General features: G+C 45.4%; 2 protein-coding genes across 2 annotated transcripts; one reads left to right on the forward strand and one right to left on the reverse strand.

The window, feature by feature from the left end:
• Positions 1-35,420: 35,420 nt before the first annotated feature.
• Positions 35,421-43,026, reverse strand: RPS18 (ribosomal protein S18; the record flags this gene model as incomplete). Its single annotated transcript, XM_082264053.1, has 5 exons — positions 35,421-35,543; positions 39,544-39,635; positions 42,109-42,210; positions 42,292-42,378; positions 42,781-43,026. The coding sequence occupies 5 exons, from the start codon at positions 43,024-43,026 to the stop codon at positions 35,468-35,470; spliced, it is 603 nt and encodes a 200-aa protein (XP_082120179.1). The 3' UTR covers positions 35,421-35,467.
• Positions 43,027-46,663: 3,637 nt separating this feature from the next.
• On the forward strand, positions 46,664-111,743 carry VPS52 (VPS52 subunit of GARP complex). Its single transcript, XM_082263687.1, has 20 exons — positions 46,664-46,803; positions 51,311-51,383; positions 56,424-56,476; positions 61,366-61,441; positions 68,493-68,560; positions 69,366-69,541; positions 75,389-75,539; positions 79,733-79,833; positions 82,045-82,177; positions 87,978-88,035; positions 92,527-92,660; positions 102,248-102,403; positions 102,504-102,622; positions 105,208-105,331; positions 105,420-105,515; positions 107,221-107,328; positions 107,417-107,482; positions 109,548-109,659; positions 109,745-109,863; positions 111,412-111,743. The coding sequence occupies exons 1-20, from the start codon at positions 46,795-46,797 to the stop codon at positions 111,556-111,558; spliced, it is 2,079 nt and encodes a 692-aa protein (XP_082119813.1). The 5' UTR covers positions 46,664-46,794; the 3' UTR covers positions 111,559-111,743.
• Positions 111,744-144,179: the final 32,436 nt, after the last annotated feature.

A 144,179-nucleotide genomic window follows, 5' to 3' on the forward strand; every position in this document is an offset into this window, starting at 1 on the left:
TATATAGTATATATGTGGGTGTCTGTGAATAAAGCAGTGACCCCAGTGTATATAGTATATATGTGGATGTCTGTGAATATAGCATTGAGCCCAATGTATATAGTATATATGTGGATGTCTGTGAATATAGCAGTGACCCCAGTGTATATAGTATATATGTTAGGGATGCACCGAAATTTCGGCCACCGAAATTTTCGGCCGAAAATGGGCCTATCCCATTTCGGCCGAAAATGGGTTAAAATGCCGAAATTAATGGCCGCAGCGCAGGTTTGAAAAGTCCCTGATTCTCCCGTCCGTAGGATAGGAGAATCAGTCTGTTCAATTAGGGGCTGTGGCTGCAGCAGAACGGAGCGTCTGTGACACCTCGTCTATCACACAGCCCAGCAGCGAGCAGTACTCCCCCCTCCCAGACACGGACAGGAGAGGAGATAGGCACACACACAGCTCGTCCTCCTCCCCCTCCCACCCCAGTTTTTCTGTCTGCCCGGGGCCGCCCACTCTCCTATCTCGGCGTATGTGCAGGACAGAGAGGGAGATGTGGGCGGGAAATATGCAGAACAGCAAGCAGCTACGTACACATTCCAAGCCTCATGAATGAAATCTGAGCCATCCTTTTTTTTTTTTTTCTCTAGCAAAGCGTCCACATGACAACCAGTGAAACTAGTTGTTAAAACTCTTGGGCTATCTTGACCAGTATCTGGCAAAAGCTCCCTGTCTTTGAACTGAAAAGAAGCAATGCAGAAATGGCAGTAACAAACACCAAATTATTCCAAACAGTTCAATTACTTTGCTGTTTGTAATTAAGTTTATTCTAATGTTTGAAATAATGTCAGTTTTTAAAGACATGTACTTTATTTGAAGGTTAATTACCCTGAAGCAGCAAATGTACTTTTTTCTCTTTGTATGTATACATAATGTTTCATTTAAGTTTATGCAATTCTGTGTTCTATAGGAACATAAAAAGAAATCTTCTTGCATAAAAAAAAAAAAAAAAAAAAAAAATTAACCCCTTTTGTACTGCATTAGTGCAACCAGTATCAGTGCAGCGAGTGTTAATTAACACTGATACTGGTTGCACTAATGCAGCACAAAGGGGTTAATTAACTGCCACTGGTCGGTCACTAATGCATCAGTGACCAGCAGTGGCAATACATTAACCCCCTCATGCTCCTTAATACTAATACCATTGGTAATTAAATTAACCTCTTGCCAACCCATCACAGTACATATACTGTGACAGGGTGGCAGCAACAGGTGTACGTCACTGCCTGTTTTTTGTGTATGCCCCTCTTCTATCTAATTTAAAATTATTTGGGGGAAAAAGTCATTTTCGGTTTCGGTTTCGGTTTTCGGCCAAGGGCCTCCTGCATTTTCGGTTTCGGTTTCGGCCCAGAATTTTCATTTCGGTGCATCCCTAATATATGTGGGTGTCTATGAATATAGCGGTGACCCCGGTGTATATAGTATATATGTGGGTGTCTATGAATATAGCGGTGACCCCAGTGTATATAGTATATATGTGGGTGTCTGTGAATATAGCAGTGACCCCCGTGTATATAGTATATATGTAGGTGTCTGTGAATATAGGAGTGACCCCAATGTATATAGTATATATGTGGGTGTCTGTGAATATAGAAATGACCCCAGTGTATATAGTATATATGTGGGTGTCTGTGAATATAGTAGTGGCCCCAGTGTATATAGTATATATGTAGGTGTCTGTGAATATAGTAGTGACCCCAGTGTATATAGTATATATGTGGGTGTCTGTGAATATAGAAGTGACCCCAGTGTATATAGTATATATGTAGGTGTCTGGGAATATAGCAGTGACCCCAGTGTATATAGTATATATGTGGATGTCTGTGAATATAGCAGTGGCCCCAGTGTATATAGTATATATGTGGGTGTCTGTGAATATAGCAGTGAGCCCAGTGTATATAGTATATATGTGGGTGTTTGTGAATATAGAAGTGACCCCGGTGTATATAGTATATATGTGGGTGTCTGAGACTATAGCAGTGACCCCAGTGTATATAGTATATATGTGGATGTCTGTGAATATAGCAGTGGCCCCAGTGTATATAGTATATATGTGGGTGTCTGTGAATATAGCAGTGAGCCCAGTGTATATAGTATATATGTGGGTGTTTGTGAATATAGCAGTGACCCCAGTGTATATAGTATATATGTGGGTGTCTGAGACTATAGCAGTGACTCCAGTGTATATAGTATATATATATAGGTGTCTGTGAATAAAGCAGTGACCCCAGTGTATATATGTGGGTGTCTGAATATAGCAGTGACCCCAGTGTATATAGTATATATGTGGGTGTCTGTGAATATAGCAGTGACCCCAGTGTATATAGTATATATGTGGATTTCTGTGAATATAGCAGTGACCCCAGTGTATATAGTATATATGTGGGTGTCTGTGAATATAGCAGTGACCCCAGTGTATATAGTATATATGTAGGTGTCTATGAATATAGCAGTGACCCCAGTGTATATAGTATACATGTGGATTTCTGTGAATATAGCAGTGACCCCAATGTATATAGTATATATGTGGATTTCTGTGAATATAGCAGTGACCCCAGTGTATATAGTATATATGTAGGTGTCTATGAATATAGCAGTGGCCCCAGTGTATATAGTATATATGTGGGTGTCTGTGAATATAGCAGTGACCCCAGTGTATATAGTATATATGTGGGTGTCTGTGAATATAGCAGTGACCCCAGTGTATATAGTATATATGTGGGTGTTTGTGAATATAGCAGTGACCCCAGTGTATATAGTATATATGTAAGTGTCTGTGAATATAGCAGTGATCCCAGTGTATATAGTATATATATATAGGTGACATATATATTGCCCTACAGTGCTTTCATTATATTTCTCTATTATAATACTTACCAATGACGTCATCTTTTGTAGATTTTAGTTGAGGAATGCGCTGCAGTCTGTGTGCGGCTTCCTCATCCCCCCGCCCATTTACCCTCCCACAACCCCTTGGAGGGGTGGTATCCTCAGGTGGGCGGTCCTCTGTTATGGGGTTTACTCTGAGAAGTACAACGTTTTCCTCTTTGTTGTTGATCAGAGGACTCTTCACATTGTATCTTCCCTTTCTCTTCTTAAATAGCTGTCTAATTGCCCAAAACACACCCTTCTGGGGGGTAGGTATTATGGGCTGCATGGTAAGTGGGTGATCCTTTGTTAAAGGTTCCACTTTCAGTAATACAACAGGTTCCTCTGTGATGGTATTCAGGGCATCCTGCACTTGATACATTTTCTTTCTTCCAAAAAGCTGCATCATTATAATAATAATGACCAACAATGAGATAACAGAGTCGCTACCTTCTCCTTCGCCAACCAAACTCTGTCAGAGGTAAAAAAGGCGGGAAAGTCCCTTATATAGGGACTCTGACATGACTCCGCCCACTACTGAAATCACATGACTCCACCAACTGCCATCACGACTCCACCAACTGCCATCACATGACTCCGCCCACTGCTGACATCACATGACTCCGCCCACTGCTGAGTGTTCTTTGTTTGGCAGCAGCTGGGGTTGTGTTGCCATGATAATATCTGACATATCCAAATTAGGTCACATGACTCAGGTCCATCCCCAAGTGGTAAACAACTCCATTGGACCTTCTATGAGAAGGATTGTGTATCAGAGTTTTATATGGCCATTTATTTTCCTAATTAATAGGAATATGGGACATCTGTGCTTTATTTAAATCTGCTTTATGTCATATTTAATGCCTCCAGTCCATAATAAAATCATTATTTTCCTGTCTATAGACTCCATTGACAAAGCTGTCACAGCAGCATGAGCTGTGCTTTTTTTTTTTCTTTTTTTTTTTCTTTTTTTTTTTTAACTCTCTAACAGTGAAATGCTGGCTGTTTACTAAAAATAACTGACACTTAAAAAAAAAAATATTCAACCACTTAAAAGGACCAGGCCTATTTCTGACACATGTTGTTTACAAGTTAAAATCATTGATTTTTGCTAGAAAATTGCATTGAACCCCCAAACATTATATATATCTATATATATATATATATATATATATGTGTATATGTATGTATATATATATATATATATATGTATATATATATATATGTGTGTGTATATATATATATATATATATATATATCTAGATAGATTAGATAGATAGATAGATAGATAGATAGATAGATAGATAGATAGATAGATAGATAGATAGATAGATAGATAGATAGATAGATATTATTATTATTTTTTTTTTAGTAGAGACCCTAGAGAATAAAATTGAGATTGTCAATCGCATTTTTTTGGGGGAAAAAATACACTTTTTTTAATTTAAAAAATTAGAAAACAGTAAAGTTATCCCAGTTTTTTTTTTGTAATGTGAAAAATAATGGTACGCAGAGTAAACTGATACCTAACATGTCATGCTTCAAATTGCGCACGCTCGTGGAATGGCGGCAAACTTTGGATCTTCAAAATCTCCATTGGCGACACTTTAAAAATCTCTATAGGTTACCAGTTAATAATTACAGATAAGGTCTAATACCAGAATTATTGCTCTCGCTCTAACGATCGTGGCGATATCTCACATGTGTGCTTTGAACATCGTTTAGATATGTGGGCGCAACTTGCATATGCATTCGCTTCTGCTTATAAGCTCGGAGATACGGGGGGGGGGGGGGGAATGTCTTATTTATTTTACTCTTTATGTTGTATTTTCACACTGTCCCTTTTAACAAAATTTTTTTTTGATCACTTTAATTCCTATTATGAGGAATGTAAACATCCCTTGTAATAGAAATAAGCAGGACAGGTCCTCTTTAATGTGAGATCTGGGGTCAAAAAGATCTCACATCTCACATCTACACTTAAAAGCAATTAAAAAAAAAAAAAAAAGAAAAATTTGTCCCTTTAAGGCCATTGTGCGGAAGTGACATTTGACGTTGTCCCGGTCCTCCAAGGGCATAGAGCTAAGTGGGGGCCATCTTGCCCTCACTCGACTTCCTGCCAATCAGGCAAAAGGTTCATTTTCCCCGCTACCGACGGCTCCGGCAAACAGCGAAAACGACCGGGAAGCGGGGGCAGGAGGGGGGGCACCTCTCCCGCTGCCCTTAAAAGTGACCCTGTGGCGAATCTGCCGATGGGACCACTTTTATGAGAAAGAGGACCGGCCACCGTGTAAAAAAATAAAATACCAGGATTATGGAAGCCATCTGCGATCTGCTGCCATAACTCCGGTATTTAGCGTCAAAGTAGTGACGTCAATAGAAGGTGGGCGGTCCGGAAGTGGTTACATTTCACAAACGCATTTCAGTTATTTGGGGGGGTTGGGTGTCCCCTATTTCTGGTCATATAGTATATGTCCCATACCAGCCTGCAATCCTCCTCCATTACCAAACCATTCCTCGCCATGCAGGGCTCTGATAGTTGGATTGACAATCACTCCACCATACAATGAATGTTATATCATTGTATACAGACAGATGGGGCTTTCTTATGTTGGGGTGTCATAGGCACTGATATGTTTATTTTGAGAAAAGAAATATAAAAAGCTATTTCCATATTGCAGACTGTAATCTGTCACTTTGTAGAATGTTGTAGAGACGACCGTTACCAACCACTCGCCCTCCGGAAGATTTACCCCTCCCTTCATGACTAGGTCATTTTTACCATATGGCACAGAGTTACCTTATAGCGGAGCTCCACCCAGAATGGGAAGCTCCATTTGTTTGCTTCTTCTCCCCTTCCACTGCCACGTTTGGCACCTTTTGGGGGGGGCGGATACCTGTGAAAAGCAGGTACCCGCTCCCACTTCCATGTAAGATTGCCGCATCGCTGTGCGGCAATCTACAAAATGTCCGGCCCCTTCTCCTCCCCCTCCCCCCGCAGCTGCTTTCTGGGGGACACACGAGTCCTAGAAGACAGCGGGATCATTAACCACTTGCCTTCTGTGCACTTAAACCCCCTTCCCATCCAGACCAATTTTTAGCTTTCAGCGCTCTCACACTTTGACTGACAATTGCGCGGTCATGCTACACTGTACCCATATGAAATTTTTAGAATTTTTTTCACACAAATAGAGCTTTCTTTTGGTGGTATGTAATCATCTCTGGGTTTTTTATTTTTTACAAAAAAAAGAAAAAAGTCAGAAAATTTTGAAAAAAAAAAAGTTTTTCTTATTTTCTGCGAGTAAATTTTGAAAATAAATAAATTTTTTACCTTCACTGATGTGCGCTGATGAGGCGGCACTGATGGGCACTGATAGGCTGCACTGATAGGCACTGATGAGGTGGCACTTATGGGCACTGATGAAGTGGCACTTATGGGCACTGATGAGGAGGTACTGATAGGCGGCACTGATGAGCACTGATAGGCAGCACTGATAGGCGGCACTGCTGGGCACTGAGAGGTGGCACTGAGAGGTGGCACTGCTGGGCACTGAGAGGCGGCACTGACGGGCGGCACTGATGGGCACTGATAGGGAGCACTGATGGGCACTGGCGGATGGCACTGATGGACACTGACGGGTGGCACTGATAGGCAATGATGGGCGGCACTGATGAGCACTGATGGGCAGCACCATCAGTGCCCACACTCAGTGCCCATAGTGCTGCCAGTCAGTGCTCATCAGTGCCTAGATGAGCAGGCACTGATGGGCACTGACTGGCAGCACTATGGGCACTGATTGTGGGCACTGATGGGGGGCACTATGGGCACCGATGGTGGCAATTTGTGTATGTTTTTTACCTTTTGTAATCAGGGCACTGGTGATCGGTGCCCTGATTACATTCTTCTGTGTCCCCGGCGGCTCCTCCTTCCTCACACTACAGTCTCCGTGTGAGGAAGGAGCTCTGGCGATGAGAGATGATCTCATATGTTTACATATGAGATCATCTTTAATTGGACGGTCCTGGTGAATGGCCGCTGTGATTGGCCATTCACCACGATCTGTGATTGGCTGTGTCCAAGGGACACGGCCGACACAGATTTTCCCCGATGCGCGCCCACGGGAGCGCGCGGGGAGCCTGCTTCTGGGAGGCCGTTTAAAAACGGCCTCCCAGAAATTAGAGTCCGCGCTGCAGACGTATATAGGCTATAGCGCGGACCGGAAGCAGTTAAGAAAGTGCCGCGCGACTCGTGCATGTGCAGCAGGAAACGGGCTGTGAAGCCGCAAGGCTTCACTTCCTGTTTCCCTTAGGAAGGATGTTTGAGCGGATGGATGGATCAGCTTGGGGTGCCGACATTGTGAGATCCCTGGACAGGTAAGTATCCGTATATAAAAGTCCGTTAGATACAGTATTTGTAGCTGCTGACTTCTCAGTTTTTTCCTCAGGCTGGAACTCCTCTTTACCCACTTTACAACCGCCGGCAGCAGTTATACTGCGGCAGGCAGCCGCTCCTGCGCGAACCACCATAGGTATACGTCGGTCGCGCGCAGGCAACTGGGTGGGCGAGCGCGCACTCCCGCCCCCGCTCGTCAGTGGAGGAGCCGATGCTCGGGGCAGGCGGCTCTGATTGCCACCTGACACCCGCGATCGCTCCCCGCTGAGAGAGAACGGATGGCTGTTGTAAACACAGCTGACCGTTCTTCTCCCTGGAATGATCACAGAACGTCTGTGATCCTTCTATATAGAATCACAGGTCTCTATGGTCATTCCACAAGCCATGCCCCTCCACAGTTAGAAACACGCCCCTAGATACACATTTAACCCCTTGATCACCCAAAGTGTTAACCCCTTCCCTGCCAGTGTCATTATTACAGTAACAGTGCATATTTGTAGCACTGATTACTGTAGTAATGACACTGGTCCCCCCCAAAAGTGTTAAAAATGTCAGTTAGGGGTCCGATCTGTCCACCGTAATGTCGCAGTCCCGCAAAAAAACACAGATCGCTGCCATTACTAGTAAAAAAAAAAAAACAATAAAAATGACAAATCTTTCCTGTAGTTAGTAGACGCAATAGCTTTTGCGCAAACCAATCAAAATACGCTTATTGCAAATTTTTTTTTTCTTTTAACAAAAATCCCCTGAGGGATATCTCTCTACTGACATTTATCGTAAACCGTCAGTGGGGAATATTCTTCTTCATGCCACCAGCTCGCACCCAAAACCTCTCATTCCAAGTATTCCCTATGCACAATTTCTACGCTTGCGCCGCAACTGTTCGAGGGACGAGGACTTCCTCGTCCAAGCGGATGGTTTGCGAGAACGTCTTCTTCAAAGAGGGTATACCCGCACCAGCCTAAAGAAGGCATTTAATAAGGCCCGGAATAGGGACCGACATTCCCTACTACATCTATCTTCTAAACCCCCTCCATCTAACACTGTTAAATTGACTACGAAGTTTTCAACACACCATCGAACACTTCGAACAATCCTTTCACGTCATTGGCATACACTCGCTGAGCACCATATTCGACAGAAATACGTAAGGGATACTCCAGAAATGGTTTTCCGCAGGGCCACCTCCCTGCGTGACTGTCTGATACACAGTCACTATGACACAAGTGAACGCCGAACCATCGGCATTCGGGGGACTTTCCCATGTGGCGGGTGTCCCTGATACCCTTGGATTTTAGCGGGTACAAAATACTGTCTACCTGATGGAAATCTCTTTTCACCTCGGGTACACATTACCTGTGAAACAAGGGGAGTTATCTATTTAATGATCTGTGAATGCAAGGCTTACTACGTAGGCAAAACCAGACGTGAACTTCGACAAAGGATTGGTAAACATTTATATTGTTCCAACACTGGAAGAGCTCATTCACACTAGCGCGACTTGTGTGCCCTCAAGTCGCTTGACATAACAAAAGCAATGTTAATCAATGAGTGCCGTCTTAATTGGCACTACTGAAGTCGCTCCGACTTCAGAAAAGGGTCCTGTACTACTTTGAGGTGACTTGTGATCCGACTTGTCCCATAGACTTCAATGGGAGTCGCCTCCTTATCTTAATTGAAGCGACTTGTGATCCGACTTTCCATAAAAATGGTCCTGAAAAAGAAAAAAAGAGCATTTTTCTTATAATTTTTATTAGAACAGGAATATGTCTTCTCTCCACCTGGCCGTTTTTCTTGTAGGCATTTATCGGGAATTTTTGGAGGCAGGCATGACTTTTTTTGGATTTAGTGTCTGGGGGGTCCAAAAAATGTCCCTGTGAAGTTTCATTTCTGTTGTATGTCCAGAACCAGAAAAAAAAAGCATTTTTCTTATAATTATTAATACAGCAGGGTGGTGGCTTCTCTACACCTTGCATTTTTTATTGCTGGCAGTTATCGGGCATTTTTTTTGGCGTCCCTGGAGGCAGGCATGACTTTTTTGGATTTAGTGTCTGGGGTGTCAAAAAAGTGTCCCTGTGAAGTTTCAGCTCTGTAGCATGTCCAGAACCCACACTGAACCCACTGAACCCACACTGCTGTATTAATAATTATAAGAAAAATGCTTTTTTTTTTCTGGTTCTGGACATGCTACAGAGATGAAACTTCACAGGGACGCTTTTGGGACCCCCCAGACACTAAATCCAAAAAAAGTCATGCCTGCCTCCAAAAATGCCAGTTAAATGCCTGCAAGAAATACGGCCAGGTGGAGAAGAGCCATGTTCCTGTTCTAATAAAAATTACAAGAAAAATGTTTTTTTTTTTTTTCTGGTTCTGGACATGCTACAGAGATGAAACTTCACAGGGACACTTTTTGGACCCCCCAGACACTATCCAAAAAAAAGTCATGCCTGCCTCCAAAAATGCCCGATAAACACCAGCAAAATAAAAAACAGGAAAGGGAAATTAGGTCACAACACATCATATTCTGATTGGCCAAATACAAAGTAGTCTCGCGTAAAATAATTCACAAGTCGCGCCGAAGTCACGCTAAAAGTCACGCTAGAAGTCGCCCCTTATGAGGCGACTTTAGTGGTCGCGGCAGTGTGAACCGGCTCGAAAACTCACAGCTGTGGGTAGACATATAGGATTATATCATAGATTCCAACCTGAAGTAGTAAAATTCTTTGTCCTGGATGCCATCCCAGCCAACCCTAGGGGTGGCAACTGGGACAGGGAACTTTTGCAATGCGAAACTCGTTGGATTGAAAAATTAAATGCAGTAATTCCACCTGGTATCAACGAGTTTAACAGCTACAAACCTTTCCTCAAAACCTAATACCATCATTGCCTTTCCATCCTTTTTGTTTTATTTGTCTTCCTTATTTTTTCTTTTTTGTTCGTTTTTGTTGTCACTTCCCTCCCATCCCTTTCATCTCCCTTTTCTGTTCCCCTTCTTATTTCATTTTTTATTATCTCCTCCCCCTTTCCCTTTTCCTCTTTCATTCTACTGAGTCTCCGATAAATCAAATAAGTGAAATAGCCACGATTGTGGCATTTGTTTATATATAAAATGTTTATTACCAAATAAATAACGATGTTGTTTTATATTGTTTTATATTTGTATACTTGTAACTTTGTACTGGGCTTTGTTATTCCAAGTCATCTATTTATACATATTGTATTTACTATCTCTTCCTAGATCGGACTCATCCGAATCCTCCCCATGGGGCGTGGCCGATACTCAACCGGCAGACATGTGACCTCGAGGTGGACGGCATCTGATGACGCCATCCACTATCGCCATTTTTTTGTTTACATGGTGATACCACGCCTGCGCGGTCTCGATGGTCTGGGCGGCTAGTGGACGCTCTCCCGCCGGGAGCGTGATGAAGTAGGCCGCTCGGCAGACACTGTAAATGGCGTCCGCTGCCAGTCATGGCGGCTAACGCTATTGATCCCCTGACTCCATTCGGGCTCATTTTTTGTTTCCACCACTTTATTAATTGATGCAGCCTTAGGGCTGACCCTGATCAGGCAATGCCTATTTTAGAGTCACATACTGATGCACTTTTTACCTTTCAAACAGACTATCCAGCCTATCGCTGTATTTTTGCTTTTCTTGGAAAGTACTGTGCCACTTTTGGAATGTACTACCATCCTTGATCTGCACCACAGGCCTCATATGCCTAGGTGGCGCAAGCAGCCATTCCCAGCCAGGGAACTTCTTCCCTTATTTTGAGCCCTCGTGGAGCCGTATGGGGATTTTGAAATTTTATATGCCATCCTATTATCATCTAAAATCCTGGTAGGTTGATCCTTTTCTAATCCTCCCTTTTACATCATCTCTTGTGGACCTTGGGGATCTTTTTCACCAGTGTAATACTTACTAAAGGTTTGGGTTTTAATCTATCACTACCCTCTTCCCTTTCCACTCCCCCTCCCTCCCCCTCTCCCTCCCCCTCTCCCCCTTCCCCCCCCTCCTCCCCTTCCCCCTCCCCTTCCCCCCCCCCTCCTCCCCCCCTCCTCCCCCCCTCCTCCCCCCCTTCCCCCTCCTCCCCCTTCCCTTCCTCTTTTGCCCCTTCCCTTCCCCTCTCTTTTTCCTTTCCCTTCTTCTCCCCCCCCCCTTCTTCCCTCTTCTCTCCTCCATTTCTTTCCCGTCCTTCCTTTCTTGCTTCTTCCTTCTTGTCTGTTCTTTACTACCACCCCTTCACTTTCACCAGCCCTTTCTATTTTGGTGTCACTTTCCTACACCATTAAAACATGGGAGTCTCCTCTCCAGGCTATTTCCTGGTTCTATACAGGAATAAATGGCTAAGACAACTTTTATTATGAATTCTAAACATTTGATACCCTTTAACCACTTGCCGACCGCCGCCCGACTACATACGGCGGCGGTCAGCCCCTCCCAGGCAAAGTGACGTACCGGTACGTCACTAGCCTGGGAGCCAATAGGAGGCGAGCGCGCACCGCCGGAGGCGCGATCCCGCCCCCTCTTGTACCCGAAGAAGCTGGCGCGTGTGACTCGCGATCGTCGGGTAGAGAGGGAGAAAGGCAGGCGGCTAGTGTAAACAAAGCCGCCTGTCATTTTCCCCTGTGTAAAAGCACAGATCACTCGGTCCTGCTATGTTGGACCATAGATCTGTGCTGTTACACAAACAGCCACATCCAATCACAGTAAGAAACACGCCCCTAGGGACACACTTAAACCCTCCCTCTCCAATAAAGTTAACCCCTTCCCTCCCAGTGTCATTTTTACAGTAACAGTGCATATGTATAGCACTGATTACTGTAGTAATGTCACTGGTACCCCCAAAAGTGTCAAAAATGTCAGTCAAGGGTCCGAGCTGTCCGCCGCAATGTTGCAGTCCCGCAAAAAAAATCGTTAAAAAAAAAACAACAAAAATCTTTCCCTTAGTTAGTAAACGCAATAACTTTTGCGCAAACCAATCAAAATACGCTTATTGCGATTTTTTTTTTTTTTACCAAACATAGGTAGCAAAAAACAAATCGGCCAAAAATTTTAAAAAAATTTGATTTTTACATTTTTTTGGGGAATTTCATATAAAAAAATGTGAAAATATTGTTATTTTTGCAAAATTGACGCTCTTTTTTTTGTTTATAGCGCATGATCAAAAAATCGCACAGGTGATCAAATACCACCAAAAGAAAGCTCTGTTTGTGGGAAAAAAAGGACGCCAAATTCGTTTAGGTACAGCGTCGCACGACCGCGCAATTGTCCGTTAAAGTCACGCAGTGCCGAATCGCAAAATAGGTCCTGGTCCGGAAGGGGGTAAAATCTTCCGGGGCTTAAGTGGTTAATTAATAAAAAATCCAGTGTCTCCCTTTTCCGCCGGTGAGAGGATTTGGTGGTCGCGCACAGGGATTTGTGATCCATTTGAGTCTCGAACACTAGGTAAGATAGCCCTCCCATTTCTGATATCAATTGTGTGTACACATTGTATTATTTACATTGTATTATACTATACCATTTCTAATTGACTATCATTCTCTTAGAATGAGCACAGTGTGTTAGAAAATCCTCCCGAAGAAGTGGTTCGCCACGAAACATGTCGAGGTACACACATCTGGAAGTTTCGGGTTTATATAACTACATTGATGCTCATATAAATGTTTCAACACTCTATTACAATACCTGTATGCAAGATATGTCCTTATTGTTTTGAATTTGTGTATAAAATAAAAACTTGTATTTTACCCTTGGACTATTCTATCTGTACTGTACCGAGAAAGTCCCCCTTCCAATTCCCTTCCCCCCCCCCCCCAATTTCCTTGACCCCATTGGGAGGTAGGTCTTGGGAATCTTCACACTTTTTCTCAACAAAAATGTAGCAGAAAACAAATTGGCCTAAAATGTTAAAAAGTTTTTATTTTTTTGGGAATGTCATATAGCAGAATGTAAAAAATATATATATTTTTTTCAAAATTGTCGCTCTTTTTTTGTTTATAGCGCAAAAAAAATAAAAAAAATCGCACAGGTGATCAAATACCACCAAAAGAAAGCTCTATTTGTGGGCAAAAAAAGGACATCAATTTTATTTGGGTACAGCGTCGCACGACCGCGCAATTGTCCATTAAAGTAATGCAGTGCAAAATCACAAAATAGGGCCTGGTCATTAAGGGGGCAAATCCTTCCGGTCTTAAAGTGGTTAATGGGGAAGAAACCCCCACAAAATGCATCAAAAATTGAATCACAAACACAACACTTGTGTTTATGGTGCGACTCCACTGAAGACTATTTCATGCAAAAAGCAGGGAAAAAAAAAAAACTCCCCGACCCTTTCAAAAAAATGCACCGGCTGCAAAACGCATAGATGTGAACGTGTACCATAGGAAACCATGTTACATGAACTGTAGTGCGTTTCTGAAAACACTCTGGCTGGTGGTATGAGAGGCTTGTAATGCTGCCAAGTACTGTGCATGGTGGTATGAAAGGCCTGTAATGCTGCACAGTGCTCTGGATGGTGGTATGAGAGGCCTGTAATGCTGCACAATTCTCTGGATGGTGGTATGAGAGGCTTGTAATGCTGCCAAGTACTGTGCATGGTGGTATGAAAGGCCTGTAATGCTGCACAGTGCTCTGGATGGTGGTATGAGAGGCCTGTAATGCTGCACAGTGCTCTGGATGGTGGTATGAGAGGCCTGTAATGCTGCACAGTGCTCTGGATGGTGGTATGAGAGGCTTGTAATTCTGCAAAGTGCTCTGGATGGTGGTATGAGAGGCCTGTAATGCCGCACAGTGCTCTGGATGGTGGTATGAGAGGCCTGTAATGCCGCACAGTGCTCTGGATGGTGGTATGAGAGGCCTGTAATGCCGTACAGTGCTCTGGATGGTGGTATGAGAGGCCTGTAATGCTGCCAAGTACTGTGCATGGTGGTATGAGAGGCCTGTAATGCCGCACAGTGCTCTGGATGGTGGTATGAGAGGCCTGTAATGCCGCACAGTGCTCTGGATGGTGGTATGACTGGCCTGTAATGCTGCACAATGCTCTGGATGGTGGTATGAGAGGCCTGTAATGCTGCACAATGCTCTGGATGGTGATATGAGAGGCCTGTAATGCTGCACAGTGCTCTGGACGGTGGTCTGACTGGCCTGTAATGCTGCACAATGCTCTGGATAGTGGTATGAGAGGCCTGTAATGCTGCACAGTGCTCTGGACGGTGGTCTGACTGGCCTGTAATGCCGCACAGTGCTCTGGATGGTGGTATGAGAGGCCTGTAATGCCGCACAGTGCTCTGGATGGTGGTATGAGAGGCCTGTAATGCTGCACAGTGCTCTGGATGGTGGTATGAGAGGCCTGTAATGCCACACAATGCTCTGGATGGTGGTAGGAGAGGCCTGTAATGCCGCACAGTGCTCTGGATGGTGGTATGAGAGGCCTGTAATGCCGCACAGTGCTCTGGATGGTGGCATGAGAGGCCTGTAATGCCGCACAGTGCTCTGGATGGTGGCATGAGAGGCCTGTAATGCCGCACAGTGCTCTGGATGGTGGTATGAGAGGTCTGTAATGCCGCACAGTGCTCTGGATGGTGGTATGAGAGGCCTGTAATGCCGCACAGTGCTCTGGATGGTGGTATGAGAGGCCTGTAATGCCGCACAGTGCTGGATGGCGGTCTGAGGCAGTGATGGCAAACCTTGACACCCCAGATGTTTTGGAACTACATTTCCTATGATGCTCAACTACACTGCAGAGTGCATGAGCATCATACTCGTAGGAAATGAAGTTCCAAAACATCTGGGGTGCCAAGGTTCACCATCACTGGTCTAAGGAATGGTTTTTAATGCAGTGCTCTTGATGCAAAGGGTCACTGTTTGCAGTGGTGAGAGGAGGCCTGTAATGCTGCACAGTACTGTGGATGGTGGTCTGAGAGGCCTCAAATGCTGCACAGTACTGTGGATGGTGGTCTGAGAGGCCTGTAATGCACAGTGCTTTGGGATGGTGGTCTGAAGGATGGCCTGTAATGCAGTGCTCTGGATGCCGGTGGTCACTGTTTGCAGTGGGCAGAGGAGGCCTGTAATGTTGCACAGTGCTGGATGGTGGTCTGAAGGATGGCCTGCAATGCACAGTGCCCTGGATGCCGGTGGTCAGAGAAGGCCTGTGCTGCACACACACAATGCTCTGGGCGGAAGGTGGTCTGAGGGGAGGCCTCAGGCCTGTAGTTATAATGAACACAGTGATGGGACTCTGCTCTGGATGGTCGTCATTGTTGTGACTGAGACTCATCAGGAGGCTGCGCAGTGCTGCTCTGCTGTGAATGGTCATCGGAGGCCGGTAATGCTGGATGCACAGTGCTGCTAAGCGATGTATGTTACGGACTCTACTCGACTCGCTTGCTGGGAGCGGAAGAAGGCGGAGCTCCGTGTAAAAACGGGAAGTTCATGAGGGTAAATGCCCCTGCCCCACATTTTCATTTCATTTCCATTTTAAAACTAAAACGGAAATAGATTTTCATCATAGTTTTCGTCAAGGGATGAAAATGTGGTGTACTTTTAGTTTCTGTCACTGTAAAAATACCACTGACGAAAACATTTTCGTTGACGAGATTAACACTGCTAGTCATGAAGAGGAGTAAATCTTTCAGAGGTCATGTGGTTAAAAGGATAAAACCATTGTTTTTATTCTGCCAACACGTTAAGACCGGCTAATGTTCATGTATATCGCAAGATTTAAGCAGTTATACCAGGATGATGGCAACAGCTGCAGGCATCATCCCTGTATGGTGTTTTTTTCAGCCAGCGACGGTTTTGTTGTAAAAGTGATCCTAGCGATTAATTAGCTGCTGCATCACTTTTACAGGCACCGGAATTTGTCAGCCCCCACTCCACCTTTTTTGTCTCTCCTGTCCCACCAAGGAGCCTGGGACTGAAGCTGGTGGTTCCTCCAGTTGACCACAGATGACTGAGGACCGAACATCCCCAATCATCTCTATGGGCAAACCACAGAAACAGGAAGAGAGTATTTAGTCACCAGATGTAAAAAAAAAAGCCATTATTGGCTTGGGAGAGCATTGCATCCAACCAATCTTGGTATGATCAAATGCTTTTAACAGACGAGAGATCTAGGGTATAACCGATCCCAGAACTCTCCTTAAGGCCCCGTTTCTACTAGTGCGACTTGTTGTGCGACCGCTCTAACTGCTGTGACTTAAGACGCAGCGACTTGAGAAAAGGTTTTTGCACTACTTTTGGACGACTTCAGTGCGACTTGTCCCTCATAGAAGGTAGTCGCACTGAAGTCCCCAGAAGTAGCCGCAAACAAGTAGCACTACAAAGTCGTAGGCGCATTAGTGGAAACGTAGCCTAAAGAGGACTTGTCCAGTGGTTCTCAACTCCAGTCCTCAGGACCCACCAACAGGCCAGGTTTGCAAGATAACTAAAATTACATCACAGGTGATCTCATTTGCTGCTCAGTGATTGCAGTATTCTAGTCTGCATCTCTCCAAGGTAATACTTAAAATCTGGCCTGTTAGTGGGTCCCGAGTTGAGAACCACTGGACTTGTCACTGCCCAAAGCCATCACACATTATGATGTAAAAAAAAAAAAAATATATATTTTTATAAAGTGTAAAAAAAAAAAAATAATGGGCACAGATAGGCAGCACTGGCGGGATTGCACTGATAATCAGTGCCATGATTATGAATGTACAAGTGCCTTTTAGAGAATCCAGTTATCGGCTCTCTTCTCCCTTCCTCACGCTGTCAGTGTGAGGAAAAGAGTGCCGATAACAGACTTCTGTTTACATCCGTAATCATCTGTGACTGGACACAGCTGGTCAAGTAGTAAAGAGCAGTTGATTGGAGTAAAGAGCCATTCTGATAAGCAGTGTGTGTTGGACACTGCAATCACAAAGGGCGCCGCATGCACCCCGCAGCGGGAAAGATTACGGGTTGCCATCATTTGACTGCGTCTCAGAACTAGCCGGCTGCGCTGTAGCTGTCATTCGGCTATAGCACCGTTGGCAAGTGGTTAAAGTGTCACCTAGGAATAAATCTATGTACTGTAGTTTGTCGCCGTTCCATGTGTGCACAATTATAAAGTGTGACATGTTTGGTATCTATTTACTTGGTGTAACAACTTTTTCTATTTTGCCCAAAAAATTGGGTATTAGTGTGTGCGCACTAAAATTCATTATAGTGCATTTCTTCCAAAAATTGTGTTTGAAAAAACACTGCGCAAATACCAGATCACATAAAGTGCAACACCCACCAAGGCCTCTCCTTAACCACTTCAGCTCCGGAAGGTTTTACCCCCTTAATGACCAGGCCATTTTTTGCGATTCGGCACTGCTTTGCTTTAACCACTTGCCGACTGCCTAACGCCGATCTACGTCGGCAGTCAGCCCCTCACAGGCAAAGTGACGTAGGGCTACGTCACTAGCTTGTGAGGGTCTAGGGAGCGAGCGCCCACCCCCAGAGGCCCGCTCCCGCGTGGTCACGGACCCCCCCGCGCGTGTGACCAGCGGACCCGATGTCCGCCGGTCACTCGGCGATCGGCGGGGGAGAGGGAGAAAGTCAGGCGGCTTGTGTAAACAAGCCACCTGTCATTCTCCTCGGTGTAAAGACACTGATCACACGGATCTACTATGTAGATCCGTTGATCAGTGTCCTTACAGCTGAAGCCACAGCCAATCACAGTAGAAAGCACGCCCCTAGGGACACACACAGCCCCTCCCTCCCAAATAAAGTTAACCCCTTCACTACCAGTGTATTTTTACAGTAACAGTGCATATGTATAGCACTGATTACTGTAGAAATGTCACTGGTAACCCCAAAAGTGTCAAAAATGTCAGTCAAGGGTCCGATCTGTCCGCCACAATGTCGCATTCCCGCAAAAAAAATCGCAGATCGCCGCCATTACGCGTTAAAAAAAAAAACAACAAAAATGACAGAAATCTTTCCCTTTGTTAGTAAACGCGATTACTTTTGCACAAACCAATCAAAATACGCTTTTTGCGATTTTTTTTACCAAACATAGGTAGCATAAAACAAATTGGCTGAAAATGTTAAAAAATTTTGATTTTTACATTTTTTTTGGGGGAATTTCATATAAAAAAATGTGAAAAATATTGCTATTTTTGCAAAATTTACGCTCTTTTTTTGTTTATAGCGCGTGATCAAAAAATCGCACAGGTGATCAAATACCACCAAAAGAAAGCTCTGTTTGTGGGAAAAAAAGGACGCCAAATTTGTTTAGGTACAGCGTCGCACGACCGCGCAGTTGTCCGTTAAAGTCACGCAGTGCCGAATCGCAAAATACCCCCTGGTCGGAATGGGGGTAAAATCTTCCGGGGCTTAAGTGGTTAACAATTGCGCCGCCATGCGACACTGTACCAAAATACAATTGATGTCCTTTTTTTTCCCCACAAATAAAGCTATTTTCAATGCAAATCAAATGTATGAATGCAGAAGATGCTGCATTATGGCCACAAGATGGCGCTAAGGAACATACTTATTTCTTTGGGTAGTCAGTGGCATCTAGTGGCCATAAAGTGATTCTACATGTAAATTTTATTTTTACCACTTCAGCCCGGGAAGGTTTTCCCCCTTAATGACCAGGCCATTTTTTGCGATTCAGCACTGCGTTGCTTTAACTGATAACTGCGCAGTCGTGCTACGCTGTACCCAAATACAAATTAAGGTCATTTTTTCCCCCACAAATAGAGCTTTCTTTTGGTGATATTTGACCACCTGCTGCGGTTTTTAGATTTTGTGCTATAAACAAAAAAGAGCGACAGTTTTGGAAAAAAAAACAATTTTTTTTTACTTTCTGATATAAAACATTCCCAATAAAAACATTTTTTTTATCAGTTTAGGCCTATTTGTATTCTGCTACATATTTTTGGTAAAAAAAATCCCAAAAAGCACATTTTAATTGGTTTGCGCAAAAGTTAGAGTTTACAAACTATAGCCCGATTTTTGGACTTTATTTTTTGTTCGTGATGGCAGTGATCAGCGATTTTTAGCAGGACTGCGACAGTGCGGCGGACAGATTGGACCCCTGACATTTGACACTTTGAGGACCAGTGACATTAATACAATAATCAGTGCTAAATATTATGCACGGTTACTGTATAAATGACACTGGCAGGGAGGGGGTTAATACTGGGGGAAATCACAGGGTCAAATGTATGCCTAATTGTGTTTACTGACTGTTTGGTCGGGGGGGGGGGGGTGTACTATGTGATAGGCACACAGAGATCAGTGATTCAGCTTAGCTGAAACACACAATCTCACTGTGGCTGTGTGAGAGCAGAGCCGTCTGCTTTGTTTACATAGGCAGGCGGCTCTGTCAGTTTCTGTGAAGATCACGGGAGGCCGGCAGAGATCGTGCACATAATCACGTAGAACCTCGTGATTATGCGCAGCCGAGCCGCCCTGCTGCAGTAAATCTGCGTGGGGCGGTCAGCAAGTGGTTAAAAGGAAATAATATTTGGGGGGTTCCAAGTAATTTTTTGACAAAAAAAAAAATGCAGATTTCTCTTAAGTCCTCTGACAGTTGCCGCCGATCCATTTAAGCCTTCACTATTGGGTAATAGCGCCCTCTGCAGGAGTAAGCTAGGCAGATAGAAATGTTAATACAAAACTTTTCTATACTTAGACACACCTCTAGGGGGCGGTCCCCAGCCATTATCCCTGATCCAGTCACAACTGGTCCTCAGTTTTATGCTGCCTAGCATAGGAGTATTATTATTATTATTATTATACAGGATTTATATAGCGCCAACAGTTTGCGCAGCGCTTAACAAAATGAGGGCAGACATTACAGTTACACTACAATTTGGAACAAAAGGAATCAGAGGGCCCTGCTCGTTAGAGCTTACAATCTAAAAGGGAGGGTCAATTGATACAAAAGGCAATAGCTGTGGGGGATGAGCTGATGGAGCGAGTGAAACAGCGTTATTAGTTAGTAGCCGGGTAGGCTTCTTTAAAGAGAAGGGTTTTCAGGGATCGTCTAAAGATGGATAGATTAGGGGACAGTCGGACAGATTGGGGTAGAGAGTTCCAAAGAATGGGAGAAGCTCTGGAGAAATCCTGGAGGCGAGCATGGGAAGAGGTGACAAGGGAACTAGAGAGTAGGAGGTCTTGGGAGGACCGAAGAGAGTAGGCTAGCTTTTCTAGCCGAGACCTAGTGTCTCGGTTTTTCTCGTATTCTTTGCTTCTCACTTTCCTCATAAGGGTGCGGCGTCTGGCTCCTCCGAGGAAAGCTCCCTTGCCTCCCCGGGGGCCTGCATTTGGTGTTGTCTGTGTTACATCTACCTCCCTTTGAGAACATCTGAGTTTTTCCTCTGCCTGTGTTGTCCCAGAAAGTTGCTTTTCTGGTGGCTATCACGTCTGCTCACTGAGTGTCTGCATTGGCGGCTTTGTCTTGCCGTTCTCCTTATCTGCTGTTTCATAGGGATAAATTGGTCTGCGACCCACTCAGTCTATTTCCAAGGTGGTTTCTTCGTTCCACCTCCACAAGGATATCGTGGTGCCTTGGCTTGTGCGAAGCCCGAGCATCTCCAGGAGATGGCTTTGCATTCCTTGGATGTGGTCCGGGCGGTCAGGGTTTTCCTGGCTGCCGCGGAATCTGTTCGGCAGTCTGATTCCCTGTTTGTTCTTTCTGAGGGACCTCGGAAGGGCTCGGCCGCGTCCGCGGCTACCATTTCTAAGTGGATCAGACTGACGTTTTTTTGTTCAGGCCTATTCCATCAAGGGTCAGGTTCCTCCTTTCCCTATAAGGGCCTTTTCTACTGGAGCCGTCAGCGTCTCTTGGGTTTTTCACCATCAGGCTGCTCTGGCTCAGGTGTGCAAAGCGGCGACCTGGTCGTCTGTGCACTCTTCACACAATTCTACAGAATTGATGTTTTGGCATCCTCGGATGCTTCCTTTGGCCGCAAAGTTTTGAGGTGCAGCGGTTGTTTGCAGAGACATATATTTTTTCTGTCTCTTCCTTGGGGTGTTTTTTCGTGACCTTTTCAGTTGGTTGCGTCTTCCCACCCCTCACACCTGCACTGCTTTGGGACGTCCCAATAGTGAAGGCTTATATGGATCGGCGGCGACTGTCAAGAGGACGTAAGAGAAAATAGAATTTTTGTAAGAACTCACCGTAAAATTATTTTCTCTGAGTCCTGACAGTCGCCACCCCTCTGGTTTTTTGGATCTGGGGATTATTGCCTTCCGGTACTGCTTGCTACAAACTGAGGACCAGTTGTGACTGGATCAGGGATAATGGCTGGGGACCGCCCCCTAGAGGTGTGTCTAACTATAGAAAAGTTTTGTATTAACATTTCTAACTGCCTAGCTTACTCCTGCAGAGGGCGCCATCACCCAATAGTGAAGGCTTATATGAATCGGCAATAAAAAAAAACAGACAACGACCAGCGCTATGGTATATGTGATAAAAATTGTTGTTTATGTAGGTGTAAGCTGCCACCAACCCACCCCTGTGAAACAGGGGTACATATGTTAAAAGAAAGGGAGAAGGTTGTAAAAGGCGCTACCTGTTTAACCACTTTACCACTAGAGCATTTTGCTGTCTTACGTCTGGGCCACTTTTTGCGATTCGGCGCTGTGCGACTTTAACTGACAATTGCACGGTCGTGCGACGCCGTACCCAAACGAAATTTACGTCCTTTTTTCCCACAAACAGAGCTTTCTTTTGGTGGTGTTTGATCACCTGTGCGATTTTTACTTTTTGCGCTATAAACAAAAAAAGAGCGTTTATTTTGAAAAAATAACAATATTTTTAACATTTTTTTATATGAAATTCCCCCCAAAAAAGATGTAAAAAACAATTTTTTTTTTAAATTTTTGGCCAATTTGTTTTCTGCTACCCACGTTTGGTAAAAAAAATTGCAATAAGCGTATTTTGATTGGTTTGCGCAAAAGTTATTGCGTTTACTAACTAAGGGAAAGATTTATGTCATTTTTGGTGTTTTTTTTTTAAACGAGTAATGGCGGCGATCTGCGATTTTTTTTGCGGGACTGCGACATTGCGGCGGACAGATTGGACCCTTGACTGACATTTTTGACACTTTTGGGGGTACCAGTGACATTACTGCAGTAATCAGTGCTATAAATATGCACTGTTACTGTAAAAATGACACTGGCAGGGAAGGGGTTAATTTTATTGGAGAGGGAGGGGTTAATGTATGCCTGGTGCTTACTAACGTGTGGGGGGGGGGAGGTGACTGAGTGAGACAGGGACAGATCGGACGTCCAGCTATGCTGAACACTCCGATCTGTGACTCCCTGTCACTTAGGAGATCCGCCTGCTCTGTTTACACACAGCGGGCGGATCTCCAAACTGGATTCCCCGATGATCGGGGCAGAGCAGCGGCGATCGCCGCCGCTCCTCCCCTGGCCTGACTCCCGCTGTGAATGAAAACAGCGGGAGCACGCCTCCGGCGGCGCGCGAGCGCTGCCTACAGGGGAGGAGTCTGGCGACGTAGGTCTACGTCGTCAGACCTACAAGAGCCACTTTGCCGCAGTAGTACTACGGTACTCAGCGGTAAAGTGGTTAAAAAACTATAAAACTATCTTCACCATAAAATTGATCCAACATGTAATAAACAGTATATTGGTGATGAATAAGGTGCATGTGCCAAAAGGAAACAAATGGGTGGGCTAAATATCAAACCCCCCAAAAGTGCTCGGTGCCCAGAAGATATTAATAAAGACTCTATAAATAAAACAAAGGTTCACAAAGTGTCATAAAATGTATTGCCCTGTCACGGTGCCGATAGTGGTTATTTCAGTGAAAAAAATTATAACGGTGTAATTAATATTTTGTTGATAATCTCATTATATATATATATATATATATATATATATATATATATATATATATATATATATATATATAAAAGTAACAAACTGCTTATAGATTGACCTATCTGAATAAATAATTAAATAAATAAATCCACCCAGTTTGGTGATGAGGATAGTGTCAGTGACAAAATTCAAAAAGCTCTTAACCACTTAAGCCCCGGAAGATTTTACCCCCATTCCGACCAGGGGGTATTTTGCGATTCGGCACTGCGTGAATTTAACGCACAATTGCGCGGTCGTGCGACGCTGTACCTAAACGAATTTGACGTCCTTTTTTTCCCACAAACAGAGCTTTCTTTTGGTGGTATTTGATCACCTGTGCGATTTTTTGATCACGCGCTATAAACAAAAAAAGAGCGTCAATTTTGCAAAAATAGCAATATTTTTCACATTTTTTTATATGAAATTCCCCCAAAAAAAAATGTAAAAATCAAAATTTTTAAAAATTTTCGGCCAATTTATTTTATGCTACCTATGTTTGGTAAAAAAAATCGCAAAAAGCGTATTTTGATTGGTTTGCGCAAAAGTTATCGCGTTTACTAACAAAGGGAAAGATTTTTGTCATTTTTGTTGTTTTTTTTTTTAACGCGTAATGGCGGCGATCTGCGATTTTTTTTGCGGTACTGCGACATTGCGGCGGACAGATCGGACCCTTGACTGACATTTTTGACACTTTTGGGGTTACCAGTGACATTTCTACAGTAATCAGTGCTATATATATGCACTGTTACTGTAAAAATACACTGGTAGTGAAGGGGTTAACTTTATTTGGAAGGGAGGGGCTGTGTGTGTCCCTAGGGGCGTGGTTTCTACTGTGATTGGCTGTGGCTCTAGCTGTAAGGACACTGATCAACGGATCTACATACCAGATCCGTTTTATCAGTGTCTTTGCAGCGAGGAGAATGACAGGCAGTTTGTTTACACAAGCTGCCTGACATTCTCCCTCTCCCCCGCCGATCGCCGAGTGACCGGCGGACATCGGGTCCGCTGGTCACACGCGCGGGGGGGTCCGTGACCACGCGGGAGCGGGGGCGCGCGCTCGCTCCCTAGACCCTCACAAGCAAGCAACGTAGCCCTACGTTAGTTTGCCTGTGAGGGGCTGACCGCCGACGTAGATAGTCGTGCGGCGGTCGGCAAGTGGTTAAGGTGAATGATTTGGTGAGTATCGCACTCACCCTTCAAATCCCTTATATGCAGAGTCTATAGATGTTGCTGTTCTCCACCAAAAAGGAAATTAATGATCCGGGGGTCCTTTATGCCGGTTAAGAGCAGGCTCAAATATGCCTCCACAAGATGTTCAACGATCTAGGTCATGGGTGTCCGACCTTTTGGTTTCTCTGGGCCACATTGAGTGTAGAGAAATTTTCTCGGGCCGCATATAAAATATATACTATTAGTTATAAGTAATAAAACACCGCCGCACCCTTCCCGTGCTGCCGCGCCCCCACCCCCCCAGCACTAATTTAACACAACTAGTGGATGATCCCCTCCGTGGCCGTGCCCCTGACTCGACTTCCTTCCTCCCCAGCAACAAAAAAAATAAAAATTGTCAGGGGGCAGTGGGCCGCATTGCCTGCAGTTCCGGGCCACATGCGGCCCCCGGGCCGCAGGTTGGACATGCCTGATCTAGGTGCTCAAGCAGACAAGAATCCCCATGGTGTAGTGTACAATAGTAAATGAAATACAAGCGTATGTGACTCACAGTTCAGACCGATCACATTCAGTTCGAGGCGCCTGGGATACTTCCTCAGGAAGGATGTGCTGGAACTGGAAAGAGTCCAGAGAAGGGCAACAAAAATAATTAGGGGAATGGAGGACATCAGCTATGAGGAAAGACTACAAGCACTGAACTTATTCTCTCTGGAGAAGAGACGACTGAGGGGGGATATGATATCAATGTACAAATACTGTACTGGTGACCCTAGCATAAGGAACAAACTATTCAGAGAAAGGAGATACAATAAGACACGTGGCCACTCACTAAAACTAGAGGAAAGGTGGTTTACCTTAAAATGCGTAAGGGATTCTTCACTGTAAGAGCGGTAAGGATGTGGAATTCTCTTCCACAAGCAGTCGTATCAGCAGGGAGCATTGATAGTTTCAAAAAACTGTTAGATGGGCACCTTAGAGACCACAACATACAGGGGTATACAATGTACGGCTAAAAGCAAACACACACTCACATCATAGGTTGAACTGGATGGACTGGTGTCTTTTTTTCAACCTCACTAACTATGTAACTTCCGCGTTCCACGGCTCCACACTTCAAAACCGAAACATGGAAGTATCCCAGGCATCTCGAACTGAATGTGATCGGTCTGAACTGTGAGTCACATATGCTTGTTTTTCATTTACTGTTGTATACTACACCATGGGGATTCTTGTCTGCTTGAGCACCTAGATCGTTGAACATCTTGTGGAGGCATATTTGAGCCTGCTCTTAACCGGCATAAAGGACCACTGGATCATTAATTTCCTTTTTGGTGGAGAACAGCAACATCTATAGACTCTGCATATAAGGGATTTGAAGGGTGAGTGCGATACTCACCAAATTATTCACCTTAAAGAGGAAGTAAACCCTCCTCTGACACTTTTACCTATAGGTAAGCCTATGATAAGGCTTACCTATAGGTACTGTAAATATCTCCTAAACATGTACCGTTTAGGAGATATTTACCTTACATACAGCCAGTGACGTCACTGGCACATGCGCTCTGAAGGAACGGCCGCTGGTGCAGTTTCTTCAGAGCCCCGTGCTGTGACTGTCGGCTCCCGCGCGCGTGCGCGGGAGTGACGTCACCGCGGCTCCGGCCAATCAGATGGCCGGATGCCGCGATCCCGGAAGACAGGCGACTGGACATGTCCCCCGTCATACAGGTGAGCGGGCGGCACAGCTCACCTGTATACTAGCTCATTATGTGTTTCTCTTACAGGTTTAAAAAAAAAAAAGTAATATGGGTTTACAACCTCTTTAAGAGCTTTTTGAATTTTGTCACTGACACTATCCTCATCACCAAACAGGGTGGATTTATTTAATTATTTATTTGGATAGGTCAATCTATAAAGCAGTTTGTCACTTTTCTATATATATATATATACAAATAAATAATGAGATAATCAACATATTAATTACACAGTTATAATTTTTTTCACTGAAATAACCACTATCGGCACCGTGACAGGGCAATACATTTTATGACACTTTGTGAACCTTTGTTTTATTTATAGTCTTTATTAATATCTTCTGGGCACCGAGCACTTTTTTGAGGGGTTTGATATTTAGCCCACCCATTTGTTTCCTTTTGGCACATGCACCTTATTCATCACCAATATACTGTTTATTTATTACATGTTGGATCAATTTTATGGTGATGATAGTTTTATAGCTTTTTAAACAGGTAGCGCCTTTTACAACCTTCTCCCTTTCTTTTAACATGATATGGATCGGCATCGACTGTCAGAGGACTCAGAGAAAATAATTTTTACGGTAAGTTCTTAAAAAAAATTATATATATTTTTTTTTACATATGTGAGAAGTGTCAGAATAGGCCTGGTCTTCAAATTAAGGCAGAAGCAATCTACTGAAAATGTATTCGGGCCGTAGGGAGTAATCTGTAAGCATGACAGTGACCATGCTGAAAATTCTTTGACACGCCCCCCTCGCCCCCAACACGTTCTATGGATGCAGTCTTGTTGCAATCAACCCACCAAGATCTTTATCAAAGTTTCCTTCTGGATCTCATAGCATAGTCATGGGTTCAACTTCACACTGGTGCAACATGCGCTCGAGTTTAAGAGCGCATGTCAAGTCATGCCCCATTAAGTGCAATGGAACCTTTCTGATCGGAGCAATTTGAGTCGCTCCGACTTAGAAAAAGGTTCCTGCACTACTTCTGGTCTTACTTTGGCACGACTTGCATTTACTTCGGTTAAAGACGTATGTATGCAAATCGTGCCGAAGTCACACTGGGATGTCATCTTCAAAGTCGCAGCAGTGTGAACTGACCCTTAAATGCGACATAAGACATCTAACGCCAAAACAAAGTATACAAATACAAGCAAAAAGACCAGAAATGGGTGACGATTTTTGATTTTATTGCAAAATTTGCAACAGGAGGCTTTTGATAACTTTTATACATTTATGCAGCAGGCTAGTCCACTTCGCTGAAATTTCATTGCAGCAACTCAGAATGGTCCTCAGTAGTTTGTATGCCCCCCACGTGCTTGTATGCATGCTTGACAATATCAGGGCATGATCCTAATGAGAGGAACAAGTATTTCCTCCCAGATCTGGACCAGGGCATCAATGAGCTCTTGAACAGACTGAGGTGCAACCTGGTGCCGTCAGATGGACGAAACATAATATCCCAGAGATGTTCTATTGGATTTAGGTCAGGCGAGTGTGCGGGCCATTCAATGGTATCAATTCCTTCATCCTTCAGGAACTGGCTGCATACTCTCACCACATGAGAATGGGCATTGTCGTGCACCAGGAGGAACCCAGGACCCACTGCACCAGAGTAGGGTATGACAATGGGTCCAAGGATTTCATTCCAATACCTAATGGCAGTCAGGGAGCCATTGTCTAGCCTGTAGAGGTCTCTGCATCCCTCCATGGATAGATATGCCATCGCTGACCCGCCACCAAACCAGTCATGCTGAACAATGTTACAGGCAGCATAATGTTTTCCATGGTTTCTCCAGGCCCTTTCACGTCTTGTCACATGTGCTCAGGGTGAACCTGCCCTCATCTGTGAAAAGCACAGGGCGCTAGTGGAGGATCTGCCAATTCTGGTGTTCAATGGCAAATGCCAATCAAGCTTTATGATGCCAGACAGTGAGCACAGGGCCCATTAGAGGACATTGGGCCACCCTCATGAAGTCCGTTTCTGATTGTTTGGTAGGAGATATTCACACCAGTGGTCTGCTTGAGGTGATTTTGTAAGGCTCTGGCAGTGCTCATCATGTTCCACCTTGCACAAAGGAGAAGATACCGGTCCTGCTGATGGGTTAAGGACCTTTTTGGCCCTGTCTCACTCTTCTAGGGTAACTGCCTGTCTCCTAGAACCTCCCCCATGCTCCTGAGACTATGCCAGGAGACACAGCAAACCATCTGGCAATGGCATGTATTAAAGTGCCATCCTGGAGGCGTTGGACTGCCTGTGCAACCTCTATAGGGTCCAGGTATCGCCTCATGCTACCAGTAGTGACACTGACCCTAGCCAAATGAAAACTAGTGACAAACAGTCAGAGAGAAAAAAAATAAAGTAGGTAAATATTTTTTTTTTTTTTAGTGGCCTCCACCTGTAAAACCATCCCCATTTGGGAGATGGTTTCATTTTTGCCCATCTAATGCACCTGCTGATAATTTCATTAACACCAAAAGCAGCTGAAACTGATTAACAACCCCCTCTGCTACTTAACTGACCAAATCAATATCCCAGTAGTTTGACTTCATGCTATACACATTAACCACTTCCATACCAGGCCTATTTCGGACACTTTGTGTTTACAAGTTAAAACCAGTATTTTTTCCTAGAAAACTACTTAGAACCCCCAAACATTATATATATTTTTTTAGCAAAGACTCTTGAGAATAAAATGGCGGTCATTGCAATATTTTTTGTCACGCGGTATTTGCACAGCGGTCTTTAAAACGCCTTTTTTTGGGAAAAATTACGTTTCACTGCATTTAAAAAATACTAAACAGTAAAGTTAGCCCATTTTTTTTGTATATTGTGAAAGATGATGTCATGCCGAGTAAATAGATACCCAACATGTTACGGTTTAAAATTGCGCCCCCCTGTGGGATGGCGACAAACTACGGTCAATAGAGATCTCAATAGGCGACACTTTAAATTTATTTAACGATTACCAGTTTAGAGTTAGAGTGTAGCTCTTTTTTTTAAATTATTGCTCACGCTCTGGCGATCGCGGCGATACCTCACATGTGTGGTTTGAACAGCGATTTCATTCGCGGCTCGACTTCCGTATACGTTTTTTTTTGTGCGCGAGCTAACGGTGATCGGGGCGGCTAAATTTTTTTTTTCCCATTTATTTTATTTATTTTTTTAACTTTATTACAGTTTTTTTAAAAAAAAAATCTGATCACTTTTATTGCTGTCACAAGCAATGTAAACATCCCTTGTGACAGCAATATGCAGTGACAGGTACACTTTATGGAGGGATCGAGGGTCTAAAAGACCCTAGACCCCTCCACTACACTTCCCTGTATGCAAAATGCCAAAAACAGCGTTTTTGCATACAGCCGTTTTTCAAATTTGGCGCCGTTTTGCAGCACACTAACCCGGAAGTGACGTCATGGACGCCGCCTCCGGGTTACGTCATCGGAGACCCGATCAATGCCGTTTCCGGCATTCATCGGGACTCCATCCAGCCGGCGGGGTGCTCGGGGCTCCCGGTGGGACGGGAGCCCTGATAAAAGCCGCGGAAGGGGGGGGGGGGGGACGTCCCCTCCCGCCCCCCAGGGTAACGATCGAGCTGCTCCCGAGCCGCATCGATCGGTACAGACGGAAAGCCGAGCGTCGGCTTCAAACAACGGTACCGGGATGATGCCTCTAGCTAGAGGCATCATTCCGGTATACCCCCGCAAAGTTTACAACGTCATATGACGTCGTCCTAGGGGGGGAAGTGGTTAAAAAGTGTTACATTTTTTTGTGCAGTATATATTGTGTGAGGGACCCGAGTAATTTTCTAGCAAAAAAAAAATGAAAAAAACTTTTACATATAGAAGAGACGTGTCAGAATTAGCTTGGGATGCAAGTAGTTAAATTCAGTGCATAAACCAGCAATAAAGCAAGTTGGCCTAGTCAACGACATGGAGATCTTTATTAGGCCCCTTTCACACTGCCCGTCCGTTGGACGGACTCCGTTTATCTCAGCTGGGGATCGATCCGCCGCTGAGCAGGATTACAGCTCCGCGCTGTGTGCGGAGACACAGCTGTCAGTTCCCCATACATCTCTATGGGGGAAATTGGATGGGAACAGACAGTCAGTCTATTCCCATCCGATCCGCTGGACAGATGGAAAATAGGGTTTCCATACAGATTTGACAGATCGGATGTTAGAGGACATGTCTCCGCTAATATCCGATGCCCCATAGGGATGTATGAGGGGGGGGGGGGGACCATTCAGATCCGTCAAAAAACAGACAGGCGGATCTGAATGGTCCGCCTGTGTGAAAGAGCCCTTAGTCTTGTACAAAAAAAAAAAAAAGGTCTCTGGCATTCATAGACTGGTGCAGGCAGACAGCTAAAATGTCTTATGCATTGTAAAAGTGGTGACGAATGCGATGAATTCCTGTGCCGTCTATAACTTGTACTTGAATTTGGCTCATGCAGCTCCACTTTTAGAATGCACAAGACACTTTTGCAAAGTCTAAACCAGTTTCTCTCTGTACGTCAAACAGTTGGCCTTAATTAACTCTACTTTTATATTTGGTGCATTTCATGTGACAATGTTAAAGTGGGGCATTTTAGAAATCTGAAATTGGGTGCCCAAGTGGCTGTCAGATTGAAAAGCCACAAATGCTTCATGAGTTTGGTGCAATACATAAAAAGGATCAACCCCTTTATTGAATTTCTCCCCAGTATATGCAGTTTTAGCACTGAGCTGTCAGCTTTCAGCTCTGTGCCATTTGTATTTAACAGCATAGCTTATTAAAATTGTTTCTTTTGAAGAATACGGGTTAAAAACATGATATGCCAAGTTATATGCCTTGCCACTATGGATCTCTGTGCTCAGTACTGTCATGCATGGCGGTGTGGAATGATCAGCCCACGGCTGTCATGTATCCAGGGATGCTGGCAAGAATGGAGGGGGGGGGGGGGGGGAAGCAGTGCGTGGATCCGGAAGCCAACCGCACCGCTGCCTCTCCATTCTTGCACACGTCAGCGTCTCTGGAAACATGACAGCTGCGGGTCGGCTCTTCCACACATCCATGCAGGACAGCGCCGAGCACAGAGGCTTTGCCAAGTTCTATGCCTTACCACTTTGGATCTGTTTAATCCTTGTGTCAAAAAAAAAATGTCTATGCTGCACTTAGAGGCGCCGTGTGCTTTTCTCATATTCCTCCAGAGCTGCTTTTACTCCTGAGTGCTGCCCTATTGTGTGCGGACAACCACCTACCTAAACAAAGTCACTGTCCTCAAGGAAGCACCCATACCCTTCCTTACATATAGCTTATAAAATTATGTATGGCAACCATGGCCGGCTTCTCCTGGTATCCGCACCATTAAAGCGCTGTTAAAAGTAAAAAAAATTCAAGTTAGACTTACCGGTAACTTGTTTTCCAATAGTCTTTCAGGACAGCACCTTAGAGAGATGGCTCCTCCCTCTCCTCATCAGGAAACACCCCATCCACCAGATTTTAAAAGGAGGCTTCTCCCACCATTCATCAGTTTGTAGAAGAGTACCTCCGGCCCATGCTGGAACACAAACAGATATGGTTAATCACAGCAATACATTTTATACAATAGGGCGGGATCCTCCTGCTGTCCTGAAAGACTATTGGAAAACAAGTTACCGGTAAGTCTAACTTGAATTTTCCCTAAAACGTCTTTCAGGACAGCACCTTAGAGAGGATTATCGAGACTTACTCAATTTAGGGAGGGACCACAGCTTGCAGGACCTTTCTGCCAAAAGCCTGATCTTCAGCTGCCAAAAGGTCCAACCTATAGTGTCTTGCAAATGTAAAGTAGCTTGACCACGTAGCCGCTTTGCAGATTTGCTCTGGAGTGGCACCAGCTTTCTCTGCCCATGTAGTGGCTAACGCTCTAGTAGAGTGAGCTCTGATCCCCTGCGGGGGAGACAATTTCATTTGGGAGTAAGCCTCTGAAATAGCGGATCTGAGCCATCTGGCTATTGATCCTTTTGATGCCTGGCGACCTTTTTTGTTGCCAGAGAAAAGAACAAAAAGAGAGTTTGATGATCTAAACTCTTTAGTAACCTCCAAGTAGTGTATAAGAACCCTTCTCACATCTAGGTAGTGAAAGCTTTCTTCCTCATCTCCTGATGGATTAGGGCAGAAGGTAGGTAACACAATTTCTTGTGAGCGGTTTCTCGTTGAAGCTACTTTTGGGAGAAACCCTGGATCCGTCTTGAGAATTATCCTGTCTGGATATATGGACAAGAAAGGTTTCTTCTCTTCTCCTGGGGTCTGCTATTTTGCTGAGCTTTTTGAGGTCGAAAAAGCTTCTTTGCTGCCTGTTTCTTCTTCACAGGAAAAGACTTCTTTTTGTCTGCTGTTCTATCTAGAACAGAGTCTAGCCCAGGCCCGAATAGTAGATCCCCTTGAAAAGGAAGTCCACACAGCTTATTTTTAGAAGCTGTATCTCCAGGCCATGTCTTTAACCAAAGAGCCCTTCTGGCTGAGTTGGATAAAGCTGCAGATCTTGCTGTCATCTTCACTGACTCTGCTGAAGCGTCAGCAATGAAGGCTATGGCCGTGGAGAGCGTGGAAAAGGAATCCAAAATTTCCTGTTTAGGTGAGTCTGCTGTGATGTGTGCTTTTAGCTGGCTAAGCCAGTATTCCAGATTCCTGGACACACAGGTTACTGCCATGGCAGGTTTCAGACTCCCCATGATGGATTGCCAGGATCTCTTAAGTTGCTGGTCCATCTTCTTATCCATGGGATCCCTCAGGACTCCCATGTCTTCAAATGCTAGGTCTGTTGACCTAGAAACCTGGGAGAAGGCTGCATCAATCTTTGGCATCTTATTCCAGGGAGCTCCTGGGTCCTCATCAAAAGGAAATCGCCTTTTAAAGGCTTTAGGGAAGAAGGTTTTCTTTTCCGGATCAGCCCACTCATGTTTTATTGCATCTGAGATGGTCTGATGCACTGGGAAGATACGGCCCTTAGGCTCTTCCAAGCCTGCATACATTTTGTCATGTAGGGACAGTTCCTTCTTTTCCTCCTCTAGACCCAGGGTGATGTAAACTGCCCTCAGGAGACCATCCACTTGCTCTAAGGATAGTTTGTATTTAGTGGGCCTGCTTTGTGCCCCTCCCTCCTCTTCTTCCTCTGAATCCTCCTTGGAATGTGAGGGGGAATTATCTCCTTGGGTGGAAGGAACCCCTTCTGTCCCCACCGAAGGAACCAATTGTGAACCCTGAGAGGACAGTGAGGCTGATGGCTGACTCAGGGCAGGGTCCTGTAGGGATGACCGAAAAGATTGGATGGTAGCATCCAATTCCTTCCTCATAGATACGACTAAATCGCCACAAACTGCAGATGCTGTGTTTTGTTGGTTGACACAGGAGGATGGAAGAGAACACCTCCTTTCCCTTTGGGTTTTTGTGTCGACCAGTTCTTCCTTTACTAGTGCATCAATACATCCCTGGCAAAGTGTCTTTTTCCAACTTTCCGACAACTTTGCTTTGCATGAAGGACACTTTCTCTTGAAAACAGTTTCAGAGCTTTTAGCCTGGAAGACATGAATGGGAAAACATACACATGCTTCTTAAGAGTCAGCCTGATTCTCAGGGTCACCAAGGTGCACAGAAAGACATTTAAAGGGAAGTCCCATGTGCCCTGACAGGCCCCCAGCCACCGGGGGGAAAGATAAAAGGGATGGAGAGAGACCCCACAGTAAGATAGGCCATATAAAGATACCCCTTACCTGGGCCTTACTGGTGCCTGTGCCTGTCCCACTCGCTGAAGAAGCTTCCATCGCTTGGCAGCGGTATCACCCGTGGCTTCGGTACCGGTTCCGGAGACCAAAGCGCACCTGCACTGGACCGGATCCGGAATAAGGCACCAGCTTGCTCCTCCCTTCTTCCTCTGCATCCGGCGGAAATGACGCCATACGCCCCCTGCAGAACGCTGCCCTTTCCGGAACCTCACTTCCGATCCGGACGAGCGTCACTCGATCCGGAGAAATGGCGGCAAATTTGAAAAAAAAGGCGGCGGAAACCTAAGACAAATCGTTCCGCTCCTCCAAGATGCCTTCCCAGGGCTGTGCTCTGCGGGGTCTTGACTCAGCCTAGAGCACTGAAGAGGAAGAAGGAGCCCATGCACTGCAGTCGGTCGCGTGAATGGGAGAAGCAATCGTCTCCAAAAAAGGGTAGGTGGACGTAGGAAGCCCGGTCTCTCAGGATAGCACCTTAAGAGCCCAGCTCCCCACAGAGGTGTTCCTCGGCCGGAGGAAACACAAAAACTGATGAATGGTGGGAGAAGCCTCCTTTTAAAATCTGGTGGATGGGGTGTTTCCTGATGAGGAGAGGGAGGAGCCATCTCTCTAAGGTGCTGTCCTGAAAGACGTTTTAGGGAAAATTTAATATAGTGCAGCTTATCAGACATGGAGGCAGCATTCGTTTTTTTCTTATACAGATGCCCCAAAAATGGGGTTCAGTGTTGTGGCCAAAAAAAAAAAAAAAAATAGTGCAGCGATTTTACTGTGCTTTTTATAGGTCATGTGACAAAGATCAAAAATGAAACACCGGTACATTTGATGCATCCCTGCTGTGTTTTCAATGCATTTCAATGGATGGTTTGTTTTTGGTGCGGTTTGCAAGATTTACCACCACTTAAAAAAAAAAGGTGCTGATAACAATAAATTCATGATATTTAAAAAGTCAAATACATTTATAAATGTATATTTTTTAGCCTTTCCCCTCAATTTGCACCTGATGATCTGGCCAGTAACACACCCCCATATTAAAGCTGGATGAAGGAGCACAGGGGACACTTTTACAGCAACATTGTCAGTCTAGGGGGGAGGGGAGTGTTAGATCTACTAGCAGATTTAAATACACTAAAACTGAAGCCAAACTCCAGCTCACATTGCAGTTACAGCAACAGTTTAGGATAAATGTTTTACATTAATTAAAAAAGCTGATCATTGTAAGCTCCTCGTCAGCAGTAAATGGTTGCTCTCATCCCTGTAAAATGAAACCTCTGCAGGGCAGTTTGTTCTGTTGAAAGACCACCAGAGGAAAAGAATAAAATCCTAAAACAGTAGAAAACGAATGCAGCCATCACCTCTAAGGGTTAGTAAGCTACAACATAAAGGTTTGCTTCTGGGTTTATTGCCATTTTAAAACCAAAACCTATGTTGCCTTAAGCTGCATTCAGATTCTTCTTGCAGGCCGTTTCCAGCATAGGTCTGCTGTATTGGGGAACAAATCTGATTTACATTAAAAAAGTTGACCCTCCTGTTTTCTGAAGTGCAAGAACTCCCTATAGCACTCCTAACAATAAATAAAAAAAAATAAAATAAATCCAATTTTGTTTTACAACAGACTTTATTAACAAACAGCACAGGCAGACATTTTACTTCTTCTTGGACACACCCACAGTGCGTCCACGACGGCCGGTGGTCTTTGTGTGCTGTCCTCTCACACGCAGACTGCAGAAGAAAAGAAAAAATATATTTAGGCTTAATTATGAAGTAAAATTCCAATAACCTTGCAAAAGCAGAAACATTTTGGTACCACAATCACACCCATGTAGTGACTATAAGAGCCGGTTCACACTGCCGCGACCTCCAAGTCACCTCATAAGGGGGGCGACTTGTTAGTGCGACTTTGCGCGTATTCAGCATGACTTGTACGATAGACGACTTTGTATTTGGCCAATCAGAATATGATGATTCTGGGTCATGCTCAATCACACAAAAAAAGTTCTTAAAAAATTGTCGTTTGATAGAAAGCCAATTATTGAAAAAAAAAAAAAAATTTGGATTTAGTGTCTGGGGGGGGGGGGGGGGGGCTCCTCTCCACCTGGGTGTTTTGTTGCAGGCATTTATTGGGCATTTTTGGAGGTAGGCATGACTTTTTGGATTTAGTGTCTGGGGGGGGGGGGGGGGGTCTAAAAAAAGTGTCCGTGAAATTTCATCTCTGTAGCAAGTGCAGAACCAGAAAAAAAAAAAAAAAAAGATAAATTTTACTTATAGTTTTTAGTAGCACAGGGATATGGCTCCGCTCCACCTGGACGTTTTTGTTGCAGGCATTTATCGGGCATCTTTGGAGGCATGCCTGCGACGCCCAAAAAATGCCCGCAACAAAAATGCCCAGGTGGAGAGGAGCCATATCCCTGCTCTATTAATAATTCTAAGAAAAATTATCTTTTTTTCTGGTTCTGGAGATGCTACAGAGCTGAAACTTCACAGGTACACTTTTTAGACCCCCCCCCCCAGACACAAAATCCAAAAAAAGTCATGCCTGCCTCCAAAAATGCGTGCAACAAAAACGCCCAGGTGGAGAGAAGCCATATGCCTGTGCTACTAAAAATAAGAAAAATCTTTTTCTCTTGTTCAGGACCATTTTAATGGAAAGTCAGATCACAAGTCGCTTCAAATAAGAGAAGGAGGAGACTCCCACATTGAAGTCTATGGGACAAGTCGGATACAAGTCGCCTCAAAGTAGTACAGGACCCTTTTCAGGAGTCGGAGCGACTTCAGTAGTGCCAATTAAGACGGCACTGATTGATTAACATTGCTTTTGTTATGTCAAGCGACTTGAGGGCACACAAGTCGCAGCAGTGTGAATGGACACTAAAAATGGACAGCTAAAAAAAAAAAAAAAAAAAAAAAAAATAAAAAAAAAAAAAAATATTCCAGGTGGCTGTCTAGTTAATTCTGTATTTTGAGTTACTGACCAGGAATGTGACTGCAGCAGGTAAAAGCATAACTCCAAATTATCACGTCTCCACATGACAGACCCACAACATCCCATGTTACATGTTTTCACAAGGAATCAGCAATGCTCAGGTTATGACAGGTTATCTTTAAGGCCTGGTTCACACCTAAGCAGTTTGGATATTCCAGGTGCATTTTTTTTTATATAAACTTTGATCATTGACATTAAAGTCTATGGAACCAAGAAAAAAAAAAAAAAAAAAAAACAGAAAAGTCCCTGGCCCTCGATGTGAACATGACCCATAGGAAACATGTTAAATGGACTTTAGTTTCTGCAAAACTGAAAACACACTAAAGCCCCTTTCACACATGCTGTCCGTTTGTCTGTTTTCCATCCATCCGTTGACGGATGAAAAGCGGACATCAATGTATCTCTATGTAAAAACGGATGATCATCAGTTATCTGTTTTCATCCACTTCCGTCACGGATTAATGCCCTATTTTTCATCCGTCCAAAAAAACAGAGCGGACGAAAAAAAACGGATTAAAAACTGATACATTTTGACGTGACTGAACGGACCGTATGTGTGCAAGGGGCTTAAGGAAATGTATAAGGGCTCTTTCACATGGGCGGTCCGATCCGCCTGTCAGTTTTTTAGGCGGATCTGATCGGATCCTCCATGCAGCTCTATGGGGCAGCGGATGTCAGCGGATAAATATATATATTATATATATATAATTTTTTTTTTAGCATTAAAAAAGTGTAAGTCCAGGCAAAAACAAAGTGCTATGGAGAGAAAAGAAAAAAAAAAAAAAAAAAAGGCTACAGAAAGGTAGCCAAAAACAAAAAGCTCGGGAAAACACTGAAACTAGAATTTTTAATTTAGGGCCCATTAGACTTCAGTGCTCCTGCTGTGCCATGCCTTTCCTCCTATGACCAAAGCACCTCTTTAACCTACTCATCTCCAGTGCAAGCATGGAGAGACATGGATGTTGAAATCCCAAACTGCAGACTTGTTACAGGTCTGCCATTCAACATGACCGCTGTAATGCCCTTCCTTGCCTCCTCCTGGACTAGCGATTTAATCAGGTTAGCAAAAATGCCCCTGAGGTTGGCGTAGATCTTCAGAAGCATGCCAATAAATGACAGATTTTGTATTGGTTTACAGAAAGATACATCACATACAAACACTGCGCACATTTTGTTAACAGAGGAGGAGCTCCAGCCTGTAAAAATTAAGGTCAGCAGCTACAAAAACTGTAGCTGCTGACTTGACAGCCACTTGCCTTTCCCACAATCTAGCACCATCCTCACCAGCCATTGAGTTCCTGGCACTTTGTGGGGCACCTGGCTGCAACAGCTTGCGGCTTCACAGCCTGGTGCCCACTGCGAATGTACAAATTCCTCTCCAGGGGCTTAGGTGGTCGGAGCAAAAGTGGAAATGGGTACCTGTCAAAATCAGGTGCCCCCTCCCAACACTGCCATTCTTGAATGAGGGGGAAATGGAGGACTGAAAGTGGAACTTCCCTTTTGGGTGGATTTTACCTTTACCAGTAATATTTAAAGCCTCAGTCTCAAACTTACCCCTAAAACTATACCATGTTCAGCTGGCTGCCATTTACTCCACTTAGCAAAGCCGGATGCTGCACACAGCAGTGACCTTCTGGTAAAACAGGGATAAGACGCAGCAACTGCAACAGTAATGCCTCATACACACGCATCATTATTGGCCGGGAATTTTCGGCCAACATCCGATGGGCCAATTTTCGGCTTGTTAGTTAGTATGATGCTTTGACAACCGACTGACTTTTCGGCCAAATAAAATCTGGTGTGCTGACTATAAAATTCTTGTTGGCCGTCAACACAACGGCCGATTTTCCGTCAGTTAGTACAGATTTCGGCAGACAAAAATCTGATGAGCAAGTCTGGGCATGCTCAGAGAAGAAAAAACACACGGAAAGTAAACCAACACATGACATCACTTCTGAAGTAGATTTTTGTTGGCCGAGAAAATTTGTGTGCAGTCTAGGCACATTCCAACAAAACACAACTCTGGACAAAAGTCGGACGATCGGTCGGCCGATAATCGTTGCGTGTGTACGAGGCATAAGGATCCTGTTCACTCTCCCTTTCCTCATCCCATCCATTCAGAAACCTCCTTGCATTTTCACAATACAAGGAACTCTGAACAGACGAGGGGAGAACCTATTTTTCTTCATGTCCTTCCATCAACCCATAGAAGCCCCTCACAGGCACAGCAGGGGCTCGTAATTGGGAAAGAAGACTATTCTGTAGCACCACAGCGTAACCACCGTCTACAGAAAAAACGCTGGTTTAAAAATGGTGCAGGGGGAGATTCTATTTACCTGTCCCTCCACTCAAACTCCTTTAAATTTTCTGAAAAAGCAAGGATGGTATTTAATGGTCAAAGAAAGAAATATACAGGGTGGATAGGATCCTTCACTTCTCATCCCTGCAACCCCGGAAGATTGCTGCCATGTGTGGTATTCTGCTTCACTGAGGAGAAGATTTGTACAGTAACCAGCATGACACAGGATACCATTAAGAAAATATTTGACTGGCACTGTATCCCCAAAAACATTTAATAGTGTTGAGTTTAAAATGGGTCTATAAAACCCAAACAACGTCCTAGGTGACTGGTGCTCTTTAATATTCAGGCTATGAACACGCTTGCGTACAAAACTTCAACACCAAATTGCTACAGGGACCCCAAGGCAAAAATCTTTGAAAAAACATCCCGCAACTCACCCCCAGAAGTGACGCAGGCCTCTGTGCGCCTTGATTTTCTTTAGCCTCTCCAAATCTTCACGGAGTTTGTTATCCAGACCGTTGGCCAGGACCTGAAAACAACAAAGACCTTTATTGTAGGGACAGAGACACAGATAAGAGCAATAATTCCAGGAGGACTTTATATTGCTAAATCCCGTGTCTACATTACACGCTATAAAAAAATAAATCTGAAAGGTCAGGAACAAATTCTTCTAAGGGCTCATTTACATTTGCCTGCACACGTTTTGTTGCTTTGGTGATTCTTCTTTAAAAGCTTGGCAAATGTCCTGTGTGTCGATTGTCAGTTTTAAAGGGGCTCAGCTGTAACCCCCAGCTCTGCCGATTCTCTGCTGCTCAGTCGTAACCCCCAGCTCTGCCGCTCAGTTCTCTCTCTGGTCCCCCGCTCATCTTCCACTATAGTTTTCCCATGCTTCACACCATGTGTGCCATCTGCCAGTTACTACACTCCAGACCCTGGCTCACTTTCCTGCTGCTCCACACCCTTCCAGAATATGTATTCATGAACCAGAAGTGACTGCCAACGGCGTCTTTCTGGTTCGCTTGTTGGTTTCCCAGTGCATCCTGGGATCTCATACCTCCCAAACAAAGCTAAATAAAAGTCTCAAAAGCTACATGTGCTCTAGCAAGCTTTGATAGACTTCTATGGAGGCGCTTTGAAGCACCAAGAAATCAACATTGGGTTTAAAAAAAAAAAAAAATTATATATAATATATATATATATATATATATATATATATATATATATATATATATATATAGTGTGAAATGGACAATAAACTTACCATTTTATTCAGCAACAGGGGCTTTGTTTGGCATTCAGAGCATTTTTTGGAAAACGTAGCTAATACTGCATTTTGAAGCAACTGTAAACAAGCCCTAACAACCAACATTTATGCACTTAACCACTTAAGCCCCGGAAGATTTTACCCCCATTCCGACCAGGGGGTATTTTGCGATTCGGCACTGCGTGACTTTAACGGACAATTGCGCGGTTGTGCGACGCTGTACCTAAACAAATTTGGCGTCCTTTTTTTCCCACAAACAGAGCTTTCTTTTGGTGGTATTTGATCACCCGTGCGATTTTTTGATCATGCGCTATAAACAAAAAAAGCGTCAATTTTGCAAAAATAGCAATATTTTTCACATTTTTTTTTATATGAAATTTCCCAAAAAAAAAATGTAAAAATCAAAATTTTTTAACATTTTCGGCCAATTTGTTTTATGCTACCTATGTTTGGTAAAAAAAAAAAAAAAAAAAAGCCTATTTTGATTGGTTTGCGCAAAAGTTATCGCGTTTACTAACAAAGGGAAAGATTTTTGTCATTTTTGTTGTTTTTTTTAACGCGTAATGGCGGCGATCTGCGATTTTTTTTGTGGTACTGCGACATTGGGGCGGACAGATCGGACCCTTGACTGACATTTGTGACACTTTTGGGGTTACCAGTGACATTACTACAGTAATCAGTGCTATAATATATGCACTGTTACTGTAAAAATACACTGGTAGTGAAGGGGTTAACTTTATTTGGGAGGGAGGGGCTGTATGTATCCCTAGGGGTGTGCTTTCTACTGTGATTGGCTGTGGCTTGAGCTGTAAGGACACTGATCAACGGATCTACATACTAGATCCGTGTGATCAGTGTCTTTACAGCGAGGAGAATGACAGGCAGCTTGTTCACACAAGCTGCCTGACATTCTCCCTCTCCCCCGCCGATCGCCGAGTGACCGGCGGACATCGGGTCCGCTGGTCACACGCTCGGGGGGGGGGGGTCCGTGACCACGCGGGAGCGCGCCTCCGGCGGCGCGCGCTCCCTAGACCCTCACAAGCTAGTGACGTAGCCCTACGTCACTTTGCCTGTGAGGGGCTGACTGCCGACGTAGATCGGCGTTAGGCAGTCGGCAAGTGGTTAAAGCAAAATGCGTTTAATACACACTGCAGTCTAACGCTAACCATGCCCCCTGACTGGGTCATCGCTGACGGAACGCATAGGGAGGAGGTTAGACCTGTGTGATGGTTTCCAGGAAACAACTACATCGAATTGAGATTTTATCACCTGATTATTCTTAATAAATCTACTCTATTTGAATGTACTACCCCATGAGTGTCCTTTACATTTATGAGCAACACGAGCCCCTTAGAGTAAAGTGAAGAGGATTTTTTGACATTTATGAAGGATCTTTGAGGAATGAATGGTGTCTGGGCTTCTAACTGCTAAGGATACTATCATGCCAATTTGACCTGGCTTACAGGAGGTCCACAACTTGAGGTAAGAGGCAGAGTGTATTCAGTGGTGGCTTTCTTTGGATGTCTACTCAACCCTCGCATTTGCTTCAACGTTTTAATTTTTGATCTTATTAGATTTTGGACTTTCATATACTTATAGCACTGCACTCTGTGTCATTGTTCTATTTATTCCTGCACACATGTGTCAGCAGGTTGATTTCAGTGATCATTTGATATATGAACCATCTATATTATCCTAGGGCAACTTTGTAACATTTTTGCATACACTGCAGCCTTACCTGGCTGTATTTGCCATCCTTGATGTCTTTCTGTCTGTTCAGGAACCAATCTGGGATTTTGTACTGACGGGGATTCTGCATAATGGTGACCACACGCTCAACCTGTGAACAGAATTAGTAATGATTAGGATATAGCGGAGACGAGGATCACACAAAGTGCTACATCACAGCCTGGAGACCCACCTCATCCTCAGTCAGCTCTCCTGCTCGCTTAGACAGGTCAATGTCAGCCTTGCGCAGGACTACATGAGCGTAACGCCTTCCAACGCCCTGTAACAAAGCAAGAATTTTACAGTTCTGTCCCACAAAATTTTCAAGTTACATTTTCAGTACATTCCACTAAAAGTGAATCTGTCCGCGTTGGAGAGTTCCCATCACTTCCTGCTCTGACAGGAAGTGATATCTTAACTGCAATAAACTCTGGGAAGCTCTAATCCACAGGTGTCAAACTGGCGGCCCTCCAGGTGTTGCGGAACTACAAGTCCCATGATGCTTTGCAGTTACAAGTATGACTCTCATAGGCAGAGGCATGATGGGACTTGTAGTTCTGCAACACGTGGAGGGCTGCAGAGTCTAATCCTTCCATACAATAAAAAATAAAATATTTTGCAAGGGGTCGGGTCATAAAGCATAGCAAGAATAATCAATAACCGTAATCAATGAAAAGCTCACCTTAATGGCTGTGATGGCAAAGGCGATCTTCCTGCGCCCATCAATGTTCGTGTTCAAGACACGCAAAATGTGCTGAAACTTCTCCGGGATTACGAGAGACTGCAGGGGAAAAGGAGAAAGTTCGTTTTTTGTTTTTATCTCAAACAGGTTCTTTATTGCATATAAATATGGGGGAGTAGTAACCTGGGGTGATTTACTAAACCTAGAGTGCAAAACCTGGTGCAGCTCTGCACGGTAGCCAATCATGTTCTAAATCCAGCTTGTTCAATAAAGCTATGACAAAAAAAAAAAAAAAAAAAAAAAGGGGAAACTGGTTTCTATGCAGAGCTGCATTGGATTTCTCACTCTCCAATTTTAGTAACGCTACCCAAATGGCTCTCTAGTACCTCTCCTATCTGATTTTATATTGGAATAAATTATCTTTACTATTCTCATGGTGTGACACTTCTATTGCAGATCCATTTGCATTACAAACCCAAGAAAACCCAGGAAAAGTTTGATGTGTAGAAGCTGCCAGCCTGGAAGACACCTTGTATGTACCAATACTAATGGACTATTTCCAGGAATCATTGGATAAAATTGTGGAGAAGTCACAGCACTGCTCAGGGCTCTTTGCTTGACATTCAGGAATATTTGTACTCAATCATATACAGCAGGGGTCTTCAGATGGCCCTTGGGGTGCTATTTATCCCCCCCCATATGAGACACCTTCCCGCCCAACAAGGGGGGGCATACTTCCCGCCCAACAAGGGGGCATACATCCCATCTAAATACCACAGAAAGGTTACTGTTTACTCCCACTGATGCCAGAAAAATGATATTCCCAATGGTCAGTCTGGACCCCTAAGGTCTGAAGCACAGTAAAGTGGCCCTTTGTTTAGAAAGTTTGGAGCCCCCTGATTTACAGGTAACCCTCCAGCAGTCTCTTCCCATATGTATCACTTATTACAGTCTCTTGTTTGGCAGTCTCTGAAAACTGTTTCAGGTAAAACCTCTGCAGGCTGAAATCAGAGGACTATAATACAGAGGTGCCATGGGTCAGGTGACCAGTAAGGGTGGCAGTATAGTGGGCCATGGGCCAGGTGACCAGTAAGAGTGGCAGTAAAGTGGGCCATGGGCCAGGTGACCAGTAAGGGTGGCAGTATAGTGGGCCATGGGCCAGGTGACCAGTAAGGGTGGCAGTATAGTGGGCCATAGGTCAGGTGACCAGTAAGGGTGGCAGTATAGTGGGCCATGGGCCAGGTGACCAGTAAGGGTGGCAGTATAGTGGGCCATAGGTCAGGTGACCAGTAAGGGTGGCAGTATAGTGGGCCATAGGTCAGGTGACCAGTAAGGGTGGCAGTATAGTGGGCCATAGGTCAGGTGACCAGTAAGGGTGGCAGTATAGTGGGCCATAGGTCAGGTGACCAGTAAGGGTGGCAGTATAGTGGGCCATAGGTCAGGTGACCAGTAAGGGTGGCAGTATAGTGGGCCATAGGTCAGGTGACCATAAGAGTGGCAGTATAGTGGGCCATAGGTCAGGTGACCATAAGAGTGGCAGTAGATTGGACAATAGGTCAGGTGACCAGTAAGGGTGGCAGTAGATTGGACAATAGGTCAGGTGACCAGTAAGGGTAGCAGTATAGTGGGCCATGGGTCAGGTGTACAGTAAGGGTGGCAGTATAGTGGGCCATGGGTCAGGTGTACAGTAAGGGTGGCAGTATAGTGGGCCATGGGTCAGGTGTACAGTAAGGGTGGCAGTAGATTGGACAATAGGTCAGGTGACCAGTAAGGGTGGCAGTATATTAGGCCATGGGTCAGATAACCAGTAAGGGTGGCAGTACAGTGGGCCATGGGTCAGATGACCAGTAAGGGTGGCAGTATAGTGGGCCATGGGTCAGGTGTACAGTAAGGGTGGCAGTATAGTTATAGCTATGGGTCAGGTGACCAGTAAGGGTGGCAGTATAGCGGGCCATAGGTCAGGTGACCAGTAAGGGTGGCAGTATAGTTATAGCCATGGGTCAGGTGACCAGTAAGGGTGGTAGTACAGCGGGCCACAAGTCAGGTGTCCAGTAAGGGTGGCAGTACAGCGGGCCACAAGTCAGGTGTCCAGTAAGGGTGGCAGTACAGCGGGCCACAAGTCAGGTGACCAGTAAGGGTGGCAGTATAGTTATAGCTATGGGTCAGGGTTACTGTTTAGGAATAGTTGCCATGGAAGAGGCTATGAGTTGGGCACAGATATAGGAGGGTCACAAGTCAGTAGCATTATGGGTCAGGTTGAGGGTACAGATAGAGGGTTGCAATGCAGTAGCACCATGGGCATAGAGGTGTGTGGGGCAAGGCATGCATAGAGTCCGGTATACAGGCTGCAATGCAGTAGCTCCATGGGTCAGGGGTACAGGAATGGAGGGTTATAATGCAGTAGCTCTACAGGTTGGGGTACATAGAGTATATAGTAGTACCATTGGTTACGGTACAGGTATGGGGGGGGGGGGTGCAATGTAGTAGCACCATGGGTTGTGGTACATAGTAGTAGCACCATGGGTTGTGGTACATAGTAGCACCATGGGTTGGGGTACAGGTATGGGGGGATGCACTGTAGTAGCACCATGGGTTACAGCCAGGTATGGGAGGGGTGCAATGTAGTAGCACCATGGGTTATGGTACAATGTAGTAGCACCATGGGTTGGGGGGTAGAAGTATGGAGAGTATAATGTAGTAGTACCATGGTTGGGGTAGAGGAATGGAGAGTATAATGTAGTAGTACCATGGGTTATGGTACAATGTAGTAGTACCATGGGTTGGGGTAGAGGAATGGAGAGTATAATGTAGTAGCACCATGGGTTGGGGGGTAGAAGTATGTAGAGTATAATGTAGTAGCACCATGGGTTGGGGGGTAGAAGTATGGAGAGTATAATGTAGTAGCACCATGGGTTGGGGGGTAGAAGTATGTAGAGTATAATGTAGTAGCACCATGGGTTGGGGGGTAGAAGTATGTAGAGTATAATGTAGTAGCACCATGGGTTGGGGGGTAGAAGTATGTAGAGTATAATGTAGTAGCACCATGGGTTGGGGGGTAGAAGTATGTAGAGTATAATGTAGTAGCACCATGGGTTGGGGGGTAGAAGTATGTAGAGTATAATGTAGTAGCACCATGGGTTGGGGGGTAGAAGTATGTAGAGTATAATGTAGTAGCACCATGGGTTGGGGGGTAGAAGTATGGAGAGTATAATGTAGTAGCACCATGGGTTGGGGGGTAGAAGTATGTAGAGTATAATGTAGTAGCACCATGGGTTGGGGGGTAGAAGTATGGAGAGTATAATGTAGTAGCACCATGGGTTGGGGGTTAGAAGTATGGAGAGTATAATGTAGTAGCACCATGGGTTGGGGGGTAGAAGTATGGAGAGTATAATGTAGTAGCACCATGGGTTGGGGGGTAGAGGAATGAGAGTATAATGTAGTAGCACCATGGGAAGTATAGAGATAAGAAGTAATGATAGAGATGTCAGCACATATACTGTAGCGTTGTACATCTCCCACTCTGTGATGTGTCACCTTCCAGGACTGTCCTATCAGAGGGGGGTTCTGGGAGATCCCATGGACAGGCGGGGGGCTCCGTACAACACTCGGGCTCAGTCCCGGCCTGTACGGAATATACAGAAGGCCCAGAACCCCTCTAGGACTGATTACCCCCCGTACACCATACCGACTCCCCCGATATCCCTCCAGACCCCCTCAGCAGGATCCCCCGAACACACAAACACCCCCACGGCGGCCCGCACACAATCCCCGGTCTCGGATGGCGGCGGATAGCCGGTTCCCCCCTTCTATTTCCCGCAATCTCACTCACCATGGCTGCAGCTGCAGGGAAAGAGAGAGGAAAAGGAAGTGACGTCAGTCACCTTTATTCTGAGCCTGCCCCCTGACCTCACTACCGCCACGGGCGGGGGATTCTGGGGGCTGTAGTCCAGAACCCGGAAGTCGGGGCGGAAGCTGAGTGGCTGATGTGTCTGGGGGACCAGAGAGGTGTCAGAGATGTCTGAGGTGAGGGGGATGGGGGGGAATACCTGATGCTTGTGTCCTGGTAATACGGTGCAGCCCTGTGTGTGCTCTGCTGCCTGTGCATCCCATGTGTTGTGTCCTGTCTTCCTGATTTATGTCCAGCAAAAACTCACTTTGTAGTTCTGGATGGACACAGACAGGCTGTGATATCTCCTGCCTTCTTCTATCCCTGTATACATGCAGCAATGAGGTCCCCACCACCAAGTCTCACTCCTTCTGCTGCATCCCCTGTAAGGTGCCATAGGTCAGAGGGAGAAGCTCTTTAGGTAGGCAGAGCTGGGAGTGTAGGGAAGGATATCACACCATAGAAGTGCTGGAGCTTCCGGGGTCAGATTTAGATGGACTGCCCCACCTTCCCCACCCACCCACCTTCCGTCACATCGCTCCTACCAACCCTCTTCACAATTGGACATTTAAAAAATGAGGGACCCTTTCCAGACTCTCACATAGGCAACTACTTGCACCCCAGAGAGCCTTGAGGTACTCTACAGTGCCTGTGTTACTGCGCTTCATCAGGGGGTCGGCTACAAGAACCAGGAGGAGGCAGCCAGATCCTGATGATGTCATAGAAGAATATGGCGGCTCATGTTCATCATCAGGGGGACGGCTACAAGAACCAGGAAGAGACAACCATCTCCTAGTACTGTCATAGAAGAAGATGGTGGCTCATGCATGTCATGGGGGGGTTGGCTACAAGAAAAGAAGGAAGAGACAACCAACTCCTGGTGATGTCATAGAAGAAGATGATGGCGACTCATGTGCATCATAAGGGGGATGGCTACAAGAACCAGGAAGAGACAGCCAGCTCGTAGTGATGTCATCGAAGAAGATGGTGGCTCATGAATGTCATCAGGGGTGCAGCTACAAGAACCAGGAAGAGACTGCCAGTTCCTAGTGATGTCATAGAAGAAGATGGATGCGCATATCCATCATCAGAGGGCAAATACAAGAACCAGGAAGAGACAGCCAGCTCCTAGTGATGTCATAGAAGAAGATGGATGCGCATATCCATCATCAGAGGGCAACTACAACAACCAGGAAGAGACAGCCAGCTCCTAGTGATGTCACAGAAGAAAATGGCGGCTCATGTTCATCATCAGGGGGCCGTCTACAAGAGCTAGGAAGAGACAGCCAGCTCCTGGTACTGTTATAGAAGAAGATGGCAGCTCATGTATGTCATCGGGGGGGGTTGGCTACAAAAAAACAGGAAGAGACAGCCAACTATTGGTGATGTCATGGAAGAAGATAAAGGTTCATGTTCATCATCAGGAGGCTGGCTACAAGAACCAGGAAGAGACAGCCATCTCCTAGTGATGTCATCGAAGAAGATGGTGGCTCATGAATGTCATCAGGGGTGCAGCTACAAGAACCAGGAAGAGAGAGCCAGCTCCTAGTGATGTCACAGAAGAAGATGGCGGCTCATGTTCATCATCAGGGGGCCAGATACAAGAACCAGGAAGAGACAGCCAACTCCTAGTGATGTCACAGAAGAAGATGATGGCTCATGAATCACACTCACCTTCCCTGCGATCCCCCGCAGTCCTCCCCCGCCATCCTCCCTGTCATCTTTGCACTCTCTTCCCGCTCTGTGCTCTACAGATGCCGACACCTGCCTTTCGGTTCCCTTCCCTGCGAGCTTTGCAGCGCAGGGGGGGTGGAACCAGTGGCAAATTCAAAAATGTAAATACACCAAATGAGATGATAGAAAGCTGTGATCCTAACGGGTTACACTGTATCATCCCATTTCACCACAGGATTTCACCTGGTGACTTTTCCAGTGCCCTGCCTGTGCTTTTCCAGTTCTTTGTGCCTGGAAAATAGAGAACGACCATGGCGTCCAAAAAGCGTTCTTTTTGCGCAAAAGCGCTTTTAGACGAACTGGAAAACAGCGACAGCGAAACGGAATTACTTGAAGAACTGAACGATAGCGACTGGTGGGAAAATTCGTCATCCGGTACGGAAAGTGACGACAGCGATGATTCTGATGTCTCTTTCTGGCACATAGATTGTGGAATTTGGGAAGTATATCAAATGATTCTTCAGAATTTCCAATGGAGCGATGTGCCAGAAAGAGACATCAGAATCCTCGCTGTCCTCACTTTCCGTACCTGATGATGAATTTTCCCACGAATCGCTATCGCTCAGTTCTTCAAGTAACTCAGTTTCGCTGTCGCTGTTTTCCAGTTCGTCTGAAAGTGCTTTTGCACTGTGGTGAAATGGCATGATACAGTGTAATCCGTTAGGATCACAGCTTTGTATCATCTCATTTGGTGTATTTACATTTTTGAAATTGCCACCGGTTCCATCCCCCCTGCGTCGTAATGCTCACAGGGAAGGGAACCGGAGGACAGGTGCCAGCAGCGGCCGAGCACACAGGCTGAAGAACGGCAGGGGATCGCAGGGGAAGGTGAGTTTTAAAATATAAAACAACAGATTTCCATCCAAAACAATGTGAAATACCGCTTTTTGCACAGAAATCCTGACATAATCAGACAGCCAGGGAGATTAACCACTTAAGCCCCGGAGGATTTTCCTGCTAAAAGACCAGGGGGTATTTTGCGATTCGGCACTGCGTGACTTTAACGGACAATTGCGCGGTCGTGCGATGATGTACCTAAACGAATTTGACGTCCTTTTTTTCCCACAAACAGAGCTTTCTTTTGGTGGTATTTGATCACCTGTGTGATTTTTTGATCACGCGCTATAAACAAAAAAAGAGCGACAATTTAGCAAAAATAACAATATTTTTCACATTTTTTTATATGAAATTCCCCAAAAAAAAATGTAAAAATCAAAATTTTTAACATTTTCGGCCAATTTGTTTTATGCTACCTATGTTTGGTAAAAAAAATCGCAAAAAGCGTATTTTTATTGGTTTGCGCAAAAGTTATCGCATTTACTAACAAAGGGAAAGATTTTTGTCATTTTTGTTGGTTTTTTTTTTAACGTGTAATGGCGGTGATCTGCGATTTTTTTTGCGGTACTGCGACATTGCGGCGGACAGATCGGACCCTTGACTGACATTTTTGACACTTTTGGGGTTACCAGTGACATTTCTACAGTAATCAGTGCTATACATATGCACTGTTACTGTAAAAATACACTGGTAGTGAAGGGGTTAACTTTATTTGGGAGGGAGGGGCTGTGTGTGTCCCTAGGGGCGTGCTTTCTACTGTGATTGGCTGTGGCTTGAGCTGTAAGGACACTGATCAACGGATCTACATAGTAGATCCGTGTGATCAGTGTCTTTACACCGAGGAGAATGACAGGTGGCTTGTTTACACAAGCTGCCTGACATTCTCCCTCTCCCCCGACGATCGCCGAGTGACCGGCGGACATCGGGTCCGCTGGTCACATGCGCGGGGGGGGTCCGTGACCGCGCGGGAGCGCGCTCGCTCCCCAGACCCTCCCAGGCTAGTGACGTTAATTAACGTCACTCTGCCTGGCAGGGGCTGACAGCCGCAGTAAATCTACTTGCGGCGGTCGGCAAGCGGTTAAACACACTAACAAACTGAAGCCAAATTCTGGCTAATAATTTATTTTCAGTAAACATTTTTTTCCCTTTTGGGATAAAGGTCATACATAAATAAAAGCTGATAGTTGTAAGCACCCCTGTCAGTGTTAAATGGTTTGTCTCAATCTATGCAACTGCTACATCTGCAAGAGAGTTTGTTCTTTTGAAAAGACTTGCTGGCTGCATCATCACAAATAAACAAGGATTTCCTAGAACACATACCAGTCAGCCTGCAAAAAAAGAAAAATTTACCCTGTCTAACAATTCATAGTTTAAGGCCCCTTTCACACTAGTGCGACTTGTCCCGCGATTTTGGACCGCAAAATCACATGACAAGTAGTTTTCCCTAATTTTCAATGAGCCCCATTCATATCAGTGCGTTTTGAAGTTGTACCGACTTCAAAGTAGTTCCTGCACTACTTTGGCACGATTTTAATGCGTTTTGAGGTATATAGCCCTGAGCCATTGCTCAAAATCGCGGTAAAATCGCGTCGCATAAGTGTGAAAAGGGCCTTAATGTAATTTGTTAGACGGGGGTCAATTTGTTTTTTTTTTTTTTTTTAGCAGGCTGGCTAGTAAGTGTTCTAGGAAATCCATGTTTGTTTGTGATGTGCATTGCCCTTCCATGTGCACTTTGCTGCAAAGGCCAGTTATAGGTTGGGGTTGTTGCCACTTTTTGTACTGGAAGGATCACCAGGTAAAAATAGAGGAGAGGAAGCCTAAAAAAGTAAACAAATGCAGCCATCACATCTATGAATTGGTAATCTGCAATATAATATAATATTTGGTTTTAGGTTTATTATTAGTTTAATCATTACTGGTGATAATCGTGCATTGAAGGGGAGCCCAATCAGCAATCTCTGACTATTCTCCCAGAGTGCTGTAATTTGTACTCAGTGCAGTGTTTTTATAGAAGTGTAGTACAGTGAGTGTGATATTCGTATAATTATTCCTATTGTATATCCTTTATTGCAGATGGATGACCTAACCCTGAACCTCGGGGACCTGGACCTCACCTCCGATGACATTACTCTGGACACAGTCAGCAGTAAATATTTGATTTCTTAGTCTTTCCTACTTCTATCTGCCCCTTATCATGTATATGTGAAATAATGGGGAATAAGAAGTCGGCAAATTGTTTTTTCAGGGCTGATACCGATTTTCCAGCCACCCTTCAGGCTATTAGGTGCCGATATTCTGCACATATAAAGCGGAGTTCCACTCAAAAGTGGAACTTCCGCTTATCTGTCTCCTCCCCCCCCCCCTCCGGTGCCACATTTGTGGGTACCTTTTATTGACAGGTACCCTATCCCCACTTCTGTCGAAGCTTGCAGCTGTGGGATACTACAGAAGTTCGGCCCCCTCCTCCTTCCTCTGCTTCCAGGCCAGTAACTGAGCGCAGCGCGCATGCGCAGTAGGGACTCGGCCCTGAAGCAAGGCTTCACTGCCGGGTTCCCTTTCTGTCAATGGCAGCGGCAGCATCTGATAGCCGATGGAAACTTCGGCTGCGGTGCAGGCATTGTTAGATTCCAGGACAGGTAAGTGTCCTAATATTAAAAATCAGCAGCTACAGTATGTGTACAGTATGTGTACAGGATGTGTAGCTGCCAACTTTTAATTTTTGGAGGGGGAGGCCGGAACACCGCTTTAAAGTTTTTATTTTTACTCTGTCCTTTTAAAAATATTTTTTTGATCACTTTTAGCGCCGGTTCACATTACCGCGACGCTACTTGCAGGGGCGACCTCCGAGATCGCGGTGCGAGCAGCGCGCCGCGACCTCGGAGCGGCCGCCACGGACTTCATAACATTGAAGTCTACGGCGGTCGCCTCCTGGTCGCCCCAAAGAAGCTCCGGACCCTTTTTCTAGGTCGGAGCGACTTGTGTCGCTCCTATTAGAACGGGTCCGCAGCTTCCCTATGGGAGGCGACCTGTGAGGCGACCAGGTCGCCTCACAGGTCGCCCCAGTGTGAACCGGCACTTATTGCTGTCACAAGGAATGTAAACATCCCTTGTGACAGTAATAGGCAGTGACAGGTACTCTTTATGGAGGGATCTTTAAGACCCCAAACCCCTCCTCTGCACGTGAAAGCATTTAAAACGCCAAGTTTGGCTATTTTGAATACTGTTATTTTTTTTAAATCTGGCGCATTTAAGGCTTCAGTAACCGGAAGGGATGTCATGGCTACTACATCGGAGACTTGATCAGAGCCGATTCCGGCTTTTTTCGGGTCTTCGGCCAGCCGGCGTATGTCCCGGCTGGTCGCTCAGGTCTCCCGCTAGGACGGGAGACCCGGGCAGAGCAGGGGGAGGGGGGGATGTCCCCTCCCGCTGCTTGTAATAACAGCCGAGCGGCTGCTTAGCCGCATCGGTTTTAATTACAAGAAAGCCGACTGCCGGCTCTAAAAAACAGTACCGGGGTGATGCCTCTAGCTGCAGGCATCTCTCTGGTACATCCACTTGAAGCATTATCGGTCATATTGGCAAGTTTATGGCCGATGCTTCAAAAAACGTGAATATCGGCCCAGCGATAATCGGTCGATCCCTAATAAGAAGGAGGCGGACACAGAAAAGAGGACCATGCAGACAAGCTGCTTTCTCTGTATACAGACTCCTTTCCTAACCCCGGATATCAGAGATCACACAAAGGTCACTCTTCTTTCTACCCGTTTCTAGCCACTTGCTGACCATGCGCTGTACATATACTGTGACAGTGTGCGCAGAGTGATGTACAGTATATATATACGTGATTCTGCTCTTACCGGCGCGCCCCGCTTCTGCTGTGATTAGTCCCAGCACGACCTGATCAGTGGCTACCAGCCAATGGATTTCCACTTGCACCCCCTGATCTGCCAGGAGACAGACTGGTCTGCTTATGTAAACAATACAGAGCTGCGTTCTGTCTGCAGTAATGTGCTACATTTTGTTTCCCTGCAAAGCAGGGAATAAAAACCAGCAAATCCCTTAGTGAATGCACCATATAGTACACACAAAAACACTGGTTAGGCACACATTTAACCCTTTGATTGCCCTACATGTCTAACCCCTTCACAGCCAGTGTCATTAGTACAGTGACAGTGCATATTTTTAGCACTGATCACTGTATTAGTGTCACTAGTTCCCACAAAGTGTAAAAAGTTTCAGTTAGTGTCAGACTGCCCGCCGCAATATCACAGTCCTGCTATAAGTTGCTGATCGCTGCTATTACTAGTATAAAAATAAATAAATAAAAAATTCCAGTATATATCCCATAGTTTGTAGACGCGATAACTTTTGCACAAACCAATCAATATACACTTATTGGGAATTCTTGAACCAAACATATGTATCAGATTACATATTGGCCTAAAATGATGAAGAAATGTGATTTAAAAAAAAAAATCAAAGGAACGAGAGTAGAAAAAATTTAGGCAGAATGACACAACTAAAGGCAGCTGCTTGAACATAAAATACAGTAAAGACTGTGAAGCTGCCACCTTTAAAGTAAAAACTGGAATTTATCATTCCAAAGATATAAAAAAAGGAAGGTAAGGTGCTAACACTCATACAGCTGCAAGAAAAAGTATGTGAACCCTTTGGAATGATATGGATTTCTGCACAAATTGGTGATAAAATGTGATCTGATCATCATCTAAGTCACAACAATAGACAATCACAGTCTGCTTAAACTAATAACACACAAAGAATGAAATGTTGCCATGTTTTTATTGAACACACCATGTAAACATTCACAGTGCAGGTGGAAAAAGTATGTGAACCCTTGGATTTAATAACTGGTTGAACCTCCTTTGGCAGCAATAACTTCAACCCAACGTTTCCTGTAGTTGCAGATCAGACGTTTACAACGGTCAGGAGTTATTCTTGACCATTCCGCTTTACAGAACTGTTTCAGTTCAGCAATATTCTTGGGATGTCTGGTGTGAATCGCTTTCTTGAGGTCATGCCACAGCATCTCAATCGGGTTGAGGTCAGGACTCTGACTGGGCCGCTTCAGAAGGCGAATTTTCTTCTGTTTAAGCCATTCTGTTGTTGATTTTCTTCTATGCTTTGGGTCATTGTCCTGTTGCAACACCCATCTTCTGTTGAGCGTCAGCTGGTAGACAGATGGCCTTAAGTTCCCCTGCAAAATGTCTTGATAAACTTGGGAATTCATTCTTCCTTAGATGGTAGCAATCCGTCCAGGCCCTGACGCAGCAAAGCAGCCTCAAACCATGATGCCCCCACCACCATACTTCACAGTTGCGATGAGGTTTTGATGTTGGTGTGCTGTGCCTCTTTTTCGCCACACATAGTGTTGTGTGTTTCTTCCAAACAACTCAACTTTGGTTTCATCTGTCCACAGAATATTTTGCCAGTACTGCTGTGGAACATCCAGGTGCTCTTGTGCAAACTGTAAACATGCAGCAATGTTTTGTTTGGACAGCAGTGGCTTCCTCTGTGGTTTCCTCCCATGAAATCCATTCTTGTTTAGTGTTTTACATATTGTAGATTCGCCTAACAGGGATGTTAGAATTTGCCAGTGACTTTTGTAAGTCTTTAGCTGACACTCTAGGATTCTTCTTCACCTCATGGAGCAGTCTGCTCTGTGCTCTTGTAGTCATCTTTACAGGACGGCCACTCCTAGGGAGAGTAGCAGCAGTGCTGAACTTTCTCCATCTATAGACAATTTGTCTTACCGTGGACTGATGAACAGCTTTTATAACCCTTTCCAGGTTTATGCAAGTCAACAATTCTTAATCGTAGGTCTTCTGAGAGCTCTTTTGTGTGAGGCATCATTCACATCAGGCAATGCTTCTTGTGAAAAGCAAACACAGAACTGGTGTGTGTTTTTTAGAGGGCAGGGCAGCTGTAACCAACACCTCCAATCTCATCTCATTGATTGGACTCCAGTTGGCTGACATCTCAGTCCAATTAGCCCTTGGAGATGTCATTAGTCTAGGGCAGTAATGGCGAACCTTGGCACTCCAGATGTTTTGGAACTATATTTCCCATGATGCTCATCTACACTGCAGAGTGCATGAGCATCATGGAAAATGTAGTTCCAAAACATCTGGGGTGCCAAGGTTCGCAATCACTGGTCTAGGGGTTCACATACTTTTTCCACCTGCACTGTGAATGTTTACATGGTGTGTTCAATAAAAACATGGCAACATTTCATTCTTTGTGTGTTATTAGTTTAAGCAGACTGTAAGTGTCTATTGTTGTGACTTAGATGATGATTAGATCACATCTTATTACCAATTTGTGCAGAAATCCATATCATTCCAAAGGGTTCACATACTTTTTCTTGCAGCTGTATATGCTAAACCTTACTGCAATTAAAAGTGAAACAGGCGCCCAATTTTGCCGTAATTTTTTAACATGATTTTAGTGCACTTTAGACTGGACTTGAAGCAATCCCTGTGTATTCTTTAGGTCTATGGACCTCAAAACTCATCAAAGTCGGACCAAAGTAGTGCAGGGACTACTTTGAAGTCACTGTGACTTGAAGTCACACAGATATGAATGGTACTCATTGGAAATCATGGGGTATGACTTGTCATGCGACTTTGCAGTCCCAAGTCGCAGGACAAGTCACACAAATGTGAAAGGGGCCTAAATGTCCTTTTTGTGTGAAGTAATAATAAAAGAAGCCTGTAAACATGCGATGAAAACCGCCACCATGCATTAAAATCCTTAGTGTGCGCTTAAAAAAATCTTGCAGCTGGGCCACCAGAAATCACCAGACTGTGAAATGTTCACTCACCATCAATCCAGCGAACTTTATATTACTAAACTATATAAACGCATTGGGTTATCTCCTCCGAATCGATCACACCATACATTTGCAGATCTTCAAACTCCCCTGAATTCTTCAATTTGTACTCCAGAGACACCATAGCATCAAACCTTAAAAGTACTCATAGTGTTGTATTTATTGAGCCAAGGTATATAAAAACGTATAAAATATATATAAGTAGATAAACTTCATCTTTCAACAGGCCCATTCCACTTCCTGCCACCCTTCCCATTGGTTCTTTCTATGTCTCATCTCTCCATCTTCTGTCTGTCCTCCTCTGATTGCCCTCTGACTTTGTCTCTCTCTCTTCAGTTCACATTCAGGAGAATTTGGAAGATGCTCTTGTCCAGGAAGCTTTAAAGACGGTGAGTGTGTAACAGAAAGGAAAGGAGCATTGGTACGCTGGTGCTGTGGTAGCGTACTCGGCTACCTCTGGGGGCGCCCCGGGTTCGATTCCTGGCCAATGCACCAAAAAAAAAAGGAAAGAAAGGAAAGGCATGCTGAAAACAAATATAGCAGAACAGTGCCCTGCAGCCAAATATATTTTGAGGCATAAATCCATCAAAACATCTTTTAATACAGTTAGGAAAGGATTGAACACCAGTGCCCAATGTCACTGGGACAGAATGTTCCTGAGGAATCTTGCTAATGGTGAAGCAGAGAGTAATAAAAACCTTACAGAGGATCTAACCCCACATTATCCATAGAGGGAGCTCGATAATAAGCAACTACGGTAACCCTTTCTGTATTGCTTCTCGGCCTTTTGGCTAAGATCAAGTGTAGTATCTGTTCTTTTTAGTGATCCAGCGGGGGAGCTGTGCTGTTAGCTGACCTTACCAAGGTTGGGTGGCGGCTATGCAAACCTGCTGGAGGAAGAGGGGGCTTGGAAGGTTAGTACCGGCTGGAACAGAAACCAGGGCGCTCACAGGCAGTTGAGGCATGGGAGTAATTCCCCCGGGAAAGCTGGAAGAGCCCATTACCTCCTGATTTGAACGATCTACCTTGTCAGGCCAGGGGCCGGGAGGGAAGAAGGTCCGTGGTGTCTGTGCCCCCTGGGAGTGGTCGCCCTAGGGTTGCTCTTAGTAAAACTTGGCTGTGGGACCCTACGGTGTGAAATAGCACATGGTTACAGTCACCAAATGCTTTTCTTTCTGCACTGTGCCTTTTAGGGCCTGGCCTTTTGGCTAAGTCCGGGGGCAATTTTTGCCTACCAGGCCTCAGGGCCTATTCCAATACACATTCAGCACAGCCACTTTTTTACTTTATTTTTCCCCCCAGGTTTTGTCACTTTTGTGTGTGTTTTTCTCATGGATGAAGGGTGTGAGTCCTTGGGCTTACCCTGATGTCTAGGGGGAGGATGTGTGGCCCTCAGGTTCCTCCCTCCCCTGCTTCTGGGGGGGGGTCTCTCTTTGGGAGAGTCCCTCGACCAAGTATTCGGGGTCCCCTTCGGCTGGTCTAGAAGAACGGGGTCTGCCAGGCCTTCTGGCTAGGCAGACCATGTAAACCTTTGTCCCTGTCAGGAGCCTTGCATCCTGGGGGGATCAGGGTAAAGGTCCTACCCCTTCGGGGTCTGGACTAAAAGCACACCCTTAAGTGCACTTTTTAGTGTTTGTTCACATGCACGTTTTTTGTACACTTACAGTTTTTTTCGTTCTAGGTTTTTGCACAACCACGGACTTTAAAAAGTAAAAAACCCTTTCTGTATTGCTTCTCTGCCTTTTGGCTAAGATCAAGTGTAGTATCTATTTTGATAAGTTTTCGGAGGGGAGATTGCTGGAGCCCTTATATGGATGGGGGCGCTGGTCAGTATCCCATCTGATGTAATCTGGTAAGGAATGGGATCGTGGTGGGAGGGCCTTTTTCCTCCTGGGTTGAATTTGGCCTTGTTGGCAATGCTTGTCCTCAGTTGTAAGCTGTCCAGATTCTGATGCCTCCTGGTAGGAATGGAGAGGCACTTCTCTGGCGGAAGGCCGGGCTCTGAAAGAAGCTCGTAGTGTATGTGCCCCTGGGGTTGCCATATACTCACTGTTTATGAGATTCACTCTGAGTTTATTGGCACCAAAGTCAATACACTATACACCCTTTTTTCTCACCTGCCTCTGGGGCTGGGCCTTTTGGCCAGGACCAGAGGAATTTTTTATTCCTGGTCGAAAGGCCTGCCATAGTATTTCACTATGGCACTAATCACTTCTCCACTTCCCTTTCCCCACTTTATTTGTGTGTTTGTCACTTTTTTTTTTTTTCTTTGTTGGCGGTACCCTTTAGTCATGGCTTGATTAGTAGGGTGTGGGTCCTTGGGCATGCCCTGAAAGTCTTGGGAGGGGGTGGATATGGCCTTCTGGCTTAGTTTTCCCTCTCTCATGGGGTCTCCCTTCGGGGGGGAGCTCCACCTAGTACTAGGGGTTGGTCTGTTTTGGCAGACCTCCCAGAGAACAGGGTCCACCTGGTTTCGGCTAGGTGGATCAGTGGATCAGTGAGTACCTCAGTCCCCTGAAAGGGAACCTTTCACCCCCCCCCCCCCCCGGGGGATCAGCGTAAAGGCTCTCCCTCTTCGGAGGAGGTCCTTGTGTTTGCCCTGTGAACTTTTTTGTGTTCTCTTTTGTGTGTGCACTTTTTTTTTTTTGCACCGGGTGTTAGGATGAGTGTGTTTCACACACCACGGAAAAAAGTTCCTTTCTGTATCGCTTCTCAGCCTTTTGGCTACGCTTCTCAGCCTTTTGGCTAAGCTCAAGTGTAGTATCTGTGCTTATGAGTGTCCAGTAGGGGTGCTATGCTGTCATTCTGGCTTGACCTTAGCTGGAGGGGCTGGTTATGTACCTCTGATGAAGTGATAGGGGCTTGGAAGGCTAGTACCGCCTGCACCAGAAACTGAGGCGCCCGCAGGCTGTCGGGGGGCCAGGCGTAATTCCCCCGGGAAAACTGGAAAAGCCCAGTTCCTCCTTGTTTGAGTGGATCTACCTTGTCTGGCTATGGGCTGGGAAGGCATAGAATCCAAAGTGTCTGTGCCCCCTCGGAGTGACCACCCTAGGGGTGTTCTTCGTAAAACTTGGGTGTAGGACCTCACTGTGTGAAAAGGCACATGGTCACAGTCACTAAAACTTTTTCTGCACTGCCCCTATTAGGGCTGGGCCTTTTGGCTAAGTCCAGGACAATTTTTGTCTTCCGTGCCTCAGGGCCCGGCCAGTGCACATTGCACGGCCACTATTTTTTTTCCCTCCACTGTTTGTCACTCTTTCACTTTTGTGTGTGTTTTCTTCTCAAGATAAAGGGTTTAAGTCCTCGGGCTTGCTCTAACGTCTAGGGGGAGGATGCGTGGCCCTTCATTTCGTTCCTCCCCTGCATCCTGGGGGGGTCTCTCTTTGGGAGAGCCCCTCGACCTTGTATTCGATGGTCAGCTTAGGCTGACCTAGAAGAACAGTGTCTGGCTAGGCAGACCATTGGAACCCTATGTCCCTGTCTATGCGTCCGGGGATCAGAGAGCGGTCCTACCCCTTTGGGGGATGAATGAAGCACACCCTTCAGTGGACTTTTTTGTGTGTTTCACATGAACATTTTTTGTACACTTAAAGGTTTTTCCTATGTTAGGTTTTTGTACCATCTCAGATTAACAAAAAAACTCCTTTTATCTGTCTAAATCTGGCTTAAAGTGGAGTTCCGGCCACAAAATCGACATAATCGATTTTGTGGCCATCCGCTTGCTTTTCGTCACCTGAAAAGGAATTGGATAGTTACGATTTTTTTCTTTTTTTTTTACTTACCTTGTATTGTAGAAAAAGATACTCACCTTTCTTCCACTTCCTCCCTCGGCGGCCGTGGCCCACGCCGTCACTTCCGGTTTGTAATGATTCCTGGGAGCTGAACGTCATCGCTCCCAGGAATCAATGCGCCGGCACTGGCCCCACTCGTCACTTCCGGTGTGGCGCCGCATTCCCTGCCAAGCAGCTTCTGAGCATGCCCAGAAGCTGTGGAGGAATGCGGCGCCGCACCGGAAGTGACGAGCGGGGCCGGTGCAGGCGCATTCTGGGAGAAGAGGACACGGAAGAGGATGCAGAAGACGATCGCGCTGGCTTCAGCTGCCCACATCCGAGATGGCAACGCTGGAGAAGAAATTTTAAAGGTGAGTATTTCTTCTTGCAGGTAAGTGCGATCTGGGACAGATCAGAGGCTAGCCATTGTGGAATGTACTAGCCCTGACTGTCCCAGGGGTATTTTTATTGAAATTTTTTTTCATGGCCGGAACTCCGCTTTAAGTGCTGGTCGGTCGACCAAGTGTGTAAGAAGGGCCTGTTACACCTGCCCTTCTTTGTGGTCTCAACTGGATGAAACCAATAAAAAATGGTATAAAAAAAAAGGGGGTAAGAGTACGTACTTACCCCAGGTAAGCAAAGCTAAGGGTCAACAACCCAAGTTGACACCTTCATATTTTGCATCAAAATGTCCATTTTAGTCCTTACTACTAAAATCTAGTATTTCTCTTATTTTTTTTTTTAAGCTATCATTCTATATGTGTCTTTGTTTAGGCAGACAGGCGCCATTCATGCCTGAACTGCTCCTAAGCCAGAGCTTCCCTGCAGATTTGGACAGAAGAAGGGTTACATAGGCTGCTTATTATCAAGCTGTATCCACAATGGAACTTACAGTGAGTAGGGTTGCACCGATACCAAATTTTTACAGCCGATACCGAGTACCGATACCTTTGCTGCGCGTCTTGAGCCCATACAAAATGAATGGGCTCAAATTGCTCTGCAAAGCGTTGCTTGCGATTTGAACAAGAATGCGGTGTATATCCTGTCTGAATCACATGCAGTTTCCCCACCCCCTCCTGTGTGAACCCAGGCTGAAATCACTATGACGAGCATGCGATTCAGACAGGAATCCCACCGCATTCCTGTTCAAATCACATGTGATTCTTCTTTGCAGTGCAGTTTGAGCCTATTTATTTTGTATGGGCTCAAATCGCACCGCAAAGGTATTGGTTTAGGTTACTCGTGAAAATACTCGGCACTGGTATCGGTGCAACCCTAACAGTGAGTAAAAATCTCCTGTTTTTCATTGCTGCCTGCATTCTCACTATAGAGATTGCCCCTTACTTCCTGTTTTGGTGACCACTGTTACTGAGACAGGAAATGAGAGTTTATGTTCCCCCAGTGCTGACAAAGCCATAAATCTAAATCTGTCACTGTATCTAAAAGCATGTTTTGCTTTGAGTTCCACTTTACCTACATATTTCTTTTTTTTTTAATATCTTCCGCAGGGTGTGGATCTCAGACAATACTCCAAACAGGTGGAGCTGGAGCTGCAGCAGATCGAACATGTGTCTATCAAAGACTGTATCCTTCCAGCACTGGCCAGGATGCCCCTCATCCCATTAAAGGGTTCTGAATTAAGCACTTGAAGAAAATTACTTAGAACCCCCAATTATTGAATATATATATATTTTTTTAGCAGAGGCCCTAGAGACTAAAATTGTGGTTGTTGCATTTTTTTTGTCGCACTGTATTTGTGCAGCGTTTTTTTAAATGCCATTTTTTTTTGTTAAAAAATAAAAGATGGTGTTACGCCGAAAATAGATACCGAACATGTCACACTTTAAAATTGCGCATGCTCGGGGAATGGTGACAAACTATGATACTTAAAAATCTCCATAGGTGGTACAGGTTTAGAGTTACAGAGGAGGTCTTGCGCTAGAATTCTTGCTCTCACTATAACGTTCGTGGCGATACCTCACATGTGTGGTGCGAACACCGTTTACATATCTGTACATGACCTATGTATGCGTTCGCTTCTGCGCGCAAGCACCGGGGGTGGGGACATTTTAAAAAAATGTTTTTTATCACTTTTATTCCTATCGCAACAAATGTAAACATCCCTTGTGATAGAAGTAAGGGATGGCAGGTCCTCTTCATTGAGACAACTGGGGTCTCTTCTCTACCCTGGAACGCTTAAGATCAATAAAAAAAAAATAAAACATTGATCTCTTGCTTTATAAAAAAAAAAGGAAGTGTTTATTTTACATCTGCCTAACCAGGAAGTGATATCATGACATAGTTTCTGGCCTCCTAGACCATAGAGACGGCCGGGGACAGCTCTGTGATAATCTGGCAGCACAGCCAGATGGGCTTATCAGCCCCTAGGATTGTTAAAAAAATAAAAAACATTGCCGGTGTTCTAAAATTTAGTCGGACCCGTGAAAATTCCGGACCCTCGTCACTTTTAGGGGACGCTCCGTCACCCCCAGCTGCTGCGAGCCCCGGTGCGCATGCGCACAAGGCATTTTCAAGGTCCGATGAAATTCTAAGACTTACGAACAGCTGACTGAGAGGAGGAGGGGCTGAGGTGGGACGCACACACCGCTGCGGGATAATGTTACAACACCGCCGCGTCATCGAGCAAGGAACATGTTGCAGAGCTGACTTAGAGGAGGCGGGAAGGAAGTGAATACTCATACTAAATAGTAATGATAAAAAATGTTTAGTATTATTATTTTTTTTATCATTACTATTTAGTATGAGTATTCACTTCCTTCCCGCCTCCTCTAAGTCAGCTCTGCAACATGTTCCTTGCTCGATGACGCGGCGGTGTTGTAACATTATCCCGCAGCGGTGTGTGCGTCCCACCTCAGCCCCTCCTCCTCTCAGTCAGCTGTTCGTAAGTCTTAGAATTTCATCGGACCTTGAAAATGCCTTGTGCGCATGCGCACCGGGGTTTGCAGCAGCTGGTGGTGACGGAGCGTCCCCGGAAGTGACGAGGGTCCGGAATTTTCACGGGTCCGACTAAATTTTAGAACACCTGCTATAAAAAAACAAAGAATTATCAGGGTTATGGCATACAGCTGCATGTAAATAATTTGGCATCAAGTGGTTAAGCAATGTATTCTTTATGAACCTTTAATTTTTATTTAACTTCCACTGCTCAGATTGTAATGGGAACAAGTGCTGTGTGCACAGGAATCCCTGTGGGATTTAACAGGTTTTTTATTCTGTGAAAGTTCTTTTTTAAACTTTATAAATAAAGAGTAACCCCTGTCTGGGGAGGCTCAAACTCACCAGTGGTCCAGGTGACCATTGTCACTGGCATAGCAAGTGATGGGAAATTGGAAAATTTTGAGTTGTCCCCAAAACAAGTGGTGAGGGGAAACCTTCCAATGGGGACACCTATTCCAGTGACAAGCTTCCTGTTGCATCCCCAGAACAGCAATTGAAGGGAAGTGTTTCCAACTGAACAAAAATAGCAGAAAATACACTGTGGGGGGTTTAAGACTTCCTTACTCTATCCAAAATTAAAAAAAGCGTTGAACCTACATAGACTTTAAAGCCAGACTCATTTCTTTATTTTTGGATTTAGTGGGCAAAGCCCCTTTCACATGGGCTTTCCGATCAGGTCCGCCTGTCAGTTTTTTCAGGCAGACCTGATCAGATGCTCCATGTACCTCTATGGAGCAGCAGATGTCAGTGGTGACATGTCCTCTGACACCCGCTGCTATCCAATCCAATCCTGTCTGTGAAATCCAGATGGATGGTAAACCCATTTTCCATCTGTCTGGAGGATTGGATTGGATGAAAAGGGACAGGCAGTCCGTTTTCATCCGGTCTCCCATAGAGGAGAGCGGGGATATGACGGCTCCATCTCTGCAAAGTAAGCAGAGACGGACCTGTCATTCGCCTGCTCAGCGGAGATCGGCGGATCGATCCCCGCTGAGCAAAACTGAGTCCGCCAGGAGGAAAGCCCATGTGAAAGGACCCAAAGAGTTCTACCTTTTTATCACTCACTTCACCTAGGGATGTCTGCCTTTCCTTCCTGTCCCTGTGATAGGGGAACAGGCAGTAAGGGGCACAGGGGTTAACAGACAAGGTCTTAGCCTTTCTTTATTCTACTAAAAAAGCGTTTTTTGTTTTTTTTTCAATCACTTGCTGTCCTAGTGATAGGTGGGGGCACAGGAAGTAAGGGAGAATCTCCCAAGTGGGGGTCACAGACAGCTGTAAAAACTTGACAGTTCTGAACTTTCCCCCGTCTATCCACATCTAAATAATAAATAAAATGGTGCCTAGAGTCAGTGAAGGTTTTATGTTTTGTGGAACATAGTGGGGATATTTAATAAAAATGGTGCACTCAGAATCTGGTGCAGATGTTCATGGTAGCCAATCGCCTTCTAACTTCAGCTTGTTCAATTAAAGCAGAACGTCACTGTCTCAATCAGCATTAGTTATTTTTAATCCTTATGCCGCTAAATAGATAGGAAAGTATATTATATTTACTTGTTTTAAACTTTTTTTTACATTTCTTTAGTTACTTCCTGGTTTTTATGCCTAGCCAAATTATGTCATACATCCCAGCTGTCTTCAGGAGGGGAGGGAGGGTTCTAAGCTCAGCCTAAGCTAAGGGCAATTGGATTCCAGGAAGTAAATGGTACATGAATCATCTGCCCTTACTCAAGATGGCCACTGCCAGAAATGCCAGGGGGGTGTTTTTCAAAATGATTTATCAGCAAAATAAAGCATGGAGACGTGGATGGATGGGGGAGTTTTCTTTGAATATTAAAAACTAATTAAATAGCATTTTTGGTTTGTGGTGCTCAGATGCAGTGCAGTGGAAGCTGATTGGTTTCTATGCAGAGGTGCACCAGATTTTGCACTCTCCAGTTTTAGAAAATAACCACCAGTGAGTCTTATGACTCCTCTCAACATCTCTTGCACCCCCTACAGCTCTCTCCAAATTAAAATGGTTGTGGTAGGCTGAATGTTGTGTGGAGTGCTGCTCGGGCACAGTGAATGGGAATGGAGTGCTGCTCGGGCACAGTGCCACATCCCAAAATATTTTATGAGAAAGAAAGCATGGGGTCTCCCATAGAGATTTTTTAGGCATGGTACCAACCAGATATGGTAAAGTAGGTAGTAGCAGTATAAAATCAATACATTTCATTAGAAAATAAGTATAAACAACATTTTAAAAAGGTGAAACATTCCCCGGACAGACTGTAAAAACATGTAAGAAATATAGTTACAAATCCAGTATAGGGTGGGATAATTGTTGAATATGCTCTTGATTCTAGAACTTGAGAATGGTCGTGTGCTGCAAGAAACCAATCTGGTTTATAGTAAACATACATCCCGACATGTTTTGAATGTTTAAATAATTTCTTCTTCAAGGGAAAAAGAAGGTGATTTTGACGCGATTTTGAAAGCAATGGCTATGGCTATATACCTCCAAAATGCATTAAAATCGTGCCAAAGTAGTGCAGGAACTACTTTGAAGTTGGTGCGACTTCAAAACGCACTGATATGAATGGGGCTCATTGAAAATAATGGAAAACGACTTGTCATGCGATTTTGCGGTCCAAAATCGCGGGACAAGTCGCACTAGTGTGAAAGGGGCCTTACTGTATCAAAAATGTTTCATCTTTTTTTTAAATGTTGTTTATACTTATTTTCTTAAAAAAATGTATTGATTTTATACTGCTACTACCTACTTAACCGCTTGCCGACCGCCGCAAGTACATATACTGCGGCGGTCAGCCCCTCACAGGCAGAGTGACGTATCGGTACGACACTAGCCTGTGAGGCTCTGGGGACCCGATGTCCGCCGGTCACTCTGCGATCGTCGGGGGAGAGGGAGAAAGGCAGGCGGCTAGTGTAAACAAGCCGCCTGTCATTCTCCCCTGTGTAGAAACACTGATCATACGGTTCTACTATGTAGGACCGTTGATCATTGTTCCTACAGCTCAAGCCACAGCCAATCACAGTTAGAATCACGCCCCTAGGGATACACACAGCCCCTCCCTCTCAAATAAAGTTAACCCCTTCACTGCCAGTGTAATTTTACAGTAACAGTACATATATATAGCACTGATTACTGTAGAAATGTCACTGGTAACCCCAAAAGTGTCAAAAATGTCAGTCAAGGGTCCGATCTGTCCGCTTGCAATGTCGCAGTCCCGCAAAAAAAATCGCAGATCGCCGCCATTACTGGTTAAAAAAAAAAAATTACTTTCCCTTAGTTAGTAAACGCAATAACTTTTGCGCAAACCAATCAAAATACGCTTTTTGCGATTTTTTTTTTTTTTACCAAACATATGTAGCATAAAACAAATTGGCCTAAAATGTTAAAATTTTGATTTTTACATTTTTTTTTTGGGAATTTCATATAAGAAAATGTGAAAAATATTGTTATTTTTGCAAAATTGACGCTCTTTTTTTGTTTATAGCGCAAAAAGTAAAAATCGCACAGGTGATCAAATACCACCAAAAGAAAGCTCTGTTTGTGGGAAAAAAAGGACGTCAAATTCGTTTAGGTACAGCGTCGCACGACCGCGCAATTGTGCGTTAAAATCACTCAGTGCCGAATCGCAAAATTGGCCCTGGTCAGGAAGGGGGTAAGATCTTCCGGGGCTTGAGTGGTTAAATAATTTCTTCTTCAGGGGAAAATAAGTGAAGGTAGAGCAGTCTCCTTACTGTATCAAAAATGTTTCATCTTTTTTAAATGTTGTTTATACTTATTTTCTTAACAAAATGTATTGATTGTATACTGCTACTACCTACTTACTTTACCATATCTGGTTGGTACCGTGCCTACAAAATCCTTATGTGGGCCCCCCATGCTTTCTTTCTCGCTCTCTCCAAATTATGACTAGAAGAGCAATAATATTTTTTTTAAAAATTACAACAGTTTCTAAATGTTGAGGCTTGGTGATGCCCCTTTACTCTTTTGTCTTAGGCATTGGTTTATGGCCACCGATATGGTAAATGCAGCTTTGAAGTACAGATTATGGCTGGCCTTTGGCATAGTTGTGCATTGCGGCAAGAACTCCCCCTGTACCGTATTTTCCGGCGTATAAGACGACTTTTGAACCTCAAAAAAAAATCCCCCAAAAATGGGGGGGTGTCGTCTTATATGCCAACTATGAAAGTAGTAGGTAATTAAGTGTAATCTAGGTACCGTAAGTACCATAAATGTATTCTCTTATAACTCTCCAAGGTATTGTAAGTAAAAGTATTACCGGTATATGTATAATCTTCTCAAGGCGCTGGCTGGGTATGTACTGTAACTTTGGCTACGTAGTATACCGCGCTGAGCCAATCACAGTGAGCGATGTATTCTATTATTGAATGCAAAGCCTGCTCGGATTGGCGGAGTCAGAGAGGCGGGATTATGTTACTCTCTTTGACTCCGCCAATCCGAGCAGGCTTTGCATTTAATAATAGAATACATCGCTCACTGTGATTGGCTCAACGCAGTATACTGTATGTAACTGAAGCTACGATACATACGGTATACCGGTACAGGATTCCCGCACAGCCAGTGCCTTGAGAGATTATACATCTACCGGTAATACTTACTTACAATACCTTGGAGATTTATAAGAGAATACATTTACAGTACCTTGCAGATGTATAGGGCACAGACAGCCAGCGCTTTCATAGATTACACGGAGTTCCACCCATTTTTAATACGTTGGATTACATAGATTTATGTAATCCCCTTTAAAACGACTTTTACCAATGGAAACTTTTTTTTTTTTTGCTAGTAAATACCTTATTTTCTTGTTTATTCCTCCTCTCCTCACTTCCGGGTCCGAACAGCGATGACGTCATTCGGAGATTCGCAGTGTGTGCTGGGATGTATTCCATGCCAGAAATCTCGCAGTATTACCCAGGAGCTGAGCTGTACTGTGTGTATTGAGGCCGTGACCTGCCCCGCCTCCTCTCAGTGAGTTGAACTGTATGCATTGAATTCAGCCGGTGCTCTGCCCCGCCTCCTCTCAGTGAGCGAGGACTGAAAGCATTATATCCTCGCTGAGCTCACTGAGAGGAGGCGGGGCGGAAGCGGGGCAGAGCACGGGCTGCAAACAATGCATACAGTACAACTCACTGAGAGGAGGCGGGGCAGATCACGGCCTCTATACACACAGTACAGCTCAGCTCCTGGGTAATACTGCAAGATTTCTGGCATGGAATACATCCCAGCACACACTGCGAATCGCCGAATGACGTCATCGCCGATCGGACCCGGAAGTGAGGAGAGGAGGAAAAAACAAGAAAATAAGGTATTTACTAGCAAAAAAAAAAAGTTTCCATTGGTAAAAGTCGTTTTAAAGGGGATTACATACATCTAAAGTTACTAAAATGGGTGGAACTCCACTTTAATTACCTTTGGGATTTTTATACTCGGCGTATATGGTGTTGCCTTGCTTTGCTTCGGAAGGGGGTAAGTCTTATACGGCGAGTATAGCCCAAAACCTACGTTTTAACTTGAAAAGTAGGGGGGTCGTCTTATACGCCGGAAAATGCGGTACATACCATTTTATTTGCACAATCAGAAACACCCATTTTTCATCCTCTGTAGCTGATTGCTCCACAGATGTGCATATTCCTCAATGCACTGCAGATATAGAACAGAGTCAGAACATTGCTTCTCTCCACAATCAAATTATCGCCTGTGATGCCATCCTAGAGGTAAGCTCACATCTCATAGGCTCTGTAGGATTTACCCTCCCTGTATAAGAATTACAAAAGGAGACACTAGTGCACAGCTGCCCTCGCATAATAACGTTTTAATTGGACATTGGACAACATTTCTAACAGATACACTCACATGTTTCAAGAAGATAACAGGCACATACAACGATTGGTTCCCTTTCTTCCTCTCTCCCCCAGGTGGCCCCTTCAAATGCTATGGAGCTCGATCGGCTCTCATGAAATGCCTGATGACCCGAATCCTCCTCGCTATGGCCCCAGCGTTCACAGCCCAGTGCGCCTGCATCCGGACCAGCCGGCTGGTCGCCACTGCGCATGGGCGCCGCGGCCCTGCCAGAAGGCTATAGATGGAAGGGGAGTATGGAATGGGATGACGTAGCACCCTTGCTAGGTTGCTATGACAGCGCATTTCAGAGGGGGAACCTCCTTCCTTAGGTCACGCCCACACTATTCCCTAACCTCCTTTCATTTGAATTGACCCCGCCTATGCCTCTCTGCTTAAAGGGGCCATACCAGGAGGAATTTAATCATAATGAAAGGGGGAATGAGGGGCTGAAATGCAACCTTACAACCTTTACCCTCCCTGTGTCTGCACTCTCCTGCCTGGCAGAAGGTCACTCAAACGATATGCGATACCTTTTGCTCTGACATATAAGCTCTGAAGGGATGGAAAAGGACTGTATTTCCTTTGCCAGGCCACCTGATTCCAGTCGTCATTTTTTAATATTGCACCATTTTCCTTTGCCCTGTGTATGTGAATGTCGCTGTTTTTTTGTCTTTGCAGAGAATGGGCCAGATGCTGGGTGGGTTCCAGTCGGACCTGAGTTCTATCAGCTCAGAGATCCACTCGTTGCAGGAGATGTCTCTGGCCATGAACATCAAGCTGAAAAACCGTCAGACCGTCAGGAGCGAGCTGAGCGAACTGGTGGATGAACTGATCATTCCTAACAACATGATAAAGTAAGAAAAGGAGAGGTTACATAGTTACATAGTTAGGTTAAAAAAAGACACAAGTCCATTTGGCTCAACCAATAAAAAAGGAAAAAAACAGTAAAGAAAATCCAACCATAAAATCCCATATACACAAAGCTATACCCGCAGTTGATCCATAGGAAGGCGAAAAAAACGCCAGCAAAGCATGATCCAATTTGCTAGGGAGAGAAAATTCCTTCCTGATCCCCCGAGAGGCAATCGGATATTCCCTGGATCAACTTTATCTATAAATATTAGTACCCAGTTATATTAAGTACACCCAGGAAAGAATCCAGGCCTTTTTTAAAGCAATCTAGTGAGCTAGCCAGAACCACCTCTGGAGGGAGTCTATTCCACATTTTCACAGCTCTTACAGTGAAGAAACCTTTCCATATTTGGAGACTAAATCTGTTTTACTCTAGACATAAAGTGGGTCCCCTTGTCCTCTGTGATGACCTTAAAGCGGAGTTCCACCCAAAAGTAGAACTTCCGCTCATTTGCTTCCTCCCCCCTCCGGTGCCACATTTGGCACCTTTCAGGGGGGAGGGGAGGAATGGGTACCTGTTTTTGACAGGTACCCTTCCCCACTTCCAGGAGACGGCGCGGTCCCTCGTACGTTTGCCCCCCCCCCCCCCCTCCTTCCACCGCCGCCGAGCCAATCCAAATGCGCAGCGCGCTTCGTGTATGCGCTGTAGGGAGCTGCCCGTGAAGCCACAAGGCTTCACTGCCGGGTTCCCCTACCTGCAATGGCGATGGCCGCACCCGACAGCCGATGGAAACATCGGCTGCGGTGCTGACTTCGCTGGACTCCAGGACAGGTAAGTGTCCTAATTTTAAAAGTCAGCAGCTACAGTATGTGTACAGTATGTGTAGCTGCTGACTTTTAATTTTTGGAGGGGGAGGCCGGAACACCGCTTTAAAGTGAATAACAACACCAAGTTCACTATATGGACCCCTTATGTATTTATACATGTTGATCATATCCCCCCCTTAATCTCCTCTTCTCGAGGGAGAATAGATTCAGTTCCTCTAATCTTTCCTCATAGCTGAGCTCCTCCATGCCTCTTATCAGTTTGATGTGAGGGAAGAAACCGCAGGAGACCGCATGTGTGTGTGTTGTCATACTGTGTAAAAAATGATGCAGCGCAACTCATACCAATATTATCATAGACCTATATTATATATTAATTCCAGTCCACATTAAACTGTAACAAACTTAAATAAGTACAGTGGACTACTGGGGAAAGCCTATATCATAGATATCTAGGAGTGGAGGTACGTCAGCGAGCTTATGTTACCATTGGGCGGTGCAGAGATCCTGTGGTGAGAAGAGAATTGCCTGCTATGTACTATGCGCAGATCATGGCACTGAGTGTGTATGTGTGTGTCCTCATAAATACACTCACCGCCCACTTTATTAGGTACACCTGTTCAATTACCTGGTAACACAAATTGCTAATCAGCCAATCACATGGTAGCAACTCAATGCATTTAACCACTTTACCACCGGAGGATTTTGCTGTCTTACGTCTGAGCCACTTTTTGCGATTCGGCACTGTGCAACTTTAACTGACAATTGCGCGGTCGTGCGACGCCATACCCAAGCGAAATTTACGTCCTTTTTTTCCCACAAACAGAGCTTTCTTTTAGTGGTATTTGATCACCTGTGCGATGTTTACTTTTTGCGCTATAAACAAAAAAAGAGCGTAAATTTTGAAAAAAATAACAATATTTTTCACATTTTTTTATATGAAATTCCCCCCAAAAAAATGTAGAAATCTATATTTTTTAAAATTTTTGGCCAATTTGTTTTCTGCTACCTATGTTTGGTAAAAAAAATCACAATAAGCGTATTTTGATTGGTTTTGCGCAAAAGTTATTGCGTTTTCTAACTAAGGGAAAGATTTCTGTCATTTTTGGTGTTTTTTTTTTTTAACGAGTAATGGCGGTGATCTGCGATTTTTTTTTTTTTTTTTGCTGTACTGCGACATTGCGGCGGACAGATCGGACCCCTGACTGACATTTTTGACACTTTTGGGGGTACCAGTGACATTACTGCAGTAATCAGTGCTATACATATGCACTGTTACTGTAAAAATGACACTGGCAGGGAAGGGGTTAATTTTATTGGAGAGGGAGGGGTTAATGTATGCCTGGTGCTTACTGACGTGTGTGGGGGGAGGTGACTGTGTGACACAGGGACAGATCGGATGTTCAGCTATGCTGAACCCTGCAATCTGACCCTGCCTGTCACTTAGGAGATCGCCACTGCTCCTCCCCTGGCCCGACTCCCGTTGTGACTGAATACAGCAGGAGCGAGAGAGGGGAGTGTCTGGCGACGTAGGTCTACGTCGTCAGACCTACAAGAGCCACTTTGCCGCAGTACAGCTCTAGTGAGCAGTCGGCAAGTGGTTAAAGAGGAAGTAAACCCTCCTCTGACACTTTTACCTATAGGTAAGCCTATGATAAGACTTACCTATAGGTAGTGTAAATATCTCCTAAACATGTACCGTTTAGGAGATATTTACCTTACATGCAGCCAGTGACGTCACTGGCGCATGCGCTCTGAAGGAACGGCCGCTGGTGCAGTTTCTTCAGAGCCTCGTGCCGTGACCGTCGGCTCCCGCGCGCGTGCGTGAGAGTGACGTCACCGCGGCTCCGGCCAATTAGATGGCCGGATGCCGCGATCCCGGAAGACGGGCGACTGGACATGTCGCCCATCATACAGGTGAGCGGGCGGCACTGTGGGGGCTCGTTCTCAGGTAAGTATTTCATAATGAGCTAGTATGCGATGCATACTAGCTCATTATGGGTTTCTCTTTCAGGTTGCAGCAAAAAAAAAAAAAGTTTTGAGGGTTTACAACCTCTTTAAGCATCTAGACGTCGTGAAGACGACTTGCCGAAGTTCAAACGGGACATCAGAATGGGGAAGAAAGGGGATTGAAGTGACTTTGAACGTGGCATGGTTGTTGGTGCCAAATGGGCTGGTCTGAGTATTTCAATAACTGCTGATCTACTGGGATTTTCACACACAATCATCTCTCGGGTTTACAGAAAATGGTGGGAAAAAGAGAAAATATCCAGTGAGCGGAAGTTGTGTTGAGGAAAATGCCTTGTTGATGTCAGAGGCCAGAGGAGAATGGGCAGACTGGTTCTAGATGATAGAAAGGCAACAGTAACTCAAATAACCACTCGTTACTACCAAGGTATGCAGAATACCATCTCTGAACACACAACACTTTGAACCTTGAAGCAGATGGGCTGCAGCAGCAGGAGACCACACCGGGTGCCACTCCTGTCAGCTAAGAACAGGAAACTAAGGCTACAATTCGCACAGGCTCACCAAAACTGTACAATAGAAGATTGGGAAAATGTTGCCTGGTCTGATGAGTCTGGATTTCAGCTGTGACATTCAGATGGTAGGGTCAGAATTTGGCGTAAACAACATGAAAGCATGGAGCCATCCTGCCTTGTATCAACGGTTCAGGCTGGTGGTGGTGGGGTAATGGTGTGGGGGATATTTTCTTGGCACACTTTGGGCCCTTAGTACCAATTGAGCGTCAATTAAACCCCCACGGCCTACCTGAGTATTGTTGCTGACCATGTCCATCCCTTTATGACTACAGTGTCCCCATCTTCTGATGGCTCCTTCCAGCAGGATAATGCACCATGTCACAAAGCTCCAATCATCTCACCACTGGTTTCTTCAACATGACAATGAGGTCACTGTACTCCAATGAAGGGATAGTAAACCAATGAGGTAACCAATAGAGAGAGTGAATAAGGATATATACAGTGCCTTGCGAAAGTATTCGGCCCCCTTGAACTTTTCAACCTTTTGCCACATTTCAGGCTTCAAACATAAAGATAAAAAACTGTAATTTTTGTGAAGAATCAACAACAAGTGGGACACAATCATGAAGTGGAACGAAATTTATTGGATATTTCAAACTTTTTTAACAAATAAAAAACTGAAAAATTGGGCGTGCAAAATTATTCAGCCTCTTTTAGTGCAGCAAACTCTCTCCAGAAGTTCAGTGAGGATCTCTGAATGATCCAATGTTGACCTAAATGACTAATGATGATAAATAGAATCCACCTGTGTGTAATCAAGTCTCCGTATAAATGCACCTGCACTGTGATAGTCTTAGAGGTCCATTTAAAGCGCAGAGAGCATCATGAAGAACAAGGAACACACCAGGCAGGTCCGAGATACTGTTGTGGAGAAGTTTAAAGCCGGATTTGGATACAAAAAGATTTCCCAAGCTTTAAACATCCCAAGGAGCACTGTGCAAGCGATAATATTGAAATGGAAGGAGTATCAGACCACTGCAATTCTACGAAGACCTGGCCGTCCCTCTAAACTTTCAGCTCATACAAGGAGAAGACTGATCAGAGATGCAGCCAAGAGGCCCATGATCACTCTGGATGAACTGCAGAGATCTACAGCTGAGGTGGGAGACTCTGTCCATAGGACAACAATCAGTCGTATACTGCACAAATCTGACCTTTATGGAAGAGTGGCAAGAAGAAAGCCATTTCTTAAAGATATCCATAAAAAGTGTCGTTTAAAGTTTGCCACAAGCCACCTGGGAGACACACCAAACATGTGGAAGAAGGTGCTCTGGTCAGATGAAACCAAAATCGAATTTTTTGGCAACAATGCAAAACGTTATGTTTGGCGTAAAAGCAACACAGCTCATCACCCTGAACACACCATCCCCACTGTCAAACATGGTGGTGGCAGCATCATGGTATGGGCCTGCTTTTCTTCAGCAGGGACAGGGAAGATGGTTAAAATTGATGGGAAGATGGATGGAGCCAAATACAGGACCATTCTGGAAGAAAACCTGATGGAGTCTGCAAAAGACCTGAGACTGGGACGGAGATTTGTCTTCCAACAAGACAATGATCCAAAACATAAAGCAAAATCTACGATGGAATGGTTCACAAATAAACATATCCAGGTGTTAGAATGGCCAAGTCAAAGTCCAGACCTGAATCCAATCGAGAATCTGTGGAAAGAACTGAAAACTGCTGTTCACAAGCGCTCTCCATCCAACCTCACTGAGCTCGAGCTGTTTTGCAAGGAGGAATGGGCAAAAATTTCAGTCTCTCGATGTACAAAACTGATAGAGACATACCCCAAGCGACTTACAGCTGTAATCGCAGCAAAAGGTGGCGCTACAAAGTATTAACTTAAGGGGGCTGAATAATTTTGCACGCCCAATTTTTCAGTTTTTTATTTGTTAAAAAAGTTTGAACTATCCAATAAATTTCGTTCCACTTCATGATTGTGTCCCACTTGTTGTTGATTCTTCAAAAAAAAAATAACAGTTTTATATCTTTATGTTTGAAGCCTGAAATGTGGCAAAAGGTCGAAAAGTTCAAGGGGGCCGAATACTTTCGCATTGCACTGTATATACTTGACCCCAAGCAGTGTGGCCGTCCTGCAGCAGTAAAAGTACTAGGGTGGTCATCAGCTGGGTATTTGCTAAAAGATCTGAAGTGATACAAAAGCCATCCATCCATATCCAATGCAAAACATCTAAAAAAGTGCCAATGAAATTCATGATAATAGATAATATCAAGCGTAACCATAATGAAGTATAATTGGACACCCCTAGCTAATAAAGTAAATAAGACAAAACCCCCAAAAGTTGGAGGGAGTGGATGTTAATCTTTCGAGGAAGGGCAGCAAAAAGATTGTACAATGTATATAGAACAAAAAAAATGCTCCTGACCCTGGTGGGCTCACTGGCCGTCGCTTCCTCTGTTCTTTCAGACTGTAGTGTTGGTTATGAGTTGTCACCAGTTAGTACCTCTGTGTTACAGTGTCATCCTGGAGGTTCCTGTCACCGATCAGCAGTTTGTGGAGCAATTACAGGAACTCAACAATAAGATCAATTATGTGAAGGAGCAGGCGTTCAGAGACACGCAGGCCTGTGCCGATGTCCAGGATACTCTGCAAAAACTGAAGATCAAGGTTAGTAATAGTCCACTCCTCCCCTGCCTGACATCAGTAAGGCTGGCCATACATTATACAACTCTCTTGTACAATTTTCCTTTAGATTTACCAGAACCATATAATATGAGGGCAAACCTAAACACTTTCAATTTGGGTGCAAATAAGCATATACATAGTTGAAGGTAAATCTAAAGGAAATTGAACAAGAAAATTGTATAATGTATGGCCAGCTTTAAAGAGAAAAGACTTCACACTTACGGGTATACTACAGAGTAGTGATCGACCGATATCGGTTTTTCGTTGCCGATACCGATATTTGTGTATCGTATATCGGTATCTGCTGATATGGGCCAATATTGTTGTACATTTAAAAAAAATTTTTTTTATATTTTTATCACTTGACAGGTACTCTTGTGGAGGGATCTGGGGTCTAAAAGACCCCAAACCCCTCCTCTGCACTTAAAAACATTCAAAACCCCAAGTTTGGCTGTTTGAATGCTGTCATTTTTTTTTAATCTGGCACCAGACAGTACCCAGAAGTGATGTCATAACATCACTTCCGGGTTTGCAGCCTGGTTGACCGGGTCTCCCGGTGGGACGGGAGACTCAGGTGAACCGCGGGAGGGGGGGGGACATCCCCTCCCGCTCCTTGTAATGACAGACGAGCGGCTTCTCAGCTGAATCAGCTGTAATTACAAGACAGTCGACCGTCGGCTATGGACGCCGGTACCAGGGTGATGCCTCTAGCTGCAGGCATCACTCCGGTGCAAGCACTTTCCCAAAATATCGGCCACCTTGGTGGCTGATTCCGATATATCGGGTAAAGTGTGTATCGCCCCTTGATATATCTGCTTTGCCGATAATCGGTCGATCCCTACTACAGAGTGCACCCAAGCGAGGGTCATGTTTACTCGCACGGGGATGCACAAGTTTGCCATGCATCTTCGTGTAGGCAGTATCATTCATGTCTATTGGTACGCAGCAGTTGCACGGACACCGCCACTGGTCCCAATCTGACATCTGTGCAGGTGGAGGTGCAAAGCCTTGAATGCAGACACTGTGCGTTCAGGACCACGCACCCAAACCCACACGGATGTCAGATTAGGAGCAACAGCTGGGTCAATGCATCTGCTGTGTCCCATTTGATTTGAATGGGATTAATTGCATAGGGTGTATGTTGTAATATGGCCATATGAACGAGGCCTAAGAAGAACACAGTGGGCCATATAAACCATACATATATACATACATGCATACATACATACTGTATATACATACACACATCTTGATGATGAATGAAAGAAGGAGATGGACCATGTACCAATGAGTACTGTCTGTGTAAAAGTAAAGTTGGGGTTACAATTACTCCAAGACATATTTTTCATTTAAAGCGTCCAGGATGTCAGGGTTGGTGTATAAAACTTGGTACAGGAGATAAGAATATCAGACGAATGATCATCTGTTTTTTTTTTTTTTTTGCATGCGTGCCTCATATCGAAAACCAATAGCTTACTAAAGTTACGAAAATTTTCGTACGACAGAATACAACTTTGGAAATGATGTATTGTATTGTGTTGTAATGTATTCTTTTGTTTCCGAGCATGCGCAGCCTTGGTCATACAATTATTTTTCGGACGAAAACTGTACTGACTAAACCAAAATTGTTAATTTTGGTAATATACAAGAAAAATGTTCTTGTTTGTCCCTTCCAATAATTTAGCATGAACTGTTGTGATCAGCACCGAAAGCTGTGTACGAACGATCAGATTATCCTACGATCGCTTTTAAAGCAGTATTTTTCATCACATTTTTGATCAGGTGTACTAGGCATAAGTTGGTAGGTAAGGGGGAGATGGGGCTGGAGAGAGAGAGAGCAGTTTTAGGCCCCTTTCACACATGCGAACCATTCACATCCGCCTGTCCTTTTTTTTTTGGCGGATCTGAACGGTCCCCCCATGCATCTCTATGGGGCATCGGATGCCTTTGGAGACATGTCTGCTGACACCCGATCCGTCAAATGTGGACGGATGGAAACCCTTTTTTCCATCCATCCAGCGGATCGGATGAGAACGGACCGTCTGTCCGTTCTCATCCGATTCCCCCATAGAGAACAGCGGGGACCTGACAGCTGTGTCTCCACACACAGCGCAGAGACAGAGCTGCCATCCGCCTGCTGATCGATCCCCCGCTGAGGAAAATGGAGTCCGCCAATGGACCGCCAGGTGTGAAAGGGGCCTAAGGGTCATGGGCAGAGATACAGTGGGGTGGGAAAAGACAGGCGTGTATCAGTATAGGGCAGTGATTGTGACCCTTGGCACCCCAGATGTTTTGGAACTACATTTCCCATGATGCTCACCTACACTGCAGAATGCATGAGCATCATGAGAAATGTAGTTCCAAATCATCTGGAGTGCCAAGGTTTGTAATCACTGGTATAGGGGAATGTGGTGGTGTTGAGGGGGGACCACAGGGGGACAATGGAAAAGTTTATGAATGAAGGTATAGGCATGGGAATGGAGGGAAGGGGTGCATGCAGGTGGATGATGCAGATACATTTGGAAATTGGGTGGAGAGTGGATATCTGTCTATAGAATACCGGCGCGATCCCCTGTAAATTGAATAAATCTAGGATTGAACGAGGTCTGACAGGCCAAAACCCAGCAGATGAGGAAAATTGGCATTTAATGTGCCACAAAATATAGAAGAGCGGGTCATAAAAAATATACGAAATTTTATTGAAAACAAAATAGTAAAATTAAACATAAAAATACAACATATCCGTGGTGTATCACATAGCATAACGCATCCTCCAATGCGGTGGATTGACGCGTTTTGCCCACAACATTGCCTTCCTTAGGATCCGGATTGGGTTATAGAGTTTTTAAAATATACACCCTGGATAGAAACAAATAAATATCTCATACGCCATGCAAGGAGATCTTGAATAATGGGCTGGAAATTGACTGATTGGTCTAGGCAAGGAAAAGGGATGTAGAACCCCCTAAAGCAGGGGTGGGGAACCTACGTCCCGGGGGCCGTATGCGGCCCTCCAAGTCATTTGGTCCGGCCCCCGTGCAGCTGAGTCTGTGTCTCTCCGATGCTTCCTGTATAGTTCCGGCTCTGTTCTGACAGTCTGAGTGAGTCACAGGCGGAGTGATATCAAATGCACTCTGCCTGTGACCAATAAAGGAAACATCTTCTCTTCCTCCAGTGCGGCGCCGCTGCTAACCAGCATTTCACGCCAGCAGCACACACAGCAGTACCAGCCAGAGCCAGCAGTACCAGCCAGAGCCAGCAGTACTCACAGCAGTACCATTCAGAACCAGCCAGAACCAGCAGTACCAGCCAGCAGTACCCACAACACAGTACCAGCCAGCAGTACCAGTTTGAACCAGCAGTACCCACAACAATACCTACAGCACAGTACCAGCCTGAGACAGCAGTACCCACAGCAGTACCAGTCTGAGCCAGCAGTACCCACAGCAGTACCAGCCAGCTGTACCCACCAGCAGTACCAGCAGTTCTTTTCAAAACTTACCACCAAAATGTCGACTGCGCTCCAGACTGACCGTTGCAAACCTGGAAAACCAGTTTTGAGTAGCAACATCATCAATACCAGCTAACATCACACACCTCACCAAAGAGAAGCAGTTGCAGTCATCACATTAGGGGTGAGTTAATTAAATGTTTAAACCAAATATAACAGGCACATTTTTAAGTTGATAATTTTGTACGGCCCCCGAATGATTTTATAAATACCCAAATGGCCCTTGGCAGAAAAAAGGTTCCCCACCCCTGCCCTAAAGAAAGTATTTGCACATGGAGAAATAATACAATCAAACATTGAGCACAAATAAACTCAGAAGCCAAAGACGCATGTTTTTTTAGCACCATCTGGACCGAAGGTCCATATCCAATGGAAAAAAAAAAGGAAATCCCGTGTAAAAGGAAAATCAATCATACATCTGCCCCTGCTGCAACGGGCCGGTCCGTATTTTTATGTTTAATTTTACTATTTTGTTTTCAATAAAATTTGTATATTTTTATGACCTGTTCTTCTTCTATATTTTGTAGCACATTAAAATCCCCATTTTCCTCATCTGCTTGGTTTTGCCCTGTCAGACCTGGTTCATTCCTAGATTTATTCGATGCAGATACATTTGTTTTTATCTGTTATAATTCATCTCTTCCCTATGGATCTTATATTTCAGGCTGTGGCTAAAGTTCGCGAGTTCATTCTACAGAAGATCTACTCTTTCCGCAAGCCAATGACTAATTATCAGATTCCCCAGAATGCACTGCTCAAATACAGGTCAGTTTTGTTTCTTTACCACCAGCCTAAAGTTAAAGAGACCATGTTGCCAGACCATACAACATCTTCCTATAAGATTATATGTACATTTCATGTGTTTTATGAAAGTATTTTTACCTGTAAGAGCCTCCCTCGTGTACACATCCAAAAGCCATGAGACTGCTGACCGGACTCCTCCATCTTGGATGTGATGTCAGCAGCTCCAGCAGACTCAGCTGTCACTCAAGTGACACTCTATAGCACAGGTCTTCAAACTATGACCCCCCAGTTGTTCAGGAACTACAATTCCCATCATGCCTAGTCATGTCTGTGAATGTCAGAGTTTTACAATGCCTCATGGGATGTGTAGTTCCGCAACAGCTGGAGGGCCATAGTTTGAGGATCCCTGGTCTATAGTATATACAGTAAAACCTTGGATTGCGAGCATAATTCGTTCTGGAAACATGCTTGTAATCCAAGGCACTCTATATAGCAAAGCAAATTTCCCCAAAATAAATAATGGAAACTCAGATGATTTGTTCCACAACCATTTATTCGTAAACTCTTCAGTTTATAGTCCATATAAAAAGATTATAGCGATGTGATAGGTTGTGTAACCATAAAATGTCCATCCACAAATGGCGCCTTCACAAGGGGATTAGAAGCAAAATCCAGAAGAAGCTACAGAGTATAAAAGAGAAGAGAGGCGCCTCTAAGTGTAGCAATATGGTTACATTTAATGAAGGTTCAACATTTAGGAGCTCACATGATTGATGATTAAAAGAGGCATATCTAAGTATGGAGGCATCCGGGGTAAAGCTGTCCACATAGACCATCCTTCGCACCGCTGGCTCTCACTGCTGTCAGTCTGCAGTCATGACCGGGGAGACTTCCCTGCAGTAGAGCCATCTGAAAACAAGTCTTGAAACTCTCGTGGAGTGCAGTGTGAAAGGGATGACGTAGATGGCGGTAAAGGGGACGGTCTATGTGTACAGCTTTAGTGCAGTGCAGATACAGCGCAAAGAAAAAGAAGTGTTAAGTATAATGGTTAGCTAAGATGCATAATATCATTAATAAGTGAAATAAATTAAAACCGAAATGCAGCTGTTCATAAATAATGGTGGTACCCAAAATTCTCAAGTGCAAAAATGTAAAAACTCAGCGCAAATCAGTATTCAATGTCAACCATACACAAAAATATTATCTACAATGTAGAGCTCTTAGAAGTGCACCGTGCAATATTATTATATGCAAAAATGTGCAAAAAAAGGCTTAAGTGTAGAAAACATAATAGTTAATAAAATCAATAAATAAGGTAAAATGCCAGTCCAGATGAAATAGTTCAATAAGATTTCCAATAAATGGATGGCTGTAAACAATTCCAAATGGGTCCCACAAAAGTGCTGGAGTGCCAAGAAGAAAGTGCACAATCATGCAATCATATCGGTGCAGTGAAAAAGGTGCTGGTCCTCCCCCTTTGGGTGTTCACTTACCGGACAAAAATGACCCCTACGCTATACAGCTATAAGGGTCGACAAAGCTTGTGTCCTAGTAAGGAACCAGCTGCCACACTTTTCCAAGACAGATGTACCTCCAATGATTCAAATACCCCGATGCATGTAAATGGAGAGAGGATGCTCACAATAGTGTAAATCCGATTATAAAAGTTTATTGTGCAAAATCTAAAATCAAAACTCACATTTCGTAGCTATTAACAGGCGTATATTGCAAATGGTCTCGTCCTTCCTGACTGTATGGTGCCGCTTGGACGCTCCGTGGTTACGGCGTGCGTTCCACCGCACCGGAAGTGACGTATTGCTAAGGCGTAGACCGGAAATTGCGTCGACGCGTTTCGCCCTCCTCTTCCGGGCATTTTCAAAGATACGTCTTTGAAAACGCCCGGAAGAGGAGGGCGAAACGCGTTGTGACATGATGCTACTTGTATATCAAGGCATCGCTTGTTTATCAAGTCAAAATGTATTTAAAAATTTTGCTTGTTTTGCAAAAGGCTCTCAAACCAAGTTACTCTCAATCCAAGGCTTTACTGTACTCTATAGTAGTATAGGTGCCGAGGTTCACGGTCTACATCGCATTACTGCAAAATAAAAGAGGCTAAGAAAGGTATTTGAACTGAAATGATGAGATATATGCCCAGATATTGTTAGGGTCATATGCAAAAAATCCTCCTAATGGAGTTAGATACTCTTTAACAGTTTTCTTGTGTATCTGCAGGTTCTTCTACCAGTTTCTGCTGGGTAATGAGAGGTCAGTGGCTCAGGAAATTCAGGACGAATATGTGGAGACAATGAGTAAAGTCTACCTGTCTTACTTCAAGTCCTACAGTAGCCGGCTGATGAAAGTGCAGGTGAGAGTGTGGGGAATTATAGTACACAGAAGATTTTGTAAGGTTTTTTTTTTTTTTTTTTTTTTATTTTATGGGTTATGGGAGGAATTTACTTATATAAGGGAGTATCTGTCATGGTAGTAAAGTCGGCTTTGTCATTTTTTTACCTACAGGTAGGCTTATAATAAAAGGCTCACCTGTAGGTAAAAATGAATATCCCCTAAATGTGCACCGTTTAGGAGATGTTCGCTCTTTTGGCAGCCGGTGATGTCACCGGGCGCATGTGCTCTGAATACCCATGCCATTCCTTCAGAGCTCTGTGCTGCGGCTGTGACTCCTGTCAGAGTGACGTCATCGCAGCTTGGGCATTCAAGCTGTCGGAGCCCGTGAACCCGGAAGGAAGACTGGATGAAGATGGAAGCCCTGTCAGCGGTGACAGGGCACCACTGGAGGGCTTCATTCTAAGGGAAATCTCTCATAATGTGCTAGTATGTGGTGCATACTAGCACATTATGCCATTGCCCTGCAGGGAATTTTTAAATGCCTCGGTTTACTACTGCTTTAACCGGTTGCCGACCGCCGCAAGTACATATACTGCGGCGGTCAGCCCCGGGCAGGCAAAGTGACGTACCGGTACGTCACTAGCCTGTCACTGGCTTGTGAGCCAATAGCAGGCGAGCGTGCGCCCGCTGAGGCGCGCGCCCGCCCCGGCTCGTTCCCTAACAAGTCAGTGCGTGTGACTGGCGGACCCGATGTCCACCAGTCACTCGCGATCATTTGCCGGGAAGGGAGAAAGGCAGGCGGCTAATGTAAACAAGCCACCTGTCATTCTCCCCTGTGTAAAAATGGAGATCAGACGGTTCTACTATGTAGGACCGTTGATCTCTGTTTTTACACTAGTAGCCATGTCCAATCACAGTTAGAAACACGCCCCTAGGGACACACTTAACCCCTCCCTCTCCAATACAGTTAACCCCTTCCTGGCCAGTGTGATTTTTGCAGTAACAGTGCATATGTATAGCACTGATTACTACAGTAATGTCACTGGTAACCCCAAAAGTGTCAAAAATGTCAGTCAAGGGTCCGATCTGTTCGCCGCAATGTCGCAGTCCTGCAAAAAAAATCGCAGATCGCCGCCATTACTCATTAAAAAAAAAACACCAAAAATGACAAAAATCTTTCCCTTTGTTAGTAAACTTTTGCGCAAACCAATCAAAATACACTTTTTGCGATTTTTTTTTTTTTTTTTTACCAAACATATGTAGCATAAAACAAATTGGCCGAAAATGTTAAAAAATTTAGATTTTTACTTTTTTTTGGGGGAATTTCATATAAAAAATGTGAAAAATATTGTTATTTTTGCAAAATTTACGCTCTTTTTTTGTTTATAGTGCATGATCAAAAAATCGCACAGGTGATCAAATACCACCAAAAGAAAGCTCTGTTTGTGGGAAAAAAAGGACGTCAAATTCGTTTAGGTACAGCGTCGCACGACCGTGCAATTGTCCGTTAAAGTCACGCAGTAAAAAAACGCAAAAAAAACCCTGGTCAGGAAGGGGGTAAAATCTTCCGGGGCTTAAGTGGTTAATATGTTGACTGCCATTGCTGACCTGAAAATGTTGGATTCCATGGCTCTCATACTGGTCCCTGGCCTAAATACTGACCTTGAACGAGTACATATATTTGCTGCATACTCCTTACTAGTTGTTGACACATGATATCAAAGCTAGCAGATCATCATAACCAGGCAGCTAGAATTTACAGGAGACAGTTAGCGGTGGCAACCTCTAAACCTTTCTCTGTACAGGTCCCCCGGTACACAAGCTGTGGCCCTCCAGAACTAGTCCCATGAGGCTTTGCAAGGCTGACAGTTGCAAGCACGAATCCCAAAGGCATGATGGGACTTGTAGTTCCGCAACAGCTGAAGGGCCACAGGTTGAGCACCCATAACGAAAACATTTTTTCCCCAGGTTCCTGAGTGGGGAAGGGTTAGAATGCCTGTCAGGTATTTACTGGGATTTGTAGTGTACATAGGGCAATGCACATGACCACAACTAATTTGTAAATTGCAAAAAAAATGTCTGTGAGAGGAAAAAGGGAGAGGTTTGGGAGCTCATGGAGGACAGTACAAGGAGGCAGAAAAACATGGTAAGAAAAAACTTCATGAAAATAGATTTTAAGACCATTAAGTAGTGATTGTGTATGGATAGTGTTTGGAGAATAAGGATATTGTTTAGAGTCACTTTAAAGTGTCTCTTCAGCCATTTTTCATCTTTCCATCTATTAAGAGCCGGTTCACATAGGCGCGACCTGTGAAGTCGCGGTGCACAGCTCGCACCGCGACCTCGGAGCGGCATGCAGGGACTTCATATAATTGAAGTCAATGCAGGTCGCTCCAGGTCGCCCCAAAGTAGTACAGGACCCTTTTTCTAAGTCGGAGCGACTTGTGTCGCTCCTATTAGAACGGGTCCTGTGCTAATCTATGGCAGGTGACCCACGGCGACTTGTCAGGCGACCAGGTCGCCTGACAAGTCGCCCCAGTGTGAACCGGCTTTAAATCCTCTGCCCTTGGTGTTTTAACTTTGGATGGTAAAATATTTTTTTTCTGCCTGTAAATACCTTATACAGCCCACTTCCTCTTTCTTGTCTGGTAATTAGCCTAGGCCAGTGATGGCGAACTTTGGCACCCCAGATGTTTTGGAACTACTTTTCCCATGATGCTCAACTACACTGCAGAGCATCATGGGAAATGTGGTTCCAAAACATTTGGGGTGCCAAGGTTCGCCATCACTGGCCTAGGCTAATGACATCATGCACATCTCTTTCTCTCTCTCATGAGAGTTTGCCAGCAAGGGAGGAAGGGATGAGTCATAGGACAGCCATTGAGAGCTGCAGAGCTGGAGGATGAGGGTGGAGATAACAGGAGACTACAGAGATCCATGAGTATTCAAGAGAGGAGAAATGTGTATACAAGCAGTGGTGTGAGTGTGTCTGTCTGTGTAAATATATATGTGTGTGTGTGTGTGTGTGTGTGTGTGTGTGTGTGTGTGTGTGTGTGTGTGTGTGTGTGTGTGTGTGTGTGTGTCTGTGTAAATACAGGAAGTGAACAGGCAGTGCTTTAGCTGCCCACAGTTAAAATGGCTGCAGCCAGACTTAGTTGAGGGAGATTTCTGCAGCATATTTGGCAAGTACAGAATCACAGTATATATTTATATATATATATATATATATATATATATATATATATATATATATATATATATATAAAATAATATGCAAAGTGGTTGGAGGGAAGCGTCAGAATTGCAAATATGTTTTTATTACAAGAGCAGACTGCAGTTCCTCTTTAAGGCCAGGCAGTATAAAAGAGATCCACTTTTAGCACCAGGGCAGTTTGTAAACTAGGCAAGTAGCATTTTTACAACACAAAATAGGGTAATGAAGCCACTATTTCAGTGCACCATATGGCTGATAGTGAAATGTACTGGAAACCTTCAGCAAATGATAGAGAAATGTATATGAACATCATAGACCTAATGGATGCCTGACTGAACAAAGCATTACATTTTTCTTTTTTTAACCACTTACCGCATACTGACGTACCCGTACGTCGGCAGACTTTGCGGGGTTATACCGGGATGATGCCTCTAGCTAGAGGCATCATCCCGGTACCGTGGTTTAAAGCCGACGGTCGGCTTTCCGCCGGTAACGGCCGATGCGGCTCGGGAGCCGCTCGATCATTACCCGGGTGAGCGGGAGGAGACGTCCCCCCCCCCCTCCCGCCGCCTTCCGTGGCTTTGCTCGGGGCTCCCGTCCCACGTCCGCCGGCTGGATGGAGTCCCGATGAATGCCGGAAACGGCTTTGATCGGGTCTCCGATGACGTAACCCGGAGGCGGCGTCCATGATGTCACTTCCGGGTTACTCTGCTGCAAAAGGCGGCAAATTTAAAAAACGGCTGTATGCAAAAACGCCATTTTCGGCGTTTTGCATACATGGAAGTGTAGTGGAGGGGTCTAGGGTCTTTTAGACCCTCGATTCCTCCATAAAGAGTACCTGTCACTACATATTGGTGTCACAAGGGATGTTTACGCAAGTCGAGCCGCGAATGAAATCGCTGTTCAAACCACACATTTGAGGTATCGCCGCGATCACCAGAGCGTGGGCAATAATTTAAAAAAAAGAGCTACACTCTAACTCTAAACTGGTAACCGTTAATTAAATTTAAATCGTCGCCGATTGAGATCTCTATTGACCGTAGTTTGTCGCCATCCCACGGGGGGGGCGCAATTTTAAACCGTAACATGTTGGGTATCTATTTACGGCGTGACATCATCTTTCACAATATACAAAAAAATGGCCTAACTTTACTGTTTAGTATTTTTTAAATGCAGTGAAATGTGATTTTTCTAATTTTTTCCAAAAAAATGGCGTTTTAAAAGACCGCTGCGCAAATACTGCGTGACAAAAAATTTTGCAATGACCGACATTTTATTCTCCAGAGTCTTTGCTAAAAATATATATATATATATATATATATATATATATATATATATATATATATATATATATATAATGTTTGGGGGTTCTAAGTAGTTTTCTAGGAAAAAATACTGATTTTAACTTGTAAACAAAGTGTCCGAAATAGGGCTGGGGCTTAAGTGGTTAACATTATAAAACCAGGCACCACATTTAACCCAGCATGTTGAGCAGTGATGTAGTGCAGGGGTCACCAAACTTTGTAAACATAGGGCCAGTTTACTGTCCTTCAGATTTTAGGGGGGGGGGGGGGCAGGCTGTGGCCAGTGGGAGTAGAAAATGTCCCATCGTTGGTTTAAGTGGAAGGAACAGTGCCCTATTGTTGGTATCAGTGGCAATATTAGTGACCCATTGTTGATAACAGTGGGAGGAATAGTGCCCTATCATTGGTGTAAAAGAAAAGAAGAAGAGCACCCCATCATTTATGTCAATGGGAGGAATGGTGCCCCATCATTAGTGGCAGTTGTGGATGGAATACAGCCCCAAGAGCCAGATAGAGACAAGCAAAGGACCACAACCGATGCCAGGGCTGCAGTTTGGAGACCACTGATAATAGTGTATTGGAACACGCTGCACTGCAACGAAACAGGGGCACATTTTTTCAACATATGCCAGGACAATTTGCCTTATCTGCCCAATGATAGTGATGTGAACAAACCCTTGGGCCCCTTTCACATGATCAGTCTGATGGGGTCCTCCCTGATCTGACCCTCCTTCTTCTCTATATAGCGGTGGATGTAAACGGACTTGTGTCTGTTTACACTTGCCTATATCCAATCTGATCCGGCAAAAACAAATGGAAGGGGATCTGTTCCCTTCCATCCGATCGGATTAGAGGGCAGTCCGGTGTAAACAGATAGCCGGTCTGGTTACATTGGGCTGCCCATAGAGAAGAGCAGGATCTGTCCGCTTATGCAGAGCAGACATGGACCTTTCATCCAGCTTCTCCGCTCAGGTCAGCAGGGAATCAGCGGACAGATCCCTTGCTAAGAAAAACCGTTTCCGGCTCGTGTGAAAGAGGCCTGAGCATGATTTCTGGTGTGCAGTAAGCTGAAAATTGATTACAGTGAACTGAAATCTGATTGGTCACCGAGGATTGCTGCTCTTTGTGCATTGCTATTGGTTTTTAGCACTGCCTTGTTGTATAAGCCACAGAGGATTTTTATTTTAGGCATGCAGATTGCCAGGACCCTAAAAACGAAAGCTTTTCTGTTTGCTGCTTCTGCATTGTCTTCTTTGCTGCTTCTGTGTTTTACCATCTGCTGTTTTCCATATTTATTCCAGTATGAGGAAGTTGCGGAGAAGGATGACCTAATGGGGATTGAAGACACGGCTAAGAAAGATATCCTGATATTGGTGCATAAATCAGTGAATTTGATTCTAAAACTATCAGTCACATGTATGTAAAAGATGAGTTTTTTTTTTCTTTGACTGCTGCAGACACCAACCATTCATAGGAGCGGGAGTCTATATCAGGACAGTTCCTGGCTGCCATAGTGGAGTAAGACTTCAGTCACATGTCACTTAAAGCCCAACTCCAGGTAACTAAAAAATTGTCCCTTGCATTGGAGCTATGCCTACATTGCAAGGGTAAATTGTAAAAAGTAACAAAATAGAGATTTACTCACCCGATCCACCACCTGTCCCTGCAGCTAGACTGGTCTCCGCTGCTTCTTGTTCTCAGCACCCTAGCGGTTTAGGGTCCCTACGTAATCAAGACCAGAGGAGGGTCAATAGCCCTGCATTGGACGTGAGGATGTTGAGGGACAGTCCAATGCTGGAGCCTGGGCAGACACCATCTGCCAGGGAGCAGAGGATAAGGTAAGTAAATCTGTTTCTCTGTCGCTCATTGACAGATGCAGTCCTCTTGATTAATATCAGTAGGGTTATACTGCCCCCTACAGGAGTAGGACACTAGGCAGGAAAAAACGTTCTGGCCACACGTTAGGGGCAGTCCCAGGGGGTATATCCTCTCTCTCCCTGCTACAGGATGTCAGTTTTTTTCTGCCTAGTCAGGAGTAAGGACCTAAGTTCCTTGCTGGGATCTCTGGTCCTGGCAAGCTTTTTTAAATAAATCTTTTTTAGTTAGCTTTAGAAACCTCCCTTTGAAAATATTAGGGAGATTCCCTTGCTTACCTTATCCCAGAAGGTGGCCTTTTTGGTGGCTATCACTTCTGCACGCAGGGTATCAGAACTGGCCGCATTGTCCTATCGTTCCCCATATCTGGTGGTTCATAGGGATAAGGCATCAGGCGTCGGTGCTTCAGGTTTGCAAGGCGGCTACCTGGTCGTCGGTTCATACCTTTACAAAGTTTTATAAAGTTGATGTGCTGGCATCGGCGGATGCCTCTTTTGGCCGCAAGGTTCTGCAGGCCGCTGTTTGAGGAGACCGTTGGTCTACCTCGAGGGTTTTTTGTTGGATTTTCAGTTGAGTCTCATCTTTTTGTTCGATGAGCCTTTGATGCTTCTGGTTGGCTCCGGTTGGGCCTTCTGGATTGGATTTTGATTTCTGTTATCCCACCCCTCATTTGTGGCACTGCTGTGGGACGTCCCTACTGATATTAATCAAGAGGACTGCGTCTGTCAATGAGCGACAGAGAAAATTGGATTTTTGACTTACCGTAAAATCCTTTTCTCTTAAGCTCATTGACAGACGCAGTACCCGCCCCTCTATTTTTGAGTTGGGTTGGGTTGAATTCTCTGACACTGCTTTGTTACATAACTGACATCCTGTAGCAGGGAGAGAGAGGATATACCCCCTGGGACCAGGGCCGGATTAAGAGCATCATGGGCTTGGTGCTGAGGATTTTCAAGGGCCTTAAGGGCCGTGCCTTGGCATGCACCCAGAGGAGGAAGGGTGCAGCCATGCATGCCTAATTCAACATGGGATGCTGTCTCTGAAGCCCATAAACACATCCATGCATCGGTAACTGTCCCTCCTTGTCCGGCCTTCGTGCTGTGTGGGGAGGTTCTGAGGGAGCTGCCTGGGGAAGCGAGCATAGAAGCCAGACTTCTGTGTTTACAAGTGACAGAAGAGCGGTAACAGTGAATATGGCCAACCCGGGGCCTATATAAAGGTAGGGGCCTGGAGCTGCAGCTCCAATAGCCCCTACGTTAATCTGGCCCTGCCTGGGACTGCCCCTAAGGTGTGGCCAGAACGTTTTTTCCTGCCTAGTGTCCTACTCCTGTAGGGGGCAGTATAACCCTACTGATATTAATCAAGAGGACTGCGTCTGTCAATGAGCTTGAGAGAAAAGGATTTTACGGTAAGTCAAAAATCCAATTTTCTCCTCTCCCCTAGACAAAACAAGCTATTAACAGCTGCAGTGTGGATGCAGTTCTACTGCAGGGGATACTTTTTTAGTTATCCGGGGTTGGGCTTTAACTTTTCATACATGTGCTAGAGCCCTGACCATGCTAAACTCTGATCCCTGGTTGCTGGTGTGTTGTGGGTGGCACAGAATACTGTACCGCCACTTTGGGTATGCAGGGGAAGTATGTAGTTCCTGTGTACCATTATAAAACCTATGATGAAGAAGAAAGGGCTAAATGTATCCAAAATCCCCAAAAAACTGACTGCTATGAAGTACCTCTTTGGCTCCTTAAAGCAGAAGTAATCCTTTAAAACTAAAATTTGCCAGCGGGTGGTGTCTTGTGGTGGAAGATAATTTTTGTTTTATGTCTCTTCTACCAAAAAACTTTTACTTACCTGCTGGCATTTTTTCAAAACTGTACACTGACTGCAGCTCATGTACAGTACAGCGTAGTGTCCCGGCATTTTAAAGATGTCAGAAATGGAGCTAGATGACAAGATAATGTAACTCCAGCTTACATGAGTCACATCCTCAGTGCTTGTCAAATGGGCAAAGCAGAGACTGGATGTGGGGAGCTCAAGGGGTTGGCTGGCAACTTTCGACCCAGGGGGCAAGTACAAACCAGAGGCCCATCGTGCAGTGACTTACCCCCCTCCTGCTCTCCCTCTTCCTGCCCTCCTCCTGACCCCCATTCCAGACTGAAGCTTCTCTCCAGGTACTCTCTACTCACCGGCCGAATCCGGGTTCCCAACCTGGCCATTAAAGTGTAGTGGGGGGGAGCTGGGACAGCTCGTCGGGGCTGCCTGGAGGAGGAGAGTCTCCAGTGGGGCAGGGAACCGGCCTATGCTCAGATACAGTTTACACCACCCATGCTGGGGGGAGGCCTGCACACTGTCCTTGTCTTCATCCTGCATTCAGTAGGTCAGAAGTGGAGACTTTTTACTTCTCATCACCAGTAATCCTTTAGGCATGTCTGTGGCAGAAGCGGTGCAGCCTTTTAACGAGCAATCAGAGCGGCCCGGGGGGCAATTGCCCCCCTGGCCCAGTCCTCCCCTGGGAAGCTTGGAGGAGAGCTTACGAGTGTCATAGTGCATAAGTACTCTGCCCCCCCCCCCCCCCACCACCACCAACAATATTTATTTCCACTTTAAAGCCCATCTTTTCCTTCAATTATTTTTTGAAGGCTCCTTCCTTCCAATGCACTGCTCACCCTCTCTATGCTCCACCACTATCCTCTTCAACATGATATTAAAGGCAGATTTTTTTTTCTTTTTAATATTTTACTACCAAACATGTCATACTTCTGCTCTGTGCAGTTGGTTTTGCACAGAGCAGCCCTGATCCTCCTCTTCTTAGATCCCCCGTCAACGCTCCTGATTCTTCTCCCTCCTACTGAGTGCCTCCAAAGTAAGCAGCTTGCTATGGGGCCCCCAAGTAGGCTCACCCCTGAGCTGCTGCTGTGTGTGTCCATTCATGGGCACCGCCCCTGCTCTCTCCTCATTGGCTCACTAGCTGTGATTGACAGTAGCAGGAGCCAATGGCTCCCACTGCTGTCTCAGCCAATGAGGAGGAAGAGACCCAGGAGAGCCGCTGCTTTCGTGCACATCTCTTGATGGAGATGGGGCTCAGGTAAGTATTGGGGGGGCTGCTGTACACAGAACGTTTTTTTTTTTTTTTTTTTATCTTTATGCATAGAATACAAGAAGGCAAAAAAAACCTTGAGTCTTTACAACCACTTTAAGCTAGCCATACACTGACTAAAATTTAGCAGGGTCTGGCCGAATTTCGATCAGTGTGTTTTCCCCTGCTTAACAGAAGTCAATTGTTTATTCGACTTCTGTCAAAGAGACATGATGGGAATATTTTTCATCAATCAGCAGCTGCAGCCGCTTATCAGAGTATTCCGACATCGGTGGGTACCACTGTCCGAATACAATGTCCTATGGGGGAAAGGGCGAAATTCCTCCATCCACTTTGGGGAATCTGGATGAAAAAAACTGTGTATGGCCAGCTTTACACAGCCCAGCCAGGCTGCACAGCCAGGTCCGTGATTTCACTTTCATTCACTTAAGCAATACAGCTTGGTCACTTCTCTTCCCCCAACGCGACCAGGTTTTATATTACACCCTATGGCAGTGATGGTGAACCTTGGCACCCCAGATGTTTTGGAACTACATTTCCCATGATGCTTATGCACTCTGCATGGTAGTTGATCTCATGGGAAATGTAGTTCTAAAACATCTGGGGTGCCAAGGTTCACCATCACTGCTATGGTATATGAAAGGTGGACTGTGCCTTTAAAGTTCTGAGAAGTTGATGTTTTTGCATGCCTTTATCTGTATGTATTTGTATTGTATGGTATGTTTACTTTTTTTTTTATGGGGGGGGGGTTGAATTTCTTTGAGTCTGTGGGTTTCATGATATTAATATTTAATAACCTAATTTTGGACCACTGAAGTTATGTGTTTTGTGTATGTCAGAGTCAAAACATCAGTTTATATTTTCCTTAATCTGGACACGCTTCTTCTCCAAGCCAACACTGCGCAGTAAGAATACGGTGTTTACTGTCGGTAACCGGGCCGCCATCATCAGTCCTACAGAGCTGGAGGGTCCCATCATTGTGCCGCACTCAGCGCAGAAGAGTGATGTCAGGGTGAGAACTGTCTGTAAGGAGCGGGGTGTGGGCTGGGATGATGTAAATACACTATCCTGCATTCTCAGTCTGCATATAATGGGGGTGATTTACTAAAACTGGAGAGTGCATAATCAGGTGCAGCTGTGCATGGTAGCCAATCAGCTACTAACTTCAGCTTGTTCAATTAACCACTTGCCGACCGCCCACCGTAATATTACTGCGGCAGGGGGGCTCGGCTGCTTCCAGTCACGTAGTACTACGTGACTGGAGTGCATGTGGTTTCGCGCAGTGTTAATTTCGTCGACTAAAACGTTTTAGTCTACTAAATTAACACAATTTTAGTCGACTAAAATACGACTAAAACTAAAATGGCATTTTAGTCATAACACTAAAACTAAATAAACAATTGACTTAATCAAAATTAACACTCCTCTGCTGGCCATTTCTATATCGGCAACACAATTCCATCCAGAGCATGTAATAATAGCACATTAAAGTTTAAACATGTATTGCACCACCGCATACGCATAAGTAAGGGGCATCTACTAAGCTGCTGAAAACTAAACAATTAAGAAAAAGGCTTTTCTTATATTTTTCCCTAATATTTAATGTTGGTAATATATTCAGGTAATATGTGCAATGACATTACAGCCAATGGAGTTTACAGCAGTGTTAATTTCGTCAACGAAAATGTTTTCATCCCCGCTTTTGTCACCGGCATTTTTCAACTGACGAAAACAAGACGCAAAGTATAGCACATTTTCGTCAAATGACGACAACTATGATGTAAATCAAATCCGTTTTCGTTAACAAACGAAAACTAAACGAGAATGTGAGGCCAGGACGTTTACCCAACTTCCGATTTCCACGGAGCTCCGCCTGTGTGACGTCTGGCGTGGCGTGCCCCGTGACGTCCGACGTGAGGAGTGGACTACTACAAGAGAGTCGACTCGAGACCAGTCACCTGACCTCACCAGAGCACTGCAGCTGCAGCACTACAGCCAGACGCGCCAGACCCGACTCATCACATGGCACTGGCACCCGGCCACCACCACATCCAGAGCAGAGCACCCACTGTGAGTTAACAGCCAGGCCAGCTATTACTGCCTCCCTGAGTCCCCTCAGACCATTCACCACTGGCATCCGATTCCGCCTTCCATCCAGGACTGTGTGCATGCATATAAGCCGCTGAGGCCCGTCCGGCCCATCCTGTTCAACAACTTCAGTTCAGAGTCAGACCAGAGACCACCCTGAAACCTGAGACCCCCATCCAGCACTCTGAGCAGCACTGTGTGCACTCACTGCACTGACTGCAGGCAGCAGCATTACAGGCCTCCTCTCTGACCTGACCATGACCATTTAGATGACTAAAATGAAGTACGTAAAATGTAGGACGTTTTAGTCGACTAAAATGTAAGATGTTTTAGTCGACTAAAATATACTGGAGTTTTAGTCGACTAAATACGACTAAAACTAAAACACTTGCAGAAGACTAAAATGGGACTAAAAGTAAAATGCCATTTTAGTCCTAAGACTAAAACTAAATTGAAATTTGCTGCCAAAATTAACACTGGTTTCGCGGCGCCCGAGTGTGTGTCTAAACACAGCGGGAGGCGGGCCGCGGGAGTAGCGGCGGCAATTGCCGCTGCCCTCCTGCGATCGTCCAGGAAACCGAGAGAAGACCTGCCTGCTTATGTAAACATAAGTGCAGCGGTGGACCACCTTCACTTAACTGGCACCCTCCCCAGCTGCACATGCTCATCTTTGTTTTCGTTTTCCTCACTACTCTGTACAAAATGCCATGTGGATGTGGGAAGCATGTGGCTCATCTTCCGCTCATCTGACAGCACTGGTGCTTTGTGATTGGCTGTTCAGGAGCCCAGCGCTGTGATGTGAAGGGGAAAGGGTTACCAGGCCTGTGTAGACATTTGCCCATACATGGGCAAAGCACAAGTTCACTTTAGGGAGAGCGTAATGGGAGAACTGGAAACACCCAAAACTCCAAAATAGGAGAGAGTGGAAAACTTTAAGGGTAGGTTCACACTTAGGGGTTGATTTACTAAAGGCCAGTAGATGTGCAAATCATGTGCAAGGAAAATAAAACAACTGCATTTTTGCTTACACATGATTGGATATTCTTTGCAAAGTAAAGGTTCACCTTCATTTACTAAGCTCTGAAGCAACACTTTGCAAAGTGCACAGTCTATTTGCTTTTAGCAAATCCACTCATCGTCTCGTGAACCAGCAGTTTTTTTTATGCTAAATGCATAGGGTAGCCCATTCATTTCAGTACTGTAACTAGGGTATCTTTTTGGACGTTGAGCTATAAACACAGTTCTTAAAGTAAAACTATAAGGAAAACTTTTTTTCTCTTACGTCCTCCGACAGTCGCCGCCTCTTCATATTCGTCACATATGGGGTATTAGACTTTGCTCCGAAGGAGTAGCTAGGCAACAGAATATGTTAACAATAAAGCTTTAACATATCCCACCCTCAAGGGGTGGTCCCCTCAGTCAATACCCTCCTACTTCCTGCAACCATATCTCAGTTTTAATGTCTAGCTTGTCAGGAGTGGCTGGCTCTCTCTGTGCTGGGACTTTTTGTCCCAGACTCTTTCTTCTTTTTAATATTTTATTTGAGTTTTTTCTCTACCTTTACTTAGCTGTTGTTTTTGTCAGCATTAGTTAGTTCTTCGGACGAAGAGGATCATGCGGACTGGGTCTCGGGCTGATCCCCCTGATCGCAGGTCGTGGGTCAGTGGCTTCCCAGTCTGCCATCGAGCGTTCAGCCAGGTAACGCTCCTGGCACGGTGAACGACCCATCCCTGTTCGGTGCAGGGATGTTTGGTGAGGTGGCTACCTCACCGGACGCTGTGCGGTTTCTTAACCGCCATTGTGTGCGTCTTGAATTGCGACTCTCCCTGCCTCATGTGCAGCGGCTTGTTCGCCTGTGCGGGTTCCCCAGGCCATATGAGGTAAGTGTGTCTATGTGGGGACCTGTCTGTCTGGGGGGGGTCTCAGTCTGGGACTGTGTAACCTGCCTTTAAATCACACTGCTTGTCTCCCTATCTCTCGGCTGCATGCTGTGGGCTGCAAGGGGGGGGGGGGGAGCTGTATGACACTGTGTGTGTCAGGCTGGGCAGTGTGAGGTGCTGTGTGCTGTGGGGCATGTTTTTAATGGCATGTTGGGGCATATACAGCGATCGCTGCGGCGATCTAACATGTATCCATATAATGGGATGAAATTGTGTGTGTTTTTATGCACTGTGGAGCGGCGGTTTCGGCGCCAAACGATGCCATTTTACCGGCGCCCGCTCCGGCCGCATGGTTTACATGCACGGCGGCCATTTTCTTGTAGCCTCCATAGGCTTACATAGAGCGCCCTGGCAGCATCACTTCCTTTTTCCTGGAACACCGGTCGAGGCAGCAGCAGCAGCGGGGTCTCCTCAGGTTTTATCCTTCTATTCCTGTTGTCCATTGCCTGTATTCAGTCTGTATATTCCCTGTGGGGGTCTCATTGTGCCTGAGTGTGTGCGGTGGGCTGCGCTTACCGCGCTTGCTGAAAGGGGGCAGTTAACCCTTGGTTGTCTGGCGTACAGGGGCAATGGATTCTCAGGAGGGCAAGTTTCCCACAGTATTGGTGGAAAGCCAGGGGACCGCTGTTTCCCCCCCAGGGGGGGATTTAGCCACTATTGTGGCTGGCCTTGCTGCCCAGGTGCAAATGCTGGTGGCTGCTCAATCTACTAAACGGCCCAGAGTTACTCTGTCCTCCGATTCTGAGGGTGAAGGTGATGGGGCTGTTCTGGCAGGGACCTCCCTATCGGGGTCCCGCTCCTCTCTTGATCTGGTGGGGTCTGAGGTAGAGGCTGAGGTTGAGGGGGTTGATAATTCTCCCCCTGGCTCGCCTGAAGAGCTTGCAATCATGGATGAGTTGATTGCTTCCATTAAGCAGACGCTATGTTTGCAGGACGAAGTGTGTCCCCCCGCTGCCTTGGCGGCTTATGGGACGCAGAGAAAACGCAGGACGCCGCAGGTTTTTCCCTGCAATGCTGATTTTCAGCGCGCGGTAAAGGATCAATGGCGCGATCTGCGCAAACCTTTTGCGGTACCAAGTAAATTCAAGCTGCGTTATCCCTTCTCCCCTGCCACTGATGAACGGTGGTGTGTGCCTCCACCAGTGGATCATGCAATTGCGGTTTTGAACAAAGCCACTGCGATTCCTGCAGAGGGGTCCCCTGTTTTCCGTGATGCCACGGATAGGAGACTGGAGTCTCTTGCCCGTCATACTTATTCTGTTACGGGTTCTATGCTTAAAGCTCTATTTGCTTCTCTCATGGCGGCCCAGGCGATCGCAAGTTGGACGCAGATGCTTAGGCGCGTCCTAGTGGCCGATTCGGCCTCGGCGGCGACCCTGGACATGGTGGATCAGATCCACCAGGGTGTCATGTATCTGTGTGATGCGGACCTGGACCTGATTCCGTTGGCTGCACGTGTGCACAGCGTGGCGGTGTTGTCTCGCCGCCTGGTTTGGTTGAAATGTTGGTCGGTGGACCAATCTTCACGTAAAACCTTAGCCAATCTGCCTTATGATGGGTCTCGCCTTTTTGGGGAGTCTCTGGATGTGTTGATTAAGGGGATCACCGGGGGTAAGAGCACTCTCTTGCCCCATTTCCCCAAGGCTAAGGGGGCTTCTGGGAAGAAGCATGCGAATTTTCGGCCCCCTCAGGGGGCCTTTCGTGCCTTTCGGCCGCACTACAAGGGCAAACCGTTCAAGGGCCAGGGCTCTCAGAAGAAACCCTGGTCTGGGAAACAGAAGTCCGGCCAATCCGGACCTGCGGCCCATAACAGTTCGGCCTGAAGGGGCGCCCTCACCCAGTTTTGGGGTGGGGGGACGCTTGCTCGGTTTTCTTCAGCCCTGGTTGGCCCGTGTGCGGGACAGATGGGTTCTGGAAATCGTTCGATCTGGTTACAAGATCGAGTTTCTCTCTCGGCCAGAGAGCAGATTTTTTCCCTCAAATCTACAACTGTCTCCAGAGCGCCTGCGGGATCTGCACCTGGCGGTGCGGGACCTGAGGGCTCAGGGAGTGGTGGTTCCGGTGCCTCATCGGGACAGATTTCGGGGGTTTTATTCCAATCTGTTCACCGTGCCCAGAAAGGAGGGCAAGGTTCGTCCAATTCTGGACTTGAAAGCTCTGAACCGCTCTGTGCGGGTTCGCAAGTTCCGCATGGAATCCCTGCGCTCGGTGGTGGCTGCCCTGGTTCCGGGGGAATTCATGGCCTCCATCGATTTGAAGGATGCGTATCTTCACATCCCCCTATTCGAGGGTCATCAGAGATACCTTCGATTTGCCATTGCGGAGGATCACTACCAGTTCGTGGCGTTGCCCTTTGGGCTCGCCTCGGCTCCGCGGGTCTTCACCAAGGTGCTGGCACCGGTTCTGGCATTATTGAGAGCCCAGGGCATTTCTGTCCTGGGGTATCTGGACGACATTCTGATTCGGTCTGCGACCAGTCAGGGTCTGGAGAAGGACCTGTCTGTCACGATACAAACTCTGCAGGAGTTCGGTTGGACGATAAATGTTCCAAAGTCGACGCTGAGTCCGTCGGTTCGTCTTCCCTATCTGGGAATGATACTGGACTCGGTGCAGGCGAAGGTCTTCCTGCCGGAAGACAAACTCAGGACTCTTCAGGAGGAAGTCGGGTCCCTCAGGGACGTTCCGAACTCGTCTCTGCGAACGTGTATGAGATGTCTGGGATTGATGGTCTCGGCTTTCGAGGCGATTCCTTTTGCGCAGTTTCACACGCGGGGTCTCCAGGCGGAGATCTTGTCCAAGTGGGACGGGCGACCTCAATCTCTGGATCTTCAGATCTCGTTGAGTCATCGCACCAGGGAAAACCTTCTGTGGTGGCTCCAGTCCCCGTTGGTGTCCGGGGGCAAGTCGTTTCGTCCGATCTCATGGACGATAATCACCACGGATGCCAGCCTGTCGGGCTGGGGTGGTGTTCTGGGCTTTCTGTCCGCCCAGGGGACCTGGTCGGAGGGGGAGTCTTCCCTCCCGATCAACATTCTGGAATTGCGTGCGATAAGGCTCTGTCTTCATCGCTGGACGGACCGGCTGCAGGGCTGCCCGGTTCGGGTGCAGACGGACAATGCCACGGCGGTGGTCTACATCAACCACCAAGGGGGCACCAGGAGTGCCCGAGCGGCTCGAGAAGTGGCCGACATTCTGTCTTGGGCCGAGACTCATGTCCCGGCGATAACGGCGGTTCACATTCCGGGAGTGGAGAACTGGCAGGCGGACTATCTGAGTCGCCAGACCCTGGATCAGGGGGAATGGTCTCTCCACCCGGCTGTCTTCCAGATGTTGTGCGCGAAGTGGGGTCTTCCAGATGTGGACCTGTTCGCGTCTCGCCTCAACTACAAGGTGAAGAGGTTCGTGGCAAGGACGCGCGACCCTCGGGCAGACGCGTCGGACGCATTAGTGGCCCCGTGGCATCAGTACAGGCTGATGTACGCGTTTCCACCGATTCAGTTGCTGTCCCGGTTCCTTCGCAGGTTACACTCGGAACGCAGCACGGTGATTCTTGTGGCACCGGACTGGCCTCGCCGGTCCTGGTACGCAGACCTCGTGAATCTGGCGGTCGACGCCCCCTGGCGTCTGCCTCTTCGGGACGATCTACTGTCTCAAGGACCGATTTACTATCCTGCTTTACAGTCGCTGGCTTTGACGGCCTGGCTGTTGAGACCGAGGTCCTGAAGGAGAAGGGTCTCTCTCCAGAGGTTGTTCATACCTTGATCAACGCGAGGAAGTCTTCCTCGGGAAAGGTTTATTACCGTACTTGGAAGGCGTATTTTGCCTGGTGTGAGTCCAGGGGGTTTTCCCCCCGCATGTACTCGGTTTCCCGTGTGCTGTCTTTCCTTCAGACGGGTGTCGATCAGCGTTTGGCGCTGGCTACGATAAAGGGTCAGGTGTCTGCGCTGGCCGTTCTGTTTCAACGTCCCGTGGCTTCCAACTCCTTGGTTGGCACTTTTATTCAGGGTGTGCGGCATCTGGTTCCTCCTAGGAGGGATCCTTTGCCCCCTTGGGACTTGAATCTAGTCCTATCTGTGTTACAACGTGCTCCTTTTGAACAGATCAGGGAGATCTCGTTGTCTATGTTGTCCAAAAAGGTCGCCTTTTTGGTGGCGATCACTTCGGCTCGCAGAGTGTCGGAACTGGCGGCTTTGTCCTGCAAGTCTCCGTACCTGGTTGTTCATTTGGATAAGGTGGTCTTGCGACCTAATCCTTCTTTTCTGCCGAAACGAGTTTCGGAATTCCATCTTAACGAGGATATTGTTTTGCCTTCGTTGTGCACGAAGCCTAAACATCCAAAGGAGGTGTGATTGCATTCTCTGGATGTTGTTCGGGCGATTAGGGTTTACCTTAAATCGACTGAGTCTTTTCGAAAGACGGACTCCTTGTTTGTTCTTCCAGAGGGTCCTCGGAAGGGCATGGCGGCTTCCGCCTCTACCATTGCCAAATGGATCAGGCAGACCATTGAACAGGCCTATGCCTTGCAGGGGAAGGTTCCCCCTGTGCCTGTGAAGGCGCACTCTACTAGATCTCTGAGTACGTCTTGGGCCTGTCGTCATGGGGCTTCTGTAGCCCAGGTGTGTAAGGCGGCGACTTGGTCGACCGTACACACTTTCACAAAATTCTACAAAGTAGATGTTCAGGCATCGGCGGATGCTTCCTTTGGCCGCAAGGTTCTTAGTGCGGCTGTTCCCTAGGGTCCCTTGTTGGGGACTCCTGGCTGTTGGGATAAGTTTTGTATCCCCTGGTTTTTTGTCTTTTCCTGGGTTGTTGCTCCTGTTGAGCACTTATTTTTGCTGTTGCCCAGCTGGTTTCCTTCCTTTGGTAAGGTTCCTTTCTTTGATGTGGAGACTGCGTTGCCTTTCGGCGCGGATGCGTTTCCCACCCCTCATGTTTGCACTGCTTTGGGACGTCCCCATATGTGACGAATATGAAGAGGCGGCGACTGTCGGAGGACGTAAGAGAAAACGGAATTTTTGTAAAATCTTACCTGTAAAATTCCTTTCTCTGAGTCCTCCGACAGTCGCCGCCCCCGCCCCTCTTTTGGGGTTTGAATGTATACTCTACTGCTATTCCACTAAAACTGAGATATGGTTGCAGGAAGTAGGAGGGTATTGACTGAGGGGACCACCCCTTGAGGGTGGGATATGTTAAAGCTTTATTGTTAACATATTCTGTTGCCTAGCTACTCCTTCGGTGCAAAGTCTAATACCCCATATGTGACGAATATGAAGAGGCGGCGACTGTCGGAGGACTCAGAGAAAGGAATTTTACAGGTAAGATTTTACAAAAATTCCGTTTTTTTTTTTTTCAATTTTGGATAGCAAGGCAGGGTGATAACCCCTGTCAGATTTTTTTTTTCGCCATCTTTGTCCAATTGGGGAGATTTCCCATCACTTCCTGTTCCATAGCCAAAAAGGAAGTGAGAGGAAATCCCTGCAAATTAAGAGAATTCCTTTGGGACCCCCAGGTCATCAGAACTAGTGTCCCCATTGGAAGATTTGCCTTCTATTACTTTTTTGGGGACAACCCAAAATTTGGGATTTTCTTTTACTTTCAATGGTAATGGTCAACAGGACAAATGGAAAGGGCGAATCTCCCTAACAGGGGCACAGACAGTAATAAAAACTGACAGGAATTTTAATCCATCTCTACGCTACCCAAAACATAAAAAAAATGTTGTGCCTTTAATTATACTTTAACCTCGCGTTCTTGACTCATGCAAAGATGAGTATCTGCGTGCTGCGTTTGGGGTGTCATTAATTGCGCACATTCACTAAACGCTCAAGATCTCACAACTTAAAGCGGAGTTCCGGCCTCAAAATCGAAAAAATTGATTTTAGGCCATCCACTTGCTGAGTGTCACCTGAAAAAGAAATGGATGCTCCCGATTTTTTTTTTGTTCACTTACCTTGTTATAGAAGAAAATATACTCAACTTCCTTCCACTTCCTCCCTCGGCGCCCGCGGCCCACGATGACTCCTGGGAGCTGAACGTCATCGCTCTCAGCAGTCAATGCGCCTGCACCGGCCCCGCTCGTCACTTCCGGTGCAGGTGCGGCATTCCCTGCTAAACATCTTCTGGGCATGCCAAGAAGCTGTGCATGGATGACGCGCCTGCACCGGAAGTGATGAGCGGGGCCGGTGCAAGGCATTCTGGGACTCCGACATCACCGAAGAGGACGCAGAAGAGGAGGCGCTGGCTTCAGCTGCCCACACCTGAGATGGCAGCGCTGGAGAAGAAATTTTCAAGGTAAGTATTTCTTCTAAAAGGTAAGTGCGAACCGGGACAGATCAGAGGCTATCCATTGTGGAATGCACTAGCCCTGACTGTCCCGGGGGTATTTTTATCTAAATTTCACCCCCGAGGCCGGAACTCAGCTTTAAGTACCGAAGAGAGATTCAAAACCAGTTGGTGACTCAGCCTGTAATTTAATTATATATTTTGGGATTGATCCAAATAAAATGGTCACATGTATTCTAAACGGAAGACTTGCATGCAGTGCTAATGCAGACCCTTCTTTTTCCACCAGTACCCGTTTGAGTCTCTGTTCCGCAGTCAGCACTACGCCCTCCTCGATAACAGCTGCCGGGAATACCTCTTCTTATCCGAGTTCTTCCTGGCGAGCGGCTTGGCAGCTCAGGAACTCTTCAACACGGTTATGGGCAAAACTTTATCCATGTTCCTGGTGAGACACCCTCCAAGCAGGAGACCAATCATTACACCGTGACCCAAGGGAGACTGAATTCCATTTTCTCTAACCTGTTTTTTTTCTCTGTGTTTTACAGAAGCACATTGACTCCTATGTATCCGACTGCTTTGACAGCATCGCCATTTTCCTGTGTATACACATTGTGCTACGCTATAAAGGCATCGCTCAAAGGAGAGACATCCCTGCTATAGACAAGTGAGACAGCCCAGTGACACGTAACACTTCTGATTTAGTGAGCTAATTCAGTAGAGAAAAGAGTAATGAGCAAGGTGCAGGAACCCGTACCAATGAGAACGCAACCTTCGCTGGTCTGATTTTATTACACTAAATTGTGATTGGCTATTGCTTTGCACAGCTTATCGTTTTACTTTTTACAGCCTTACGGAATACAGTGTCAGGTAATAAGTGTAGGTTTATTATTGCAGCTGAAAAACTTGATAATAATGAATGAAGCTGATGTTTTTTATTTAGATATAGGTATAACAATGGGCCTGATTAAAATGAAGTGATTAAAGCGGAGTTCCGGCCTCAAAATCGAAAACGATTTTGGGCCATCCGCTTGCTGAGGGCCACCTGAAAAAGAAATGGATGCTCCCAATTTTTTTTTTTTTTGGCCACTTACCTTGTTATTGAAGAAAATATACTCACCTTCCTTCCACTTCCTCCCTCTGCGGCCGTGGCCCGCTCCGTCTCTTCCGGCTTGCGATGAACGTCATCGCTCCCAGGAGTCAATGCGCCTGCACCGGCCCCGCTCGTCACTTCCGGTGCAGGTGCGGCATTCCCTGCTAAACAGCTTCTGGAAATGCCCAGAAGCTGTGCAGGGATGCTGCGCCTGCACCGGAAGTGACTAGCGGGGCCGGTGCAGTGCATTCTGGGACTCCGACGTCACCAAAGAGGATGCAGAAGTGGAGCTGCCCACACCTGAGATGGCAGCGCTGGAGAAGAAATTTTCAAGGTAAGTATTTCTTCTAAAAGGTAAGTGCGACCCGGGACTGTTCAGAGGCTATCCATTGTGGAATGTACTAGCCCTGACTGTCCTGGGGGTATTTTTATCTAAATTTCACCCCCCGAGGCCGGAACTCCGCTTTAATGTGTAATTACACAACAAACCTCTCACCCAGCGCTCAAACAAAACGAATCTCAATCTCTTCCTCTCCCAGTATTATTTTGACAAAGCTGCTGCAATAAACAAATATACAGTAAAACCTTGGATTGTGAGCATAATTTGTTCTGGAAACATGCTTGTAATACAAAGCACTCTTATATCAAAGCGAATTTCCCCATAAGAAATAATGCAAACTCAGATGATTCGTTCCATAAGTCCTTCAGTTTATAGTCTATATACAAAGATTATAGCAATGTGATTGGTTGTGTAACCATAAAAATGTCCATCCACAATATGCAGCCTTCCCAAGGGGATTAGAAGCAAAATCCAGCAGAGCTACAGAATATAAGAGAGATGAGAGGCGCCTCTAAGTGTAGCAATATGGTTACATTTAATGAAGGTTCAACATTTAGCAACTCACATGGTTGATGATTGGAACAGGCACATCTAAGGATGCAGGCATCCGGGGTAAAGCTGTCCACATAGACCATCTTCTGAACCACCGACTCTCACCACTGTCAGTCTGCAATCGTGACCGGGAAGAATAGCCTGCAGTAGAGTGATCTTAAAGTGAGGCTTTGAATCACTTGTGGAGCGCAGCGGGGAAGGGATGATGAAGATGGCAGTGCGGAGGATGGTCTATGTGGACAGCTTTACCCCGGATGCCGGCATACTTAGATGTGCCTGTTTTAATCATCAACCACGTGAGTTGCTAAATATTGAACCTTCATTAAATGTAACCATATTGCTACACTTTAGAGGCTCCTCTCTTCTTTTTTATACATGAGGCTACTTGTATATCAAGACATCGCTTGTATATCAAGTCAAAATTTAAAAAATGTGCTTGTCTTGCAAAGCGCTCTCAAACCAAGGTTTTACTGTAATGTTATAAAACTCTGTATGTTACCTTACCAAATTTGCAATAGTACACAATTATTACAATTGGAAAAGACCAACATTAGCAGCGCTATATAACGTCTTTGTTTACAAAAGGCCTTTGATGTAAAATTAGCAATCTAATAGTCCAATAATGTTCTTTCCTTCACCGGTGTACATATATTTGGATGCTCACACCATGCGCCTTCATCACACCTCTCGTGATTCCCTTTAAGGCAATGGACACTCACCGGAAAGACAGTATACTGCGCCTTTAATTAAACATATCATTTGGGTGTCAGCCTCCACTCCATCATAAACCTCCAGAGCGAGCTTTGAATCCTCCGCTTCCTGTTCATTTGATCGCTCTTAGATGTTGCATGGCAAGTGGCAAGTATGAATGGAGCCTTAGTGCCGGTTCACACTAGGTCGCTGCGACTTTGGGGGCGACCTGTGAAGTCGCGTGCAGCGCGGACTTCATATAATGGAAGTCTATGCAAGTCGCTCCGAGGTCGCCCCGAAGTAGTACAGGACCCTTTTTCTAAGTCGGAGCGACTTGTGTCGCTCCTATTAAAACGGGTCCTGTAGCACTGCATGGACCGCGACTTGTCAGGCTGACAAGTCGCCTGACAAGTCGCAGTAGTGTGAATGGGCAGTTAGACAGACTTTACCATCAATAATGCTGTAACTTGCTGTATTTTAAAAACAACCCCCATGGTGTTGTCTGCCTTATATTTGTATGAAATAACAGCTATAGATACACCAAGTAGGTTCCTTTGATGTGTGTTGTGACCCGCAGGTACTGGGACGCCCTGCTGGACATGCTGTGGCCCCGCTTCCAGTATATCCTGGAGTTAAACATTCAGAGTATCCGGAACACAGACCCGCAGAGGCTGGGCAATCTGGACACAAGGCCCCACTATGTAAGTTTTAAAGTACTTCCCTAATTTACATAGAATTATACACGTCTGTCCCTGTACCATTCTATTCACACCTTGTCTGTTTTCCCAGATAACTCGCCGCTATGCCGAATTTTCATCTGCCATCGTTAGTATAAATCAGACATTCACAAATGAGAAGACCAATACCCTCCTGGGACAGCTGCAGGTAAATATAATCTGTATAGAGCTGAGCTTCACAGGAAAACCTCAATGAACTAGACAGCGAGGAGGGCGTGTTCTCAGAAATGAAAATGTTTGTGTTTACCGGCACAACCAATAAAATCCCAGCTTTCATTTTACCATTGTAGACAAGAAAATAAAAGAGGCCGTCTGATTGGTTAACAGCTTGCCTACTGCCCTATAGCACATTTACTGCCGCAGGGCGGCCATGCTGTTTAGGATCACGTATATGTATGTGTTATATATATATATATATATATATATATATGTACACATATATAGATATATACACACACACACATATATATATATATATATATATATATATATATATATATATGTATATATATATATATATACGTGCCCCTGCACTTCCGGGTACTGGGCTCAAGTGCGTGCCACCGGCGGCTCGCTCCCGCTGCAATTCTACACAGTGGGAACTGATTAGCGGGCCCGATGTCCGCCGGCACCTACTGATCATTCTGTACAACACAGGTAGAACAGCGATTTGTCAGTACAGAAGGCATTGATCCTGTGTTCCTGTAAAGCAGAAACACCGATCTATGCCTTCCACTAATAAAAGCACCTCCCCCACTACACTGAAACACCAGCTTAGGCACATATTTAACCCTTTGATCTCCCTTGATGTTAACCCCTTTCCAGCCAGTGTCATTAGTACAGTGTATATTTTTAGCACTAATCACTATATTAGTTTCACTGGTCCCAAAAAGTGTCACTTAGTGTCCGATTTGTTCACGGCAATATCGCAGTCCCGCTAGAAGTCTCTTATTGCCAACATTGCTAGTAAAAAATATAAAAAAATATAAAAATTCCATAAATATATCCCATAGTTAGTAGAAACTCTACCTTTTGCACAAACCAATCAATATACGCTTATTGGGATTTTTTTTTTACCAGAAATATGTAGCAGAATACATATTGGCCTAAATTGATAAAGAAATTCGATTTTTTACATTTTTTATTGGATATGTTTTAGAGCATAAAGTAGAAAATATTGTTTTTTTTGTTTCAAAATTATCGGCCATTTTTTGTTTATAGCGCAAAAAATAAAAAACGGTGATCAAATATCAACAAAAGAAACCTTTATTTATAGGGAAAAAAAGGACATGCATTTTATTTGGGTACATTGTCGCACGACTTCGCAATTGTCAGTTAAAGTAGCGCAGTGCCGTATAGCAAAAAATGGTCTGGTAATGAAGGGAGGTAAATCTTCTGGAGCTGAAATGGTTAAAGTAGAAGTCCACCCTAACACTACAATCCCTGCATCTACAGACCTGCATGATCTAACACTGACTTATCTAGCCCTGTAAAGAAGGAATCTGTGTACTTACCTTTTTTGAAGCCGATCCGACCCGACCCGATCCTACGCTGAGCTGTCAGCCGCAGCTTCGCTGGAGAGGTGGGTGTAGAGGACACAGCCGACAACGGAAGCCCCATAGTAAGTGTATGGGTGACGTCGCTTCCCATTCATTTCACAGCCGCTGTCGGCCGTGTCCTCTGCAGAGCTTCCGCCGCTGGAGATCGGGTCGGATCTGCTTCAAAAAAGGTAAGTATATGGATTTCTTCTTTACAGGACTAGATAGGTTAGTGTTCGATAGTGAATGTCTGTAGATGCAGGGATTTTAGTGTTAGGGTGGACTTACACTTTAATTCTGGTGTCTTGTTTCCAGGGGGAAGTAGAGAATTTTGTCCTGAGAATGGCAGCGGAATTTTCCTCCAGAAAGGAGCAGCTGATTTTCCTGATTAATAACTATGACATGATGCTCGGTGTACTGATGGTGAGTGAAGCTGCACGATCGCACAGTGTGTGTGAATGCGTCCTCCGTGCATCTCTTCTTCATTGTCGCTGTCATTGTTTATTTCAAGGAACGAGCGTCATCAGACAGTAAGGAGGTGGAGAGTTTCCAGCAGTTACTCAATGCGCGGACTCAGGTCAGTGACTACAAGGATAAGACAGGTATTTGTTGCGTCACACTTAGTTCCAGTTTAAATGAGTGGTGCACCAAAATGGAAACTCTTAACCGAAACTGAAAATTCAAGATGCACTTGCCTGAAAACTGACACCAAAATGGAAAGTTCTTAAAAAAATGTTGACAACAGGCCCATAGTAAAAATACGTTATTACTTTGACGTTAAAGCGGAGTTCCGGCCTCGGGGGGTGAAATTTAGATAAAAATACCCCCTGGACAGTCAGGGCTAGTGCATTCCACAATGGATAGCCTCTGAACTGTCCCGGGTCGCACTTATCTTTTAGAAGAAATACTTACCTTGAAAATGTATTCTCCAGCACTGCCATCTCAGGTGTGGGCAGCTGAAGCCAGCACGTCCTCTTCTGCGTCCTCTTCAGTGACGTCGGAGTCCCAGAATTCCCTGCAACGGCCCCGCTCGTCACTTCCGGTGCAGGCACGGCATCCTTGCATGCCCAGAAGCTGTTTAGCAGGGAATGCGGAGCCTGCACCGGAAGCGACGAGCGGGGCTGGTGCAGGCGCATTGACTCCTGGGAGCGATGAGGGTTCAGCTCCCAGGAGTCATCGCAAGCCGGAAGAGACGGTGCGGGCGGCCGCAGAGGGAGGAAGTGGAAGGAAGGTGAGTATATTTTCTTCTATAACAAGGTAAGTGACCAAAAAAAAAAATCGGGAGCATCCATTTCTTTTTCAGGTGACACTCAGCAAGCAGATGGCCCAAAATGTATTTTTTTCGATTTTGAGGGAGGGAATTTTTTTCAAAGCAAAAGTAAAAAAAAAAAAATGTTCTGATCTTTTGATTTTAAAGGTAAATGAGAGATCTGGGGTCTTTTTGACCCCAGATCTCTCAATAAAGAGGACCTGTCATCCTTATTTCTATTACAAGGGATGTTTACAGTACATTCCTTGTAATAGGACTAAAAGTGATAAAAAAAAAAAAAAGAGGACAGTGTAAAAATAAAAAGTAAAATAAATAATAAAAAAATGTAAAGCATCCCTATCCCTCCGTGCACGCACACAGAAGTTGAACGCATACGTAAGTCGTGCACGTATATGTAAACAGCGTCCTAACTAGGGATCGACCGATTATCGGCAACACTGATATATCGGGGGCCGATATGCACTTTCCCCAATATATCGGCCCCTGAGGTTACCGATATTTCGAAAAAGTGCTGTACCGGAGTGAAGCCTGCAGCTAGAGACATCACCCCGGTACCAGCGTCCATAGCCACAACCGATGTGGCTGAGAAGCCGCTCGGCTGTCATTAAAAGGAGCGGGAGGGGATGTAAACAGCCAAACTTGGCGTTTTGAATGCTTTTAAGTGCAGAGGAGGAGTTTGGGGTCTTTGAGACCCCCAGATCCCTCCACAAGAGTACCTGTAAAAAAAAAAAAAAAAATTTTAATGTCCCAAAATATCGGCCAATATCGACCGATATGCGATGACCAAAATATCGGTATCGCCAATAAAAAAAACGATATCGGTCGATCACTAGTCTTAACCACACGTGAGGTATCGCTGCAAACATTAGAGCGAGAGCAATAATTCTAGTGAATCGCTAGAAAGTGGATCCGAGGATAAAAGTCCACTTTAAGGTCGGTTCACACCAGATGCAGTCTAGTGCGTTTTTTTTCTGCATCAAAAACGCATATACAGTAGGTTATATGGGTTCCAATAGCATAGTACATACCAGTGTGTTCAGTTCCACTACTACTGAATTGTACTGGAACACGGCAAAACACACCAAGAACGCAAATGTCACTATTTAAGATAAAGAAAAAGAGGAAGGAAATTGCACCGGAAAGCATCCCAAACGTGCATGCAGAAACGCATCTGGACTGCGTTTCTATGGTGTGATTGTGTATCATATACAGATTTCTCCAATTGTTGAGAAACCCAATTAAAACTTGCATGCAGAGGAACAGTAGAACACAATCACTGAACAGCACCAACATCAGGAAGTGGAGGGTGCGTATAAAAGGCAGCGTGCCATTCATGTTACCTCACTGACCTTCATCTAAATCTCCATTGTAGGAATTTATAGAGGAGATCCTGGCGCCATCATTTGGTGGGATGACTGCTTTTGTGAAAGAATCTGAATCTCTTATTGAGAAAGGCCAGCAGGATCGCCTGAAGAGCGAGGAAGGTGAGAAGCAATACCAGTTTGCTGCAGTCTCTGCTGATCTGTATGAGAGTGTCTGTTGCAATGACCGGTTCTCTTCTCTGTCCAGCACGGGTGGCTCAGCTGGTGAGAGGATTCTCTGCCACGTGGAAACAGGCGGTGGAGGCGCTGAGCCAAGATGTCATGAGGTCATTTACAAACTTTAAAAATGGAACCAGCATTATACAGGTAATAATCTCTTTTACATTAATGGAATGTATGGGCAGTGGATCACAAATCTGTGATTCCTGCCATTCCCTACAAAGATTTAGAGACCAAATCCTTCTATTGCAGACAAATATTCTTCAATTAGCCAGGATCCAAAAATTACAGATTTCACCTTTCCCTCGTTTCTGCACCAATTTAGACCTCCAAAATTCCTAATGGCAGGAAGGAAATTCCCTCTGTATACCAGCCAGCTTATGCCTCCAGGTTTAAGTTTGGGGTGGGATCTTTGCATAGACATGGTGACTGATTCACTGCACAAGCAGAGGTATCCAATTATTGGTTGCACAGGCAGAGGTATCCAATGATTGGGTGCACAGGCAGAGATATCCAATGATTGGTTGCACAGGCAGAGATATCCAATGATTGACTGCACAGGCAGAGGGATCCAATGATCGACTGCACAGGCAGAGGGATCCAATGATCGACTGCACAGGCAGAGGTATCCAATGATTGGTTGCACAGGCAGAGGTATCCAATGATTGGTTGCACAAGCAGAGATATCCAATGATTGACTGCACAGGCAGAGCTATCCAATGATTGGCTGCACAGGCAGACGGATCCAATGATTGGCTGCACAGGCAGAGGTATCCAATGATTGGCTGCACAGGCAGAGGTATCCAATGATTGGCTGCACAGGCAGAGCTATCCAATGATTGGCTGCACAGGCAGAGCTATCCAATGATTGACTGCACAGGCAGAGGTATCCAATGATTGGTTGCACAAGCAGAGATATCCAATGATTGACTGCACAGGCAGAGGTATCCAATGATTGGCTGCACAGGCAGAGGTATCCAATGATTGGCTGGGAAAGGGTTAAATGTGTGCCTAACTAGTGTTTTTTTATGTGCAGTGTGCTGCTGTAAGACCCTGCTTTGTGCACTGGTGCGCAGTCATGTTGGAACAGGAAGGGGCCATCCCCAAACTGTTCCCACAAAGTTGGGATCATGAAATTGTCCAAGATGTCTTGGTATGCTGACACCTTAAGAGTTCCCTTCACTGGAACTAAGGGGCCAAGCCCAACCCCTGAAAAACAACCCCACACCATAATCCCCCCTCCACCAAATGATTTGGACCAATGCACAAAACAAGGTCCATAAAGACATGGATGAGCGAGTTTGGGGTGAAGGAACTTGACTGGCCTCTGCACAGAGTCCTAACCTCAACTTGATAGAACACCTTTGGGATGAATTTCGTGCGCAGACTGCGAGCCAGGCCTTCTCTCCAACATCAGTGCCTGACCTCACAAATGTGCTTCTGGAAGAATGGTCAAACATTCCCATAGACACACTCCTAAACCTTGTGGACAGCTTTCCCAGGAGAGTTGAAGCTGTTGTAGCTGCAAAGGTTGGGCCAACTTAATATTGAACCCTACGGACTAAGACTGGGATGCCATTAAAGTTCATGTGTGTGTAAAGGCAGGTGTCCCAATACTTTTGACAATATAGTGTAGATAGATAGATGGAATTAGTTGTGCCTCAGTATATAATTATGCACATTGATTTTCTATAGGGGGCACTGACACAGCTAATCCAATACTACCATCGATTCCACAAGATTCTCTCCCAGCCTTCTCTCAGGAATCTCCCGGTTTGCTCCGAGTTAATTAACCTTCATCACTTGATGGTGGAGCTGAAGAAACACAAACCCAACTTCTGAGCTGGAGGTGGCGATGGACGATGCTGCTGGAGAAGCATCTACAATGAAAGAAGGCCTGTAATATAGAGTATGACACTACTGCTGTTATGTGTATAAGTCAGGATTTGTTTGGTTCGTCTTGTGTTCAGAATTAATTTAAAGATTGTCCCTTCTCGTGTTTAATAAAGTCTCTAAAAAATCGACTTTGTTTGGCTTCAGTTCAGAAAACACAGTGACAACTAATTGAATGCAAATGCCACTTGAGGAATAACCTGTAGGACAGAGGCGTAACTAGAACCTTCAGGGCCCCGATGCAAGAAACCATGAAGGGCCCCCCAGTCCTCTGGCCGGGGCCCTTCCCTTCAAGCCTGGGGCTCTTCCCACTAATCCTGGGGCTCTTTACTCTCGTTGCATGGCCTTTAATTATGGTCCCGCAGCAGGATCCTTTCACAAGTTCTGCAGTGGGCCCCTCTCCTGCAATCTTGGGGCCTCCCCACAGTGGTGCAATGCCAGGGCCCGGTCGCAAGTGTGACCTTTGAGATCCTGGAAGTTCACCCACTGGTTTGCTACCGGGCCCCCTGGAGCATGGGGCCCGGTAGCAATTGCAACCCCTGCAACCCCTGTAGTTACGCCCCTGCTGTAGGAGATATTCTAAAGCATGGGTGTCCAACCTTTTGGCTTCTCTGGGCCACATTGAGTGTAGAGAAATTTTCTCGGGCCGCATATAAAATATATACTATAGTTAAGGTATATAAGTAATAAAACGCCGTTGCGCTCTTCCCACGCTGCCTCGACTCCCCCCGCACTAATTTAACACAACTAGAGGATGACCATTGAAATGGAATTAGTATACAGAGGTTTACTTCTTCTGAGAGATATTAAACAAACACTAACCACCATGACCACTTCAGTGATTTGAAGTAGTGATGGTGGTAAGAGTCAGAAACACTGCACATGCTGAGATATTTACAATTATGTGCAGGGGGCTAGTTGCACCCCTAGCACATGTGACTTAGGCAGCCAGAAAATGTCATGTCCTTATTTATACATGTATGAACAAGGACATGACATATTATGACAAAACACAACTACTTATTAAAAAACATATTGCAACAATTTACACACACTGATGCACATACCTTTTCTACTTATTTTGCAGACTGCTGGCGGGTACTGCTGGTGGGTAATGCTGGTCATGCGGGTACTGCTGGAGGAAGCAGCGTCTGCAGTAGAGAGCAGAGCTACTGCTTCCTGTATGGCTCCTGTCACAGGCGGAGTGCATTTCATATCACTCCGCCTGTGACAGAGCCGGAACTATACAGGAAGCAGCGGCTCTGTCATTGACTGCAGACATCTTAAGTTGCACGGCACTTGCAGCCTAGTGCGTGCCCATCCAATGCAGCCTAAACAGTGCCCATCCAATGCAACCTCACCAGCGCATGCCCATCCAATGCAGCTTGATCAGTGCCCATCCAATGCAGCCTCACCAGTGCATGCCCATCAGATGCAGCCACACCAGTGCGTGCCCATCCAATGCAGTTGCAGCCTCTGCCTACAGTTGGTTGGAAGCCACTGTGGCCTTGCCCCCGACTTGACTTCCTTCCTTCCCAGAAAAAAAAAAAATTGTCAGGGGGCAGGTTGGCTACAGTTCCGGGCCGCAGGTTGGACATGCCTGTTCTAAAGCTTTGCAGAGTAAATGAGGTGGATGATAGTTTTTACTTTTGGTATTGTATTTTTTTTTTTAAAGGCTGCTAAAAACTGTTAACTGTAAAAAAAAATAATAAATAAAAATAGGATTTTTTTTTACTCCCCTTAACCACTTGCCGACTGCCTAACGCCGATCTACGTCGGCAGTCAGCCCCTCACAGGCAAAGTGACGTAGGGCTACGTCACTAGCTTGTGAGGGTCTAGGGAGCGAGCACGCACCCCCGGAGGCGCGCTCCCGCGTGGTCACGGACCCCCCCCCCCCCGCGCGTGTGACCAGCGGACCCGATGTCCGCCGGTCCGCCGGTCACTCGGCGATCGGCGGGGGAGAGGGAGAATGTCAGGCAGCTTGTGTAAACAAGCCACCTGTCATTCTCCTCGCTGTAAAGACACTGATCACACGGATCTAGTATGTAGATCCGTTGATCAGTGTCCTTACAGCTCAAGCCACAGCCAATCACAGTAGAAAGCACGCCCCTAGGGATACACACAGCCCCTCCCTCCCAAATAAAGTTAACCCCTTCACTACCAGTGTATTTTTACAGTAACAGTGCATATGTATAGCACTGATTACTGTAGAAATGTCACTGGTAACCCCAAAAGTGTCACAAATGTCAGTCAAGGGTCCGATCTGTCCGCCCCAATGTCGCAGTACCGCAAAAAAAATCGCAGATCGCCGCCATTACGCGTTAAAAAAAAAACAAAAATGACAAAAATCTTTCCCTTTGTTAGTAAACGCGATAACTTTTGCGCAAACCAATCAAAATACGCTTTTTGCGATTTTTTTTTTACCAAACATAGATAGCATAAAACAAATTGGCCGAAAATGTTAAAAAATTTTGATTTTTACATTTTTTTGGGGGGGAATTTCATATAAAAAAATGTGAAAAATATTGCTATTTTTGCAAAATTGACGCTCTTTTTTTGTTTATAGCGCGTGATCAAAAAATCGCACAGGTGATCAAATACCACCAAAAGAAAGCTCTGTTTGTGGGAAAAAAAGGACGCCAAATTTGTTTAGGTACAGCGTCGCACGACCGCGCAATTGTCCGTTAAAGTCACGCAGTGCCGAATCGCAAAATACCCTCTGGTCGGAATGGGGGTAAAATCTTCCGGGGCTTAAGTGGTTAATATCGTGTTCATGCAGTTCATTGAGGGACACAGTCATAAACCTTTGTGTTATACTAGTAGCTACTGGAGGATTGGACACTGGCAAACAAAAACTGTAAGTTAACCCCTCCCACTTACCAGCATGCCTTGGTCTCTCAATGGATTTAAATAAAATGATTTAATGCTGAGTACAAAACTTCTATTTTCCTTTTTGTTCATTGAGGGACAATAGATGTTTTAGACCTTCAGGATGTCCAAAAGCAGTCCAACTGAAGATGAGCACCACAGCAAACGCTAACAGGTCCAACGTAAACAACAGGAACTAGGAACTGCCTCCAGTTCGGGGTGGGAGAGTTTATGGAACCTGGTAAGCCTGAAAGATGGTCTGTCTCAGCCACTTAGATATGGTGGAACAAGAAACCAGGAAGCCCTTCTGGGGCCATCCAGAAGCAGTGGCCGAGAGGTAGACACCCACAGCCCCAACCACATCCAGACATTGGAGAGTGATTTCCTTGTGGTGAACTAGAGCCGGACAAAGGGATGGTAGAACAATGTCCTGGTTAAGGTGAAAGGCAAAGACTACCTTAGGCAAGAAGGAAGCCCCGGGCATCAACACCACCTTGTCTGTATGCAAGAACAAAAATGGTTCTTTGCAAGATAAAGCAGCCAGTTCAGACAGTCGCAGAGGTGATGGCTACAAGGAAAAAAACCTTGTAGGTAAGAATAGGGAGAGGAAGGTGTCTGGTTAAAACAACGATTTCTGAAGTGCAAAATGGATGCACGTGTAAGAGCAACATGGGAGGCCCCAGCACAAAGGTCTCAATCCTAAAGGTCTTCTAATTAAAAGGCCCAATGATCCCTAAAACAAAATCGAAGGTGCAGATTCTTGACCTTTGCTGAGAGACAAACATTTGTCCAGACCCAACCGCAGGAAATAGAGGACCCGTGCCATGGAGAAACATTTAGTATTTCATATCACCTCATTGTTTACACAGTGGTGCACGTCCTGTATTCCACACTACCTCATTCTGTGCACTGTGCTGTACATTCCCTATTCCATATCTCCTCATTCTGTGCACTGTGCTGTACATTCCCTATTCCATATCTCCTCATTCTGTGCACTGTGCTGTACATTCCCTATTCCATATCTCCTCATTCTGTGCACTGTGCTGTACATTCCCTATTCCACACTACCTCATTCTGTGCATTGTGCTGTACATTCCCTATTCCATATCTCCTCATTCTGTGCACTGTGCTGTACATTCCCTATTCCACACTACCTCATTCTGTGCACTGTGCTGTACATTCCCTATTCCACACTACCTCATTCTGTGCACTGTGCTGTACATTCCCTATTCCACACTACCTCATTCTGTGCACTGTGCTGTACATTCCCTATTCCACACTACCTCATTCTGTGCACTGTGCTGTACATTCCCTATTCCACATCTCATTCTGTGCACTGTGCTATACATTCCCTATTCCATAGCTCCTCATTCTGTGCACTGTGCTGTACATTCCCTATTCCACATCTCATTCTGTGCACTGTGCTATACATTCCCTATTCCAGTGATGGCGAACCTTGGCACCCCAGATGTTCTGGAACTACATTTCCCATGATGCTCATGCACTCTGCAGTGTGGTTGAGCATCATGGGAAATGTAGTTCTGAAACATCTGGGGTGCCAAGGTTCGCCATCACTGCCCTATTCCATAGCTCCTCATTCTGTGCACTGTGCTGTACATTCCCTATTCCACACTACCTCATTCTGTGCACTGTGCTGTACATTCCCTATTCCACATCTCATTCTGTGAGCTGTGCTGTACACTCCCTATTCCACATCTCCTCACCCTGTGCACTGTGCTGTAAATTCCCTATTCCACATCTCCTCATTCTGTGCACTGTGCTGTATATTCCCTATTCCACATCTCCTCACTCTGTGCACTGTGCTGTACATTCCCCTATTTCACATCTCCTCACTCTGTGCACTGTGCTGTATATTCCCTATTCCACATCTCCTCACTCTGTGCACTCTGCTGTATATTCCCTATTCCACATTAGCTCACTATGTGCACTGTGCTGTACATTCCCTATTCCACATCTCCTCATTCTGTGCACTGTGCTGTACATTCCCTATTCCACATCTCCTCACTCTGTGCACTGTGCTGTATATTCCCTATTTCACATCTCCTCACTCTGTGCACTGTGCTGTACTTTCCCTATTCCACACTACCTCATTCTGTGCACTGTGCTGTATATTCCCTATTTCACATCTCCTCACTCTGTGCACTGTGCTGTACATTCCCTATTCCACACTACCTCATTCTGTGCACTGTGCTGTATATTCCCTATTTCACATCTCCTGATTTTGTGCACTGTGCTGTACATTCCCTATTCCACATCTCATTCTGTGCACTGTGTTGTACATTCCATATTTCACATCTCATTCTGTGCACTGTGCTGTACATTCCCTATTCCACATCTCCTTCTGTGCACAGTGCTGTACATTTCCTATTCCACATCTCATTCTGTGCACTGTGCTGTATATTCCCTATTCCACATCTCATTCTGTGCACTGTGCTGTATATTCCCTATTCCACATCTCCTCATTCTGTGCACCGTGCTGTACATTCCCTATTCCACACTACCTCATACTGTGCTATACATTCCCTATTCCACATCTCATTCTGTGCACAGTGCTGTACATTCCCTATTCCTCATCACCTCATTCTGTGCACTGTGCTGTACATTCCCTATTCCACATCACCTCATTCTGTGCACTGTGCTGTACATTCTCTGTTCCACATCTAATTCTGTGCACTGTGCTGTACATTCCCTATTCCTCATCACCTCATTCTGTGCACTGTGCTGTACATTCCCTATTCCACATCTCCTCATTCTGTGCACTGTGCTGTACATTCCCTATTCCACATCTCCTCATTCTGTGCACCGTGCTGTACATTCCCTATTCCACATCTCATTCTGTGCACAGTGCTGTACATTCCCTATTCCTCATCACCTCATTCTGTGCACTGTGCTGTACATTCCCTATTCTACATCTCCTCATTCTGTGCACCGTGCTGTACATTCCCTATTCCACACTACCTCATACTGTGCTATACATTCCCTATTCCACATCTCATTCTGTGCACAGTGCTGTACATTCCCTATTCCTCATCACCTCATTCTGTGCACTGTGCTGTACATTCCCTATTCCACATCACCTCATTCTGTGCACTGTGCTGTACATTCCATGTTCCACATCTAATTCTGTGCACTGTGCTGTACATTCCCTATTCCTCATCACCTCATTCTGTGCACTGTGCTGTACATTCCCTATTCCACATCTCCTCATTCTGTGCACTGTGCTGTACATTCCCTATTCCACATCTCCTCATTCTGTGCACCGTGCTGTACATTCCCTATTCCACATCTCATTCTGTGCACAGTGCTGTACATTCCCTATTCCTCATCACCTCATTCTGTGCACTGTGCTGTACATTCCGTATTCTACATCTCCTCATTCTGTGCACTGTGCTGTACATTCCCTATTCCACATCTCATTCTGTGCACTGTGCTGTACATTCTCTGTTCCACACCTCCTCGCTCTGTGCTATACATTCCCTATTAAAAATGCCTAATTCTGTACCTCATGTGCTATATACCCTATTCCATGCAAACTCATTCTGTACGCCATGCTGTGCATTCCCTTTTCCAAAACACATAATACTGTACACTATGCTGTACATTCCCTGTTTCCCAAGTTTTTGTGAACTTGGCCCAATTGCTTTTATTTTAAAAAGACTTTCCAACTTCAAACGTTATTTTCCAGCCCCCGGACTTTACCTCTCCTACACTGAAAAACAAATTAAAAAGTGAAGAAAATGTATTGGAATATAACTTCCCCCCCCCCCCCAAATTGTACAATAACACAGCAGGTAAATACAATGGGCACATAAAAGCCATGTTTACTGGAAACATTTAAAAAGAAAGGAAGAACCATATCCAGATCCTTTACTATTTACCGTGGCACTTGACAGGGCTGTCCACTTTCCCCACTATTTGCCCTTCCTTTAGAACCCCTAGCACAGCATCTTAGAGTTTCCCCAGGCTTACAAGGAATGTCAGGGGAGGACTGGGAAGGGGGGGCAGGGTGGCAATTGCCCCCTGGGCCACTCTGATGCCGGTAAAAAGGCCGCACTCAGGGCTGGATTAATGTAGGGGCAAGACTCTGTACACAGCTGGCGATCACCGATACACAATGTTATATTTGCAGAGCTGCAGCAGAGCGGTATGAGTATGCAGAGTACGCTCCTAAACCCGGCTGGCACAATACTAACACAGTCACTTCCCTGTCAGGCAAAGTGATCTCTGCCTGACAGGGGCTTCCTAGGCCCCGCCTGGCGTGATGTCATGTATTTTTGTTAAACCTCCTTTGTTGCTATTAACCTTAAATTATGTTACCACATTGCACCATGTTTGTCTTGCTTCATAACAAATATCTGTTATAAAACCAGGTTGGCATGGATGGTGAACTGATTTGATGGTTCAATGGGCCACTTGACTGGACTTGCCCCCCAGGCCTAAGGCTGCCAGCCCTCCCCTGAGGAATGTGGATTGGATCGTTAGAAGAACGAGGATCACTGTATGCAGATGATATGCTGCTTTATCTATCCAATCTTCACATCACCATTCCTGTGGTGTTAAGGCTTATTACTGGTTTTGGGACTTTCTCTGTGTTTAGGGTAAATTGGGCCAGGTCAAGCGTGCTCTCCGTGGATCCCGACATCCCATTTGATCTTCCTCCAAATTGCCTCCTACAACTTACCTCCTCGTTCAAATATTTAGGAGTTACAGTGCAATTACCTGTCTCCACTTATTTTGCAAATAATCTTGTACCCTGCATAACATCCTTCAAGAACAAATTGGTAAATTGGAACAATTTGCCTTTGACTCTGATGGGTAGGGTCAATCTCTTTAAAATGGTTTTCCTCCCTAAATTCTTGTATATTTTGGCCAGTTGTCCGGTCTACAACTAAGAGGCTATCTAAGAGGCTCTTTCAGAAGATTGACTCTCTCTTATCATAACTTATGTCATCCTAAGAACCCTAGAATTTTTTTTGGAGACGCTACAGTTGCCTACGAATCAGGGTGGGTTGGCCCTACCAAATTTAAGACTACTACTACGCAACCCAATTGGTTTACATACACTGGTGGCTCTTCATACACCACGGCTGAAGCGGTGTGTATGAAGAGCCACCAGTGTATGTAAACCAATTGCATTGCTTAGTAGTAGTCTTAAATTTGGTAGGGACAACCCACCCTGATTCGTTGACAACTGTAGCATCTCTAGAGAAATTCAAGGGTTCATAGGAAGCCATAGGACACCGCGGCTGAAGCTGCATTACTCTCCTCCTATGAGACCCTCACTAATCTGATCTATTGGAAACATGTTCAGGTTGATGATGGTGGGGACATGGCAAACACTTCTTTAAAAATATACAGGCGATGCATTTCCCTGGTACCAGATAACTCAGATTCGATCTTGCCTAATCATCCAATTTGGTTTAATTCAACTCTTCCCCATTTTTTTTATTTTTCTGATGCATTGGGCATTGACAGGATTGAAATATGTACACCAACAATATGCTTAGGGCCAATTTAAATTTTTTAGTATGTTGCAGCAAGAATTTGGAATACCCTGATCTTGGCTATTTAGATACTTCCAATTAAGGCATGTGGCCAGGGTTCAGCTAGGCTGCTAGGGCTTAATGGGATTCACTTTCAGAATTCTACTCTTGAAAAGGCCTTATTACAGTCGGTACATACAGGTTTGATCTCCCCCTACTACACTGTTCTTATACAATATTGATCAGATAGGCTGCAGATGCTGAAGGCTCGCTGGATGTTAGATATCCTAGATCTCTCTAAAGAAACCTGGGAAGAACTACTTAATACATACTTTGTCACCACTATCTCAGCTAGAGACAGAATGATACAATTGTGCATATTTCACAGGATTTATTACACACCACTCCGGCTTTTCCAAATGCATAAACGGGACAGTCCTGTATTTTTTTTTCTATTTTTTTTTAAGCCCGTAGCGTGTGAAACACACTCAAAAGACTTCACCCGGTGCATAAAAAAGTGCACACACACAAACGTGAGGAACACAAAAAGTGCACAGGGTGTGCGAAACAAATGGTCTTCCCTCCGAAAAGGTAGGACCCAAACCTCGATCCCCCGGGGCGCAAGACTCCTGACAGGGATTTAAGGTACTCATGGTCTGTCTGGCCGAAACCAGACTGACCCCATTCTTCAGGGGGCCTGCCGAAACAGCCCACCCCGAGTACTAAGTGGGGCTCCCCCGAAGGGAGACCCCATGGGAGAGGGCGAACTAAGCCAAAAGGCCATATCCACCCCCTCCCAACACTCAAGGCAGGGCCCGAGGACCCACACCCTACAAGTCGTGCAAAAAAAGAAAACAAAGGTGACAAACTACAAAGAAAAAGAGACAAACAAAACAAAGAGTGGGGGAAGGGGAAGTGGGGAAAGTGCTATGGTGCCATGTGAGGAACCAAGGCAGGCCTTCCAGCCGGAATAAAAAATTCCTCTGGTGCAAGCCAAAAGGCCTGTCCCAAGAGGCAGGTGCGAAAAAGGTGTGCATAGTGCAGTGACCAAGGTGCCAAAATAACTCAGGCAAGCTGCCCCTCACCAGTGAGAAATTAAGGCACCCCTGGGCTGCCACCCCAGGGGCACATACACTACGGGCTTTTTCTATCCCGGCCCAAAGGCCAGACCGAGTGTAGCCCTATCCCATCAGGAGGCATCAGAATTTTAGACAGCTTAGGGAGAGCCTGCCTTCAACTGGGGACAAGCCTTTGCAAGGCCAGATTCAACCCAGGAGGAAAGGTTCCCCCACCACCATCCGCCATTCCTTACCAATCACATCCAGGAGCAGTACTAACCGGAAAACTGGCGAAACCGGCTTTCCCGCTCCCTTCAAACTGACAGGGGCGGGCCCATTCAAATCAGGAAGGCAATGGAACCATCCGGCTTTCTCTGGTTTGGCCTACTCCGGTCCTCCAGTTACGCCCAGAGCGCCCCAGTTAACTTCGGCCACCACCGATACTAACCTTCCGGCTCCATACCAACACTGATAAGAACAGATACTACACTTGATCTTAGCCAAAAGGCCGAGAAGCGGGACAGTCCTGCCATAAGTGCCAGATAGATTCAGGGAATCTGCTCCATATATTATGGAGTTGTGAAAAAATACACCCATTTTGGTCTAATCTTATTCAATTTATAGCCACTAAGTTTGATTTTCCTAATGTGTTCAGCCCAAAATGGTGTATATTAGGGATGTTGGAGGAAATTACATAACTAACCTAAGTTTGTGTCAAAAACAATTCCTGTGCTTTTTATTATTTTATGCCACGAAAACCGTAATACTACAATGGATATATTCTACAGTAATCTCCCTTAATCAATGGAAGTCCTTGATTAATCAGGTATTACCGCTATATAAACTCACTTACGAGGCTAGGGGTGCCCGCGTAAATTTGATAAGATATGGGGGCCCTTGGACAGAACTTGTTGGCACATTGCCTGAGGCTTAGGAACTCTTAGCCCCCGTTCACATTAGGTCGCTCTGACTTCGGGGGCAACTTGTGAAGTCGCGTGCAGCGCGACTTTGGCGCGACTTGTACAGACTTCATAACATGAATGTCTATGCAAGTCGCCCCGAAGTAGTACAGGACCCTTTTTCTAAGTCGGAGCGACTTGTGTCGCTCCTATTAGAACCGGTCCTGTACTACTCAATGGACCCGACGGTGCGCGACTTGCCAGGCTGACCAAGTCGCCTGGCAAGTCGTAATAGTGTGAACCGGCTCTTATGGATTTAATACGTGAGAGGAGAGTTGACTATACTTAGATACGGCTTACTAGCTGCTGTCTTTCTTCTTGTTAAGCCATATGATATACTTATCAAGTCAGGCATTATCTCCACAGCCTTCTATATGTATAGGTGTACTGTTTATTTAAGTTTTGTTTGGTTCTCTGTTATATGATAGGATTGTCTTTTATAATATGGAACATTTCTGACTGATTGTTGAATAATATTTTCTGTGCCCTCTTTGTACATGTTCCTGATAAAATTGTGTTGTTAAAAAATGACAATAAAAAAGTTAAAATAAATAAATAAATAAAGAAAGAAAGAAAACAGTTGCTTCATACAAAGAGATGATCAGTACAAAGACAGGAATAGGACACCAGAACAAAGATGGGGTTGGGGTTGTCATCAGAACAAAGATGGGGTTGGTGCTCTATTGACTTCCTTTAGTATCCTCCTGATACAATGCAAGGCAGAATGGTGTTTGAAGTGACAGGTTCTCTTCTAAGAAGAATACCAATCCCCACCTAGTGGTACTTATTTTACCCATGTCCCTTTCACCCTTCTGAGTCTTAATCCTGTGTAAGCTCTATGTCAGTTGGTGTTAAAGCTTGTACAGGTTTTAACTTCCTTCTTCTCAGGTGACAATGTTTGGGTCTGGCTATTAGCCAATCAGAAATGAGCACTTCGTCCTGGGAGAAGGAGGTCCCATGCTACGTTCTGCCTGTAAGCACTATGTATATACTAAGAACTCCAGCGGGAGTGGTTAGAAGACAGTATCAGCAGATGGGTTTTTCTTCCCATTGAAGAGAACTTTGACCTGAGTGGGCATAGTGACCGATTCTCCTAAATCTTGGCTTAAACATTCTACAAACCAAATAACAACAAATTAAATGGAACCTATGAGGATGGTTTAGTTGTGTTGACACAGCGAGGGCTCAAATAAAGCACTCAGGTTTGCCATGGACCACATTTCTTGAAAGGCCAGTCTAAAGCCTCGTACACACGCAACAAATTTCCGCCGACCGGTCGTCCGTCTTTTGTCCAGAGTGGTGTGTGTTGGTTGGAATGTGCCTAGACTGCACACAAATTTTCCCGCTTGACAGAATTCGACTTCAGAAGTGATGTCATGTGTTGGATTGCTTTCTTTGTGTTCTTTCCTTTCTGAGCATGCCTAGTCTTGCTCATAAGATTTTTCCCCATCGAAATCTGTACTAATGAGACGAAAATTGGACATGTTTTGAAGGTCGACAAAAATTATATAGCCTGCACACCAGGATTTTTTCGGCCGAAAAGTCGGAGTTGGTTGTCGGAAGAACCATACTAACAAGCCAAAAATCAGCAGATCGGTCGGCGGACGAAATTTACCAGCCGAATTTCAACTCGTGTGTACAGGGCTTAAGATACGGATTACTAGCTGCTGTCTTTCTTCCTGTTAAGCCATATGATATACTTATCAAACTCAGGCATTATCTCCGCAGCCTTCTATATGTATAGGTGTACTGTTTATTTACGTTTTGTTTGGCTCTCTGTTATATGATAGGATTGTCTTTTATAATATGGAACATTTTTGACTGATTGTTGAATAATTTTTTTCTGTGCCCTCTTTGTACATGTTACTGATAAAATTGTGTTGTTAAAAAATGACAATAAAAACAATTAAAAAAGAAAGAAAGAAAGAAAACAGTTGCTCCATACAAACAGATGATCAGTACAAAGACAGGAATAGGACACCAGAACAAAGATGGGGTTGGGGTTGTCCTCAGAACAAAGATGGGGTTGGTGCTCTATTGACTTCCTTTATTATCCTGATACAATACAAGGCAGAATGGTGTTTGAAGTGACAGGTTCTCTTCTAGGAAGAATACCAATCCCCACCTAGTGCTACTTATTTTACCCATGTCCCTTTCACCCTCCTGAGTCTGAATCCTGTGTAAGCTCTATGTCAGTTGGTATTAAAGCTTGTACAGGGTTTAACTTCCTCCTTCTCAGGAGACAATGTTTGGGTCTGGCTATAAGCCAATCAGAAATTAGCACTTCATCCTGGGAGAAGGAGGCCCCATGCTCCATCCTGCCTGTAAGCACTATGTATATACTAAGAACTCCAGTGGGAATGGTTAGAAGACAGTATCAGCAGATGGGTTTTTCTTCCCATTTAAGAGAACTTTGACCTGAGTGGGCATAGTGACAGATTCTCCTAAATCTTGGCTTAAACATTCTACAAACCAAATAGCAACAAACTTAAATGGAACCTATTAAGATGGTTGTGTTGTGTTGACACAACGAGGGCTCAAATAAAGCACTCCGGTTTGCCATTGACCACATTTCTTGAAAGGCCAGTCTAAAGCCCCGTACACACGCAACGAATTTCCGCTGACCGGTTGTCCGTCTTTGTCCAGAGTGCGTGTCCGTTGGTTGGAATGTGCTCTAGACTGCACACGAATTTTCCCGCACTACAGAATTCTATTTCAGAAGTGATGTCATGTGTTGGATTGCTTTCTTTGTGTTCTTTCATCTCTGAGCATGCCTAGTCTTGCTCATAAGATTTTTCCCCATCGAAATCTGTACTAATGAGACCAGGGCCAGTGCAAGGATTTTTGACACCCTAGGCTAAATCAAATTTTGCCCCCCCCCCTTGGCTCTGCCCCTGACTGCACCCCTTTCCCCTGCCCATGTATACGGTGTAGTTGGCAGGGGTCAGGAGTGTGTAATGCACAGAATGCAGGGGAGTGCAGGGTTGCGGGGCGCGCTACATAAAGAGTGCAGGGTTCTCTTCGGACTGATTGCAGGGTTGAGGGGTGCGCTAGGTACTGAGGGGGAGGGGGGAGGAGAGGAGGGGTGGATGGAGAGGGGGGGGGGAGTGGATGGAGAGGAGGGGGGATGAGAGGAGGAGGGTGGATGGAGAAGGGGGGGTGGATGGAGAGGAGGGTGGAGGAGGAGGAGGGTGGAGGTGGAGGGGGGATGGAGAGGAGGGGGGGAGAGGGGGGTGGATGGATGGATGGAGAGCAGGGGAGGAGAGGGGGTGGATGGATGGATGGAGATTAGGGGGGAGAGGGGTGTGGATGGATGGAGAGGGGGTGGATGGATGGATGGAGAGGAGGGGGGAGAGGGGATGGATGGATGGAGAAGAGGGGGGTGGATGGAGAGAAGGGGGGGAGTGGATGAAGAGGAGGAGGGAGGAGGAGGGGGGTGGATGGAGAGGAGGGAAGTGAGAGAGACCCCTGCACTGTCTGCAGCCCCTGTCTGTAGGAAGGTGTATGTGACACAGACAGTACAGTACCTTCCATACCAGCAGTGGGCAGGTCCCATTCTCGTAGCTGGCTGAGGACAGGTCGTGGAGCTGCTTTTCCAGGGGATCCGTTTGCAGGCAGATGCAGCTGTCCCTGGCTGCCTGCACTTCCTGCCCATCCTCGTTCTTCGGCCCCGGCAGCCTGTCCATCGGTCCTGGGAGGTCCCGCTCTCGGTGCTCTTCCTCCCCACCGCCGCTGCCTCCTGGACCCGGGTGGAGCCTGAACTGCTATTGGCTACTCCCGTTGCTGGAATAGTCCTATTGAGAGCCATAGGAGAGGCTACAACATGGCACCCTCAGCGCTTTGTTCTCTAGTAGCCGCTTAGAGACGATGAAGATTTCCGATGCTGGAGCCCGCTCAGCAGTCTGACTCACTCAGCTCAAAAGCGTCCAGGCGGGCGCCGGCACAGCGCAGCATGAGGGGCGCCGCCCGCACCCACCAGTCCATACTTATTCCGGGACCTGGCGCCCCCTGCTGAGTTGCGCCCTAGGCGACTGCCTGGGTCGCCTTACAGGTAGCGCCGGCCCTGAATGAGACGAAAATCGGACGTGTTTTGACGGTCGACAAAAATTATATAGCCTGCACACCAGGATTTTTTTGGCCGAAAAGTCGGAGTCGGTTGTCGGAAGCACCATACTAACAAACTAAAAATCGGCAGATCGGTCGTCGGACAAAATTTCCCAGCCGAATTTCTACTCGTGTGTACAGGGCTTAAGTGAAGAGCCCTCCTGCAGCATCACGTGCATGCTGACAGGTTTCAACGGGAACAGTGGTTGCACGACTTTGTAAAAGCACTGGCTTTCCCTGGCTCCTGAATACTATCATTACAGATTAAGGATTTTCAGATTATCTATCTATAATTGCAGAAAAAAATAAACTTTTAGTTTTGGAAAGAATAGGGAAAGGTTAGAACCCCTACCAGTTTTTTTTTTAATTGAGGTCAGTTTGTACCTGCTGGGAAGTTTCATCCTCTGGGTTGAATTTCTCATAAAAATAAGAAAGTGATGAGAAATCCAATCCAACTTTCAAAACTCTGGGGTCAGGGCAAAGGCCGCCTACCAAGGTCAGCAGCCTGACATGAGGCTAGTCATCGTATGTTATCTGCATGAAAAAAGGCGGCTGAGAGGGCAGCAATACTAAGAGGTCTGATGACATCTGACTTCATCTGGATTCAATAAGGCAAATAAAAGCAATATATAAAATCTCTTATAGGTAAGCCACGAAGAACCATACCAATTTAAAATGTATGTAGAGCCAATCCTTGCTTTAATTTTAGATGATGTGTGGAAGGCTTATGAACCAGTTAGGTGTTTACTACTGTATGTGTCACCATTAGGGAAATTCACCCCACTATTTGTCCTGGTGACCACAGTCACCTAGATAGAAAGTGATGGAAAATGCAAAATTCTGCAGTTACCACCAGAACAGGAATAGAGTGGAAAGCTTCCAAGGGGGCACCTGTTCCAGTCACAACTGTCAAAGATAGAATTGCCATCACATTTGTGAGAATTTATCTCACTTACTGTTGCGGCTAAAAAAAAAAAAAAAAGAGTAAGAAAATCTCCCAAATTGAACACAAATGACAAAAAGAGGCTTACCTGTAAACTGCATTTCTTACAGTACAGTACAGGACACAGGTGTGGGCCACAATGATCGCTGGACAGTGGGTTTCTGTCCCTAAGAGTATCTGGTTTGAAGGCAGCTAGACCCATGGTGACCCCTTAATGGAGGATGAAGGGCACAGCCTTGGTATTGTCTGATGGCACCCAGATAGGGTGTCCCTTTAGAAGGGGAGTCGAATGCTGAAGGGTCAATTGGACTGCTGTGAACTCCAAAGCTTAGTACACACGTTAAGATTATCAGACAAATGATTGTCACTCTGTTTTTTTTTTTTTTCATGCTCGTCTCCAGATCAAAAATAAAGAGGTTACTAAAGTAAGAAATTTATTGTATGACAGAATACAAATTTTGAAGTGATGTCATGTATTGTATTGTATTCTCGGACAAAAACTGTGCTGATTAAATGAAAATCGTCCGACCTGGTATCATACAAGAAAAATGTTAGTGTTTGTTCCTTCTGAAAATTTTAGACAAAGCTATGTACCAACAATCAGGTTATCGTACGATAGGGTGACCAGATGTTCCCAGACTGAGGACACTGTCCCTGGACCAAGTCTGTCCACGGATTGGATTGAACAGGGGCCCGGGCCATTTCAAAGACAGTCAGTGCAGAATTAGAAAATAAAATGCTGAATTGCACACCCCCGCTCTGCACTAGCTTAGGGGGGGTGTATTTTTTCCATTATCTGTGCCCCGTTCTGATGATGGTGCTGGTTGGAGAGGAGGGACTATTCAGTTTCGGGCGCATGCCCATTCCGCTCCCACTAACACGCTCTTCTGCCTTGACACAAGTCCCGGCCAGCCGCCTGCCTGCCTATCTCCTTGCTTTCCCCGGTGGAGTGATCTTCCTCTGCTCAGCTTCGCTCCCCACCTAGTAGTAGCCGAGCCCGGAGAGTGAGACTTGAGAGGCGGTGACAGGCAGAAAGAGGTGGCTGAGCTCAGCTGACAGTGTCCAGCAGCAGGAACAGAGGGGAAGAGGATCCCATCATGGGGCTGCCAGTGCCTTCAAGGCTTCAACATAGGTGTGCTTTGGGGGGAGTCTGTGAATAACTACATTGCACTGTGTCTGCCTCTCTTGAATAATGGATGGTATCATGACTCTGGCTGGTCATAATTAACAAAATCAGCACCCAGCAGCCATGTCATGTGACAGAGCCATAATAGAGTGCCTGCGAGTTATGCTGATGATCTTAACCAGTTGCCAACTGCCCCATAGATGTTATGTTACAGGGAAAATGCACTGAGCAGGATCATGTGTGTATATATATATATATATACACGTGATCCTGCATTTTCAGGTATCAGAGCCGATCATCTGGCAATCTGGCAAACTCAATGTCCACTGGTACCCACCGATTGTTCTGGATACAGACAGAACAGCAGTCTGCCTATGTAAACAAGGCAGATCGCCGTTCTGTCAGTATGGAAGACATTGATCCTGTGTTCCTGCAGGGACAAGGATCTATGCCTTCCCTTATACATTTATGTTTCAATGTTTTTATTGAATTTTTTGGAAAGAAAGATTCAACAGTGCACAAGGAGCCAACATGGCTCAACCATATCCTATGAATACGTTAAATTTCACAGAAGACATGAAATACAATGGTGCCAAAGCAGAAAAACACAAAATCAAAATGAGTAGTCAATAAAGCAGTAAATTAAATCGTAAACTTAAGTTAGGCATCCATCAAATAGAGTGAAAGCATAGCGACACATAGACAGACAGCGCCCTCGCCATTACACCCTAAAGGACCGACGGTCCGGGCCCGACCCCCCAACGGCGCCTTCCCTTATACATTTAACCCTTTGATTGCCCTAGATGTTAACCCCTGCCCAGGCCAGTGTCATTAGTTCAGTGACAGTGCATATTTTTTAGTACTAATCAATGTATTCGTGTCACTGATTCCCAAAAGTGTAAACTCCCTTATAAGTCACTGATTGCCACCATTGCTAGTAAAAACCATTGCTAGTAAAAAAACAAAAAAAAAAATGTCCCCGGATTGATTTTAAAAATCTGGTCACCTTATCTTACGATCGCTTTGAAAGCGGTAATTTTTGTACCATTTTCGTGTGTATGGGCCTTAAGCTGTTAATAGGTAACTTGGTTTTCCCCAGTGACCATGTTTTTGGGATCCCACTCGGAGAGACTTGCATCTGTTGTGATAACCAGTGATTTGAAAAAAAAAAAGGATTTTCTCACTGTTAGGGCTGGCATGGTGATCCAACAAAATAAGGAATTCCAAGCTTGGCTGGACAGGAGCATGGGTAAATCAAGAGAAGCAGCCTGCATTTTCCAGGTCAACCAGATGGTGAGTTGGAGACTTGCTAAGTGGCATGGGGCGAATGGATCTGCCTACAAGAAGGCTACCATGAGGCCTAGAACTGTCATCGAGAATCTCATTTTAGGATGTCTCTTGGATCTCATTTCTTAAGCATGGGCTATTTGAGACTTTCTTTTCTGAGACACAGCTTTTTGCTTGGGATGTGTCCAGAACCACACCTAATTATTCTAGCTGAAGGGAAGGCTGGAGAGCAGAGTGTTGAAACTGATCACCCAGCCAAAGGTCTGGAGCATCTGAATTGGCTTGTAAGCATTTTCTGATAGCTGGAATGCAGATTAGCAGAAGGTCGTCTTGAAGCAGGCCTGCAGAGTGGATGCCCTGAGATCTGAGAAGGGAAAGAAAAGGTTCTAAGACCTTTGTGAATGCTCAGAAAGCATACACTACAGGGCAACACAACAAACTGGAAGTAATTATCTACCAGGGAGAAGAGCAGAAAGGGCTACCATGCAGGTAGGCATCTTTGATGGTCACGAATGCCATGTATTCCCCTTGTCTCAGAGAGGCACTTATTGACCTTACAAATTCCATGTAAAATTTTGGAACTCAAAGGAATCTGTCAAAGGATTTTAAGTCCAGAGTAGTTCAAATACCCCCCCCCCCCCCCCACCCCATTTGGGTTTAGGTACCAGAAACAGGTTTGAGTAGAATCCTTTGAACCTGTCTTTTTGCAGTACTGGCACAAAGACTCTTTGGGACAACAGATGGTTTAGGGCAGGGGTGTCAAACTCAGTTTATTTGGGGGCTGCACCAGCAATGTGATTGCCCTCAAAAGGGCCGGTTGTATCTGTAGGACTAGATGTCCAGAGCATCCCCTACCCTTACATAAGATGTCAGGAGCCTCCCCACCATCAGAAGTGGAGTCCCCCACCCTCCCTTACATTACAGTGTACCACCCTTAACTTGTGCTCCTGTTGGGAAGAAGCTAGAGGCATTGTTGGAAAGCAGAAAGTACAGGGTCTGGAGGAGGGCTGGAGCTCTTCTGCAGCTACAGGAGAGGTGCGAGGGCCACATGAAATGGCCCAGAGGGCCGGATTTGGCCCGCGGGCCTTGTGTTTGACACATGTGGTTTAGGGCATTCTTAATATCGAACTGTCCTTGGGCTGTGTTTTATTTCAAAGAAACCATGAGGGGATAGAGATTTGAACTCTGTAACATGTCTCCCCGCTCTCAGGAGTGAGGGCGCCCCTTCATAGTGAAGATGAGTTTGTAGGTTTGGTGGCCTTTGTGGGCCAAGCCTTGTACCAAAAGCAAGAATTGAACTTAAAGCATAAGTTCACTTTATCAAAAATAAATAAATAAATAAATGCACATTTTTTTTGCAGGTAAAAAATGTGCATTTATTATTTTATGTTGCAGAAAGCATATCGCTGATGCCATGCAGGTCTCCTGCACAATGTTAGTGTATCGGGTAACCCGTACGGATGAGCCGATACTCCCTGACAGGAACCCTCAATGAACTACCACATGGCTCCACAGCGCTGTGGTAGTTCATTGAGAACTACAAGCCGACAGCCACCAAGGATGTTGGGACTTGTAGTTCATTCAGACACATGGAGATGTGTGTCTGAATGAGGCGGCTGCATGGCAGTGCTGTTTTTCAAACAGTGGCAGCAGTACGGGGAGCCTCTCCCCGTACTGCTGCCACAAGGAGGGGGGGGGGCAGCGGGGAGAACTAAAAACGTGTTCCACCCTAAAATCAGGTGGAACATGTAACATGTTCCCAAAGGTGAAATTGTCCTTTTAGTTTTGAAGCTCGGTTAGAGCAGGCAGGTGCTCTGCATTTAGAGGAGCCAGAGGCTTGTTGAGGAGGAGATTTTGGGGTCTTTACTGTGGAAGTAAAGCTTTTCCTCCCGTGACCTTTGTGAATTGGCCAAAAGAGCCTCACCAAATAGACATCTTCCTTAGAAAACATACTGTACATGTGAGTCACCTTTAGCTGTCAAAGCTTTCAGCCATAAAACTGATATGAATGGAGCTTCGAGCCATTCTGGAAATATGTCTCAGGACATGGTCTAGGGCAGTCTTTCTTAAACATTTCAACACAGAGGAAACCCTTGAAATAACTTTCTGGTCTCAGGGAACCCCTGCTAAATATAGATTATATCTGCAACTCCTGATGCATTAGTGTGATGGTCAGTGGGAAGAATGCTCCTTACACTTGTCATTGGAAAGAATTCCCCTTTACAGATGACTAAAAAGATCAATGGTGTCAGTGGGAACCTAACTTAGAGGTAGAAATTGCTCAAGGAACCCCTAGAGTAGGGGTCTTCAAACTATGGCCCTCCAGTTGTTCAGGAACTACAATTCCCATCATGCCTAGTCATGTCTGTGAATGTCAGAGTTTTACAATGCCTCATGGATTGTGTAGTTCAGCAACAGCTGAAGGGCTGTAGTTTGAGGATCCCTACCCTAGAGGAACCCTCTTCTAGGGCATCCACACAAAAAAGCAGAGCAGAAGGCAATTGCTGGAATTTTTCTACAACAGCATGATCCTGAAATACAGGTCCATCTTGGTTGTTCTTTGTCCTACTCCAGTTAGTTGCAGTTTGACATACTGAAATAGCAGCAAAAGCTGGTTGCAGGGCTGGGACTGCAAAAGCAAGGAGAGCCATTAGGATTTTCTCAAATTTTCTATCTACAGAATCTTTAAAAGAAGGGACAACTTCAATGGGAGCAGTGAAACGTTTGTTTAGGACAGAGACTGTAGAATCAACCACTTAAATAGCCAACTTATTTGCAAACTCTTTTTCCACTAGATAAGAGATTTGCAAAGATTTTAGCGGCAGTGAAAATTGGAGCAATCCAGTTTTCAGTCTGCATATTCTGTGTTCATGAACAAAGAATGTTTTGCAGGTCTCTTTGTACCCAAAGGGGCAATGGTAAGATGGAGGAGGGTCAGGCTGCACAATGGCAAATCAGCTACCTCCAATACTGTCTCAATATCCTCTTCATTCCCTTCTGTGTCTGCCTTCTTCAAAACTAGCATACTGGTATCTGACTCAGGTAGAGAAATGGGAGAATAAGAAGAGTTTGCGTTTTTGAGTCCTGGATGAAGATGGCTGTATTAGGCCTGTAATCACTCTAAGGAAATGTCACATGGATGCAGGAACTTCTGCTTGTCAAATATGGCTTGGCCCCGCCCCCTCTCTCTCATTGGCTTACTGACTTTGACAGTAGTGGGAGCCAATGGCGCCCGCTGTGTCTCAGCCAATTCAGGAGGGGGAGTCCCGGGCAGCCAAGGTTCTTGTGCAACATCGCTGGATCAAGATGGAGCTCAGGAAAGTATTAGGGGGGCTGCTGCACACAGAAGGTTTTTAATCTTAATTTCTTTAACCACTTGGCGCCCGCGCAATAGTGAAAAGCTAAAGCGCGGGCCTAAAATGCCGGGAGGGCATAAATAGACATCAGATTTAACCACCACTGGGTTTTTATTTATTGATAAACAAACAAAAAATTACTGAAAATTTGGGGGGGGGGGGGGGGGGGGAAAAACTTTTTTCATATTCTGTTATAAAATTTTGCAAACGGGTTATACTCACCTTTTGGAGCTTCAATGATCATGAGGAACGGTGAGGAATCAGCCCAGAACTACACAGGAGAATCTTGTCAATGATCTCAAAGCAGCTGAGACCATAGTCACCAAGAAAACAACTGGTAACACACTGCACAGTAAAGGACTTAAATCCTGCAACGCCCGTAAGATTCCCTTTCTCAAGAAAGCACATGTACAGGCCCATCTAAGGTTTGCTAATGAACATCTGAATGATTCAGAGGAGAACTGGGTGAAAGTGTTGTGGTCAGATGAGACCAAAATCGAGCTCTTTGGCATCAACTCAACTCGCCGTGTTTGGAGGAGGAATGCTGCCTATGACTCCAAGAACGCCATCCACACCGTCAAACATGGAGATGGAAACATCATGCTTTGGGGGTGTTCTTCTGCTAAGGGGAAAGGACAACTTCATAGCATCAAAGGGACAATGGACGGGGCCATGTACCATCAAATCTTGGGTGAAAACCTCCTTCCCTCAGCCAGAGCATTGAAAATTAGTCGTGGATGGGTATTCTAGCATGACAAAGACCCAAAACACTCAGTCAAGGCAACAAAGTGGCTAAAAAAAAGAAGCACATTAAGGTCCTGGAATGGCCTAGACCAGTGATGGCGAACCTTGGCACCCCAGAGGTTTTGGAACTACATTTCCCATGACGCTCATGCACTCTGCAGTGTAGTTGAGAATCATGGGAAATGTAGTTCAAAAACATCTGGGGTGCCAAGGTTCGCCATCACTGGCCTAGACAGTCTCCAGACTTAATCCCATGGAAAATATGTGGAGGGAGCTGAAGGTTTGAGTTATCAAACCTCAGCCTTGAAAACCTTAATGACTTGGAGAGGATCTGCAAAGAGGAGTGGGAAAAAATCCCTCCTAAGTTGTGTGCAAACCTGGTGGGCAATTACAAGAAATGTTTGACCTCTTGTGAGTTTTGCATCCAGGTACTAAGTCATGTTTTGCGAAGGGGTCAAATACTTATTTCACTCATTAAAATGTAAATCAATGTATAACTTTCTTGAAATGCGTTTTCTGGATTTTTTTTGTTATTCTGTCTCTCACTGTTAAAATAAACTGACCATTAAAATTATAGACTGATAATTTCTTTCTCAGTGGGCAAACGTACAAAAACAGCAGGGGATCAAATACATTTTTCCCTCACTGTATGTCAAACCACATATGTGAGGTATCGCTGAGAATGTTAGAGCGAGAGCAACAATTCTAGCACTAGACCTCCTCTGTAACTCTCAACTGGTAACCTGTAAAAATTTTTAAAGCGTCGCCCATGGAGATTTTTAAATACAGTTTGGCGCCATTCCACGAGTGTGCGCAATTTTAAACCGTGACATGTTAGTTATCTATTTACTCGCCGTAACATCATCTTTCACATTATACAAAAAAAATTGGCTAACTTTAGTGTTTTTTTAATTCATAAAACAGTTTTTTTTTCCCCACAAAAATGCATTTGAAAAATTGCTGCGCAATTACTGATCAAAAACAAACTGCATAGGTGTGAACCGAGCCTGCGTGTGTAAAATCACATCAAAGTCCTACTCCATGAACAGAACGGTCATACTTTGCTATTAGAAAAAAAAAAAAAAAAACAAAGTGCATAACAAAAGGCAAAACATGCAGGAAAAACGCATCAACCACAACCTGCATAGATGTGAACCTAGTCTTACAGTAGGCAGAGCTGGAAATTCTGGTGAAAATATCTCACCAATGCAGGCAGCATGGGATTTAAAGAATTTCTAAAGCCAGAACCTTTTCATTTTGGATACAGTAGTGGATGGTTAAAACCCATTAAGCCCCGTACACACGTACCGATTGTCGGCCGTAAATATTCGGCCGCCGAACGATCGGCCGATTGTAGGCTTGTTAGTAGGATGCTTCCGACAGCCGACAGCGCATTTTCGGCCGAACAGAATCTGTCGTGCAGACTTTAAAATATTTGTTGGCCGTCACCAGAACGGCTGATTGTTCGCCAGTCAGTACAGATTTTGGCCGACAGACAGCAGATTAGCAAGACTGGGCATGCTCAGAAAAGAAAAAACACACGGAAAGTAAACCATCACATGACATCACTTCTGCAGTCGGCTGTTGTTGGCCGACAAAATTCGTGTGCAGTCTTTTGCAGTTTTCAACAGACAGGACAGCCCTGGACAAAAGACGGCCGATTGTTCGGCCGACGATAAGTACGTGTGTACGGGGCTTTAGTGTCCAACTTAGATTTCCTGTTCTGCAGACACAGCAAGCAGATAAAATGTCTCTCAAGGGAGGGAAATCCTCAGTTAATGGTCACTGAAACCAGTGTTGGTGACAACTCGACTTTTACTTTCAATCCCAGTGACAATGATCACAAGAACAAGACTGAACTGCCCAAACAGGGATATTGATAGCAATAAAAACCTGTCAGGGGTTTTGGCTTTAAATACATGTAGTAAGGTCCATAAATATTGTGACATCAACACAATTCTAATCTTTTTGGCTCTATACACCACCACAATGGATTTGAAATAAAACAAACACGATGTGCTTTAACTGCAGACTTTCAGCTTTAAGTTGAGGATATTTACATCCAAATCAGGTGAACGGTGTAGGAATTACAACAGTTTGTATATGTGCCTCCCACTTTTTAAAGGGACCAAAAGTAATGGGACAGATTAACAATCATAAATCAAACTTTCACTTTTTAATACTTGGTTGCAAATCCTTTGCAGTCAATCACAGCCTGAAGTCTGGAATGCATAGACATCACCAGACGCTGGGTTTCATCCCTGGTGATGCTCTGCCAGGCCTCTACTGCATTTGTCTTCAGTTCCTGCTTGTTCTTGGGGCATTTCCCTTCAGTTTTGTCTTCAGCAAGTGAAATGCATGCTCAATCAGATTCAGGTCAGGTGATTGACTTGGCCGTTGCATAGCATTCCACTTCTTTCCCTTAAAAAACTCTTTAGTTCCTTTCGCAGTATGCTTCGGGTCATTGTCCAGCTGCACTGTGAAGCGCCGTCCAATGAGTTCTGAAGCAATTGGCTGAATATGAGCAGATAATATTGCCCGAAACACTTCAGAATTCATCCTGCTGCTTTTGTCAGCAGTCACATCATCAATAAATACAAGAGAACCAGTTCCATTGGCAGCCATACATTCCAACGCCATGACACTACCACCACCATGCTTCACTGATGAGGTGGTATGCTTTGTATCATGAGCAGTTCCTTTCCTTCTCCATACTCTTCTCTTCCCATCACTCTGGTACAAGTTGATCTTGGTCTCATCTGTCCATAGGTTGTTGTTCCAGAACTGTGAAGGCTTTTTTAGATGTTGTTTGGCAAACTCTAATCTGGCCTTCCTGTTTTTGAGTCTCACCAATGGTTTACATCTCGTGGTGAACCCTCTGTATTCACTCTGGTGAAGTCCTCTCTTGATTGATGACTTTGACACATATACACCTACCTCCTGGAGAGTGTTCTTGATCTGGCCAACTATTGTGAAGGGTGTTTTCTTCACCAGGGAAAGAATTCTTCGGTCATCCACCACAGTTGTTTTCCGTGGTCTTTCGGGTCTTTTGGTGTTGCTGAGCTCACTGATGCGTTCTTTCTTTTTAAGGATGTTCCAAACAGTTGATTTGGCCACACCTAATGTTTTTGCTATCTCTCTGATGGATTTGTTTTGTTTTTTCAGCCTAATGATGGCTTGCTTCACTGATAGTGACAGCTCTTTGGATCTCATATTGAGAGTTGACAGCAACAGATTCCAAATGCAAATAGCACACTTGAAATGAACTCTGGACCTTTTATCTGCTCCTTGTAAATGGGATAATGAGGGAAAAACACACCTGGCCATGGAACAGCTGAGCAGCCAATTGTTCTATTACTTTTGGTCCCTTAAAAAGTGTAAGGCACATATACAAACTGTTGTAATTCCTACACCGTTCACCTGATTTGGATGTAAATACCCTCACATTAAAGCGGAAAGTCTGCAGTTAAAGCACATCTTGTTTGTTTCATTTCAAATCCATTGTTGTGGTGTATAGAGCCAAAAAGATTAGAATTGTGTTGATGTCCCAATATTTATGGACCTGACTGTACACTTAACAACCTCTTTCACACAGATGGTGGCCTTTCCCCAAAAGAAGATTTTACCACATTTGGCTTGTGGTTGCAGCACAGTCCCACTGAATTCAATGGGCACGTGTGTCAAGCAGAAGCAGAATTTCAGACATGAAATATGAACAAAGCATATCCCTCTATGGTGCAGCGCTACTAAGAATAAAAAATTAATTGTACATTTTTTTTTTTACTGAAAGTATATATATATATATATATATATATATATATATATATATATACACACACACATATATATTAAATGTTGACAAGTAGTGGTGACACCCTCTCCACAAGGGAGTTCTATTCTGTTATGCATTATATTACCAAATAACCAATATAATTATAAATATAATCCATAACACAGAATAGAACACCATTATGAAGAGGGTGCCACCACTACCATTTAATATAGATTTATTTTTTACTAAAAAATCATCAGTGCTGCAGCCTATCAGTGCAGTAGATCTGTGCCACCTATCAGTGTCTTTTTTTTAACAAAAAATAAAAATACCAGTGGTGATTACATACCACCAAAAGAAAGCGCTATTTGTGTGAAAGAAATTATAAAAATTTCATTTGGGTACAGTGTTGCACGACTAATTGCCATTCAAAGTGTGACAGCGCTGAAAGTTGAAAAATCGGCCTGGGCAGGAAGGGGGTGAAGGTGCCCTGTATTGAAGTGGTTAAACTTTTACAATAAAACCTGGAAGCAGGTTTCTATGCAGTTAAAGGAATGGAATTGTGAAAAAAGGAACTATTATTATAAAATATGTTAAACTACTACTGCTGCTGTCTAATTGAGATATACTCCACATAAATCTGTATCTAGTTGGGTGACAGCGGTGTGAAACCACTCGTGCTCTTATTTAACCGCTTCTGGACTTCCCCACATACATTTACTGCAGCGGGGTAGCCTCTCTGCACGAAATCACGTACCTGTACGCGATTTCGCTCTTCCTGGTCTGAGGCGCGCTGCCGGGGGACCAGCTCCCACTGTGATTGGACACAGCGAGAGCCAATCAGCGGGTCCAGCGTACCCAATGTTCGCTGGGACCCACCCTTCCCGAGGCAGACACAATGGCGGTCTGCCTATGTAAACAAGGCAGAGCGCCGTTCTGTGACAGGAGAAGACCGAGATCTTGTGTTTCTGCTAAACAGGAACACAGATCTCTTCCTTTTTACAGTACAAGCACCTCCCCCACAGTTAGAAAGCACTCCCTATGGACACCTTCACCCTTTGATCGCCCCTGATGTCAATCCCTTCCCTGCCAGTGTCATTAGTACAGTAACAGTGCATATTTTTAGCACTGATCACTGTATTGGTGTCACTGGTCCCTAAAAAAAGTCACTTAGTGTTTGATTTTGTCCGCCGCAATGTAGCAGTCCCGCTATAAGTCACAGATCGCCGCCATTGCTAGTAAAAAAAAATTCAATAAAAATATCCCATCGTGTGTAGACGCTATAACTTTTGCATAAACCAATTAAAATATGCTTATTGGGATATTTCTTTACCAAAAACATGTAGCACAATATATATTAGCCTCAATTGAAGAAGAAATTCGATTTTTTTATTGGATATGTTTTATAGCAGAAAGTAAAAAACATTGTTTTTTTTTTTTTTTTCCCCCGGCCTTTTTTGTTTATAGCGCAAAAAATAAAAACCACAGAGGCGACGAAATACCACCAAAAGAAAGCTCTATTTGTGGGGGGGGGGGGGGGAAAGGCCATTAATGTTATTTGGGTACAGCGTCATAACGACTACACAATTGTCAGTTAAAGTAATGCAGTGCTGTATCGCAAAAAAATGGCCTGGTCATGAAGAGGGGTAAACCTTTCCGGGGCTGAAGTGGTTAAAAAAAATTAATGTATATACAAAAAAAAATAAAATGGATTTTTGACTTACCTTAAAATCCTTTTCTCTTAAGTTCATTGACGGACGCATTTCTTTCGGATTCATATCAGTAGGTTTATACTGCCCCCTACTGGAGTAGGACACTAGGGAGAAAAAAGTTCTGGCTACGCCTATGGGCAGTCACGGAGGGCACACCCTCTCTCTTCCTGCATAGGATGTCAGGTTTGTATCAAAGCAGTGTCAGAAAGTAACACCAACTCAACTCAAAATAGAGGGGCGGGTACTGCGTCCATCAATGAACTTAAGAGAAAAAGATTTTACAGTAGTCAAAAATCCAGTTTTCTCTATCGTTCATTGACAGACGCAGATCTCTCTGATTCATATCAGTAGGGACGTCCCAAAGCAGTACCATAAAATGAGGGTTGGGAACATCAGAAAAGAACAAGTCCCCAAAGCTAAACATAGCCGACCAGGCAACATAGGACTCATCAGAACAAAAGATGAGGCCCACCTGAAACAAACAGTAAACACCCTCAAAGAAGGCCTAAAGCCCTCCAAACAGCAGCCGGCAAAAAACCTTGCAGTCAAAAAGAGGCATCTGCAGATGCCAGCACATCCACCTTATAAAACGTGGTAAAGGTGTGAAGAAACGACCAGGTAGTCGACTTGCAGCCTGAAGCACAGAAGCCTGTATGGCGAAAAGCCCAGTAAGCACTAGGCGCCAGAGTAGAAAGCGCCGAAACAGGGAAAGGTGTGACCTGACCCTTAATTGAAGAAGCCTGCACCACCGACTGTCCGATCCAGGATGAGGGGGCTTAGGACACAAGATGGCAATACAATGTCCCCATGCAAGTGAACACTAGAAACCACCTTCGGAGGGAAGGACGGATCCGGATGAAGTACCACCTGGCCCCAAGAACCAACATATAGGGAGAATGACAGGACAATGTTGCCAGTGCCGACAGCCTGCATGCAGAGTGACAGCAACCAAGAAGGCCCCCTTCTGTAATAAGGTAGACAGGGGATACCCTCGATAATCGCAAAAGGAGGGTCTTGAAGAACCAACCGCACCAAATCAAGGTCCCCAGGTGGTGACGGAGGTCGCACCGGAAGAACCAAGTGTCGCACCCCCTGAAAGAAGTTGCGCACCTGGGAACGGGCGGCAAATGGCCTCTGGAAGAAAATAGCCAAGGCCGAGACCTGACCCTTGATAGTACTCAAGGCAACTTTTGATCAACTCCCCATTGAAGGAAAGCCAGGATCTGAGCCACCGAATAGGAGCAAGGGTGGGTCCCAAGCGACCTCTACGTACGATGATAAATCTTCCTGGAAGTCGCCTCTCTCGCTTTTAGCAGAGTGGGAATCACTGAAGCAGACAATCCCCTGTCCTACAGCACCTGGCATTCAACAGCCAAGCCGTCAAAGCCAGCGACTGTAAAGCAGAATGGAAGATTGGCCCCTGAGACAGTAGATCCTCCCTGAGAGGAAGTCTCCACGGGCATCTGCGACAAACCTGAGCAGGGCTGCGTACCAAGCACGATGAGGCCAGTCCGGAGCCACAAGAATGACCGGAATCCCTTCCGCCTCTATCCTGCGAAGATGTTTTGGCAGCAACTTGAGAGGAGAAAAGGCATACAGCAGCCGGTACTGGCCCCAGGGGGCCACCAGTGCATCCACGGCGTCTGCCAGAGGGTCCCGAGAGCGGGCCACAAACCTCTGTACCTTCCTGTTGATGCGAGACACCAACAGATCCATGTCCAGAGTGCCCCCGCGAAGGCATAACTGCTGAAACACCTCAGGATGCAGGGACCACTCCCCTGTGTCTGAGGCCTGACGGCAGAGGTAAGCCGCCTGCCAATTTTCCACTCCTGGAATGTGGACAGCGGAGAGAGCTGGAACATGACGCTCTGCCCAACATAGAATGCCTGCCACTTTCAGGGCTGCAAGGACACTCTTGGTGCCCCCTTGATGATCAACATATTGTCCGATTGAATGCGCACTGGACAAACCTCCAGACGGACGGTCCAGGGCACCAGGCAAAGCCGAATCGCTCTCAGCTCCAGGACATTGATCAGCAATAAAGATTCCTCCAGGGACCAGCCTCCCTGCGCCGAGTCCTGATTGAGGATTCCCCCCCAACCGGACAGACTCGCATCCGTGGTGACAAATGTCCAGTATATGGGGAGAAAGGACTTCCCCGACTGAAGCATCGGGGACTGAAGCCAACAGACCAGGGACTCCCTGGTCCTGTGGCTCAACCAAATCTGAGAATCCAGAAAATTCGGGTGTTTGTCCACTTGAGAAGAATTTTCCTTTTGAAGAACCCTTGTGTGAAACTGAGCGAATGTGACCACCTCGAAGGAGGACACCATCAGTCCCAGCACTCTCATACAGGTCCGAAGGGACGGCCGGTCGTTGGACATCAACAAATGAACCGCTGACTGGAGCTTCTAAAGTTTTTTCGGAGGAAGAAACACTCTGGCTGAGGACGAGTCCAAAGTCAGGCCCAGATAGACCAGTCTCATGGAAGGGTCAGAGATTACTTCTGAAGATTCAAGATCCAACCGAAATCCTCCAGAGTTCTCTCCTCCTTCTTGGGAATCATGAACAGGTTGGAATAAAATCCGTGAAAGCGTTCCGCGTGCGGAACATACACTATCACTCCTTGTTGTAACAAGACCTGCACTGCCCCATAGAGCGCTCGCAAGCGATCGGGGTATAGGCGGACACTGGAAGGGAAAAACCTGACCGGAGGAACGGATCGAAACTCAATCTTGTATCCGGACCGCAAAACCTCCCAGACCCAATTGTCTGGGACCTGGGCCAGCCACGAGTCTGAGAACCAGCAAAGACGTCCCCCCACCCCAGTCACGGCTAGGGATGTAACGATATCAAAATCTCACGGTACGATACAATTTCGATATTGACCTCACGGTACGATATTTATTGCGATATTGTGGAAAAGCTCACGGTATTGTTAAATAGCTGGACAAGACTAATTCATCAGTGACCAGCAGTGACAATACATTAACCCCCTCATGCTGCATAATACAAATACCATTGGTAGAGTATCATCAGTATAGTATCGCAGGGCTGCTCCACTCTATTTAAACCAGCTGTGCAAGATCAAGTCAGTAAAAGTGAAAGAATACAGCAGCACATCCAATTTCCAAAATAAAAATCGTCTTACAAACAGTTAACTGCTCAAGATTAGTGGAGTTCAGTAAACAGTTAATGGGTTTGTTAAACTTCTAACCTGAACCAACAGTAAATCCTCCAAAAATAAAATAAAAACCCATACAGCACAAACAGGGCTCAATGGAAGCTGAAATGGTTAACAGCAATGTGTTCCTGCAGCATCTTTCTTATCAGTGTTATCAGGCAATGTACAGCTCAGGGAGATAAAACATAAGCAGTGAGGGGAGAGGAGGCTGATTGGTAAGAAGCCTGAATACACAGCTATCTGGAACACACTGCAGCCCACCAGCATTCCAATGTGACATTGCTCTAATTCTTGTCATACCTTCTTCTTGCATGCAGCTATCTCCTGGTGCTCTCAGTCAAATGTGGCGGGCTGGAGAGGGGCGGGGGAGGAGTGTTTTACTGCATGCTGACTGGCTGTGGATGGAAGGGAGGAAGGAGCTCCACATTTCAGCCCGCCCATCCCCGACGTCAGAGCTCCGATATGACAGCTCTGCTCTCTCACTTACTCATTCGCTCTCACTGTGCTGGAATAAGTCACACTGCAGAATGTAGTGCTACACTGTCAGCACACCGGGGATAGCAGTGATGATTTGTTCCGGATATCGAGACACGTTTACCACCGCGATAGCGCGATATCATCAATATCGTTACATCCCTAGTCACGGGTGAGGGCGCACCGTCAGGCCGAGGAGGCCTTAACCACAGGCCTGGCGGAACCGGACTTCTGTGTCCCAGATAGGGATGCTTGGAACCACCTGAGGGAGCCTTAAAAAGGCTTTGCCTTATCGGCTGCCCCTGAGGAAACGAAAATACTTTCTGTGAGCCGAAAAGGAACGGACCCCGCCTACAGCGAGGATCCCCACTCTTGGAAGCCTGCTGAGAAAGGGACTCTTACCCCCCGTAACACTTTTAATAATGTCATCCAGGATAGCCCCAAACAGACGGTCCCCCTGAAAGGGGAGGTCCGTCAAGGCCTTCCTAGAAGCCTGATCCGCAGACCAACACTTCAGCCAGAGTATACGCCTCGCTACTACAGCATCCAGCCCTGGAGGGCTTGACCGAGGCCCCCCCACCATCGGCCGTGCGCCGTGAACGGCGCACCCCCTGGCCCCCCGTGCTGCCTGGACACAAGGCCCCAGCCTCAGGAAAGCCCAAAACAGTCCCCCACACGGCAGAGGGGTGTCACAATAGGACAGAGGAAAACCCAGGAGTGTGAGGGTCCGACCATCCCAGAGAGAGGGCCTGTGTCTATCCCAAAATCCGCCAGGGAAGAGGAGGGGGGGGGGGGACGTTTACTCACCATACCGGGAACACAGGCAGGCGCCATCTCATGACAGGACCCCACGCCACCTGGAGTAGGGGGGCTGTCGGCCAAATAGGAATGCTGCGACATAAGCCTAGACCCTGTCGTGTGCGTCCTGGCGAGACATTTAACTTGCGGGTTCAGTCCCCGTCCAGTGGGACTATGTCGCGGTCGACCAGGCACGGAGCTAAGGCCTGCACGTGCTCGATGGCCAGACTGGGGTGACCACTGGATATAGGGATCCAGCCCATCGCCCAGCCCGGCATAACTGCTTGAAGATCTCAGAGGACAAACTTTCCGGAGAAAAAAACGACTAGCTAAAAAAAAAATAAAAATACATAAAAAAATTACTTCTATGCCAGAACCAAAGATTCCAGCAAGGAACTAGGTCCTTACTCCTGACTAGGCAGATTAAAAACTGACATCCTATGCAGGAAGAGAGGGTGTACCCTCCGGGACTGCCCATAGGCATAACCAGAAATTTTTTCTGCCCAGTGTCCTACTCCTGTAGGGGGCAGTACTACCCTACTGATATGAATCAGAGAGAACTGCGTCCATCAATGAACAATAGAGAAATTAATATTTAAAAAAAATTGACATATTATCTTTAACAAAAAAATGCTAACGTGCTGTGATCCAGGAAAAGATCCAAAAAAATACATACAATGT

Source organism: Pelophylax lessonae, assembly GCF_965119305.1.
Source record: "Pelophylax lessonae genome assembly, chromosome: 7".
In the NCBI taxonomy this organism is placed as follows: Eukaryota; Metazoa; Chordata; class Amphibia; order Anura; family Ranidae; genus Pelophylax; species Pelophylax lessonae.

Excerpts from the sequence above, each read along its gene's own strand:
- VPS52 (XM_082263687.1), top strand. Across the intron at positions 88,036-92,526 it reads TGAAGACACGGCTAAGAAAG|GCTTCTTCTCCAAGCCAACA; the intron begins ATATCCTGATAT and ends TAATCTGGACAC. Across the intron at positions 105,516-107,220 it reads CCCTCCTGGGACAGCTGCAG|GGGGAAGTAGAGAATTTTGT; the intron begins GTAAATATAATC and ends TCTTGTTTCCAG.